This window comes from Alligator mississippiensis, chromosome 1 (genome assembly GCF_030867095.1).
Source record: "Alligator mississippiensis isolate rAllMis1 chromosome 1, rAllMis1, whole genome shotgun sequence".
In the NCBI taxonomy this organism is placed as follows: domain Eukaryota; kingdom Metazoa; phylum Chordata; order Crocodylia; family Alligatoridae; genus Alligator; species Alligator mississippiensis.
In genome coordinates this window covers 256698554-256842732 of record NC_081824.1, presented here as the reverse complement: position 1 = coordinate 256842732, position 144179 = coordinate 256698554, and the positions used below count along the sequence as shown (strand labels likewise).

Here is a 144179-nt window from a genome sequence, read left to right as displayed (position 1 = left end):
AGTGAATGAGAACTATGCTGATGTTGGGGGCACTGGCATCATGCCATCCAGATCTGCAGAGCCCTGGCTGACTACCTCCTCAGCCTTGAGGACTGTGAGCCCTCCCTGGATGAGTAAGGCTGGAGAGCTTTTGAGTGCTTGCCCCATGGATCGTCCACTCCAGGCTTCTCTGACCCTGCATCCCAGGCAGCGCTGCCCACAATCCAGGCTGCCTGGATGCTGTACCTCTTCCCCTCCTCTCCCACTCCCCTCTTACTCCCCTGGGGCATACACCAGGATGTGGGGAAATGTGGTGCAAGGAGAAGACATGTTTCAGTTTAAAATGTTGCAGCGGCCAAGCTTTTCTTGTTTTTAATAAAGGAAACCTGTTGAATCTTGCCCATGTCTCAGCTTGGTTCCTTGGATAGAAACCAGCAAACCTCTGGAGGCAGAGGAAGATTTGTGAAAGGAGTTAAATAACATGGAAGTGGTGGTTAGGATGGGGAAGGGGAGGAGGTTGAGGTCACGGGGAATGCTTCAGGGCCTGAACTCAGCACAGAACCTTGGAAGGGAGGCACAGGGTGGGGGTTTTTGACCTGGCACACTAACTCCTGAATGTGGAAGTGAAAACTAGAGACTTCTCCATGTAAGAGTTGGACAGGTGGGTGATCCCAGACCCAATGTCCACCTGGTGGAGTTGCAGGGTGGGAATGGAAAGTGGCTGTGGGGATTTGCTGGAGTGTGGAGGGATCGGGGTCCCTAGCCGAGTGTGCGGGAGTCAGGGTCAGGCTCTGTGGGGGTTCTCCTGGGGTGTACATCATGAGCTATTTCATGACGAAGTGTGAGGCCATGGCCTGGGGTTTTTGGGAGCCTAGATTCTTGGGCTGGTGCACAGATGCCTCCCTTCCCTACCTCCTGCTGCCTGCCAGTGGCTGACAGATGGTCAGAGGCAGGGGGTGGGCTGGGGAGAGAGGCTTTGCTGGCTCTGCTCTGGGAGAGCTCACAGACAGGGTCTATTAGGTACTTAGCAGGATCAACTGAGCTCAGGCTCAGTGATAGGAGTAGCAGAGGGCTGCAAAGGAGGCTGGGATGCCAGAGGATAGCGATCTAACTTGAATCAATAGGGGAACTAGTACAGAAATTTGATTCACTGGTCTAACCTAGACCAATCTGATTTGAGTGCACATCTATCTTGGACCTGGCTCCACCATTTTTAAACCAGTCCATGTGCACTGAACTTCTGCATGGTTATGGGTTTAGATGGATTTCCAATCACTTAGACCAATCTAAATATAATGTCTGTACCTGGCCTTAGAATAAAAAATGTACATTTCATTTATTTTATATATAGACAACCTACTGTCAATCACTCACTGTTGTTGGGGAATAAGTCAAACACATTCTGGACATGATCTCAGGGCAAAATCAAAATAGAACATTAATCTACCTCATTTTGAACTTAAATGTAAGGTTTATTCTTATCTTGTCTTAACCTGCTGCGACTCTTAAATATCGCCACTGTAGTCAGTAAGTTTAATCCTGACTCTTCTGACTGTAAGAATGAGAAGAATCTAGCCCATAGACTTTAATAATTCTTATGCATGGCTATTTTTGTAAAGATCATAACAGGCTGTGAACTCCTGCTCCTTATTATTTAAAAACTTGAGAAGTATAACATTTTTATTTGTCTTTTGACTGTCTTAGGAAAGATGTTTCTTGGGTTGTGTTTTCTTCATGCAAAAGTATCTTGAGAATCCTGGAGTAAAGCATCTAAAAAGGACTTCATCTGCAGAGTGGGTTGTTAGTTGTCATCTCTTAGTGTGAGGACATCAGATTTCCTAAGGGAAATACGCTTTTTATTCTTCTGACTACTTGGGTGAATTGAATTGGAAAAGGTCAGACAATGATATTGACTGTTGTTGTTTTTTTATTTTGATCTATTTAGGAAAAATTATCTAGATTGTAATCACTTAAAGATTGGTTTTGCTTATAAAACAAAGTCTTTTGAGTAAGGAGGGAAGAAGGTGAGTACCACACACCAAAAAAAATTCCTTTGTCTCAAGTATCTCTCTTTAGGACTTGAATGTTATGTTCCTACCAGGTTATGTATTTCCTGCTGCTTCCATATATTTTTCTTTGCTTGACATTATGGTTTCATAAATATATTATGAGGCACTATTTTTCCTTAAGTAAAAGCTAAAAATTGTGTAGTTGTTCACCATATCTACTACTAATGAAACTGATACATAAAGGGTGTCAGAATTTGAAAAAGAAAGATATAGGATTTAATAAAATGGAAAAGGTAAAGCAAAAAAGTACATTTTGTATGCTATAGATGGCTTTTTTTTACTAATAGTGGGAGAAAATTGGATGAGTATCTTATTCATTGAATGATACAGTTTTAGAATGACTGCAGTTACTTTGCAAATTAGACCATATTGAGCTTATATTTTTGTTTGAAAAAAATGAAGGGAAAATGGGGGGGGGAGGGATGAAATGCTGGCTGTGAACATTTTTTATTTCATATTTCAAAATTATCTTGGTTTACCTTAATTTTGGGAAGGTAATAATCTAAAAATGCAATAAAATATATATTTTTGGTTGTGGTGAAACAATGGTATGTGTATATTTACATATAAGATTCCACCTTGCCCTACCTTCTGCCTAACTTCAGAATAACACAGCTAACTCTCTCTATATCATTTCTTCAGTTTTCTGTTTCAGTGTTAGGGGAAAAACATTTGTTTGGGGTTTATCTTTCAAACTGAGTTTTAAATCTAGTTTGTTCACCTAATCAAATGTATGCATAAACTTTATCTGGAAACATTGGTATAAGAAACATGATTTGGGAGTTCCTGTGGTGACTTACTAGTTAGTGTCCTCTCATGAGCGTAAGCACCAAAGGAAATAATACCTGCTCATAGCATCGTAGGTTTTTAGCTGTTGTCAAAGACACTGAGTGACAACTTTGGACACTGTTCTCCTTTATTCACATAAAAGTATGAATGAATAGTATCTTCCTTAGACTTGCCTGCCAGTTTGCCGGTGATATCCCAGGAGGGCTGTTCAGGTATAAGGGCAGTTTATTTTCTCATAGTAAGCTTCCCTTCTCTAAGGATGTACAATTTGGTGTCAACAATTGCAAATTCTGTAATGCACCTAGACCCGAGGCCTGGACTGAGATCAACAAATATTAATGCATTATTCTTCTTTCATGTTGAACTATAGAGTTTGCTCCTTAGACATTTTTACAGGTGAACATGAAGTTCAACATGAAAGGAAATGCAAAACACTGTAATGAAATAGTTGGCATTTGCTCCAAGTAGTGGAAACTAAAACATGGAAATTTTGGACATGATAAAATCTAGGAATGGATTGTAACTTGTCACATTCTAAAAACATATTTCAGAAGTATTCTTATAGTTTGAGTTCAGAAGTAAATGGAGGGATGATAACCTTCTGATGCAAATTTGGCCAGTCTGAAATGGGTCTTTTGGATCTATCTTAGCCCCATTTAGGAGGTAATGATGCTGTAGAAAGGCCTGTACCCTTGGGATTAAATGAACCATTGTTAGCAATTTTGGTAAGATGTCATAAACTTGCTGGGCCACGGACACTGAATTATTCTGACTGGTCTGCAGAAATAGTTCATTCCAGGTCAGAGAGAATGCAGTGATTGTATTTGCATTGCTTGCACTGCGCTGCTTTTGAGAGTCCCTGAAATCAGGGTTATCAATCTAATAGCTCTCACCAAAATTACTATGTTCTCTTCATGGGGTGGTGGGAGGATGTTCAATGGTACAAAAGAAAAAAAGGGGGGAAAGATATACATTTCATACGTATGAAGTTTCCTATATGTTAATATATTTAAATGACTTAATGGATGGGATTAGTAAGTACGTTCCTATAGACAAGAACAGAAATTGCATGACAAGCTTTTAACATGGGATTAGGGACAGACATCTACTGCAGCCTGGCAGGGCAGGATGACTGGCTCTTTGTTGATGGAGTGTAATGAGCTTTTTCTTTTTTTTTAATGATTCTAAAGATTTTTAATAGGCATTATAAAGGCTCCTTTGTGACGGAAATAAAATAGAGCTCCTTTCAAGTAACAATTGGATTGGTCTCCCCCTTCCCTGGCAATCAGAGATTAAGCATGTTCAGAACTGCAACTTCCATTTTTTTGCAATATAGAACTAAAAATCATCTGGGATTTGCCATCTACTTAACTATGCAGTTAACTTCCACCTGAGATTTTCACCACCTAAGTGGATTCCATTTCAAGTACTTCAGCTTAGAATTGTAAGCACTTGCCACTTTTAGTCCAACTTTATTTTAATCATTTATGCCCTCAAGTGAATCTAGGAGTAGGCTCTTAAGTCTTTGAAATAGAAATAGGCCACACAGTCATGTTATAACCTACTAATAACATTTCTGCTTTTGAGGAACCACCGTACAAAGGAAATGCTCTTCTCTTTATTGTACTCGTGCAAGTAAAATAATTGTTTACTAAAAAATATATCATCTACTTTAAGACTGCCTCATAAATTGTAGGAATGGAATGATTTTCAATTATGCAGGCCAATGATATTGTACCATCCATTAAATAAATCAGAGCTAGGCCTAGGACTCTAAGCTTCAGCTGCTTCACTGATTTTTATTGCCTGCTAAATGACAACATGAAACCTTATAGAACAAGGCAAATCAAGAATCTATTGGGAAAAAGATGCAATTGGAAAGGCACATTCTCCTTGAAGCTATATTCACAAGGCAAACGCCTTGCAAGATTTTATCTTCCATGCAGACTGCGATGATATTGCTGTGAACAAATGTGGTTAAATTAATTTTCCCTTATCGGCACACAAGGTAGCTGGCCAAAATAGATTAGCATTTCATAAAACACAGGGTCCTGTTTTACTTAGGCTGAAAGAAGACAAATATTCCATTTTCTCCTGGAATCATATAGAGCTAAAGGTTAAATGTTTAGGTTCAGGTAAGGGGTATTTGATTTTTAGGTTGAGAAAAGATGAAAATAATCTCCAATTCCAAGGCAAGAAGAAAATGCTTTCAATGTGTGTTAGCCCAGATAAATTAAAAAAAAAAAGATTTCTATATGTCATGTATCATATATCTATGATGCTGCTTCTTCAATCATTACTTCTCCATAGGAAATGTTCCCTTTGAGAACTTGTAGAACAAGACGCTGAGCCTTTTGGGCCTAATGTGAGTTGAAACAATCTGTGTCGTAGGAGTGTGAAATCTTCTATGAAGCAGTTTCAAACACGTCCCAACTGTCTATCTGCCTGTCTGAATCTAAGGAAAGACTTCCCCGCAAATTCATGTACAGCAATGCAAGAGCCACATGGTCCTACTTTCAGCTTTGTCAATTCTCATGATTTTATTGTGAAACACAGAACATTTACAGCTTTTCATAAGAACTTAAGTAACTTCGTTGGACTCTGAGTTATCATGACAAGGAGAGTGTCTAGTAGTCATGGTGGGAGAGACAAGCGTGAAAACAAGATTAAAGTGTATCCTACTGGTCCAGAAAACAGAAGGCAGATAAAAAGAACCTAAGATCTTAGTAAAAATTAGTAAAATTACCTCTCAACTACAGTGCCCATGAGCAGACAATGCTGTTCCTGGCAGGCTGCTTCCCCAGTCAGTGCAGCTTTGGGTATGTACGTGAAGTGCCAAGAGTTGCCCAAGTAGCTTGGGGTGGAGCTAAATGTCCTTGTCATTCAGCAATGCTAATTACTCCACCTGAAGCAAAGCTGACAGGAGGCAGAAAGATGGGATTTCAGGGCTGTCCATGGCCTCCTCTCAACCTATACTGCTTCAGGAGTCTGAGAGAGAAGGTCCCCAAGCTGGCTCTGGGACTAGTTGCTGTGCCTCAGTGATAAAAGGGCAAGAGGTCAGGGCAGCCAAAAAATTCCCCCCCTCTTGGCAAAAGCCTCTGGTCTTGGGCTGCTGAGGGCTTTATTTTCTCCCTCCTTCCTTGGACCTCCATGGAAGCATAGCTCTGATGGGCACTTGAGCTCACATAACCAGGGCCTGGGCTCTGGGATTTATAGTTGCAGGACTCAGCATGGCACAGTAAACCCCATTTTGGGGGTTTGGTGTGTCATGCTGGGCCCCCAATTCCAGCTTGTGGTTTCTTTTGTGGACTGGCTGTGTCAGTGAGGATGGGTCCAGCCAAAGTGTGGCTGGAGCCCCAAGCAGCACCTGAAGTCTGGTCCATTTTTCTGCATGGCTGCCAGCCCACCAAGGTGGGAAAGCATGAGGTAGACAGTAGGTCTATGTGAAGCAGCTGTTATTTGCTTCGGATTTGGATTTGGCTGAATCTGATTCAGAGATTGGGCTGCTGTCAAATCTCCAAATCACCCAGACCCATCCCCCACCCGCTCTCCCAGGTCAGCAATAGCTGCCCCAACCCCAGCTCCTGGCACTTGGAAAAAAAAGCCCCGACTCACTGGGTACTGCTGGGCAGGGGGCAATCCCTGCTACCCCACACTGTCCCATGCTGCATGGGGGCTCTGCATGAGTCCCCCAACCCCGCTGCTCCCCCAGCCCCTTCCCTGGCTGCCCCACCCACCCCAGCTCTCTAGCCCTTTAAAGAACCCCCCCCCAAAACCCAAGGCTCACCAGTTCCTGCCCTGCTGCCCCATGCCACGTGGGGAGCTCTGCATGAGCCCCATAAAGCCCTGAGGCTGCTGCAGGAGCTGGTGAGTCCAGGGTTCTTTCTGGGGTTTTTTCTTAAAAGGTCAGAGCTGGGGCAGGCAGGGCAGCCATGGGGGCTGGGGGAGTGGGCAGGGGTCAGGGGCCTTGTGCAGAACCCCCCATGCAGCATGGGGCAGTGGGGGACAGCAAGGGTTGACCCCCTGCTGGGAAGCACCTGGTGAGTTCAGGCTTTTTTTTAAAGCACCAGGAGCTGGGGCAGGTAGGGCAGCCATGCGGGGGGGGGAGGGGCAGGGGGCAGGGCTGGGAAAGCAGGCAGGGGTGGGAGGGCTGGGGGAGCAGGCAGGGGATGGGGGCTGGCAGGGGTCCCCCCATGGTCCCCTCCCCAGTCATCCAGCCCTCCTCCCCCACCTCTACTTATCAGCTCCAAATCCAGCTCCAGCTCCCTGCTGCAGCAGGCGGGGACTTCCTGAATCATTGAAGCTTTCTGAATCTTTTCTGAAGATTTGGAGAGCTTTGAATCGATTTGGAACTTTTTATTGGATCCCTAATTCAATTCAGATTTGGAGATTTGGCCACGAATTGGGCCGGATCTCCTCTGAATCAAATCAGCACCCAAAGCTTTGCACAGCCCTTGTAGACAGCCAAACGACCTGCCATTACAGTCTGGTGGATGGCCAGCTGGCTTCCTAAATGCAATGTCCTGGGTTCAAGATGCTTAGGTGCCTTGATTTGAAAACACTTACATTGTGTCCAGTTCTCTCTCTCCTTTTTTTAACTTGGGGTGGTGGCTGAGTCCCATTGGGCCATACCACAAAAGAGTCTGAGAAAGAAGGCTGCCCAGCCAGAGGACTGCATGGCTTCAGGCTTCGGTGCTGGTCCTAGAGATGGAAGGCTGTTTTAGTTCAGGGCTGCCCACAGTCCCCTGGGTCTGGGCAGAGGTCCCTGCTGTTGGTCTGCTGAGGGTTTTGTTCTCTTCCCCCGATCCTCTCCAATGCAAGCATATCTCAGAGGGATCCTTAGACCACCTAACCAGAGTCAGGGCTCCGGGGTGCAAAGTTGCAGGACTTAGCATGACACTATAAAAAAACTCCCTCCCCCTTTCAGGTTTGGCATGCAATGCCAGGTCTGTAATTCTGGCTTATGCTTCATTCTGAGCACTGGAAAGGTAGATGAGTAGAGACCTACTTAATTTATAGTTTCACAGACCTTGCAGAAACAGCAAAATCCAGGGTTGTGTGTGAAATCCACAAAAAAGAAAAAAAAAGTAATAAAAATAAAATGCTGCTTTCCCAGTGGAAATAAGAATTCCTTGCTGCCAGGAGGGGAAGGCGCCAGGTGGCAGGATGGCACGAAAGGCAGCAGACAAGATGGTGGCTGCCCTCTCATCTTTCCTTCCCCTGCTGGGACCTCTCCACCAATCAGTGCTGAGGGGTGGGACAGCATGAAGGGCAGTCAGCAATCAAGATGGTGGCCACCACCTAGTCCCTCCCCCCCCCCCCAGCCTCTCAGACAATCCGTATCAAGGGGCAGGGCCACTGCAAAATACCCACAGAATTGGCTTTGTGTGCCATGAGTGGGTTGCAAAAAACCCTTTGTCTCACCAAGATTTAAGTAGGTCCCTATTGATGAGCATGGGTCTCATTTATTTGACTTATGCCTATTTTGGAGTGACTGATTGACTGGGTTTGTGCTGCCTAATAAAAGGCTGCCTCTTGTGAACAGAGGGAGCTGTGAACAGAGAGAGAGCTTACCAGAGGAGTCAGGGAACAGGAGGCCCTACGTGTATGCATGGGTGCATCATACGTTTTGGTGTGCGGTTTTCTCATTTTCTTCCTTGTTTTGTTTTTTGTAGACTAGGGGTCCTCCAGGGAGAGTAGGATCCATAAATGCAGACTGGATCAGCAGTTTTGACTAGTGTAGGGTGTGTCATGTTTGTGTTCCCACCAGACGGTTAAGCCTGTTTCATCTGCACCATCTCGGAGGCCAATCTTAAAGGTTTGGAAGCACAAGTTGTCATGCCCCATGCTAGCAGAAATGATAACTTATTGGATAGGAGCCATGAGAAACTGTCACTGGGGAGGCTAGGGACAGCAGTTCCATATAAACCAGTATAAAGTGAATAAAAGGGAAAAGGAGAGGGGTTAGGGACAGAAATTATATACAAAATGGTATAAATGAATAGAAACAGGTTCAAATCTGTAACACAACAGAAGTTCAATGCACATAAACCACTTTCAAAACAGCCAGTTTAAGATAAACCTGGATGGATGTGATATCAAACTTAACTGATTTGGATCAAACCAATTTACTGAATTTCTGTCCCAGACCCCCTCCATATTCAATGCAACAGTGTAACTCAGTCCCCTGGCACATGGCACAGCGTTCCCCAGGGACAACTAGCAGTAGCACAATATGATGTCTACCTGTAAAAGGGTTTCGCCCCAGAGCTAGCCATGATGTCCTTGGAGCCCCTTCAGCCTTCATCCCTCTCCCAGTCACCCCTTCTCTCACCTACCATACCTTGATGTATTTGGCTTATAAATCAAGGGAGGCTTGCCCCAAGGTTTCCGAAACTTGGTCTGACTTATGACAGGTGTCATATGGACAGGTGCCCATGCTCAATGCCTTAATGGTCAATTGCATGGCTCCAACAAAACCCCTTTACACTATGCCCATGCCTCACAGATGTTATTCATCATCAGCCCTCTCAGGCCATGGCCTCAGCCCCTGACTACATTGGCAATGTGTAGTGGGTGCATGTGCACACCTTGAGTGTGGCAGCATATCCCCTGGGAAAAGGCACCGCTGACACTGCCAGCGGTGCCTGCAGGCGGTCACCACTCGCCACCTCCTGCCCCCTCGCCACCAACACCACTGGTGGCATCTGCAGGCAGTACATGATCGCTGCTGGCCACCACCAACGCTGATGGCAGGGTCTGTGGATGGTCACCAACCGTCGGTCAGTGCTCACCACCCTCCGCCACCACAGCACTGTGGCTGCCTGCAGGAGTTCCCTGCTTGTGCTGCCACACTCCCACCACCAACAGCGCCATCTCCGTCTATGGGAGCTCACTGTGCTCCCCCCCACAGCCTCTGCGGGCACACAGCATTCATGCCTGACTGGGCCCATCTACCTGTTCACCATGTCCTGCCTCTAAGGCTCTCCTCCAGTCCCTTGCTGGGCTTTGAGCACCATGGCCCTCCACTCTGGTGTCCCTCTCTGGGGTATGGGCTCACCTGCCCCTGTTCCCAGGCCTATCCATTCTAAGGCTTGTGCTGTTCCCAGGCTCCAGACTTACTCCCAGGGCTCTAGCTCTCTCTGGCCTATTCTTTGGCTCAGTGCTGCTTGCCCCCAGCTATTAACCCAGGAGCTCCTCTTCCTGTGACATTCAGGGTTGGACTGACTGACCAGCTCAGGCCCTGGGCTTATAAGGCTCAAGCCCTGCCACCTTCTGGTCAGGTGTCTCTTTAATTGGCCCTTGCTACCTGCAGGCTGCTTCTCCCTCAGCCTTTCCTTGTCAGGTGACAGGCATGCTAAGCACTCTGTAACACTGCCATTCTTGCATCCCTCTCTGAATAGCATCTGAAGCTAACACCCTCCCCCCCAAATTTAGTTATGTTACTGTTTGTAGCAACAGAGAAAGTCAGTGAGATTGCCAGAAGCAGAATATGCAATCCAGATATGAAAGTCAGCTGTCAATATTTATTTTTCCTGAAATTTAACCGGGTGACTTTGGGGAAAAGATATCATGATCCCCAAATATTTGTATGTTAAGGACCCCCAATATTTAAACTGAATGTAACCGAACGGTAGGAGGAGGTATGACTAGGAACAATTGAAATTAATATTTGAAAGGTAAATTTGCACTCAAAAATAGTACTCAAATGGTGGAGCATCAATTCTTTGAAAACATTGCCTTCCATCCAATGATTTTTGTATGCTTTGGTAATATTTATAAATTGTGTTATTATCCATGTGAGCAGCTGTGTATACTGTTACTATGTGATAGGCTGAACATTTTAATGTGATGGGGTTAAAAATGTTTGGACAGGAGTAGGATGATGCAAAGTAATTTGCATTAATTGTCTGAAAACTGATTTCTAGGCCTGTGACTTTTGTCTCCCATTGCAAGATTTTAAAGTAATGCTTACATCATAGGGGTTACTTTTTTATTTCAGCTATTTCTGATGAAGACTTAAACCAGATATGTAACAAAACACAGACTGAGTTCAATCAAAATAAAACAGGATTCATCAATATTTACAATTAAACTAAATTTAATTTCTTTTCTTTACTTTATTGCTAGGTCATATGGACATTTCATTCTCTCTCTCTCCTATGTGGAAATATAATTGAGTTGCACTGGTAAAGAATTAAAATAAAATTTTCAACAGGATTTTTTTGTTTCAAACATTCTTTTCTATCACTTCATTATACTTCACTCTTTACTTATCTTACTTATTCATGTCTGCCTAGATTTGGAACATAACACTGAAGTGTAACAGTCTCCCGGTGGTATCTCTTGGCTCCTTTGTATTTTCCATAAATATTTGCCTGCCCCCTCCTCCACTGTCCGGTTTATTCCCTTTGGATGAAGCCTTCCCATTTCAGTTTCAGCTGAATGGTTGTCTTACCACTGGTCTCATGTGCCCAAGTTTCTTAATGACCTATGGGGAAGTTCTGAGCACTCCTGAATTCTGGAAATAATTTAAGTTATTATTCTTTTTATATATAACAGCTTGATCTGGGTTTTTTATAACAACTTATATTTTCAGTCATTTTACCACTTACTTTGATTTCTGAGTTACTGTGAGAATGGTTCAAATATCCCTATGGTATTGTAGGCCATGGAGCATTGTGGGACTGGAGGGCCTACTTAAGAAATATATGTGGTGTGCCATGTAAGTTGAAAGAAAGATACAGGTTTTGGCAATACTGAAATATACTTCATTGAAAACAAATAGTTATTAAGCTAATGTCAGGTACTTATTCAGAGCTCTGGCTGTTAACCCAGACCCAGCAAAATGAGTCACAAAAAGATGGTGTTAGGTCAAAAAAAAAGGTCTGTTAAATAACTGTGTAAGCAGTGAGACTTGGGGAAGGCTTTCTGTTTGTGTTGTGACTTTTTTAGAAGCTTGGCTTGTAAGTGTTTAACTGTTTTATCCTTTCTTGGGTGCTGTCCTACAAGCCACACTTCAGCGAACAAATGAAGTTATTAAAATTAAAAAGAATTACACAGGTAGCAGGCAATTTCTGTTGTAGTAGAAAGATACTCTGGAAAGATATGTTCTACAGAAACTCCAAGTGACAGTCTCCAATGTCACCTCTCTATTTTGGATTCTTCATAGGCCTGGCTTTAATTCAGATGTGTTTAGGAGGACTAAGGGGGAGGCAAGGGCCTCATATTAAGATTCTTCTTTTTTAAAAAGGGTAATGCTTACATTTTAAGTTTTGTACAGCATGCAAAGAATTGGAAGAAATAAGAAGGAGCACTCTAAAAGACACAGAATATTTAGTAAGTGAATTATGAGTTCATCTCTCAAATTTATTCATGGAAGAAAAATCTGTTACATGTTATTTCCCCTATGGTGGAAATAGAACTGACACCTGTTGCTGTAAAATGTTCACTTGGATAGAAATGTGACCAGCTATCTTTGAGGAAATGAAAGCCATTAAAAAGGATAATAGAATAAGATGTGCAGTGAGATGTACAGGGAACCCATCAATAAAAGAATCGGAAGCAATTGCTAAAGACAGTCTGCTCTAAATGTAGCTCTATTGCCAGAGGACAGAAACATTGAAAGAGCATTTGCAAACAATTGAATTTATGTAATAGAATGTAAGCATATCACACCACCAGGACAAAGTGCTGTACGAATACGAGAAGCAAAGAGTACACCAGTGCCTCTTAGAAACCCAGGTTTTTTTCTTATTAACTTGTGGTATTGGAAATTGTGATTGCCTGATGCTAAGGTCTAATGCATTGCAAAATAAATTAGCACTGAATGCTGGGAGCAATGGGCCAGCTTGCTGCCATAAGGTTAAAGAGGAGACGAAAGTTTTACTCAAGAGGTGAATAATCAAAACTATGCGTTACCATTTGCAAATAGGGAGCATACACTTTATGCTTTTTTTTTGGATTCGGTATTGTTTGCAAACTCTGATATAGATTTAGAAACTGGCTTCCTTTGCTGATTACTGGGTTAATTCACTCAGTCTGTGCCATGTGCAATAAGTTAACACCTGGTGCTTATCACTCTTATTATGTAGGTGTGCTTAAACAGAGGCAAAAACATGGCCACAGAATGTTACAGTCCCTTTGCTTTAGTCCAAAGCTTATACAGAAGTGCAGCTATTATCTGAATGGCAAATTATACTGTTTTGATCATACACTGAATGGTATTTTTTGTGTATATTGAATGCATTTTTTTAAGACTGTGCATCCAAATAAATACTCCTGATTTCTGCACCCTGCCTCCAATATGTAACTCTGAAAGAAATCTGTTTGTTAAAGCTAGAATTAAGGATCAGAAGGATGCTGTAAGTTTTCTTGGGCATCAGTTACATAGAATTGAAATAAATATTTGATTTCTGTTTATTAGAGAAAGCAATGTGCTACCATTTTGAAGATTTTTTTTCCTGGAAAACCAGAACTCCAGCTGTAGCACCTCCTACAGGATTAACTTTAGAAAGATAGTAACTTTGTTCAGAATTTTAAATTGTAGTGGAGTTCTTCTCCATTTTTGGCAAGATTAGAAACAAGAATCAAAGAGCAAAAGAGTTTTTCTCAGATTTCCTGAGGTAATAGTACTAACGTCTGAGTCTGAATTCTCATTGAATTATAAGATTGGGATGTGCTTTCCTTAGAAAGATGCAGTGATCTTGCTTGGATCGCAGCTGGGTACTTCTTTCAGGAAATGATTAAAATCATGACCTCTCAACTAAGGTAGAAAATAGTTTGTTCTTTTATGAAACTCTTAACCTAACAGAAGTTACCAGTGGGCAGCCAGTGGGAAGAAGATAATTGACTGATACTGTGAAAAAGGAATTTCAATTTAAGACTATCAGACACTTCAAGACAAGAAACAGCTAAAGAATTTCATTTTCCTTCTCAGACTATCATAATAGCAAAAGTGTTTCAAGAATCTCTTCTGTACTTAACTAAAATTCAAGGCTGGCTCTGCTAGTAATGTCTACTAGAAAAGAACAGAGAACCAGGAAATGGTAAATCCAAGTACTCAGCAAGGGGGTGTAGCACGGAGTCATAGACCAGGTAAGGTATGGTCAACTGTTCTGAGACTTGAATTGAAGTTGTATTTAAGACAAAAAGATATTTGAAGTCATCTCTATTATATAAATAAAGCATTTTCTTGCCTACAAAAATGGAGGAATGTTTCATTGTTTTTTGACCAAGGTGATGGTAGTAATTGTTCCCAATAGCTTTTAATACAACTGAGCAGTATCATGATTTGGACATGCTGGTTTTGTGGGAATCTAGCAGGACAGCTAGGGGTTCTTAGTTGCTTTTGGCTGTTTTCTCTCAGAGTTCATATAAGCTATGGGATTGCTCCATGACTATGAGAGCTCTAACAAACATGATTTAATTTCTTACCTTACTCTTCAATATGGGAACCGGGCTGTGCAAGAGTGTGAGATGCCTTGGGCTGCAGTGTTGACAGGATGCAGATTACACTCTGCTTTCAAGTGATGCTCTTTTCCTCTCTCTCTCTTTCATATGACATTTTAGAATTACAACTTTCATACAACATTAATAGATTAATATCTAAATTTGATAGCTATTTGCTTCAGGGGTAGCTGCGTGGATTGATTTTAGATCGCCATTAAGTTATCTAACTGGGCAATCATTTACAATGTGTTGCACCATCTGAAAAATCACACCACAATCGCAACCCAGACTTTTTTCAGGGCTCTTTCCCTTCCCACTTAAATCCTGGCCAAGCTGAATATGGCCATGATCTGTAGATAAGGCTTGTAGGGGTAGACAGATTACACTAACAAATGCTAAAGGCAGTGCTGGATTATGACAAGCTGAGGCCCTAAATCATGGGTGACTGGACCCCCTTAGTTAGGGTGGGGTATGTGCCCCCTCAGCAACCAGTCAGCAACTGGGGGGTAGTTCCCCATGGCCGATCATGCCGACCAGGAAGTGGTTGCAGTGATCCTGGAAGTGGCCACAGCGTTTCATCTGGTACTCCCACTCCCTGGCTGGCGCTCGCAGTGGGGCCACTGGTGCTCCCACCTGCCCCTCCTACCCATTGCCTAATTGGGGAGCACAGCCTGTCAGAGGGTGCACGTGCACCCCTATGCATCACCACTTCCCTAAACCATGTCCATTTTAAAAGGCCCTATATGATCCATGAAATCCACAAAAATGGATTTTCATGAAATTTTAAGATGATTTATTATTATTTCTTCACAAATTTATGAGCTCATTTTGAATAATAGCTGTGGAGCCATATATATGTATATTTTTGTCACGTTAGAATGAAAATGTCCAGTTTTTTTTCTTATTTAGAGGCCCCTCATATTGTGAGGCCCTAAACTTCAGTTTAAGTACCTTAAGCCTAAATCCAGCACTGGCTAAAGGAGGTGTTAATAGAAGACAGAATGGATGTAATGATGGATCTTAACCTGGATTAATCTCTTCTAGCTTTCAATTTGAGAAAGCTGGCTGAGAACAATTAGGATCATAGACATTGAACTATCTAGTTCTATGAATGTTGTTTGCAATAAAGACATAGGAGTTTGTCCCATAGTTCCTGAGTAGAGGAAGCATGTGGGGGACAAAAAAAAGGCAGACTTGGCTGTGTTATGTTGTTCTGTTTTAGGGTGAATGTATGAGAAAGTGATTCTCAAAGACTGCAAGTGTAAATAAACTTCCTATTCTAAAAAGCCTTAGCTTTGAGCCACAGAGGCAAAGCACCTTTGAAGGAAAGAAATTAGACTACAATAATGAAATCAAAAGTTTAGGGCGGAGTGGGGTAAATTTTGAAGGAGGAGAAAGAGGATGATCTGACTGGTTCTCTAGGAAGAAATATGTACCAGCAATATCTTAACTCCTCCTGTCTCCAAAGAACCATGGGTTATAGGGGGTAATGCCTGAAGATATACCTGAAAAGCAAATCACCAAGATAATTTTTTCCCCCCTTAGTCCTGGGCAGTAACATGGAGACCTTTAAGCCTGCACCTATTCAATACAAAATATAACCATGGCAGTCAACTGTTATCATTCTGAATAGGGAAGAGAGGACATCTCCCCCCCTGCTCTTCTCAAGATTCAGTATTGGGCACAGTACAGTGTAAACTGTCTGAAACACATCCGCACTAGGGGAGAAGTTAAAACATTAAGCATTATGTTTGGCTATGAGCTCAACTTCGTGTCCCATTCTCACTAAACGGTACTTTAAAAAAAAAAAAAAGAAAAAAAGAGATGAATTAGCAATTAACACTACACTGCTACTGTGGGCTCTATCTGTTCCAGGACTGTGGCATTGTGATCTTGAGGGATTTCCATTTATTACTTTCCCTCCAATTCATAAATCTTTCAAAATCCTGAAAATGACATAGGCACTGTATATTAGGAGATGAAAGTTCTACTGAAAGTGACAAGACTGTTAGAGTGGGTGGTTTAATAGTCTTGGCAGCATGCAGGCTATAAGTACCTTGGAGACACTTGACTTTAATTGTGAAGGCATGTCTTTGCCAATTGCAAAATGTTTAACATTCAAAAATGCTTGTCTTACCTGTTAACATTTTGCGGAAGTGGTATTTCCAAATGTTTCTGGAGTGTTGTTTCAACAGCATCACTAACTTTCTTTGGATTGGCAACCAGAGAGTCATTGGCACAGGTGTGACTGGCCTGTGAAGCTTCTGTGGTTTCTCAATTGCTAGTTGCATTAAACTTCTACAGTTTCCTCATGTGATGACTTGAATTAACAATCAGCACTTATGCATCCTGGCTGGTAACTTAACATGTGGGGCTGAATTCAAACATTTTGAACAGGGTACATGTATTTATAGAAAGATGGCCTATCCTCCAGTAAATGGCAATGAGGAATGAATACAGACTCCCCTACTTCATCCCCAGCTGTCAGCTTGTTAAATAGTACAGAGGGGATATAGCATGACACTGGACACACACAGAAGCAACTGCTGAGAAGCTGGCCATAGGTAAAGTATAGATGTGTGTAGTAGAGGTTATCCAGCGCTCCATTTCAGTTGCATCACCAGAGCCCTTGGGGACTTGTTCAATATAAACTGTGGGCAGATCGCAATACTTTGACTTTACAGAGTTATTCCTTCCACATCTTACTACTTTAAGAATGAGACTGCAGATGGTTTGGTTCTTGGTTATGTGGTTTTTTTTAGAAACAACCAAAGTGGAAAGTAGCTTGAATAATTTTTTCTGGTTTTGTTCAATCTCTAATTGACAGTATTTCAACTCAACTCTTGCTATCAATTTGAAAGGTTTTTGAGGGCTTTGAAAGGATAATGTATGAAAAAACCCAAAAAGTTTCAAGTGCTATCATTCAGGAATATTATCATTTGGAAGGATTTGCAAACTTTGACATAAGCAATGCGTGATGCTGTATCAGGGATGTTAAATAAAAGGAGGTACAGTCGCCGAGAAATCAAGAGACCTACAAAGGTGCTGCACCTGGACAGGAGCATGGTCAACAAGGGTTTTCTTTCATCAGATTATCTGCTCACAAGTCAAATCCTCCAGTTACAAATTTTTAAATCAATACAAGTCATTACAGAAAGATTATATTGTAAGGTGTATATGGAGTAACTTGGAATAGTGATTTCTAATAGTTACTTTGAATGGTTTGGGGATCCAGAATGTTTGCCAGTTTAGATGGAAAGCAAGAAATACTGAATTGGTTAAAGGGGCTGGAATAAATTTCAGGTCCCTTCACACTAGTTGCCTGCTTAACTAAATGGTCAAAAGAGTGATGTGCTTTTTGCATGGGCAACTTAAATCAATGAAGCTTTCACTGAAGCCTGTAAACCTTCTTTTGGACTCCGGGCGCAGATCTGAACACGTTATCATATTATAGACACAAATTAGATAGTGGAAGGTATAAATAAGATATAAATATTCTGAATGATGCCTGCAAGTCATTTGGGGAAAGGGAGGAAAGGTGGGTGGAACAGGAAGAAAATAAAAGGTTCGTTTATTACCTGAAAAGGGGAAACAGACATCAATATCTTATTTCCCATGAAAGTTTTAAGAAAAGCTAAATTAATTATTTATGGAATATAGATTTCTGTGAGACTAAGGCATTAGGTTAATGATGTGATAGGGTAGGCCTGGCATTATAAAAGCAAGAGTATTATAGTTTTTTTAAGGCACTGACAAGTTTAGAATAGATTTGGGAAGCTAAAGTGTCTTAGAAATATTGTTAGCTGCAGGTGTAAATTTTCTTCTTTTCTCTTCTGTATTAACACATTTATCATATATTGCTGCATCCTGTCATTATCTAATTCCACTTTCTCAGTCCTAGAACTACTTGATTAAGGCAATGTTTTACATTCTTTTTTAACCTTTTTTTCAAATTTTACTATAATCCTGTATACATTTCAGTTTACCTTAAAAATTACCAAATTCTAGCTTACCTTAAAAGTTACCTAATAAATATTTTGTGAGTATATCAGCTTTGCTGTTCTTAAGTTTGTTGGGGTCCAAAAATAAAAGGTTTTTTTTCTGTGTGCGTGCCAATTCCAGTTTAACCCAGTAAGAGAAAAATAGTTTAAATACCTAATTAAAACCAAAAGAGTTGAAATAAATGAGAGCCTGGGTCATGCTTAGATGATTGCTTAGGTGTTACAAATTAAAAATACTATAATAATGAGTTTTCACTGTTGAATACAGATAACTGTGACTAGTATTTATCTAGATGAATGAGTTGAGGAATTGGTTTTGGCCTTAAACTGTCATTACCCGGGCTCAGGTGCATATCTTATTATATAGCTTTTCCTGACATGCCATTTTCTTTCGCTGATTCAGCACAGCTACGTTAGCTGATGGTCCGCTATTCCCCCTTCCATTTGTGTTTCTTTTAGTTGTTCATCAGGCTGTGTCAACTATGTGTTTCACTGAAATACAAGAGACAAATCCAGTCCATCAGTTAGCCTTTGTCAAGAGGCTAATTTGGAACTTTTTTCTGAGGTCACCAAGACTCAACAGTATTTTGTATGTGACATGATAGATGAAAGCTAATACACAGGCCTAACAAAAAGTGAAATAAAATGCTTGCCTGACACCAGTTCATTTCCTAGGTGTGTTAGTACAAGGTGCTGACTGCTGTTTTTGCCAGTCTTCTTTTGGCCATGCCTTAAATGTTCACTGAGGAGGCACTTTCTATCATATTCCTACTCTGGCCTTCACAGAGCATTATGAATGCAACTCTGTCATAGAACATTACATTTTAAAACTCATTCCAATCTTTTAGGGTTAAGGTTCAGCTTGTTTGCTCTGAAATCCTGAAGGGGAATTCAATCTATGTTCAGTGTTAAGGGTCTTTTTTGTTTTTTTGGCAAGGCCTTACCTGGTTTCATTTATCAAATGGAGACTGATCCATAAGTCACATGAAGACACTGCCTCAGAGGCATGACACATGCAGCATTGAAAATTGGCCTTGTGTGTAGAGCCCTCAGAGCCAAAAGTGTGACTTGAATATTTCACTTCCTGCATTCCTGCAAGTAATCTACCATCACTTAGTAAAAAGAAAAATGTATTTCACAGGATATCACAATTATTTGAAGATGCAATATTGTCAAAAGATTCTAGAATGCAAAAAAGCTTGAGTTTCTGAAATAATTTAAGAGCAATGTATTTAAGGAGATCTTGTAAAAGGGATCATCACAGGGATAACATTTCTATTTGAGCTAAATTAACATTAATGAGCAGCCTGGTGTTCCATCCCTGATTTGTACTTGAAATGTTGCATATGTACACCCATAGTGCTGCAAATAAAAGCTGTGTATACAGTTAAAAAGATGACAAAAATAACAATCTTCAGCATTGAAATTTGTGGCTGTAAAACTATTTTCTATCTGCCTAAAATGCATATGCAGGAGTTGGTAATGTTGCTCTGCCAGAAAACCATGAGACAATACAACCCTAAGAGGATGAAGCCAGAGCTGTTTTCAGCATTGGTTCCTCTCACAACCAATAGGAGGAGTAGGTTTTTGGGTGGCTAAGTAGTATCCCTTTAAGAACAAGAATAAGTTGAAGGTACGCCTCCCTGATGAACCTCTCTATGCCGCTTTAGGAAAGCCTGACTAAGATGAGCGCCCCCTAAGTGTGGGAAATATCCAAGTACCAGGGCAAGAAATTGGAAGTGGCTTATTGAAAGGGTGGTTATCCAGTGGCAGATTAAGATTTCTTGGGGCCCTGTGCAAACAGAAAATTGTAAGTCCCCCACCAGGTGAGGGCAGGTTCCCTCTACACCTGCCAGGGGGCTGCGGCTGGGCCCATCTGGCCTTCTCAGCACATCTGGGGTGAGTCAGGAGGTGTGAGCACTGCTGAGGTGAAGGTGGCCCTGGCCCCAGCCCGGCCCCTCTGCCCAGAAGGTGTCATACAGCTGGGGCTGCAGTCTCCCAGCACTGTGGGAGAGGCCTGGGCTGGGGTCGGGGCAGAGGCTGAGACCAGGCTGGGATGTGGTGGAGCATAGGGTTTGCACCACCTTCAGCTGCCTGCCTGCCCCTCTGCCAGCCCTGGTGGGGCAGGGCTGTCCTGTCCCATCCTGTCCCACTGGCACTGGTGCTGGCAGCCACCTGCAGACAGTGGAGAGTGGGAGTGGGAGCAGGGCCACCCATGGGACCTCCTGGCAATAAATGGCCTGGGAAGCCACTGCCACCCACACCGAGCCCTGTACCCACCCTCTGGCCCTGGCCTGGCCAGAGGGGAGGAGGCGTGCCCTGCCTGTCCCAGATGCCTATGGCCAGGATGCCTGCCTGGGCCGTGCTGCTCCTGGAGTCCCAGGGAACCCCTGATTGGCAGGGGCTTCTGGGCCCAGGCCCCACAGGCCCATGCATTAATCTGCCCCTGTGGTTATCCCTCCCATAGAAACAAAACCGGACTTGACCCAGTTAAAAGAATGGACCTCCCGCTGGCCACAGAAACTACAACCAGTAGTGTGGAGCCACAGAGCCTACACATCGCTCTCACCCCCACTGCTGTGTGGCAGCAGGTTTGTTTTAAGAAGCATCAAAACCTGACATCTCAAGGATAAGAGAATTCTGGCCGGGTTTGTCTGTGCAATTCATGAATTGTTGCCAAAGGAAAGCCTTGCTATGAAGAGCAATTCTACCTCTATACATGTCTGTCGGCAGAAAAATCATGTGCCAAAGCTAGCAATCATGCCTCTTTTGAAACCTTTACACCTGCATGTAACAAACTCTCTGTATATGGAAATGAAGAGGACATTTGGCATCTCCCTTTGGTTGGAGAGGTTGATCCATCTGTATGTTCTTAGCCTACCACTTGCTTGACTGCCTTGCTCCTAAAAGTAAAAAGCTTTGTTCTACATAGACCATCTGTGTTATTAATTGACTTAATGAGGATCTAACAGCCTTTATCTGATCCTGAAGAAGTTAATTGAGGGGATTGTGTTCATAATCTTCCTTGAGAGTCCTAATCTTCTGTTCCAGCACTGCCAAGCAAGGATTGATTGATTGATTTTTGGTCTTAGAGTGAAATAACAACCCCCTGAGACAGACCTTGGCTGCTTCCCAAAGACAGTGTAGATGGCATTGGAAGCCAGAAAAAAACTCCTTCCTTGTGTCTGAATCAATGAGGCTAAGTCTTACTTCCTGGAAGATTCAAACTAATAAACAGCTGGCCCTGAGGCTGCATCCATACTCTAGTTGAATCATACCAGGTAACCATATTATTATTAAGGCATTAGAGTGGTTTCCTCCCAGTGCAAACAACAAAACCTTTTTTTCTGAGAACAGTGATCAATAATGATCCAAGGCTCTTTGTAGTCAGCAAGTAAAAATGAGTCCTACACTGAATTATTTTACTTTTCTGTATATTCAGGGCTTGGAAGGGGAGTTCCTTGTTGAATTAACCCTTCAAGAAGGGGAGGAGAGAGGACCCGGGCAACTCTAAGCCAATTAGTCTAGTTTCTATCCCAGGGAAAATCCTGGAAAAATTAATTAAGGAGTCTGTGTGTGATAGGCTTGCAGAAGGTAGGTTTCTGAGCAAGAAGGATTCTGAATGACAGCCAGCATGGCTTCGTGGCAGGCAGGTCTTGTCTTACCAACCTCATCTCTTTCTACAATCAGGTAACTCATCACCTGGATAAGAGAGAGGAGGTCAACTTTGTGTACCTTGACTTCCAAAAGGTCTTTGATCTGGTATCCCACGATGTTCTCACAGGAAAATTGGAGAATTGAGGGCTTAACTGCTCAACAGTCACATGGGTAGGGGCTGGCTGCGGGGTAGGACCCAGAGAGTTCTAATGAATGGATCTGTGTTGTCCTGGCGAGAAGTGGCCAGTGGTGTCCCTCAAGGGTCGGTGGGTCCAGTGCTTTTCAACATCTTTATCAATGATTTGGATATGGGGGTGAAGAGCTCATTGGCCAAGTTCATGGGTGACACCAAGTTATGGGGGAGCATGGTGACCCTTGAAGATAGGCTGCAGATACAGGCAGACCTAGACAGGCTGACAAGCTGGGATAGAAACCAGTTGAATTTCAACATTGAGAAGTGTAAAGTGCTCCATCTGGGAATGAACAATCCCCAACATACTTACAGGCTCAGTGGCACCAAACTGAGTAGCACAACAACTGAAAGGGACCTAGGGGTAACAATAGACCATAGTATGAATATTAGCCATCAGTGAGATGCTGTAGCCAGCAGAGAAAATAATACTCTGGCATGCATCAATCGATGAATCTCAAGCAAAACCAAGGAAGTGATTTTTCTACTTTACTCAGCATTGGTGAAACTGCAGGTAAAGTATTGAATCCAGTTCTGGGTGCTGCACTTCAGCAAGGATGTGAAAAAGCTTGAGAGAGTCCAGAAAAGAGCCACCCATATGATTAGAGACTTGCAAGGCAAGCCATACGAGGAAAGGCTGAGGAACCTGGGACTCTTCAGCCTAAAAAAGGGAAGGCTGAGAGGGGACTTGGTAGCAGCTTACCACTACATCAGGGGAAAACATCAAGGGCTCGGTAAACAACTGTTCACCAGGGCACCCTTGGGGAAAAACTAGGAGTAATGGCCACAAACAAATCTGGAAGACCGTTTCATACTTAACACTAAGAGAAACTTCTTCACAGTTAGTGTCCAGACTGTGGAATAAGCTCGCTCCAGAGGTGATGCAAGCACTTATCCTGAAAATCTTCAAGAGGAGACTGGATCGTCACCGTGATGGGGCCACGTGACCCCAGTTGTCTTTCCTGCCTAGTGCAGGGGGCTGGACCTGATGATCTTGTGAAGTCCCTTCCAGCCCTTACAATCTATGAATCTACTGCTTCTGCTGATGTATGTATTTCCTTTAACATCCTGGGCTGGCTAAAGACCATTCACCTGTAGACAGAGAACCAAGAAACTATTGTTATAACAAGGTATAGTTTTCAGATCATAGTATGCACAGGAAAATTGGCGAATCTGGTCTTTGTTGTTCCCCAGCCTCTATTTTTGAGATGTCAGGTTCCCTCTGCGCAAATGCCATTATCCTTCCTGCTGGTGGCTGGCAGAAAATGGAGAATTTGTTCAAAGTTCCATAATTTAAACCTGAACGCTGCATTTTGTTTGGATTATACCTTTTGTTGCATGTGAAAAATGAGGTGTATTCACTCTATGAATAGTAGCCGATTAACCAAATTATTGTTTCAGATTAAACTGGCATTTTAAGGATTCATTATTTTGATCTTCCTTTGGTGTCTCCACTCAGGTGATATGGGAAGTTGGAGAGCTGTTAGGATGTTTTTATAGAAAAAGAGGAAGTGTCAGTATGATTATGGCATACAGACTCACTCTCCTCCTTGTTTGCTCTGGCTAAGATATTCACGGCCTAATGACAGTAAGTGAAAAATTTGTTTAGCATCTTTAGAAAACCCCATTTACCTTTACTGTGCCTCCTAGATTGTTGTTGCTCTCCTAGGAATCTTTACAGGAAAACAGCCTAAACTTGCACAATAAATTCTTTTTTGTTAATTATATTATAGGACTTGAAGATGTTGTTACCCTAGTCTAATGTAAAATTTTATAGTCCCTTATACAAGTAATTAAGAAAGATGGAATTGTAAATGGTGCTTTTTAAAATTCATAGTATAAAAATAACATGGGCAAGTTGCAATATTAGTGCCTGCCTTGCCAGGCCATCAGAGACTGATAAGCTACAGAAGACTATATAATCACAGGCACTTGATGGAGATGTGATAATCCAGTACAGAGAACACAGGAGAATTCTGTTGACAGAAGTATAAGGAAAGCTTGGCATTGACATATATTTGACTTAGATATTTCTCTTAGACAGCTCTACCTACCAACTGCTGCCTACCAACAGCTCCTGTCAATTCCTGGACCTAGTCTTTTCCACGTGGGCAATATCTACTTTAGCATAGCTAAGTAATTTCCTTCTGATTTTTGTTTTTATCACCAAGAAGTCATTCAAAATATTCCTTTATCTTCTCTGTTTCTTGTGCAGATTGTGCATGGTATTTTTGATTGTTCAGATTGAAACTGCTATATGTGAGCCTGCTATGAATTCATGCTTGAGTCTTAACTAAATTGTACCATTGCTTAGTCAACAGTATTGTAGTAGTGTTGTTTCGTACATTCTGCTAGGATTTTGAGAAGCATCATCAGACCGATACAGGAAGCCTACTAAGGAAATCTGGTATCTTCAGGTGATTCAAGACTGAAGCCAAACTATTAAGGACGCTTTAGTTTTTCTTCCCTTTTAGCCAGAAGCTTTGCTGTAGAGGAAGAATTCATATTTGGAAAATTATACCTGTGTCCCAAGCAGCTGGTTAGTTTTATTGATCCTGATCTCAAATACTACTTTTAGAATCTTAAATAGGCACAATCTAGCCTTTCCAAACTAAATATGACAGACCAAATGCAGCTCTGGTATGTTCATATAAATTAGTGAAGTTAGCCTAAAATGATGCTGATCCTGCTGTCATGCACACAAATCTATTTTGGGCAGGGGGGTTAAACTACTTACTCTTGTAAATCTTCAGTACTTTTTCTCCCTAAAAAGCTTTTTTCTATGCTGGACCATCTCTTTTAGGAACACCCCGTGTGTGATTGTCCCATTTTTTAGAGGGAAATAATGATTTATATTTGCTGCTGTCTTACCTTGCATGAGTCTTACCACTTCTGTTGCATGTGATAAGGGCATGACCATCACCCTTAAGAAAGGGATGACCCTGCAACCTACAGATCAGTCAGTCTGACCTCAGTCCTGGGTAAAATCTTTGAAAAGTTGGTTAAAGAGGCCATCAATTACAAGCTGGTAATGGAAGGGGTGCCAAAAGGCAATCAGCATGACTTTGTTGAGGTGAGGTCATACATGACAAACCTTGCGTCCTTCTACGACCAGATCACTAACAACCTGACATGGGACACGAGGTTGACATGATCTACTTAGACTTCAGTAAAGCCTTTGACTCTGTCTCCCATGGGATTCTCTCTAACAAACTGGAGTGTACTGGGCTGGACCAGTCTACAGCGAGGTGGGTAGACAACTGGCTTAGAGGCCGCTCCCAGAGAGCAGTAATAGATGGGATGGCCTCATCCTGGAAGGCCGTCTCCAGTGGTGTCCCCCAGGGATTGGTGCTTGGACCCATTCTATTCAATATATTCATTAACAACTTGGATGAGGAGGTGGAAAGCTCAATGATTAAATTTGCAGACAATACTAAGCTGTGGGGAAATGGCACACCACAGGATAGGGAAAAGATCCAGGATGACCTTGACAGACTGGATTTATGGGTGGAATGAAATCAGATGAGGTTTAACAGGGAGAAGTACAAGGTCCTTCACCTGGGTAGGAATAATCCTCACCACAACTATACAATGAAAAGAGAAGGATGAGAGGTGACCTGATAGCTGCCTACAAGTACATCACAGGAGTGAATCAAGAACTAGGAGAGCAGCTCTTCAGGAGGGCATCTCAAGAGAGGACAAGGGCCAATGGGCATAAACTAATAGAGGGTAAATTCAGGTTGGACATAAGGAAAAACTTTTTGGCTGTAAGGGTCCACCAGAATCTAGAACACACTCCCAGCAGAGGTGGTGCAGTCGCCCTCTTTGGAGGTCTTCAAGATGAGGCTGGACAGGCACCTTGTTGTGCTCATCTGAGCCCAATAACTTCCTGCCAATGGCAGGGAACCAGACTTAATGATCTTACAGGTCCCTTCCGGTTCTATGTTTCTATGATTTTATGGTGATGGGGAAGGAAAAATTCTGCTAGACCAGAGGTGACAAAGATATGGCCCATAGACCAGCAGTCCTATCATTTGGCCTGCAGTGCTGTCTGTGATCTTGGACTGGTGAGCTGCATGCAACAAAGCCTGGCCCTGGCCCTGCATGCCATACGTGGTGCATGGAGCCTGTTTTGTGCAGGCTGCATGTTGAGGGGCCTGATGCCAGTTCATGCTGTATGCAGTCCAGCAGTATGCTGGATCTGGGGCCAGTCTTGATTGGGACTGATTCATAAACCAGAGCCATGTTCCTCATCCAGCCAGATGCGTGACACTGTGAAGAGAATCTGATTTACAGCACCTCATCTTATTACAGGTCAGTAATAAGAGATGTTTCCTTACTGACAGTTAAAATGCAAACTTCCATTGAAGATATTTTTATTTGTTACCCATAGTTCCATTCCCAGCTTGCTGGTTTTAAGGAAGGCCTGAGAAGAAGCCTCTTTATAGCACAATAACAGTAAAGGGATTGAAATTAATTTCCTGAATCACTGATTTCTCAAAGGGCAGACAGTCTTCAGCATTCAGAAAATAACAAACCTCGCTTGTCTAAACAAGCAGGATATCAGTCTGGGAGCAGAAATCTGGAAATGCCCAGACCCTCACTGGACAAATTGTGACATTGGATGAGTTCCTATCATCCTCTGAGCCTGTTTATCTTCCTCTCTATTGATTTATCTTCCTCTACAAATGATTACAAACATTAAATTTTAACATCGCAGAACATCTCAAATACTTTGTGAATATAATGATATTGTCAAGCTAATGTAAGGAATTCAGTCAAAACTCCCTATCTGCAGGGGGGAAAATGGAAGCACAATTGTGTGCCCTGTGTGTCAGTAGGTCCCTAGAGCAGTGGTTCCAAATCTGTGGTATGTGTACCACCAGTGATATGCAGAAAACCAGTCAGTGGTATACAGCAGCAACAGGCGGGGGTGCTCAGGGCACTCGTGCCCAGCCTAGCCTCCCGGCAGGGCACAGCTCCAGCCTGAGCTGCACATCACAGCAAGGGGAGCAGCCTCTGCCAGGCTGTCTGTATCGCCAGCTTTCCCCGCACATATACGCAGCTTTCTCACCTGCCGGGTACAGGAGGGAAGCCCTGTGTGCTGGAGCTGGCTGCCTTCCCACCTCCCAAGAGAAGGTGTCTGAGGCTTCCCTCCGGTGCCATGCATCCCTGGTGGGGAAGGCTTCTGGCTCCCTAGCATGCGGGGCTTCCGTCCCATGCCTGGTGAGTGCGGGGAGTGCCAGTGATACAGACTGCCCGATGGAAGATATGCCTCTCACTGTGATGTGCAGCACAGGCTGGAGCCACACCCCACTGGGAGCCCTGAGTGCCCTGAGCATCATAGGGGGAATGCAGGGGGCCCCCACAACCCCCCCACCCTCCCTCATACCCCACAAACCCCAACCATCCATGCCCTGGCCCACAACACCCCACATATACACAACCTGCCAACATACCCTATGCTCCCCCCACACACACAGCCACACCCCCCCTTGCAATTCCCCCACACACCGTACCATACATACACACCCACACCCTCCCACACCCCTAGTGGTACTTAAGGTTGTATCACTTTAAATTGGTGGTGTGTAATTTGTCAGAGTTTGGGAACCACTGCCCTAGAGTTAGCCCACCCCCAAGTAGGTGATAATTATGGCATAGATGGGAACAGAATCTAGGACACAGGGTTAAACTAAAAGAAAAAATTATTCTGCCCCAAGCATTGCTCATAAGCCAATCTCCCAGCCAGATGCCACTCATTCAGGAGATTCTCATTGTATGGTAACCTCTCATTTCTATGTGCTTTGAACAGCAGGATAGTGATCAATTATGATCATTTGACAAGCCAGCATTGGTGTACAGTGTTTCCTTACTGAAAAGAAGAAATGCAATACATGACTTACTCCGTGTTTTTCCCCCTTTTTTCAGCCTGTCTAGACATAGCCAGAGAATCATTTCATTTTGTGAATATTTGAAGTTATTCTTTAGAACTATCAAAGCTAAAATTTAATATTTAGTTTAAGTCAATTTAATTTTGGATTCTTGGGTGCTAGATGACAACCTTGAAGAAAAAACATGAGTTTTCTCATCCACCACAAGCTGGCTTAGTTTTCAGTCCTCCATTTGTTTGGCTACTCTGCCTTTCTGAAGGAATGTTATGTGTTATATATACCTTTTTAACATAACATTTAAACTGGCTGCTGGGCTACTTATGCTGGGCTTAACTGTGTAGGAAAGTTAACATTTGCATGCTTCATTATACAGCAGCATGATGGATCATCAGGATCCATATACTGTAGTAGTAAGTGTTAAATTCTGTTTGTGATCTGAAAACAGTGTAAAAATCTCTGAAATGTTCCTTGTTCATTCATTTGATTGTCTGTTAACTTAGTTCTGACTGAAGTTAAAATGTTCTCTCCTAGCCTCAGACTGATTTCCAGGACTTTAAGCTCAAACCAAGATTTGGAAAACAGTTTATGATCTGCCTTTTTGCTTTAAACTTCCCCACTACCAATGGCTTAACAATTGTGGAATCAGAATACAGTGAGCAATTTAGTTAATGATAGCTGAGACAGAAAAGAAGATAGCTCATTTTTTTTTTCCTGTGATTGCTTCTGCAGTACCAACAGTGCAGAAAATGATATATTTATATGGAAAGAAAGAGTTATGCAAACCTGGAACCTGTACAGAAAATTCTCAAACAATTGCAACCCATATTAAAAGAAGACCCAATTCTTAGAGAGATCTTCCCAGAACCACCCATTCTAGCTTTTAAATAAGCACTGAACCTCGCCAACCTCCTCACCAGAAGCAAACTTCCTATGGCCCAGAACACACTGAATGGATCCAGACCATGCCATGACAAGAAATGTAGAACTTGCCAACACATCTCCACCACCCCCACAATTACTACACCCCACAACAAAACCATCACCATTCCTGGATCTTACACCTGCACCTCCAGAAATGTAATACCGCATCCAGTGCACTAAGTGCCCCGATGGAAAATATGTAAGAGAAACCGAACAAATAAGTACCAGAATGAATGCACACTGAAAATCTATTAAAGACAAAAATACCCAGCTACCTGTGCGTGCACATTTCTCACAAAGCAACCACTCTCTCTCCAATCTCTCAGTTCTAATCCTCAAAGGGAATTTGCAAAAGACTTTTCATAGATGAAAACTTTGAACTTCACTTCATCAATCCACTGGGTACAAAAAAAATCATGGACTAAATACAGACATTGGATTTATGGCACATTATAAACTGCCTAACTTCTGATAACCCAGGTAACCTCTTTACTAATTACCAGCTACATCTTATCACCGGGTCTACATTCCTACCCCACCCCTTCCCCACCTGTTTCTTACCCACTGACTGCCTCAATTTGTATTTTCACTGACTGGCATTCTTGCATGCTGGCCTCTGGCTTCTATTCTATCCCATCCAGGAAGAGCTCAAAACAACTGCAGATGCTTCCTCAGCCCGAAAAAGGGTGTTTTTACCAGAAAGCTTGCAAAGAAGAATTTTTCTACCTATTTTAGTTGGTCCAATGAAATGGTATTGGATTTACCCAAAGAACCTTGTCTGCCTTATGCATACAAATGCATTAATGGTAAATGTTGTAAATGCACCCTAATCAAGGAACGCCAAGGTGTGGTTCCCAGAATACTGTTACCTGGTTTTAAATTATTGTTGCAAGCTGCTTCATATCACCTAGAGGCTTCAGTAGGGTATCAGGGCTGCACTGTGCCAATGATTGTTTGTACGTAAAACAAAAATATGGTCTGTCTCAAAATTAGCCAGGCTGGAATTAATTGTACTACATTTTGATCCTTTATACTTTAGTGTATTCTGAATGCGCTCTGTTTAGTTTCTGCTAAGGGCTTGTGTATATGTGAACACATTAAAGTATGGCAAGAAGGAAGAGTTAACTTTGTTAACTTTGGACACTTATTATGAGGAGGAAAAATGGTGTGCAGCTTGGGATAGAAACCTATTTTTTTTATTTCAGAACCATCTCTATTGTCCTGTCTCAAGTTATTCTCTTTTCTAGGCTTAGCTAAAGGAAAAGCCCCATGTGCTGCATGTGTCCTTCAAACTGAATCAAAGCAGGCAGTCTCACTTAGTTCCATTTCTGCCTCTGGGCTACTCTTCATGGAAGCTGCATCCCTCAACTGCCACCTGACAGAAACCTGACTGAAATCTCCAAGGTTTTAGCCAAGGGTGCTGCATCATTTTGCAAAGCAAAACGTGATGGAAAATATCCAATATTACCTTCTGTAGGTGGTATACTCTAACATGGCTATATTCACTGACACTGCAAGTGGCTAGCCCTTTTCAGCTGCTACAGATAACAGGGTGTAGCATATAAGGCACTACCAGCTGTGTCTGGGAATGCTGTGTTTGTTTGGAGTGATAGGTGCCATGGTGGATGCAATGATCAGGCTAGAATTAAGGTTAGGGTTCAGCTGCTAGGGTCTTAGGGTGAAGTTTAAGATGGGGTTTCTAGGCTATCTTAGCCTTGAGAATTGTGATAAGCAGGGCTCTTTGTGCTGTGCTGCTGGTTGAGGGTAACAGACCCCTCCCAGCTAGGGTTAGGGTTAGAGCTAGAGTTAACTTGTCCACTGCCAGCAGTCAGCAACCGTAGCAGAACTATTGTTAAGGGTTGAACTGATGGGATGGTCTGGGTTTGGATTAGGTGTGACTCTCTCTGACCAGGTTCTGCTTGAGGCCCCCTGGCAAGGATTACTGCTCTGGCTAGGGTTCGGGTGGAGTTAGGGTTTCAATCTGAGCGTTCACAGAGCTGTGGCTGGTAGGATTATGCATTCTGGATTTTGAGCTGGGGGTGATAGGCTCTAGCTAAGGTAATGGTTAGGATTAGCGTTTTATCAGCCAAGGTTGCTAAACTGGATTTAAGGGTGAGATTTGTAGGGGACCCCAGGCTAAGATTAGGGCTGTGGTTGTTTGGAGTCTCAAGAGTCTGTTTGTTTGGGGTGATGGGGTAGGTTAGATTGGGGCAAGCACTAGGTTTCAGCTGCTTTGGGTCACAGCATGAGGGCAATGGAAAGACTAACCATGTTCTGATTTTCTTTAGCTAATGGGCCCCACACCTTGGCTAGGGCTTATGTTGGGGCTAAAGTTCAAGTTTCAGCTGCTAGGGGTTACAGAGCTGTGGTTAGGGTTTTGTTCTGGTGGGGTCGCCATTGTAGTTTGTCAGGTAAAGAAATTGGGTGGTATGCAGAGGGGAAGAAATACAATTCCTCTCCTGAAACTGAAGCAGAAACAGAAAACAGGCAGTTTTCTTAAATTAAAATAATGGCTCTTTGCAGTCTCTAATTTCTTGGAAATGTCTGGTTAACTCATGGAACAGTCTTCTTTGTTGGTACATGGTTGGTTTCCTTTTCAGAATTTATTTTTCCAGAATATTTTGCTTTGTCATACAGGGTTCAGAGCCTTATGACAGCTCAGGCAGGGAAGACAAAGATGATGTAAATGTGATTGTGGGAGAAGAAAGCCTGTTCTCATTTATTGTCTCTGGCCATTGCTGACTTTGTTTTAACGTTAGAATACCTGAAATTTCCCTAATAGATTTTATATTATGAATTTCAGACATGACATGAAGTGTAAGCCCAAGATTTCAACATGAACAAGTTCATTACAGGAAGCTTTTTTTGTGACTATTTTCTAATCTGGAGTACTGGTAGAACACAAATGGTGACTGAGGATGTTTCTCTTAGGGCACAGGATCCAGAGTCAGGATTCCTAAGTTATTCTTGGTTTGTGATCTCAGGTGGACAAAGATATGCCTGTACCAATTTACCAACTTACAGAATGGGGAAAGGAGGAGACACAACATAATTTACTGGTTGCATCAAGATGGGAAAGAGGCTTAATTAAAGGGACTGTACCAGGTTAAATTTGGCCCCCAAACCTGGAAGCCAAACAAAATGTTTATGAAGGAGTTTTCTTTCATTTTAGTAGAAAAGTGGTTTTCTGTCAGTCTGTCTTCATGATCCATGCTGAGAGGTGAAAAAAATGCTGAGTTAATACAGTTTCTTTTCAAGCATTGTTCAGTTAGAGAATTTTTTGATGAAAGGAATTTTTTACTTTATTTGCATTCAGGCAATGCTTAACAGAAACTAGAACACGCTTATGCCTCCATGTGTGTGCACACAGCGTGAGAGAGAGGTGTAAGAAATAATGCTCTGTCAATGGGCAAGATGTGCTAGGGTTAGGAAAGGAAGCCAAGGTGAAGACGCTTGTCAGGGTGGAGTTTGGAAGATGAGACAGCTGCAGAGATGGAGACTGAATCCAGGTCTCCTGACATCTGTGCCAGTGTCCTATTCCCTAGAAATGTCAACCCTCCAACCTGAAGAAAACTTTAATCAGTAACCCAGCACCTTATTCTGTGGGAAAGTTCCCTGATAAGAGCACTTATTAGTATTATTTTTAAAGAAGTTCAAAAACAAGACCTGATGAAAAAATAGGAACATTTGTGCAAAGCATCGAACAAAGCTAAAAGGTTAGTTTGCTTTTTAATGAAATTCCTGCTTCAAAGCCTGAGCTCCCTTTTCATTGGGGAGCAGGGCTTTCTTTAAGCAATGTTTAGAGGACACTAGTCTGCAAGGGTAATCATTCCTTACCTCTAGTAGGAATAGCTCACACACCAGTATTTCTGAAAAGGTTCTCTTTGTGAATAATTGAATTTGTCTCCAGAGTTCAAGATTTCTTTTTCTGTGGGACTGACTGCAGCTCTGCTTTCTCCTCAGATTCAGCTTACTGTAATTGAGGTAGAAGAATTGTATTGCAATTGAGGTTTTTGTGACCAGGCAGCATAATAGAAAAGACTGGCATGGCTTCTATGGAAAAAGTCATTTTTGTCATTCAGAATGCTTGCTCTTGTGGTGAATGGACCTTAAGAAAATAATTAGAGATCCCCTACAGCCACCCCCCAAAAAGTGGGTAAATTTAATGTTATAAAGTGGATGACATGAATTTCAAGTGTTGGACCAGGAATGCACTGGGTTGTCAGCGCCATCTACTGTCTGTCAATTATAGCGGATCTGCTAAAGTCAGGAAAGATCTGATGAACACAGACGCCGCAGGAGAGACTTCTGAGAATGCTGTGCAAGTCCCTAATCCTTTGTCTGTAGGATGTGCTCTTCACATAAAGGGCCTCAGTGCTTCACAGCCACAGCAAAGTGAAATGCAAAGGACACAGCCCAACCCCTATTGAAATAAGCGATATGGCTCTTCTGGTGGCAAATAAGGTCGCTGCTCAAAAACACCGTAGCACTATACAGCAGAACCACAAACTGAAGTCGTTCTGGTGAAACTGCAAGAGGAAGTCAGAGAGACAAAGCCACTACCTGAGCTAGAAATTAGGCCTGGAACAAAGGGTAAAATCCCTGCTTCCTACAAACAGTGTGGTAAGATCTTGAGTGATGAGCAGCTACTAAAATGTTCACTTGGTGGTTTATCCAAAGGAAAGCTCAATACCATTTCTTATACCCTTATGGGATCTAGGTGCAAACAAGTAACTCTTCGCTTGTTTATACAGGGATTTTTCCCTTGATATCTGTCTTTACATCTATTTGACATGTGGCTGGCAGTAATATTTGTTGACTTGTGGGATGTTTCTCTGTTAGGTCGTCCAGAGCTGTTCTAAGCAGCTGTCAGCAACATGTTGATAAAAACATTCAGGTTTTTGTACCAGTGGAGCTAGAAAGCTTATAAGTGCCACCACTGATGTGCCACCTACTAAGACATCACCTCTGAAGCCACATCCTATTTAATTTGCTATCATAGCCTTCCTTATCTTGTGACAACTGACAGGATTACAGGATATGATGAGGCTTTTTTTTTTTTTTTTTTAATGTTACTACAAAGAAGCACTTCGGGTATAAGAGTTTGGCTGCTGGATCAGGACAAGTGTTATAAATCTCAGGGTCCTTGATTTCATATAGTGGCAGGTTTTCTTTTATTATTATTATTATTATTATTATTGATGGTCCTTGTGGAGTTGTTTTTGTGCTTTAAAGTAGTATTCTTTCAAAACCTGGAGGCAAACTCCAGTGGAGGGGAAGGTTTTAGGACAGTCATGAAACTATATGAACAAATTTGAATCTCTCCCTAAGAATACAGTGACCAACTAGTGAAGCCTGATATGGGCATTGCATCCTGAGGAAGCCAGGAGGGTTGTTAGACATTAAGGGTGCCTGTAGACATGTGGGGAGACTGCTCTGATGCATTGTAATTACAATACATCAAAGTAGACTCGATTAATTGAGTCTGCTGGAGCGTACCAGTTAGCACACTCCAGCAACCTCCATGTCTTGTGTATCAGTGTCCCTGCACTTTAAACTGGCGGTGGGGGTGCTTTAACTCAAGCTCATTCAAGGTCTCTAATTAAAGTGCCTCCCACCCCTGGAGCATGGGTAAAAAACACCATAACCTTCCCACATGTTATATGCTCCTAAAATGGGAGTGCCCATGCATTAAGGCAGGAAAAGATGAGATAAGTGGGTTCTGAGTTTCTCAGAGTTACCCCTCTGTGGGCAAGGAATATCTTCAGCTGATGTTAGGCAGCTCATGTTGCAATATCATCAGTCTGCTCCACAGGGCCAAAATGAGCAACTTGCAATCCTCCAGCATCCCAGGATGCACCATCCCAACCCCCACTTCCCCACCCCACGTGTGGATAATCTATCCTCCCAGATTCTACTGCCCCAGATTGCTGGGGAGCCAGGCAGCCAGACCGATGGTGACCTGGGTAGCAGCTGCTGGGGAAGCTGAGCAACCAAAAGGCAAAGTTGGCAGTTCCTAGGCACACCCAGGCTCTCCAGCCTTATGGCTGCAAGCCAGAACTGTTCACATCAGAAAGTATTAACCCTTCATATGCAACTGCTCACAGCACATTCTAATTTTAATGCCACATCGCATTTAGTGCATGCGAATTGTAATGTCTGACAACATCCCAAATCTAAAGTAGAACCTAAAGGCGTGTGTAGACAAAACGGGGGCCCTAAATTGAAATGGTGGGTTTTAAAAAACACCGCTTCAATTTAAGGCTGATTAAACCCCTGTGTTGCGCATGCACCCTGCTGACTTACCTTGTTCTTCGGCAGAGAGGGCGAGCTGCTGGCAGGTGAAGCAGTTCCTGGACTGCGGGAGGGGGGGGCTGGTGCTTCTCTCCGCAGCAGCAGCAGCCACCCCACAAGTGGCACCCGCATGCAGGCACCCAGCTATTATAGTCATGGTATCATAGTACTTAGGGTTGGAAGGGACCTAAACAGATCATCAGGTCTGACCCCCTCCTCTGGGCAGGAATGCATGCTGGGATCATATCATCCCAGCCAAATATCTGTCCAGCCTCCTCTTGAAGACCCCCGAGGTAGGAGAGAGCACCACCTCACTTGGGAGCCCATTCCAGAGCCTGGCAGCCGTAACTGTAAAGTCAAGTCCCGGGGGCACCACAGCTGTGGAGAGAAGCACCGGATCCCCACGCAGCTCAGGCAGGCTCGGGGGGGGGGGGGCAGGGGCAGAAGATCAGGCTCCCCGCTTTTCTTAGGCAGAGCTTGCTTCCCTGGGCTGCTGCCAGGCTGCCTGCAGAGCTGTGGAGCTGCATGGAGCCCAGTGCTTTGCTCCACTGCTGTAGGGGCAGGAAACCCCAAGTAATTTAAGGCTCTTTACGCCACCAAATTTCCTACAGCAGCTGGAATTAGTGTGCAATACATTGCCGAGGTGTGCAAACACCGACACCATTAAAGCAGTGCAAAAGCATTTAGCCTGCTTTAAAGTGTCATGCACACATGCCTCATTTTGTCTGCACGTGGCCTTCAGGTCTAGCAATACTTAATAGCTGTTGGTGGACTCCTCTGTTGATGCTGCACTTACACAACACTTCCAAACTGCTTCTTCCCTAGCTTGAGCTCCCTGCTGTCTCCCCTTGGGCCTTTAAATGCTAAAGAATCACAATTGGGCTCCTACCCCAGGGTGGTCTGCCCCACTTAAAGGGCCCGACCACTCTGTTGCATCTCTCTTCCTCCCACCTTCAAGAGTGAAATGCAAGACCCAATCTTCTGCATTCAGTCAAACCAACCCCCTCTCCCCACAAGAAGTCTGTATTGGCACATGCCACTCTGGGGTAATGGCAGATGTCAAATGAATTAGGCTGCAATGCCAGGTACCAACACATGAGCCAAGGGGTTAGCTTCCATCATCACCAATGTAGATTTACAGAAGAAATTTCCAACCTAGTCTAACTGGTGATGCACAAAGGATGTAAAAATGCAAGTACTTCTTTACTAGTAACTTGTGCCATTTTGAAGAGGTAGACTAACAGTGGAAGCTTTTGTTGGGTAGATAAGGTGTTCTCAACTGAAAATAAAAGTTACAAAAATAATTCAGTGAGCAGAGCTGAAGGTTTGAATTGGGGAGGGAAACAGTAAGACACAGGGATGTTGAGGAAGCTTTCAGAAATTGGAAAGAATATATAAACCATCTATTACAGGGTCCAGCCCCAGGGATAGCCGTGATACCCCTGGAGCCCCTTCCAGCTTTGTCCTCTTTACTTTCTTTGGGCAATCTCTGCTTCAACTTGTAACTTTCCTTCCATGGATTGATGCAATTCATTTCAGAAAAAGGTAGGCTGTCCCAGGACTCCCCAAGTGAGATCTCATGTTCATCAACACAAGTGTTACTACTCATCACCTTAAAGGCCAATTATATGGCCTCCTTACCTCCCCTTCTAGAGATACCCAAGCCTTGCAGATGTTTCTAATCATTGAGTATTGAACCCCATTGTCCAATCCAGTAAATCTCATATACATGGGCCTTCAGCCCCAGTGTCAACTGCAATCAATACAGGCCCCTAAACTTGGAACAGTCTCTGCTACTATTGAGACCTCCAGTCCTAGTGCCCTTAAACATCCGAGCCCCTCCTGGACCTGGGCCTCTGCCAGTCTCTACCCCTCTTGGGCTTAGGCCTCTCTCCTTTCCAACAGACTCTGCCCCTCTTATGCTATGGGCCCTCTGGCCCTGCTTATTCTTACCCCTTACAGGCTACAGATCCCCAACCCTGGCTCTTGCCCCTTGCAGGCTATGGGTCCCTGACCCTGCTGGCTCTTCTTACTGTCTGGCTCCTAAGCCAATTGAGACCTCAACCACCCCTACTCTCAAATTTCTAAACCACCAGTCTTGCTTATCCCAGTTCAGGTGTTAATCAGAACCCTTGCCAGAACCCTTCTGCTCAAATGCTCTTCTTTCCTTGACCTTCACATCAGACCACCTACTTAGCTCATGCTCTGGGTTTATATCCTGCAAGCCTCCCTTGATTGACTTCTTCCTCATCTGCATCCTGCCTTTCCTTAAAGTATCAGGAGCACCCACCTTCTCACTATACCATCTCACCTAGTTTGTTGATTTACAAGTACTGCAGGAAAAACTTGGGGGAAATAACTAACTCTTTTGACCTGGAATAAATCATGTCACAGAATTTATAGCAAATGTTTACCCCAGCTTCACAGGACTGTGAATGCTAAACCCAGCCTGTGTTTGTCATTCAAAATAAAAATTTTGTGCCACAACACAAAATGTTAAACATACCCCATGTTACTAGTTTTAGCAAGATTGATGGCACATTCATGTATCAAATTATTCTGCAGACACATATGAAGGGGAAAAAATGAAAAATTGCTAGGTAACTCAGTTCATGAGTAATGACACTGAAGTATTAATTTTATGTAGAGTCATAGATAAATGTGTTGCTTTTTAAAGCAAATACACTGAGTCCCTGCCCCAGAGTGTTTCCTACAGGTCTTATCCTGTAAGCACTAATTAATTAATAACTTTTACTAAGTGGGGTAGTCTCATTGATTTCAATTACATTTAGTAGATTAGTCTTATGACTACCAGTGTTGCTTGGCATTATAGACATTATTTCTACATGAACTTTTGAACATGGTTTGTTATGGTCTACATTGAATATGAACTAGGTTAGTATCTTGTTGTTAATAGTATAATTGTTCACAAGTGGTCATTAGCTGTGAAATTTGCTATCCTAGCCAGATGAGCCATGGCAGCTCTGAGCAGCAGTCAATCTCCTTGTTAACTAGGTTTTCAAAAACTTTAGGAATACAGTGCACAAACAACAAAGGCATCCTTATTACATGGATGCCTCATCCACTCGTACAAACCTGTTACACATTTTAGGTGATATTCAGGAAAGACAGCATTTACTGTTTTCTGAGTTTTGTATGTACTGAACAGGGAAGTTGGCTTTAATCTTCAGCTGCTTTTTTCAGTGTATAGATGTTTAGACTGTTTTTAAAGAGCCCATTAGCTAAGACACTTCAGGTGCTTAAGACAATATAAGATACACTCGTTTTACCAGTCTCACCATGAAACCTCAGTTTCCTGTCAAGATCTATGTCTTTTGAAGTCACTATAAGCTGATGTTATGCCTGTTTGCAGAGCAGACTGTTTTTTTGGTTTCCTTTTATAGAGAACTTGTTCAAACTGCTGAGACAGACATGGAAATGAAACAACACAGAATGATGATGGGGAAGAGATGGTCTTTCTTGGCATTTTTCTTGTTTGTCCATGCACATGAGACAGTTGGTAAGTGTTCTAAATTAACTTTGTTTAAACTATAGACCAAAAACTGTTCTCGTAGAATGGTTTTCTTTAACTCATTTGTGTAAATGGTGTAAACTTGTTGTTTAATGCAAGGATTGTACTACTAAAGATATGTTTGTGCATGTGTAGGGGAGGGGGCAGCTTTCACACATCTGCAACTTGAGTTTTTAGCAATTGTCTTCACTAACATCTAAAGGTTTTTTTTAAGTTAGCTCTTTTTGTGGTTTCTTGTTGCAATGACCTCTTGCTCACTTTGGGGGAAAAATGTATTTGAAGAATGAGTACTTCACTCTGAATTAAGAGTGATACCCCACCTCTCACATACTCAGATACGCAAGACTTATCAGACCACAGACTACAGAGTCATGGTATTTGCTGATTGAAACTCCTGAAAATATTAGGTCCCCCTATCATTGCATATATTTTTAAAGGTTGTTGTCCTATTAAAAGGACAAGGTTATTACTAGATAAAGCATTTTCAGTGTCAGAATAAGATGTGAAGAAAGAAGAAAAGAAGAGTCATGTGTGTATCATGGAGCTTCCTCAAACAATTACATTTACTGCAAATAAAGCTGGATCTGAAGTTTTTAGAACCTAATTTAAGAGTGCTTCAGTTTGGCGGTATGCTGTCGGCTGCAGATCTGAATGCTGAGGTTTCTGTTTTCAGTACAGAATTAAATACAGTCCTGTGAACATAAATGGATGCTGTGAGATGTAGCTGAATTTTATCAAAGATTGTGTTTAAAATGGAGTATTTTGGGGAAGGCAAACTGATCATGATCAAATTTGGAAAAGATCTTCATTTTTATCCATAAAATATAAAATCTCCTAAATGTTAAAAAAGCCAAATAAGATGACTAATGAAAACTCCTTCTACATACAAAAGGCTTTGTATATACCAGAGCTCAACAAACACAGATTAGGACAAAATTGTGCTATTCTTTCTGCAGGCAGCTTCCTTGTTTCAGTTCAGTAGGGCTACTAGTGTTCAGCTCCTTTGCAAATCGAAGTGCTTTAAGTAAAGTGCCTGAGTTGTCTGTTCTACCAGGTGCTTTTTATGGATAAAAACTCAGGCAGGAACAAAGACTAAATATGGGTTTGGGGGCCTAACCTAAGGTACTTGAATTTAAAAAAGAAAAATAAAACCCAAGTCAACGTGAAACTGAAAGAGAAATAATTTGCAAGATATTGGTGACAATTTACAACAGAGCTGTAGCTCACATTAGATAAAAGGGGCACAGTGCTCTGGTATTAATTAAGCGTGGGAATGCTAACCTGAAGATTCCAAATTCCTACTTGACTTTTAGACTTTACATGTGCTATTAAAAATAGTTCCTCTCAGATTTTTTTTTATCTGGGTCCAAGTCGAGTGCAGCAGCTGCATGAATACTACACATGCCTTGCCAAGTAGAGGTCTTGGGCCTGCCTGTTGGACAGACCCTGAGGTCCTTGATCACTTTCTACTTTGTATTCAGTAAGAAACTTTCAGTGAAAGCAAGGAAAACATTGCTAGAGTAGGGTCCTAGGTTCATTAAAAATCATTTAAAAAATAATCCTTCTCTCACACCACCCAAGCAAGCCTGCAGATCATAGTTTCTCCACCTCCCTGTTTGTTTACTGCAAAAGATGCATGTGATAAAATAATGAAATCCTGGTGATCAATGCTTTTATTACTTACTTATTTATATATGCACGTTGCTGGTCAAGACCCTCATTCTACAAATTATTTTCTATAGTTCCTTGGGGCCTTGGCTTGTAAGGTCTTCAGGGCCTGCATTTTGTAATAAGAAGGGTTTCTACAGGATGTCAGCAACAAGAGGTGGACCAGGGAATGTGTGGGTCCTTTACTAAATGGGGGAAGCTACTTAGTGACAGAGGATACAGAAAAGGCTGAAATACTCAACAGCAGCAAAAGAACAGATTAGGAACTATTTACAAACCTAGATGTGTACAAGTTCTTGGGGCCAGATGGGATGCACCCAAGGGCACTGAGGGAGTTGACTTATGTGAATACAGGGCCTCTGGCCATCATCTTTGAAAAATCATGTTGATTAGAAGAGGTGTTGGACAATTGGAAAAGGACAAATATAGTGCCCATCTTTAAGAAGTGGAAGAAGGAAGATCCAAGTAATTACAGACCAGTCAGCCTCACCTCAGTGATGCAGGAGGTCCATTAGTTCCCTGCAGAGCCAAGGGGGCTGCTGTGCCCTTTTGCTGCCTTTCCTCTGAGACGGGATAGACATTGTTTGTGCTTCCAGGATCGCTCCCTTAAGGAGCAGCCACTCATCCCGAACTCCTCTCCCCTTCAGGTCATGGTCCCTTGGGGCCTCACCGACAAGCCTTCTGAGCTTGCCAAAGTCAGCTTTCCTGAAGTCGAGGACTTCTGCATTGCTGACTGACTTGCCTGCTTTACGGCAGATGGTGAAGGTGATCAGCTCACAGTTGATATCTCCCAGCTTCCCTTCGATTGTTAGGCTGCTGATTAAATCAACCCATTGCCAGTAGCAGGTCAAGCAGCACTTTGCCTCTCATCAGTCCATAGACTTCAGATAGAGCTCATCTGTGCACATGAGTAAGCTTTGAGACCGTTCGGATTTGACCAAGTTTGCAGATGACACCAAGCTGGTGGGAGTAGTAGATACAGTAGAGGGTAGGGCTAAGATTCATAGAGACCTCAACAAATAGGAGGATTGGACTAAACCTCGTGTGGTTCAATAAGGACAAGTCAAAGTCCTGCATTTTGGATGGAACCATCCCATGCACCGCTACAGGCTGGGGACTGACTGACTGGGCAGCAGCTCTGCATAAAAGGACCAGAGGATTATAGTGGACAGTAAGCGGAATATGAGCCAACAGTGTGCCCTTGTTGTGAAGAAGGCTAACAGCACATGGGGCTGCATTAGTAGGAGCATTGTCAGCAGGTTGAGGGAAGTGATTCTTCTCTATTTGGCACTGGTGAGGCCATATCTGGACTACTGTGTTCAGTTTTGGGACCCTCGCTATAGGAAAGATGTGGACAAATTGGAGAGAGAAAATGGTTAGAGGGCTGGGACATGTGACTTATGAGGAGAGGAACTGGGTTTATTTAGTCTGGAGAAAAAAGACTAAGGGGGTATTTGATAGCAGCCTTCAACTACCTGAAGGAAGGTTCGAAAGAGGATGGAGCTAGACTGTTCTCAGTGGTGGCAGATGACAGAACCAGGAACAATGGTCTCAAGTTGCAGCAAGGGAAGATGTTAGGAAAAGATTTCCCACTAGGAAGGCAGTAAAACACTGGAACAACTTACCCAGAGAGGTTGTGGACTCTCCATCCATGCAGATTTTTAAGACCTGGGTAGACAAAGTCTTGGCTGGGACTTTGATTGGGGAGGGTCCTGCTTTGAGCAGAGGGTTGGACTAGATGACCTCCTGAGTTCCCTTCCAACCCTAATTTTCTATGATTCATATCTGTTCACACAGTTTCTACTGCACTCTTAATTCTGCACAAATAACTTAAGGTACGTGCTAAATCACATGTTGGTTTTTTATGGCTCAGGCTTTTGGAGCACAGTACCATATGGTTCTAGCTAACTTAAAAACAAAGTGCAATATTTCTTAGAAAACTCAAAATAAAGAATTTAATTGGAGTAAACTGGAGAGAATGGGAGGCAAAAGTAATTGTAACTTTCTAGGGATCTGGGGACAGTTTAAGAACTGAAGGTGGTGACTAGAGGCAGGAAGAAGTTAAAATGTTGAATGAGTCTTATATTCCATTATTCAAAAGCCATGTATGCCAGTACACACTTTCCTGATGGACAAAAGGACAATGCAATGTATGGTATTCGGTGTTAAGACTAGTTGTTTGGTTAAGTGAATTTCACCTGGGGATGAAGACCATGCACAGTAAAGGCAGGCATACTTTACACTATCTGTGAGCTTGAAATTCAATGGAGGCAATGGACCCTAAAAATGAAGCTTCTAATTGAGGAAACCTTTTCATTCGTACAATTTATTCTGTGTTTTCATATGACCTGCCAAAAATCTCAAGGTCTGGGGCCATGTAGCAGTCCCAACCTAAAATGCTGCCTGAAAAACTGAATGATAAACCATGCATGTGGGGCTGCTTGTTCTAAAAATAAAGTAAAGCTCAAGTAATCAAGCACTGAAGCTACTCACTAATGGAAAGATTATTTCCGCCTCCCGCCCCCACAGCTAAAACTGCAGAGGTAACTGAAACAAGCAAAATGGGATTTTGATAGATGGGAGTCATACCTTCTGTTTTTGCCAAGACACAGAGTAATTGTTAAGTATTTAAATATTTTAGTTACTTGCATGTACCTGCCATGAACCTAAGGGCTCATTGCATGTCCTACATGAATTGTCCCATTTGTTTTACCGATATGTCATGTGTAGTCTCTACACAAAGATATCATCAAGCTGTGTTTAACCTTGTCATATGCACTGTGGTATTTGATGTAAGATGTATTTCTTATAAGTTATAACAGGGTCAGGATTGCACAATATGGTGATGATTTTCGAGCCTAAATTGCTGGAGAGCAGCAATAGTTTGGAATTAACATTTGACTTGAGTTGTTTGCCATCACCCACAACACAGACGTGTTTTGAAGCACAGGAGTCAGGCTCTTCCAGACACCTGGTTAGTCAAACTACTGGGGGAAACAAATGAAGTACAGTATTATTAGGATATTGGATTAGTATGCCTGAAAGGCTGCAGCTGTTCTCTTGGTCTTAATTAGATCAGACAAGATATTTCTGAACTAGTGGTAAACGCACATCTCTGGGAGGCAGGAAGTTATGTGCATTGTGTAGGCTCCCCAAGAATGTGAGAGCTGATGTATGTGAATAGCCATAGAAACGCCTGTATTTAAGTCTGCCTCTAGAGCATGGTGAGATCTTTTTAGTTTGGTATTAATTACAATGGGTCTGGGAACCATAGGAGTTAATACTGTTTCCATTCCCTCCCCCTACCACACTGGCCATATTTCCAGGCCCTCTCTCCCATCTGTATACTGGACTGGGTTGGTGTGAGGTTGGTGCACAGCTGGATCCAGTGCACCAAGTCCAGCCTAGCACACAGCTTTGGACCTGATGCACAGAATCTGACCTTGCATGCTGGCTTAAGAGCCATGTGCCAGGTTGGATCTGGTGTATTGAGTCTAGAACTGTGTGCTGGCTCCCCATGCTGGGTCAGACCCAGCAACTGGCTCCAGAGCCAGCAGCCGGTCCTGGACTTAGTACACAGTCCTGGAGCTGATACATGAGGTCAGACCTAGGACAGAATCTGGAGCTGAGCACTGAGTTGCACATGGTATGTAGCCCTGGACTCAGCATTTTAGGTTGGGACTGGTACATGGCCCCAGACCTGGCATGGTGCATGTCCCTACATTCAGTGTGCCTGATCACACAGGTGCACAAGCTCAGTCCACAGCTGGACCCAGATATCCCTATGCTGGGAGACAGGGAAGTTCTCAAGGTTGGTGTTTGGATCTGATCTGCGGCTACTGCTGCTTGCCTCCCCCAGATCCCTTAAACAAGGCAGTAAGCAGAGCAGCCTGCAGCCCTACACTGTGAGTGAGTTTCTCTGCCTTGGATTGCCATGTGGCTGTAGGCTGAGTCTGTTTGCCTGTTCATGGAGGCGAGCAGGCTGGCTTCAGGAACTACTACCCCTTCCAACTGTACCATCGTGCAAAGCCAGATACTGTCAGGAAAGTTTCAGAGGAATCCCCCTTCTCCCTTTTCCCTATCTGCTGCTACTCAGTTACCTGCCTAAGATAGGACTTTTTCATGATGCCTTTCAGAAACAGTGTATGTAGGTATGTATTACAGTTGAGGGTATGTCATGTGAGAAAATATTGTCATTTGAAAGATTTGCATTTATGCAGGGATTCCTCAAATCCCTGCCTTTGGCGAACTTGTGATCCTGCTTGAAGTGTACTTGCTCCTCTGGTTCGTCTCCTGGTATTTGTACCAATGCAGTGACCTGTTTCTGCTAGCTGCTAAGCCTTCTAAGTGTACTATCCACTGATGTGGTTTTAGGCCTCAGTCTATCATATGTTTGGAATTTGTTGGTGGTTACACCAAATAGTTTCAAAGACTAGAAGAGTTATGTCCATGAGCATAGCTTGCCTTGACAATCACTGTTTGTTTGTCTGTTATTAAGGCCTATCTGAAAGCACCATTATCAAGAAGGAAGCAGTTCATGCTGTCCCTGGTAGCAACGTGACCCTTATGTGCACCATCCTGAAAGAATCTGGGATCCACATAACACAGACACAATGGTCAAAGATTGAAGATGGACAACACAGAACAATAGCTGTTCATCACCCTCTGTATGGAATTCAGTACTTACCATTACCTTTGGCTACTTACAGTTACACAGTAGTTTTCAATAAGAATCCTTACTACTGTTGGGAAAATGATAACAAGACTTCCAGTTCCCACAGACCTCCAACAAACTCCTTGGAATGCAACCAGTGGATTCTGCATTTTCACAATGTTAGTCTTTCACTCAGTGGGCTGTATGAGTGCAGCTTTACTACCTTCCCAGCTGGGTTGAAGACTGCAGAAATTAACCTCATAGTAAAAGCAGAAGGTAAGCAATATTAAAATTTATATTTTGGTTTTAATTAACATGGGGTGGTGGGGAGGGATACCCTGACAAGAATGTGGAGGTTTCTTGTTAGTCAGTCATTTGTTTTGAGACTTAAGATGCGCACTTGTATGGAGCTGACTAGACAGCTTGTTTCAGCTGTTGTCCTCTGCCCTAATGTGACTTGCATGTACTTAAGGCACTGTATTTATTTTTATTGGGTTTTTTATGATCAAAATGGTGTACTTTCATGTATTAGGTTGATGGTTAGTAAAAATGGGGAGGAGCTAAAAATTAAATGAGTGACAGAGAGGATGGATAAGGTGTGCCTGATAGAGGAAAATAGATGGGGCTGGAAAGGTAACTCTGGAGTGGCCAGACCATGCAGCTTCCTAGAGAACTGAAGGGATCCATCTCACAAATATTGCGTCTGTGTGTGTTGAAATTACTAGTACTAGGACTGAGTATCAGAAGGGCTAGACTCTTGAACTGGTCTGAGTTGATGTAAGCTTGACTTGCAAAGAGGCTAGTTGTGGTTTGATGAAGTCTCACACTTCTGACTTCAAATGAACTAAAAAATAAATGTGGCTAGGCTTGGCAAGTTTCAGTTCAGAGTTGTACAGGATCAGAGTTCTACCTGGTGTCTGTCCAGAACCACTTCAGTGGTGTTTAAGCAACTTGGTTCAGCTCTTCTGCAAGATTTAAGGAACATAGCTCAAGTTCAGGAAAGAAGAATGGGAGAAACTTGGCATTCAGGGTAAAATACTGATTCCAAACACAGATTACCAATTGATTTCAGTGGCTCTAGGATATGGTCTGCTTCTAGACAGAAGAATGTATCTTGCTATCCAAAAACAAATATATCAGCATGAACAAGCCAAAACTCACTGAGTCCCTAAGATTTCATATGTGTAATGTGACTTTGTTAATTATCCTGGACTATTATTTGACTTGTACCTATTACACCTGTTAAAACAAGAACCCACTCCTTTATTGGAAGTATGCTTGATGGTAGATTTTTAGTGAGGAAAGAGGTTCCAATTTAACTTCTCTCCCAAAAGAATTCCTCACAGGGTCCAAATAGTTTCCTTTATGGGGAACTCTCTTGCTGTTCGGTTAATAGCAAAAGTAAATGAAATGAACAAGTGAAGAGAAATTTGTGGCAGAAGTGGTGTTGGTAAATGACTGAAATTTACCTGCATTCAAGGACAGCAGAAACAAACCTACCAGACACTGGGGGGGGGGGGGAACGCAGCCACAGGAGTTTGGCCAAGCTTTCCATGCTTACATCTTTGTTGAATCAAACTGCACTTCCCTGCCGTAGTTATTGCAGTTTTATGTTCTGAAAAACACTAGCTACGGGTAGGGAAGGCAGTGTGTCAGATAAGAATCAGACTATTCTCTTTGCATGGATTGTCTTTCCTCTGTTCTTAGAATAATGAAGCTTTTTTTTTTTTCTCCTCTCCTGGTATTTTGGACATCTGATGCTGGCCCAACATTACTCTTGCATAAACAGAGAGTTTACCAACCATGTTCATATGAAATCAGGCAGAAGGCAGGATAGAAATGCACTTTATAAACTAACTGAATCAAAGATTTATAAGCATTCATGAGCAAGACTTCACTTCATCAGATGCTATATGGCATATATTTCCTCTATTCAGCACACCTCACCTCTATTCTGTCACTGTGTATAGCTATATAGCATCTGATGAAATGAACTCTTGCTCATGAAAGTTGATGCATTGCTGATTCAGCTAGTCTATAAGAGCCATCTCTATCCTGCTAAATAGCTTCAGTCTGGTTCTTTGCAGTAATTGCACAAAGGGTGTGTCTAATGTCGCCACATGGCGACATTACTACAGCACCATATTTTAGTACTTACTTTTGGAAGTACTAAAACACAGTGCAGTATGGGGCACTATGCATGCTCTGCATAATCCCAGTTATGTCTCTGTAGTGGCATACTATAGCCAGGGAGCGTGCCACTATGGTAATGTAGCTGGTGATCACATGTAGACACACGTGATCACTATGTCACTATAGGGCAACATGTAGATGTGCCCAAGCTGGAGGACTATGATGGGGCAGATCCAGAGAGGATGCAATGTTGTGGCTGCCCCCTTACCCCTTCCTGACTACATGGCAGGAGCAGCAGCTGGGGTCCCCAAAAAGGTATGAATTTCTCACCCCCTCCCTTCCCTTGCCTTCTGAGGCATTATCTCCTTCCTTCCCACTCCCTCATTCAACACTTGCTGCTGCCAACATCCCCACTGTCCTGGAGGCAAGGGAAAGCTCCTGCCCTCTCCAGCTGGGCTGTGTGTGGACTTGCTCAGCCCAGGACAATAGGGGAAGGGGTGTGCAGATGAGTTCTCCTTCTCTGCTCCTGCTCCCAAACTGGTGCTGAACACTCAGGGGGAGCAGGCAGGGGAACACTGGCAGCAGTAGCAGGTAGGGAAGGAGGGATGGGAGGGGAAGAGATGGAGAGAGAAAGGGAGAGGATGTGCCTCTGAGCAGGAAGAGAAAAGGAGAGAAGGAATATCTTACTTACTTTGGGATTTACTGCTTCTCTGTGCAGTCTACCCATCCGGCGGGGAGGGAGCTGGTGTGAGGAGGCTAGAAGTGGAGGGGTAGCTACCCTTGTAACATTGGTCATTGCTCCTGCACCCCACTTTGTAAAATCCTGGATCTATCCCTGACTATGATGTACTGATAACAACTATCAGAAAGAACTGAGACATGCTTCTTGCAGACCTTTATGCTACGGTAGCCAGATCTTATGAAATAAAACATTTGAAATCAAAAGAAAGCAAAGTACATTGACACAAATCCAGAAGTGAGAGGAAGGAAGGCATTAGTAATTAACAAATAGCACATTCAGCTGCATCAAAGTAAAATGAATCCAGATGAAATGAACTAGTCGATTTTTGCAACTCCCCTGTAAATCATCAGGGAGACAGCATGGGAAGATCAAACATCAAGGACTCTAGCCATAACAGTTATTGGGGAAATGAGTCAATGGATAGAAAAGATAGAGGGATTGACATAATGGCATGAATGCAGAGAGGCAGTTTGCACAATAAACTCCTGCATTGACTTTGTTTTAACCACTTTTTCCTGTTTTGCCTTCTGACCATGTTTAAAACTTCCTGCCTTTTGCCTGTGGCAGGATGAATGATGTATTGTTCAGTTCATCCCAAGTGGTTCTATTTAGCTAACAAGCAGTGGTTCTGACTACTCTCTAGTTGAGTAGTTAGAGGTTCTGGTTCCAACTGCTGTTCCTTATTCCTTCTGCATTAATAGATAAGGGTCCTTCTGTAATGTTGTGTTTAGCTAGTTCCCTGACTCTCCCTCAAACAATAGCTTTCTCTGGAGCTTCCTGAGGACCAGATTATTCTGAGGATTTCATTTTTTAGAGTGTTTGTAAAAAGACTGCTTCCCAAAAAAGTCCCACTTCATCTTGGTGATAAGGGTTGGCATTGTTATCTAGAGGACTAAAAGGCATTACCACAAAGGCCACATATCCAATGAGCTGTGACAGATAAGCACATGACTAAAAGCCTTTAGTCTTGCACTATGACTTGTGAGCTAGATATGGGTTCTGAGAGATGAACTGGAGGAGGCAAGTTCAAGGGGTTCCAATCAGGAGAGGCAGGAGGCTGCATTTGGTACCAACTAAAATTTGCCAAGTGGCCTTCAAGGGTACTCAAAGTAGATTACAAAGCATTAGTCAGCTGGAGATGACAAGGGCATGAGGAAATGGGTGCACTCTTGAAAACAGTGACTTTCCTTATTATGGTGAACTAAGAACAAACACTACATTTAGTCATAACATTTATGGGATATTTAAGGCCATGCAAGAGAGCAGCAACAGAACCAATAAACTCCTGAGATGAGACATCCCCTGGGTAAGAAGCAGAGTTATCCTTGGGGAATCTGACAAGCTCCCCCTTGTCAGATAGCATTGCATTTGTGTTGCTTCAGTTGAGCACTATCAATACTGATCTGATTTCTGATACACAGCCGTGCAGCTTGAAGAGCAGTGTCCAGCTGGTAAGTCTGTTGTGGTGGAAGGGGAGGGAAGGGGCATCAGGGGCAGATCAAGGCTCCTGTGGTGAGGGAGGAGTGGGGCTGAGGCTGGGGCAGGTGCTACCCAGCCAGGGTGGGATGGGGTGCTGGGTGGAGCCACAGCTTGTCTGGGGGGCACAGGGAGGGGTATATTGCCCACCGCTGTGCGTACCCCAGGAGAGCACGGGGGGTATGTGCCCCCAGATTTGCACAGGGTGGGGCAGGCTGCAGCTGACAGCTGGGGCCAGGGCTGCACTGGGCTCTTCCCAGTGTGGGAGCTGGGCCAGGCTGCGTTCGGGGTAGGCAGCAGTGGTGATGGGGGGGGGGGGAGGGGCTGCAACCATCCCAAAATTCACCATAGCCCCCCCAGCACCAGTGCCACTGCCAGCCCCGAGCGCAGCCCCGGCCCAACCCGCCTCCATGCTGGGAAGCGCCCATGGCAGCCCTGGCCTCAGCCCAGAGCGGCAGTCCACCCCATCCACACCCCATGCAGATATGGGGGCACATGCCCCCCCTCCCCATGCCCTTCTGGGGTGTACACAGCAGCAAGAGCTGACCCTGCCTCCTCACACCCCCCAGATCAGCTGTGGCTCCATCCCACCCTGCCCTGGCTGGGCAGTGCCCAGCCCCACTTCTCCCCCACTGCAGGCCTTGATCTGCTCCCCACCATGCCACTTCCCTCCACCACAACAGGCTTACCAGTTGCACGCAGCTCTCCAAGCTGCTAGGCTCTACTCCTAGCTACCTACGTGCTGCACTGTGGTTGTGCACATGCACAGGCATTTATCAGCCACATCAGGTCAATTTCTGGTACAGTCAATTTTCTTTATATCGGTGCCAATCCGATATCAGACCAATGTATCGGTGTACCAGAATATTAGAGCAATAAATTACTGTGGCCTGCTGAACCTGCTTATATGGAGCAAATAGAGGTCATCTAAATTGACTCCATTCTCCTGTTGTGCATCATCTCTTGGGACTTGGGTCCAAGCACAATGAAAGAATGAATAAAACCTGCCTGGGTAACCAATCTCTGTATGGGTAACCCACATGGAAAAACATCATTGCAAAAGCTTGTTTTGGCTGTTATGCCTTAGTCTATGCTTAGCTGAATGTATAATCCCTCTGCCTTGTTAAGGATAGCATTTAAATCTTGTTATTAAGCCAGGTGCAGTGACTAATACTGAAGAAGTTGCTGAGTGAATAGGCCTTTAGTTATTAATTCAGTAAAATGTAATGCTGTTGTTGGGTATGGGAGAGGAGAGTCGGATAGTTGCACTAATCAGTATAAGTTTCGTTGAGGCATCTAATTAAATTGAATTAAACTGTTTCCTGAACTTGGCTCCTGCATGAAAGAGGGAGAGTCAAGGCTGAAACCAGAAACTGATCTAATCTTAGTTGTTCTACCAACTCACTATGTGGCCTTCATCAAGTCACTAAATTCATCTCCACGTTAATGTCTACAAGTCCAAGTTTAAACTTAACTTCCATGAGGAACAAAGAGGCTTCTCTGATGTTTATAAAGCCCCTTTCAATCCTCAGATTAAAATGACTAAAGGTAGACAAATTGGCAGTAACTTCACTTTTTCCCCTTTTCTCTTTTCTCTCCTCTTGGAGTATGTCTTGATCAGAAGATGTCTGCAAGTTCTCCATGCAGACAGTTACTAGTAACAGATGTGCTCCAGATGTGGAATTGGGCCAGTAGTTTTCAGTTAGCAAGTACATGTGTATAGGATTAGGAACATTAAGCAATGAATATTAGATATATATTTTTGAAGTACAATTACTTATTTTCTTAATTTCCTAATTTTTTTTTCTTGTATGTTGTTACAATGGTACAAGAGGAGCACCATTATGTGAAGAAAACCCTGTTAAACCAGACTTTGACAATCCCATGTCATGAGAATGCGATCTCTGGTAACTGGCCCTTTGAGTGGGTAGTGGTAAGTATAACTCTCTTTCCGTTTAAGATATTGGGAAGAAACAAGAGGTTCTATGCTCCAAATAAAATAAATATTTCTTTGCAGGACACAAATGGGTAAAATGGAATTGCTAGGCAAAAACTATAGATAGCGTCAGTGTGAGTGTTTGTGAACCAAGAAACAGGGGAAGACATGGTAGAAATTCATGGACTGTTTTTTTTTGTTTTGTTTCCAGCTAACTTTGAAGTTAAAATTAGATTGCCGGGGGGGGGAAATATAAAAACAAACATGCACACACAGTTGACTACCTTTGTGAAATGACCTCAAACTACTGTACATGATCCTAGCCATGAATTAAACCAAGTCGGTCACATTATTCAGGGGAGTGTGCATGTATACGTGCATGCACATGCACATCTGTCTTTCTGTTTAACAGTACCTTGATTACTTTCCACAATCCTGTGGCCAAGGGATTATTATCTATATTTGTGTTCATTCTTTTTTAAGGCTTATATCTCCTTTTACTTTTCAAAAACTCTAACTGCTGTGTTCTTTTTTTCTTTTTAAACCAAGTTTCAAATGTAAACACACGTTTTCTTTTCTTGAAAGCCTCTGTCCCCAGTGGCTTTTTATTTGGATCTTGTCTTTTCATTATATTGCTACTAAACTTGAAACTTTTTAGGCAAGGTCTGTTAGACTTAAGAAAGATGGATTCAAATTATCAGTAGAAGACAGCAAGGGTTAGTCACTTAGACATGTTCAAATCTTACTTATCAGAGAGGTGATCATACTACGTGCACGTATGCACTTTACAAACGAACAAGTAAGTGTTATCCAACCTAATTTAAAAGACAAGATATTAAACTCTTCATTACATGGAATTTAATTAAAAATGAAGAAGTCAGTAGGGTTTTTTTTCCCTATTATCTTGATGCAACTAAAATATAAATTTTAATTGGAGACAAAAAATGTTGTTTTCTTCAGTCTTTTTAATACTCAAAAATTATCTGACATTTACTTAAGACAGTGGTTTTCAAACTTCCTAAAGTCATGGAACCCTTTCACATCACTTCTGCCATGGCTCCGCAAGCTGCGTGAACTAACATGGAGCAAGGCAATCTAGCCTGGCAATGGTGGCACACTACCTTGTAGCCCACTCTGCCATTACCCCCAGTTTCTTTGTAGAACCCTTGATGACCTATCGTGAAACCCCAGAGTTTCACAAAACAGTTTCCTGACCTGAACTTCAAATAAGGAAGTATCATGGTACTAATTTTTATTTATTATCTTATTTTTTTGTATGCTGTTTGGGAGACATTCTTAACTTTAATGTGGTAATCACTCCCATATATCCTTTTTTATAACTGTAGATCTTGGAGCACTTAGCATAATTGCCAGAATTAAAGATGGCTAATGTAAAGGTTACAGAGTTCTACCTATTATGGGGAATAAAGGAGAATAAGTATGGTGGTAGGAACAGAGTTTGACTGGAAAACATTCTGCTTGTGTTTTAAACAGAGAGATAATGGAAAGCAAGTAAAACTGATAACCAAAAATTCATACCAGCATGAAGCAAAAAAGACCAGTAACTTGTTGTACAAAGACAGAATTTATCTGGGTCCAGAAAATGCACTGCAGATTTCCCCGCTCAAAACTATTGATGATGGCAAGGCCTTCTCGTGCCTTGTGACGTACCATCCAGAGAGAATCGTGAAGAGAACCACCACGGTGAAAGTGTTTGGTAAGAGGCTCACACTAACTCCTTTTTTATCTCTTTCTCTACTCCTCCTTTCTACAATATACAGTCATGTTCTGGCCTGGTATTATGCAGGCACCCTGACTAAAATGCTTTTTGGTCTTTTTCCACCAGTTACAAAGAGGAGGAGTTGTTGTAGATTGTTTCATAAAATAAACCCACCATTCTTGACAACCAGTGCCAAAATTGTAGTTGTTGGTACTGGAGGCAGGTCTGAAGCATCAAATACATATGTTTGGAAAGTAACATGCCTGTGGAAATAGATTTTCAATATGCCAACAAATGAGCAGTTAACTCATCTGTTTGCTTGGGGACAATGAGGATCTGAGCAATTTTGGCAATAACTGGCACCCAGAAGTAAGGCATCCTGGGTCCCTTTCAAAAGCTTGCTTTGTTTAACTTAAAATGGCATAGGAAGGGTATTCAACAGCTATTGAAATACAATTAGATAGCCTCATGGGTAAGCCATGATACTGAAAAGGGGTTGTACAAGCAGCAACTATCACTGCAGGAGGAGTGGGGGGGGAGGGGTGGGGAGCAGCACCTCCGCTCCCACCTTCTCCACCCCACCAGAGTAAGAAGACCACACAGCAGAAACAACAGCCAAGGACTTTTTTCTTAGGTCCCCGAATCGGGTAAGAATTTCCTGCCCCACCTTGCTTCCTCCCCAGACTTAGCAGCATGTCACCTCCCTTCCCATTCTCTCCCTCCCCCCCCCGCAGACAGCCTTGCCTACTGTCTTAAATCAATCGTAGTCCCTATTTCTATCTTCAAATAGTGTTCCAGGTCTTAAAGGAAGCAATTCCAATGCTGCTAAAATAAACAGGTATCTAGCCAAGGGTCTGTCAACTAACTCATATTTTTAAGGAGTTTGTAGTACAGCTGACACTCTAAAGATGCAGTAAGCTTTAAGAGAGGACTCTGTCGGGCTATCACTCACTGCAAAAGAAACAGAAGTAGAAATTGATGATCTGAGATGTTTATCTTGTACTTGTGTGACTCAGAAATGGCTTTTAAACATAAGAAGTGACTTTTAAACAAATAGATTTTCAACCTGGATAACTCTGTTACTTTTTTCAATAAACATATAATTGAAGCTCTACCAGAGTGAAAATATCCCCTAGTTCTCAGTGTAATTAAACAGGCATATTAACTGATGTTGTTTGATGTGCATTTCAAATCATGCCAGGGGTGGCTGTGCACAGACACCTGTGCTATGACACGTTAGGATGTGAGTGGGTAGAAGCTGAGCCAGCTCTCGCCACAGATGAGATAAATGATGACCTTTTGTGCTCCGTTAAGCTTTTTACAGTAGTCTCACCAGATTCGTGTTGGTTTCACCCTGGTTCCCAGCAGCTAGCCTGGAAGTGAAGGACACCATGACTAACAAGGCTTTTGTCTCTGGCACTTGGTTTATTTTTTGGCTGGGGGGGGATGTTCCCCAAGCACTCAGCAGAAGGGTTGGGGGGAGGGAGTGTTAAAGTAGAAACTAAACCTTTAATTTTTTATTATTATTATTTACAAAAATATCCAGATTCCATTTAGTTTTTTCTTCCTTTCCCCTCCTCTTCCCCTTTAAAAAGCATAGTTAAGTATGTATCCTGTTCCTGGAAACACAAACTCTTCTCCAACTTACTTTCCCATTTCTTTTAGGTATTCCACCTTTCACATCTTTACTGATACAATCCAGTTTCCCATGCAATTTCCACCCCCCCACTTCTTTCCTTAGGTTCTATCCACAAACATCAGGGCCCATTTCTCTTCCTCCCAGACTTGGTCTGTTACTTCTTCCCCTCACTTTTCCTGGTCCCTCTGTAGGTAGATTTTCATCTCGCATAGGCCTAGCTTTAAGCACTATTTGTCACATCGCTCTACCTTTTTGAAGACCAGAAAGTTTCTTAAAGTCCACGACAGTTCTGAAACTGATTTACCATCTTCTGTCATCTGTGTGCTCAATTTTGTTCCACCTTTGGTGTCTCTCCCCACTGCACCACTTCAGCTGTCAGCTTGGTACCTGTTATTAGGTGGTATAAACACTCTGCCCTTCTTTACACCCTTTATGCAAAGGCACAGTCCTGCACAAGTGCTCATGTGTTTCTTCTCTGGTACACGTATCACTTGAGCTCTTCGTGGTCCAGCAGAACCACCAGCAATGTTGCAAATCACAAAGTGAAAGCATTCTTCTGTGTATCAGCATAGCTCTTGGTGCTGTTTTAGAAAGTATTTTTCACATACCTCTTTCCAGATGCTTTCGCTGCAGAGTCTCCCGATCAGAGCTGTTTTCTGTCACACACATTTTTTTATGTTGGATCTTGTGATGCCTTATAGTGCTCTAGGCCAGTAGAGCACAGGTGACAGGGAAATGCAACTTCCTTGTCTTTTTTCCCTTTACCACTTTGCCATTTTATCAGGTAAAATAACTAGCAATCTCTCTCTTATCTCTTACTGTGACATACCTATATGTGTGTTTACTCACTGATAGCAATGCTGGCTGGCTATGGTCCTCAGTACAGTGTACTTTGTCCAGATGTGCTCTATTTATGCCTCTGAGGTAGGGCAGAAGCAGCAGAGGCTGAACACAAACCTTGTGGAAAAAGCCCCAGTGTAGGTTGATGTCAATATTGGAGTCCCCGCCAGACACAGAAGTAGCACAACCTATTCTTAGATATCCTTTGTCCCCAGAGGAGGAGTTGTGAAGGAGTAAGCAGGGTGACTTGCCAGGGCACAATGTAGTCTGGCATTTCCCAGTCAGCCTCTGGTTGTTCAGGTTTGATAATTAACCAGCTTAGGTTACAGCAGTCCCTGAATATTTTACACTGTCTGGAGATGGAGAATGAATGAGGGGACATCAGCCCATTTCCCCTGTACCAGGGAGTGGGCCTCAGCTGGGCACACAAGAGATGACAGCCTGCGTGCAGTGCCTCTGGCAAGTCCTAAGCATGACTATCCCGCAAATGCTTGCCAAGATGCAGAAACTAAGCAGCACAGCCCATCTAGCATGGCCCCAAGCATGTGGCAAGAAGCATGATTGAGACAGAGAGCATAAAGGAGGTTCGAGCCATGTGCTCAAGGGCACGTTGAACCAGCTACACTGCTGACAAGTAGGCAAATCATGAATCTTGGCAGCACTCCCAGGCTTTCCAGGGATGAAGCATAGATATACATATGACCCTCTGTATGCAAGTCATCAATAACCATCTGTAGTAGCATTTAGTTTGTTGGACTTGAAACAGTATATGATTTAAAAAACAAACAACACCCTAAGACAAACTTAAATGTCAGGTAGGTTTATCCAGCCCTAGAAAACATAGACATGTAATTATGAGATTTTCTTTAAAGACTTATGGAAAAAAGTATGTAAAGAATGTGTCTTTCCTCAAACAGAGAGCTGTCAGACATATCTTAACAAGAAGCTGGGTGCTTTTCCTTCAAGTCCCACCTTCCCCAATACTGCCTTTTTTTCTTTGCTTTTTGTAGGGTGAAAACCCAAACCAGAAACAATCCATACTAAGTATTGAATACCTGCTAGTCTCAAAATCTGTAAATGTCATACAAGGCAGCTAATAGAACTTAGACGTTAAATGGAAAGGACATACAGTATTAAGATATTCAGACGCTTTCCCTGAAGATGCTGGGAAACGCTTTTTAAAAAAAAACCCAGAGAGAACAGCATGGCTGAAATCCAGTATAGATTTAGGAAACTAACCTTGATCAAGAAACAGAAAGAGAAGAGATCAAAAATAGCTGGGAGAAAATAAAGGTGTGGTCTAGTCTTCTATAAATGTTGAAGACTGGATAACCAAATAATTTTTCCTGGAATTTGAAAACCGTGGCTATTGTTTTCCTGCCCCATTATATTTCTCTCTACTTTCCAATCTGGCTTAGGTTAAGATGGAAAACAAAATAATATTTTAAAGCTCTCTTCTCCCTCTACAGTATTTTGGAAATGCCAGCAAGAAACAAAGCAAAACAAAAATCCCCTTCCTCCAAAATAAAAACCTGAAGCATAAAATAAAAGCTGGGCCAAGTCCGATACCATGATGACTGTCTTTTTTTCATATGGATAAGTAGATGAAGTGAATTGATAAGGCAAATATTGCTTTAGTCTTGAAGAATGACTGAAACACTTGGACAGACTGCTCAGTGAGGTAGCATCAGAGGTTTATTTGCTAAACTATGGATTCCTTACAGTGCTTAGGACAGTGAACAAAGGTACTGGAGCTGCACTAATCTTGCAGAGGCAGGCTCATAGTAGGAAGAACCAGAAATCTCAAAAAGGAGCTTTAGTCAGCTAAGATGTCTAGTCCAGGTTTGCAGTATACCAGAGGACATAGATAGGGAACACAGAACCTTTTCAGATTCACCAATCAATAGTCAACCACATGGTTGAAGGGTTTTTAGCTTACAAGACATTTGAGATTATTACTGTACCTTCAGTAGTGCTTGAGTGGTGATTTTGTTTATGATGCAGTAAAAGCCACATTATATGGCACCTTACTAACTGGCATGCCAGTCTACGTGGCAAAAGCAAAACTGGAAGTGCCTGCCATGGCATTTGCAGTTTTGCTGAGCCCCCATGACCTGTGGCAAAGCAGCCTGTGCTGCCAAGCCCCCATGGCCTGGGGCATAGCACCTTTCCCCAGTGTGCCCAGGCCCCACCTCCCTGTCCCCCGGCACACTGATGTGGCGGGAGGGGCGGCAGCACACCGGATGTGATGGGAGGGATGGCGGCCCAAACAGGCAAAGACGCCTGTTCAGGCCTTTCAGATAACCGGCATATTTGGCCGGATAACAAAGCTTTTGCTGTAGTTTGCTCATTTGCCAACTTGTTTGCTGTATTTCCTTGATTAATACATTCATATAGACACTTTAAAAATGTATAATAGCTCAGGACAGTAGAGTCACCTGCACACAAAAGACAAGCAGTGATGGTAAGAAACAGCATATTGTCTTCCAGTCCAGGTAGATTTGGTTATCACAGGCCCATTATTTTGATGTGAACTTAATTCTGTAAGTCAGAAATGAGTTGTCAGGGCAAGTCAAGGATTCATTATTGCAAGATGTTGGGAGGATTTTTCCCAATCTGCAGGGCACAGATAGCTGAACTCCTTTGGGGATTATGGAGAGAAAGGAGGAGTAACAGTAAATTTTAAAGTGAGTTTTGAGCAGGAGTAAAATCTTACTTTCTGAAGCTACCACAACTTTTGTTGTTTGATCAACATGTGGACAGAAGTCAGGAGGGCAAGGTTTATCTTCAGCAGCATTATAAAATAAGGTTTTTAGGGTAACAGAACAATGCATACAGATTGATTGGAACTGACTTCTTGAACACACAAACCTAAAATATTAGGATCATTAAGGAGGAGCATTATGGAACTTGTAACGAGTTTCTGATGCAGCCTAAATGTAAGCCTTTTCTCTGCCTCTTCTCCACCCTTCCCCAAAATGGCACTTAACTTGTTCTTATCATGCATGTTATGTCATTGTTATAGTAGCCATAGGTTTATATTTGTTCTATGAAATAGGATACAAAGTCTCTTGAGAGAGAGAAGCTACATTTTTAATACTATCAGTTATATTAAGATGCCTTTATTTGCTTTCCAGCCATTCCCAAAGTATCTGTCACCTCCCAAAGTAACTCCATTGGCACCTTGCAGGAGGTGAGTGATTTTAGAACTTTCAATAAATAAAAATGACAAGTCACAGAGTTGTGCTGTGGGCCATCCAGGATCTGGTAAACTAAGCAATGTCAGACAGAGAATACATTGAAATGCCAACCAGATCTTACAGTAAGTCATGACAGCAATTTTAAGGTCAGTAGTTCACATTCTTCCCTCTGAGCTATTATTGAACCAGCCTATTGCTATGGAATAGTATACTCGAACAAAATTTAAAATAGAAGTGTCGTCTGTTATTTGTTAAGGATCCTGGAGTCTTTCATGCAAAAGTATGTCAACTGCTGACTATACTTTCATGCACATCAAGCAAGGAATTCTTGAGAAGGCCCCAAGAGGACATACTTAGCAGCTTTCATAACAAAAGAAAAGTAAAATTTGAGACTGTACTGTATATCAAAGCACTGTCTTAGATTAAGGAACAGTTTCATCTAGGAAGTGGTGAAGATCATAAGATTATTGTTATACTATTTTAAAGTTTGTTACAACCTGTTGATTTAAAAGTAAATGTGACTGTTGACAAGGAAATGGAACTGCACAAATTACAAAAGTACAGAGTAAGAAAATATAAACGTAAGAAACTGGGGATGACAGGACTTGTAAGATCCTGAAATAAGCAAAATGGAAACACAAATCCATTCCTTGTGGTCCTCTCTGAACATTTTGGGTAGAAGAGTTTATGCAGCCTTTCTGATGAGGTTGTTGCTAAAGTGATCCAGATAATGCTACTGTCTATCCACAGCAATGTTAGCTTCCATCCTAAGCCACTGAAGATCAGTAAGAAATTGCTATTAAACTCTGTTCTTCCAGATCCCAAACCTAGGTCATTACAGTTGCTCTGTTCCAAGGAAATAAAGTTTGTGCCCATTCCTTTGGTTTGTGATGATGAAAGGAGATGCACAAAATAGGGCCTTTAGCACATGTAAAAGCTCCTGGAAAGCCACAGGAGATGCTTGCTGGAGATTTAATAGATTGAGTATCATTCCTTCTATGCTGCTAAGCATAGGGCTACATGATAATGGCTTTTCCATCATCAGACAATAAAAAGGGTGGGACTGAAAAGCTGGCTGGGATTTCCCATCTTGCATTCACTTGGTTCCCAGCTCTGAAACCAGTTCTTTTGCATCTATTTCCAAATAGTTGGGTTTAACTGCTAATTTAACTTCTGCTGAGACCCAAACAAGTTCTGGAATCGCATACTAAATTGAGTGCATCTCAGTATTGAAGTGACACAAAGCCACCTCTGTCACCTGTGTTGTGTCCTGCTCTGAGTACATCTGGACTCAAGGATAATCACCCAAATGAAGTATTGACATACACTGCTGAGATTGTTGGGATCAGGACTGAAGCATAAACTCCAATATTATGTGTCCATGTTCTGACCTGAGCATCTGAATATGGAATTTGTGCCTTCTATTATACTACTTGCATTTGAAAATATGTTTTAAATTGCAATATGCATAGTTGAAGGGGATTGTGTTTTGCTAACCCAGACTATAGTTGGTATAAACTGTATACCAAATAACCAAGTGGCTAGCAGTGCTATTAGTAGGAATTTTTAATTTCATTATTGGTACCCAACTAGACCAGAGTTTTAGTGTTGGGTTTGTTTTTTTCCATGTAAACCATAGAAATAAGCATTTCTGTGACCTGAAGAGCCAATTCTTCAATTACAGCTTGACGGTAGAAAGAACAGTCTAAAACCACATCCCTCCTCCTCTCAAACTAGACATGTCAGACCGGGCTACCACATCTTTGTCATTTCCCTGCCTTCCCCAGTGACCTATACGGGTTTTAAATCCTCAGTATGGCATCCTATTTAGCAAGAATGCTCTTCACTAGTTTTAGTGTGTAGGAAAAAACTTTGCAGAATGTTCAGAAAGACTTTTTAACAATTCTCCTTCCTGATCCAAATATTAAACATCTTTATTCTCTGTTAACATTCCTCCTCCCCTGCTTCCCTATGCCCCCCACCCCACACTTCCCAAGAAAGGAGATAAAATCCATTCTGGACGTCAGATTGGTACTTGCCTTTGACTATTATCTCTTTTTATAAATGCTTCCCAAACAAGTAACTGAAAAATGCCACACCTGTAAAAGGAACAGAATGGAAAGAAAAAAAATCAATTACTAGATGACTTCAGAGGTGACTTACAGTGGCAATAAAAGGTTTCAGTCTTGTAGTTTCAATCTCCAATCTTTAATATGTAGCTTGTAACCCCTGTGGCACAACAAGTCTCATTTCAAATAAAGCTATACGTCTTGCTTTCTTCAAGATGATCTGCTAGAGGGCTTTCAAGTCTAATGTGTTTAATGCTCTTGTACTAAAATTAACTTCTTAATTAAAATGGGGAAGGCAGGGTTTTAGTCTAGATAGCCTTCAAAACAACAAATGGAGAAATACTGAAAATGCAAGAAACCAGACACTGCCCATCAAATACGTCTAACCCCTGAATGGGAGGACATCTCTCTCAGGGCTAGTGTAGTTTTTTTATGTTTTGTTCACTGTTTGCCTTTTGGCCCATCAGGAATAAATTTTAGGCTACACATTTAGAAGTAAATACAGTCTGTCCTTTCCCATTTAGAATGCAACAGATATTCATGTCTCCATGACCTTTCTGACACGCACATGATTGCTAATAACTGGGTCAGTGTACTTAGTACATCGTTGTGTCAGGCAGTCTTTCTCAGAAAATCTATCAGGCTGTAATCAAGGGAAAATTTCTGTAGTAAGCAGGTCATGCCTTAATCTCCCCCAGAAACTGGACTGTTACAAATTATAGGGTTCTTTTAATATAGATGTGTCTGCTAGATTCTAGACTAAAAACACCATCTCATCCCTCACAGGCTACCAAATAGACTTGGATAATGATAAATTCCGGTTGCTAGCAGCCCAGTTAGTGATCTGAATTGTAGACAAAATGCTCTCCTATCCCATTTAACAGTCCCTTGATGGATCTTACCATTTTAATGTAGGGATACCATACAATGTACAAGAAATACAATTGCTATAAGAACGATCCTCTTTACCAAAATGGAATGGCTAATATGTTAGCATTTTTGTTGTTGGCAATAAAAAATTGTAGGCTTTGATTACTTGAATCAGGTCAGAAATATTTGACTAAATCTTGCTTTTATTGCTCATAGGCTAACCTTACCTGCGTTGTAAAGAAGGCTTTTCCCAAGCCAAACCTTGTGTGGTATGTGGATGGAGACATTGTTAAAGACCAATTTGGAGGTAACAGTATTACTTTCTAGTAATATTTATTAAAAAGAAAAGTAAGAACAAGCCAGGAGAAAACAGATTACTGCTATGCTATCCCTGCTATGGTGTGAGTTTTGGTTACTTGCTTCAGCGTGGAAGGAATGTGACTGCTATTAGTGGACAACAGCTGAGAAATGGGGAAGTCACCATGTGTTGATGTCATTCATTGAAAAGACAGCCTAGCAAAGTCAAGCTTATATAGCTGTGCCATTTGATTGACATCTGAATTAAACAGTATGAGTTTGATATTATTATTTTTTAAGAACCAGAAATTTGCACAGCTCTGGGACAGGGTATAAAGGGAGGATTGATGTTTTTTCTATTGTTCTCTCAGGCATATCTATTGAAGTGGGAGAATCAAAGGAGAGTGATGGTTTCTATGAACTCACGTCACTGCTGATGATACAAAGTACCAATCAGTCGGAGTCTAAACAGACTGCCTGGTGTACCTGTGAGTTTCCCTTCCCTTGGAATGAAACACGGGATATTTCATCTGAAGAAATTGTTGTTTATTTTGGTATGTCAACATATATATTATACAGTCTGTCTCTAAAGTAAAAAACACAGAATATTTGTACTCTCTATAACTTGTATTATTCAGAAAATAGCAGGCATATGGAAAAATAATTCTTGTATATACAGTACTTAACTTGCATAACATACTCTTATGCATATATAATGTCAAGTTAAGACCTTAATTGTGCTAAGAAATCTGTCAAAGATGACATTTTGAACTGTGCTTTTGGTGGAGTGGGAAGACAGGCTTCTGCACATAGTAAAGGAAGCAGATTTCACTTTACTCTCACAGTGGTACCGGCTAAAGTCCTGGATCTAAGTATATACTGACCTACCTGCAAAGTGCCAGTGAGCTATACATAACACACATTTTGCAATATGCACTCCTGGGACATGCATGTGTGCACTGCAGCTATCTGGAAATTCAAGCTACCAAACTAAGGGCCAAATTGTTCCATCAAAGTAAAGATGTAATAAAGCCCTGACAACTATAAAACCAAATGGCTAGCTGACAGGAGCCTTCTCTGCACTATATATATATATCTATATATATAATATGCCGCAATGGTTCTTTGCTCTCTAACATTGGGGGCAGGTAGACCCCAATCAAGGAACTTTTCATCAAGTAGCATTGTGAGAATGGGAGACATGACTGTTAACAGGATGCAAGCATTTTGCAGTAGGTGTGGGGCATCTCTTTCCCCCCCTATGTAGTCAGCGGGACCCTCACAGCCAACTCATCTTCGGATGCATTCGTATTGTTAAACCATCTCTGTCACTTGCCTTCAGAAGTATGTCAGATTGTGTGTTTGTTCGTCTTCATTTTGGGTGATGGCTTTCTCCTTAATGACCTGGAGATCTTTAGTATGTGGCTTTTAAGATGTTAATAACTTTAATTCACAGCCAGTATTGATCACATTTGGTCACAGCTGTTCTTCTAAGTGAAAAGATTTACATGCAGAGGTTCAAAGCACAGCAGGTTTTTTCAATTTTTTTTTCATGGGGCTGGTAGAATCTCATATAGATATAGCTAAAAAATGACTGAGAAGTTTTTAAGTAGTTTTTTCTTATTTGAGCAAAATCCAGTGAACATTTCAACCCCCAAATCAATTCTTAAAGAAAATTATTCAAGTAAATTCTGAACTATGTTTGGTTAAATTAACTATAGCATTTACAAGCACCAAGGTAATGTCACTTTACAAAAATGTTGAAGTTTTTTTTTTTTTTAAAAGGGAACAATTAAACTGGAACTCTGCTGCAGGCTATGAAGGTACTTTTTGCCTTGTGATACAACTCCTATGAGTTATATTAAAGATCCTATTACAAATGTAAAATTTTAATTGCTTTTAAGAATTTATTATTTTTGTCTGTTCACAGACCGTATAGGAAACGGACCATCTAAAGCTCTTACTCTTGTGGCTACAGAAGGTAAGATAAATCATTCCTTCTCAGTGCATTCCATGCCATGCTGTTTATTTTTTTACCCCCACTAGCACACCGGCAAAAATGAGTTTGTTAAATTGTCTTCCTGTTGAAACCAACTTTGAAACCAAATGGACGTATATATTTGCTACAACATTTCTGGATAAATTTAGTTTTCGTGACTTCCTATTTTTATAAATTTATTGGAAATTTAGAAAAGAGAAAAAATTGCATACCTATGGTCTTAGTATCACTTTGAGCTGTAATCTGTCATTGTTAGTTCTTATACACAGAATATACTCGTTGAATTGGAAGAGCTGATGTCATATTTCATACAGTCTGCTTGTTAATTCTGGTGCTCTTTAGATCAACATTTTGCTTCTGTCATTGCGTGTTTCAGTTTCCATTACAGTTTTAGCTGGACAAGTTACTCTTGATATCCTGCAGCCTTAAGCCTGTTGAATAGAATTGTTTGTATGGACCACATATTGGGCTCCATTACAATCAGCCATGGTTCCAATGATGGTTTAAGTGACGGGGGTGTGCGTATGTATAAAAATCCTCACTACATAAAAACTTTGGAGTGTCTGTCATTACAGTGAGAGTTGCCTCCCTCCTTGGGAATTTTCTCTGAAAGCAGAGGCTGAGGAGCAAGGGGAGCGCTTGAACTTAATCATCTTCAATTTGAAAGAAGCAGCTGTTGGTTAGAGACTTGCCTGTCAGATTCTCAGTTCCTGAACAATCCCACTCCCCCTGATATCACTATTCTGAACTTCAGAGTATGATGCAAGTTGCGTCGTTGTTTCCAGGTTGCTGAGGAGGTAGGGCCTGGGAGTTGGATCATCAGGAGTAAAGGGAATTGATTGATACTGCCATACAAATTGGAAGAAAAAATATTTAAAATGCCTAGCTGATGGGGTGGTATCAATGTACAAGAGACTGTCCTCTAGGTTCAGATAATGTAAGCTGCTTCTATTCAATTCATAGCTAGGAATTATTTCCCTATATTAAATTAAATGTTTGTATTAATAACTGGAGTGGACAAGATAAAGACTTGAATTATCAAACTGGACACCCTTCAAAGCCCATCAACACCTCTCTTCCTTTAATTTCTCTAATTTTTCTCAGGTCTGTGATCATTACCTATGCAACACCAAATCCTGTACAGACCAATGTTGTGTGAGGTGTTTAACACTTTGGACAGGTAGAGCAGTGGTTCTCAACCTTTTTTGTACCAGGACCCACTTGTAAACATAGGCCAGTGCCCTTCACTCCCCACCTTGTGCCTCCAGGCTGTAACCCCCCAGCATGGGGTGTAGGGGGTGGGTGTGTAGGGCAGGATGGGGTGGGGGGGGCAGGGAGGCACCAAGAAGCCTCATGCAGGTGGGAACTCTGCCAGCCTGCAAGGGAAAAGCCACCATTTCCCACATTTTTCTCCTCTAAAGGGGAATCTGCTTTTTAAAGTGTTGATCCATTTTTAAAGTTTGTTCATGACCCTTTCATATACTTGTGGGACCCACTATTCATTTGCGACCTATGGGGTGAGAAACACTGACAGAGTACTGTTACTGGGTCACTGGGGTAGCCTAAGTATGGACTGCATTTATATTAGATCATGTTAGATAGATTACTAAAAGCTTAACTTCAATCAATACAGGAAGCCTGCTGTCTATTGTTAATGAAGAAACCAGCGTATTCATTAACAGTACAGTGAATTCTGGCATAAAACAGCATTTCTGTTTCATCCCTTTACTCTCCGTTATGTATTTCTGTAGCAAGCTAAATGATTACTTTCTTTCCTTGGTGTTTATTGGACTTACACATTTTATTTGGTATGCCGACAGTAACTTTCCTATGAATCTGTAACCAGCAGGATTGTGCTGGCAGAAAAAAACAGTACTGGCTTGAAGATTAGTATTAGGAATGTCTCCTCCCGGGTAGGGTATTAGTATTTTACACACATGAAGAGAATCTAAGTATTCTGCTCCCATCACACTAAGCTCCTCCTTGAGTCATCCATGCCCTAGACCTTAAAAGAGCACAGAAGACCATGATTCCAGCCAGCTGCTTGCTCCTCCGCAGAGTATGAACAGAGCAGAAGGGACAGCTATAAAACTGTCAGCAGCAGCAATCTAGCGATGGGACATACACTCAGATGTGGCCTGCAGGTGGTTACAGAGCAGATGCATGGTTTCTGTGACCAAGCCTGCACAGGAAATGAATGTGCTCAGGGGCAGCACTTTCAGGCATGCTACGCTGCTTCCAGCAGGCTGCTTTTTAAACCGCATGCAGTTTGGCTGCAACCATGTAGCTAGGCTATGAAGCTTGTCGGTGGAGCTACCTGGTACTGTTATTCAGTACGGCTAATTACTCCATCCCAAGCACCCTGTGGGAGGTGCTACATTGACTCTGACCAGTATGCGAAGGTGGGGTTGGTAACCTTTTAAAACAGTGGGTCACATAACCAATCTCAACCATCCTAGCCCTCCCTGCTGTGTCCCAAGGGCTGGCTTACCATGCCCTTCTAATGCAGTCTCTCTTTACTGAGCACCTCTGAAAATGTAGCCACAACTAATGGACAACAGATGATTTGGTGGTGAAGATGATCAGAGCTGCAGGGGAATACAAGAGACCAGCCCTTGGCACAGAACAGAGAAGGCTGGGGCAGTAGCAGGAAGCTTGAGAATGTGGCCCCCTTTAAGGACATAGTACACGCACCATCACGTCTTGCGGATCCTTCTCCCAAAGGCCATCTCCCAATGTGCGTGAGCACATGCACACATGCACATCCCTGCAGAGTGGATCAGACCTTTTGCATGTGGCTTTTGTATTGATGGCAGGTTAATTTGTTAGTGTACTCCCTCTAACCATGTTCCACAGGTGCAACTGTCATCTGAGCCTTTCCTCATTCATTTCTTTCTGCACTTGATTGTATTGGCTGCTCTGGAAAATCAGTTTGAGGTTGTGTAATTCCTTGTCACTTGGGTACCCTTAGTGACCCTATTTTCTCAAACTTCACATGAGATTTATGTGTACTAAAAAGGCTATTTTAATGAGGTCTTGTTTGATTTGATTGCTCTTAGACCCTGGTGTATCAATACTTTCATCAGCCATGAGGACCACCACAGGTAAAGTGTTTCACTCCATTCTTCAGTTATTATGAATTACTTATTTTCCCTGTGTCCTTAAGCAGAATGTGCACAATGAGGCAGGGTGAATAATCACAGCTCAGTATATTTTTATGACACAGTGGGATGTGATAGCACCATAAGATGGAAGTCTAGACTAAATACAGACATTCAAAAAGGCCCTGGCAGAAGCACTCTATTGTGCTTTACTTAAAATGCTATAAGTTAGAGTGTGAGTGACTCAAACAGATGTTTGCTATTTGGGGAAGCTTGGAGCCTGCCCACACTGGCCACTGGGGGCACTCCCACACACCTCCCAGGAGGCTGCTAGAGTGGTCCCTCTCCCCAGCCCTGCCCCCCTCCCAGGTGATAACTTTCAGCAGCAGCTGGGGGATACCAACCCTAGAGCCCTTCTCTACAGTCCCCACCAGCTAGGCAGTGATGTTTTGTGGGGCTGGGGATGCAATGGAGAGAAAGACCTTGGACCCTTTCTGCCATGGCCCCTCCTGGCCAGCCCTAAGGAGATATAGGGGAAAGGAGTCTTGGCTCTATGTCCCTACAGCCGTCCTGGCTAGGCAGTAATGTGCCATGGGACCAGGGCTGATGTGGGGACAAAGAGCCCAGAACCTCTTCCCCCCACAGCCCCCATCTACCCCCCAACCAGGCAATGGTGCGCTGCAGGGCCAAGGCTGCTGTGGGAAAAGAGACCCTGGACTCTTCCTATGGCCTTCCTAGCCAGGCTGTAGCATGCCACATGAGGCTGGAGTGGTTGTGGGGAGAGAGAGCCCCTCCTTCCCTCTGGCTAGCTGCAGCTCGCAGCTGACTGGAGGGAGGAAGCGGGGCTGGGATCAGAGGCTGTTACTGACTTGGGTCAGTGACAGCTAGGGGGGGCAGGGCCAGTGCAGTGTCACCTGGGATGGCAACAATCAAGCTTTAAGTTAACCTTTGGGATCTGGCATAGTTGTTCAATAAAGTGCTTTAACAGAAAGCGCTTTAGTCTTGACCCTCAATGGATGAGGTATTATTTAGAGTGCAATCCATCATTTTTAAAGCACTGTAAGAGCTGTGAACATTTAGTTATGGCTTAGAGCTCTTCCTGTGCACTTAGAGCTCAATAGGTGTAACGCCTGTACCTAACCCTATAGGCTATGATCTATAACTAAGCTAGAAAAGACATAACACATCCTGGGAGAGTTGTGTGATATTTGTTTTTACTTGAGATGTCAAAATGATAAAATGCTGAACTGAAAACTTAGTATGACTGTGGCACATTACATTGCCCCCAACATAAATGTTGGCGTTTATACAAGCACTCAGGGAGGTGGGGGGGAGGGGCGTACTTTAATTAGAGCGGCTCATCAAACAGTCTTTAATTAAAGCACCCCCGACACCATTTTTCAGCACGGGGACATGGATACACCTGATGCTGGAGCTTACTGGAGCACAGTAATTACTACATTCCAGCAGACTTGGTTAATCGAGTCTGCTTTGATGCACTGTAATTACAGCACATTGGAGCAGCCTTGATTAATGTGTATAGGCTCCTTGTATGTTTTTGCCCTTAATGATATGAATGATCTCACATTCATATTCAATAAATTAATTTTTGCCCTAGAAATAGTGCCATATACTTGAACTTCCTATCCTCACTGTCAGGTCTCATTCCCTTTGGCCAGTCCTGCAAACTGATGTCTTTATAACATGACTCGTTGGGCACAAATGAAATTAAGTTGGTGTCTTCCACTTAACTTACAGCAATCTATCAACATCTCTTTAGATGTTGCAATTTGATAATGGATCTCAGTGGTGTAGCTTCATGGATAAGTAGTGCACATATATAAGCATGAGATGCATATAACTGATAGTGTTAAAGAAAGAAATGCATTAGTGCACTGAGGTGTTTTGGCATGACAGACTTATAGACCCATTTAAAAATAATGCTATTATTCATTTACCAGAATAAATTTGGAAATAACTAATGTTATCTTAGTTATATCCTACTTCACCTTCTATAGTGGTGTAGGTAAACACCTTCCAGGATATGATATTCCTCAAGCCCTTTCAGTGGTCAGGTATTGTCTGGACATCACAGAAAAGGCATTTTCTATCCCAATAATGGGAATATAAAGTGTATAGAATTCACTGCACAAGAATATCTAGCCTTATATATTAAACAGAACAGAGTACACTCTAGTATTAACCCTGTCAATTAGTATTAACCCCATCCTATTCTGACAGCCTAGTCAGTTTTATACTTGCTTCATTTAAAACAACAAGGCCTTTACTTCTAAACTTTTTGTCAGTAAACTCCTTGGAATAACTTTTAATTCTATATTGGCTCATTGCCTGGACCTTGGAGCTGTTGGGTCCTCTTGTAATATGGATTATAATAAACACCCAACATGCCATATGATGTCACTTGTATTTTTGTAGGGATTCAAAGTACACCTTCAGCCTCCCTAAGTTTCTTAAATCAAGTAACCTCAGTACCTGTTTCCACTCCAAAACTTTTCATGTCACCCCATTTGAAAGAAACTAATATACATGTATTAATATTTAATATAATGTAAACATTATAATTGTATTGCTAATTGGTAATTATTTTTTCACTGATTAGATCCTTATAATTGTATTATACTCACTCCACTGACACCACTGCCATGACCAAGTAGATCCGCCCTGCACACCTCCTGCAGAGCCAGATTAGGAAGTGCTGTGGCAGGAGCATACACCCTTGCTGCAGCCCTTTCCAGTCTGACCCTGTTAAGTCTCCCAGAAACAGAGGTGCTTAGGACAGATGAAACAGTTCTGCATACATCTGTTTTCAAGAAGCAGGACAACTAAACTGAGAAATGGCTACAGCAGAAAGCTGCAGTGCCTGAATTGCATTATGGAGGCATGCAAGGAAGTTCTACCTGGTGCCAGTGGCATTTATCTCCTCCAAGTTGCCACTGCTGCAGGATGAAACTGTCCTGCATACCTGTTTTCAAGATGCACATCAGAGATGAACTGGGAAGAGCTGCAGCCGAAACAGCATGCCTGCTTGCATAATGTCATGCAGGCAACACAACTTTCTGTTGTCATTGTTTCTCAGTTCAGAGAATTTTACTCTCTGGCAGTGGTAGCAAGGCGAGCATCATGGTAGGTTCTCATGGCACCCTGGGATGCTGCATATCCCAGTTTGGAACCATTGCTATAGGTCCTCTTGTAATGTGAATAATAGAACCCTGCTAATTAAAAACTGTACAATGTTCTTTTTTCTGTAGGTCTTAAAACAAAAACTTCAGCCTCCCTAGATTTCACAAGTCAAGTAACTTCAGCACCTATTTTCACATTGCAAGGTAAATACACTTTAGGCTCTCTGTAGACCATCAATCCTTGAGGATAATAAGCACCTTGCTAAATAGATACCATACAATGGTCTTTTTTTATTTTTCCCCCTGTAGGTCTTAAACCTACACCTTCAGCTTCCCTATATTTTACAAGTGATGGGACCTCGGCACCTGCATCCACCATACAAGGTAGGAATAATGCAGACTTATTCTATAGTCTGAAGTGTAACAAAAGTTACGTATGTAGACACTCAGTACTTTATCAGGGATCACCAGTATAGTCATGGCAGACTGTCTTCTTGTCATCTGACTCCATTAGTGTTGCTATGGGTTTAGGTGTCGCCAGTCGCATCAAGCTCCCTTCCTTAGGATGGCCTGTGAGTGAGCAATCAGGATACCATTTGTGATGCTGTCCCTTTGTGTTATAGAAAAAAGGCTTTAGCTCTTAGTGATAGAGCTTGGCCAGGGATATTGTCTACAAATGAGCCTAAACACTATCCATGACCAGCTAGCCTGTGGTGCTATGCAGGTCATATGCAGGCATGGTATAGGCATTGACATAACCCCTAGGACCAGTACAAAGTACTAAGGGTTCCCAGTTCCCTTTTTTATTCACTAATCAAAGCAGATGCTAATGCTTACCAATTATTAAAACATTTAGGTGGCATCATCCACATCCTACTTCTCACTAATTAATGTAAACTTCCCATCAGATAGGGATACTTTGGTCTTTGTTTTGGTGTTTTATATTTGTTTTATTAATTCACTTTCTATCTATCAGCCTTAGAGGTTCCTTTAAAACTAATGAACTACTTTCCCAACATTTGTGCAAGCCATATATGGTATGCCTAGTTTTTGTATTTGTTTTGGGCCTACTTGGGTTCATGCTGTTAGCAGGGCCTCTGTATGATTTCTGTATGCAATGACCAGTGGTTGTATTAATTCATATTCTAGTGAGGCATACAAGGACTTGTTTTGTGGGTGGGAGGAAAGGGGTTTGTGAAAGAGCACTCATTCTAAATTAAAACAATAGCTATGTTTCCATTTTCCACTCTTATACATGAGAGTTTAAGAATAAAATGATGTGAAAAATGCTGCTCTGCTCTTATTCTTATTGTGATGTCATGCCTGTCATGACTTTGATGTTAAAACTTAGTATGAGGGGGGTCTTCAATTTTGATCTTTCCCGGGGGGCCGTCCCAATGGATGGCGGTACTTACGATTGTAGGGTGCGATGTTCCATGGGGTTCTGCTTCCCCTACACCCTGTCCACTCATCAACTGGTTGGATACATGTTGATGATGGTCTCTGGGCCCGTAGGATGGCGGAGGGCCTGTCTACCTGGGTCCAGTTGCTCTTCCTCCCCTCTCAGGGTTCATTTTTATTTTGAAGAAAATATTCCCCTGAGTAGGAGGGAGTTATAGGGCTGCCTCCCTTATCCCTGCCCCCTCTAGGGGTCTCAGATGCCTCTTCCCTCCTACTGTACGCAGGGAGCTCCCCTGCCTCCTCGGTCTCAGCTTCTTCCGGGGGATGTGGAGGTCCCCCTGCTTTGCCTCCTGTAGGAGGCTTAAAGTTCTCCCTAGTGCTGCCTGCGAGAGCCACACAGGCTGGGTTGCTTCTTCCCCATGCCAGAGCCTGCCTAATGAGCTGCTGCCTGCCAGCCAGCCAGCCAGCCAGCCAGCCAGCCCGCCCTCCCGCCCGCCCTCTCTCTCTCTCCGCCCCTGATCTGGCAGGCTTTTAAACTTTCCTGCAGTGGCCGGTACGGCCAATGGGATTGGCTCAGCTGTTTCCCATGCCAGAAACAGCTGATTAAACGGCCAGCGTAATGCCGGTTTGTGCGGCTGTGGCCGCGGGTGCGGCTCCTGCTCTGGCTGCCCTGCAGGAGGTGAGTTAGACCTACCAGGGGCCTGCTCCCAGGGTATAGGGCCTGTGGGGTTCACTCTCTCCCCTTTGGGAGCCTGTGGTGGTGCCTAGCCGCCACACTTGTGTTTCAGGATATATGCATTAGGGGTATGCAAAATGGGCCATATTTGATTCAGATCCTGATTCAGTCTGAATTGGGGACAGCGATTTGGATCACTGTCCCAATTTGATTTGGCCGAATCCAAATCTGAAGATCCGATGCTGATTCAGAGATTCAGCAATAGAGACATAGCTTTAAATGTTTTTTCTACATACCTTGAGGTCACAGGCGACCAGCCATGTGGGGGGGGACCCCTGGTGCCCCCCCCAGGCCCAGGAGGTACCAGTCACTGAGCCAGGAAGGCAGAGAGGGACCCCTGTACACTCCCCAGTGGACCCAGACATGAACCAAAAGTGCTTCTGGTCCACTTCCAGGTCTGCTGCTGAGTATGCTGGAGAGTCCCCACACGCTGCTGTGAGATGCTCCATCTGCCCCAGCATCTTGGCATTTATGAGCTGCCTGCTACCTTGAGATACATAGAAAAAACATTTTTAAAGCAGTGTCTGTCCAAATTGTCAAATCTCTCCGAATAGATTCGGAGGTCTTGGTTCAATTCGGAGAGATTAAAGGGTCTCCTGATTCAATTCAGATTTGGAGATTTGGGCACCAAATCAGGTTGAATCTCTGCCAAATCAAATTAGTGACTGAAGCTTTGCACAGCCCTAATATGCATTAGTTTCTGAAAGTGGATTTACTTAAATATCCCCCTGCCCGACACACACACACACACACACACACACACACACACACACACACACACGAGATGGTATATGGAAATGGAATCACATTACAGCTAGAAAAAAATGAAACTAAGTATCAGAGCAACAGAACATACACACAGTACAGTAGTAAATAACAAATTTACAATGTATGACTGTGCTTTTTTCTCTCTTCTGTCTGTGGCAGACCCAGTGGGGATTTGCTGACAGTGGAGTTTGCACGGTGAAGTGTGACTTACTTGGAAGTATAAAGTTTTAATCCCACTCTCCTGGAGGGATTAACTTGCAACATATCTGTTGTACACCTAACAACACTACAACAGATTAATCTGAAGTAGACTAAGTTCTAAGCCTCTCACCTTGCAAGTGCACACAGAAGTGACAATTTTTGCCTGATCTGGTCCCTGAAAGTGCTCTACAGCCAAACAAAAATGCACAACTGCAGACAATTTTAAAAGTGCCTGATCCTGTAAAAATCTGAAGTATCGTTGCATGTAGGTTCAGGTGAAGGTGCTCCAAAAGTTACTTCAGTAACTTGTGTCTGCATGTAAAGCTGACTGCAGCTCAGCACTACTCTGGTGCTATCTTCAGAATGGGAGGGGGGGAAGGGAGTGGGGAGAGTTTGATCTGGGATTTTTCAGCTAGAACTGGAGGGTGGGGCAGGTAGATTGGAGCCCCATGAGGTGGGGGTGCTCTAATCTACCCATTCCGCTCTCCAGCACTGGCTGGGGAACCCCCAAAATGAGCTCCCTATGCTTCCTTTCCCCCCTCCCATTCTGAAAACAGCATCAGGGCTGGGAGTGGAAAGGAACATTGCTAGGGGAAACCAGCTGCAGGTTGACAGCCAGCAGCTGGATTCCTCAACCCCCGGGAAACGGGAACACAACAGCAACTTCAGTTGGTTTTGGGGGATTGTTGTAACTCATGGCGCTTACTGGAAAGTGCCATGAGATAAAACAGGGAGCTGCTCTTCTGTCTGAGCCTTGCATGTGTTTTGGTGGGATCTCAAAAGAGAGAGGTTGTATCGGCTAGTAATTGTGGGGAGGAGGAGGTGGGGATGCTTTTTCCAGTCTCCCTGGAAAAAGCATCCCCTTGCCCCTTCCAAACGCTGCCTTTTTAGAGGATATTTCTATTTTGAGGAAATAGTTGTTTGCCCTTTCCTAAAGGGCTGGTAGCTTGTAAATTCCAAGATTAGACAAGTTTTTTTCCTTCCCTATCTACTCAGTCTCATAGTCCAAAGCTGTACAAACAGCTCCAGTATTTTAAAGATGAACTACATGCAGTAAAGCAGGACTGCCTAACTGGTGGCCCACGGGCCACATATGGCTGCTGCAGCCAGGGTCTCTAGGTGTTCTCTGTCCCTTCCCACCCCGCTCCCCGCCTCCCTCCTCCCCCGCACACACACCTTCCTAAGCTTTTGCTTCCTTCTCCCAGTCCAGGGGCAGGGGTTCCACCCACAGCAGTGGGGGAGCCTGTGGCATGGTGCAATGGGAGAGCTGAGTGGTCACACATGTACAGGTTGAAGCATTGTGCATGTGCGTGTCACAGGCTGCCTGTGCATGGGGCAGTGTCTGACCCCCAGCCATTTAGAAGTTGGACATCCCTATAGTAAAAATTTAATTCCTAAGAGTATGGAGAAGACTTAATGCTACACATTAGTCCTAATCCCCATCTTCCTCATAATATCACCATAGGCATGGCTCACAGATGACAATGCATTTATATATTCTAATATTGACTTGCAAACAGTGTCTGTATGTTTTAGCATGTGCCTTCAGTCAGCTTAAACTTCTAAGAAGGGGATTATGTGCAAATGCCAAGCATTGCTTGCTTCTGGTTTTTAAGTTTACTCTCTTGGGTAAATTTACTCTATTCTGGTCATGTGTTACTCTAATCTACTGTTTCCATAATTCCACAGTTCATTTCTTTTAATTACAGCTGTCACAATCAAATGCAACACAGGTTTTCAGAAGGCAGAGATTTATGAAGGCTGTTAATTGGTTATCATGGCATACACCATACTTAGTTCTATATTTCCTTGTAATATCAAGCTCATTGTCTTCCTTGAACAGAAATGTCTTACCTGGGATAAACAGCCTTTTTGGGCTGTGTAACTTCTGTTTGAAGTTAGCAGGAATTCTCTTTATTGCAAAGGTGATTAGGGCCCTAAATTATGTGAATGTCCCTCTAGCAGTTTTAAACTCACAAACTTAAATCTGATAGGAACAGACCACTCCATTTGATTCTGGTATGCATCACATAGGATACATATGCTCTACAGTTAGGGTTCTATAAAATGCAGCCCAACAGATCAATACAAAAACACTGGCAACGTGAATAGTGAGGAAGAAAAGTATTGCAAACTACACACTGGAGGAAAGAAAATAGTGCAAAAACTCTGTTGGCAATATACACACAATAAGATGGTTCAATCATCTGGGTTACACAGGAACAGGCAGAAAGCTGCTGAATAAAATGAGTCTTCTATCTTGCCTTATATTACACAAGTATAAGGGAGCTGAGCAGTTAATGCTAATACTATACTACCAACATAATTGAGTTGCCAGCTTAGCAGGAACATGTGTTGTAAAGAGTTCAGAAAACATGGGTGAAAAAGTTGTGGTGTAATCAGAACTTCCACACGGCTGGTCCCCTGGGACCAGGTCAGGAAACAGCTGTGTGGTAACTGAATCAAAGGAATCGGTTACAGTTGCATTGTAGAGCACGGCCTTTGAATTGTGAAGTGTTCTGCATTAACACCACTTCATCTTCTCTAATTCCCTCATCTCTTTCCACATCCATGTCACCCTTTCCTCTGGGAAGCAGCTGAGTTAGGAAGTGTAGAGGATTTGCCCTCTAAATCTTCATAAGTACAAAAGTTGTTTGATTTAGCTTCTCTTATTTCATGTATACTTAATGGAAATCCACAAGACAGCTGGGATGAAGGAAGTGATACAAGTGAACACAAATAGATTGGGGAAGGCAGAACAAGACCTCTTGAAAGTGCAGCCTGCTCTTCGCTTAGCTGCTTTATTAATCCCTCAAGTGTAACACCAGAGATGCCTAGATTTTGAGTGTTGGGTAATAGCTTTGTCTCACCTTCTTATGCTTGCACCAGTTCTTAGATTGCACAGTGCAGACAGGTGTCAGGAAGGTTTGACTTCCTTTAACAAGTCTGAAAGAAGCCTGGGTAAATAGAGGTTTTGGGAAGACTATTTGCTTTGTGTCAGAGTTTGAATGTCTGATTAAATAGCTGGTTCAGGATATGCTTAGGAATACTAAGCATTTTGCTTGATTCTTTCTGAACTCTTAAATGAGTAGAGGTAGTATTGGATTTCAGAAAGGATTCCTGAACTCTCACACCCTTTAAAATATCTGCTCACTGGAGCTGGAAAAATAAGGGCTTCATATTATTTTCAAAACCCATCTAGACAAAGCTTTCACTGGCATGATCTAGTTGGGACTTTCAGCAGGGGGTTGGACTAGATGACCTCCTGAGGTCCCTTCCAATCCTGACTTTCTGTGATAGAAGTTCATGTACCCTTTTCCACAATTTTACTTGTGTTTGCACTCATCTTTTACTGGCTTCATGTTTAAACAAGACCCAACATTCAATCCAAAGCATCCAGACTTCAGATGAAATTTTCAGGTGTAGTTTGTGTCAAATTGAGACTAGTTTCCCTAGAGAGTTTCACAAACAAAGTCAATTACAGTCCTTCTGTGTTCCTAGTTCACAGCAAAATCACTTTCGAGTTTTATGCTGAAATACCCATTTGTTCCTTAAGTTTGTTTGTCTGTGAATTAACCACAACTACTGCTACTAAATAGGGAAATCGTGAGCATTTTGTCCTGTCATGGAACAATGCCATGGGAAAGGGAAATGGCAATATTTCTGTAGAGCAACTTTTGCAAAGTGTTCCTCTTCCAACAGGCCAGCTTAATCCTACAACAGACACACAAGGTCATGGCAATTCTACATCTTCAAGCAAGACAGCAACACCCTCCAGTAAGTAAATGACACACACATTTTTAGATTAATTTTTTGTTTGGTAAGATCTTAACCTATAAGTTACCCAGAACTTTTCATGAGCTTTATATGGCATGCTAGAATCTACATGCATATACAAGCAGTACAGACTGACCTCACACAGTGTTGTAACTAAGACAGGGAAACCCACGCAGCAACCCCAGGTGCTGACTTGGGAGGGAACAGAAAAATAACATCTGCCCCAGCAGCTGCACATCCATGCCAGCAGTTTCAGCAGCCAGAAGTCCGTCCCCCTCCATCCCAGCCACCCTTCCAGTGCCAGGCTGCTTTATTACACCTCTGACCTTGCGTTATGCTTCAGATTCAAAGGGGACTAGGTATTCTCTGTAATGGCAGATGGTAACTGAGTCTTCATTGTCCCTTCAGTTTAGTCTTTTTTTCTGTAGAGAGAGTCATGAGTGCGGTAGGAGGCTTAAGGATATGGAAAATGGTTTGACACCTTTAATGTAGCTGTCACTGGCCAGCAGCTGATAATGATTTTCAGTCATTACTCTGAGGTTACAAACAAACAGACATCATCATTTGTCATGGGAGGAATCATTAGCAGTTTCATTCAGATGTCCATATCTATTGTCCCAGGATAAACCCTAAAAAGGTTTACGTGATATCAAGGGTTAGCTCTTGTTTGCAATGTCCCTGTGCTGGGACATCACAAGTTTATGTCTGAGTGGTTGTCCCAGGATTGCATCATTGAATCGACGGCAGAAAGCCAGTCATTCAGCCACTCACTAAACCGGGATTGGAAGGGCAATGTGTATATACGCCCATCCCGGGACTCTTCCACTCTAGAATAAACACAGGCACAGCTTGTCTCAGGAAAAATGCAACATCTTATCCTACCTAGGAAAGAGTTCATAGTGCACACCCATTTACTTAAGCCAACCAGTCTTCAAGTACTGGTTTTTGTTTTTGTTTTTTCATGATTGCTAGCTCTTTAAAGTTGAGGTGTGAAAGCCTGCCTTATAGCTATAAGAAAAAAATTCTCTGTGAGAAATTATTCGCTATGTAATGGTCCACAGATAATATATTAACATATGATCAAACAAATGTCAATAGCTCAGTCCATCTTTCCTTCTGAAACACATCTTCAATGATTACATTATATTATAATGCAAAGTCTCATATGGAGTAATACACTGTGCCATATTCTTGATTGGAATTGCTAATATGAGCACCCCTGTTGCCCACAGGTTTATTTCATCACACTTAGACATATGTAACAAGCTTAAAAAATGGTTTGTAAAAATAAATAAATTTAATCTCCACCAGAGATGTACAGATGGCAAATAAATCCAAATTGGCCCTAATCTATTGCTTTTGGAGTTTTGGAATAAAATATCAATATCTGCAAGTTTTAGTTGGAGCTAAATTGATATCTCTTGTGCAATATTAGACAGACTCTATGTTGTGAAGCAAATAGCATTATATTTTGTGGCTGTTCACCCCACTACAGAACACAATCATTGGTCCCCAGGGAATATTAGAGACTGGGGTTTGGTATGGCTAATCTCCACTGATAATCAGATCTCAAGTTGATTTTGCCATTCCTACCTCTGCCTTACTAATATTCAGAAAAATGTTGGACTTAAACTTTGTGAAAGAAAGACAGATATGGTAGCTTTTCCTCTCAAATGGTAATCCAGATTCCAAGCTGTTTAACCTTTAGGCTAGGGACAGAAGTTGCACATAAACCAGTTCGTGATAAGAAACTGGTTTAAACCTGTAACAGAACAAAAGGTCAGTGCACATAAACCAGTTTCAAAATGGCTGAAACTGGTTTCAGATAAACCTGGTTGAATGTAGTATCAGACGTAACTGATCTGGGTCAAACTAGTTTATGAAACTTCTGTCCCAGACCTCTTCCTGGTTCAAGTTAAATCACAGCAGTTCCCTAGCATCCCAGAATGTTTTGCACCCCTGGTTTGGGCTGTGCTGTCTTCTCCAGAGAACAAGGCTGACCCCACCCCTCTGCTCCCTAGCTGGGGCAATAAGGGCTGGCTGACAAGGGGGTGGGAGGGCAAGCCCAGCTGGGGATGCAGCCCAGTCTGCAAGGCAGGGGAGGACTACCCCCACAAGCAAACCCTGGCTAAGGTCTGGGACCAGGGAGGGGGGTTAAATACCCCTTCCCCTGATCAAACTTATTGCTGGCTGCAACTGTGGACTACAAATGCCAGAGGCACCCGGAAGCAGAAAGAGGAAGTGGTGATCAACCCTGCAGAGTCTTGCTGCTGTGACTTTGGGCAAGAAGCTGCACATTCCAGAAACCTTTGGGGACAGCAGGAAGAGAAAGCAAACGCACAGCCCATACTGGAGGTGCCAGACAGCCGTGTTTTATAGTATCCTACAGCTTCTGCAGGTATAAGCTACTGCAGGCATGTCGCTGCATTTCCTGAATCTCTATTTACTTCTATTTCAGTTTAATCTCTGTAGTTTAGACTAATCTGCAAAGACTGAACCAATTCAGCCTCGGGCTTTTTGACTGTTTGTACTTAGCCTTGAAGGCAATAAGTGTTCACATTAGGTTTGTGGATCCCTGGCTAGGCACTCGAGGGAAGTTATCCCTCCTTGAGGGCGTGTGTCAGTAGATACAAGGTGAACTTCAATCTGCAGATGTGTTATGGAAGGACTTGAGTCAGCGGCAAAATTGAAACTAAAAATGTTTAGTAGCATAGTGATAACATTAAACTATATCATGGGTAAAACCTTTATAAAATTACTTAGTAGAGAAAGCAAAGAGAAGCTATGAATTCATGAAACCTATATGGTAAAAAGCCTAGTAGCGGTGTGTTGAGCTATGGCATAAATATAGAATATGAAACTAAAATCTTGTGAGAAAGCTGTATTGAGTATTTTTGTTCTTAAAGTCACTCAATCTTGGTAACAGAATGATCTCCTAATATTTCCTGTCTTTGTTATGGTTTATGTGCATTTACGTTTCAAGTTCTTTAAGGCAGACTGTGCATCATTGTGCTAGACACTGTACTAACGCAATTGGGATTAATCTCATTTGGGATTGATTATATGCTGAATTAATGCAAACAATAAATCCAAAAATAAGTAGGTAGTGCTTTTTGGTATTGAATAGCTACAGATTTTCACTAGGCAGAGGTGTTATAAAAATCCAGCAATAAACACTCATCCTTTCTGGAACTGAGCATTTAACGTGTTTGAGCAAAAGAAGGACCATGACCTTCTATCCGAAGCTGGAGCTGATGTTTTTCTTTTAAGACTCTCACAATGTTTGACTCGTTAAAAGTCAAACAAATTACCTCATTTTGTAGAAATCCATTGAGAGAGCTCGTATCAAATATTGTACCTTATTTTCTCATGTGCTTTACACCCCCCAGATGAAACGCACCTTGTTTGTTGGACGGCAGAATGTAGAAAAAAGCTTTTTCCAGAGTTGTAGTCAACTGGACATAAGGAAAAACTTCTTTACTCTCTGAGCCCCCAATGCCTGGAACAGGGTCCCTCCAGAGGTGGTGCAAGCACCTAGTCTGGACTCCTTTAAGAAGCTTTTGGACACTTATCTTGCTGAGATCCTTTGACCCTAGCTGACTTCCTGCCCCTGGGGCAGGAGGTTGGACTCGATCTTCTGAGGTCCCTTCCAGCCCTAATGTCTATGAAACTGTGTAACAAAGTGTTCAGGAAGTACAGTATCCCAGGAGTCTGGGTGGGGCAGCAGGAACTTTCTGGTGTGACAGAATGGTCACAACACTAGGCCCCAGGGCAGTAGCAACAAGATTGTCACTTCTTTACTAATAAAAAGTTCTTTATATAAGATGCTGTGAATAATAAAGTGGTGTTTCCACACCACAAACCTCATCAAGATACTACAGAGTGCATTCAGCAGCTCATTTACCCAGCTCAGTTGCTTTTCAACCAAAAGCCACCAGTGGCTGAAAGAGTTAACACTGGACTCTTCCCCTACAGTTTGCAGCCCCAGGGAAAAGTGGCAGCTATGACTTGCGGCTCTATTCCACCCTGCTTCTATTCCAGTGAGGAAAATTTAGCTTCCCTGCTTAAGACGCGCACCCCAATTTTGGAGGGTTGATTTGATGGGGGAGGGAAGGGTGCATGTGGTATGTGAATAAATACAGCATTTTCTGCTTGTTTTACCAATGGCATTTACATTTGGGTATATTAGATTTAAGTACCCACCATGGTACCAGTGTTTTTCTGTTATGTCTGTTATTTCATTTGCTACTAGTAACAGAGGAGAGGAAGTACCATTAAGTACCAATGCTAATGCTGAGGTAGCAATAACAGCTTGTAAAATGTCATTTGGAAATTTATTGTTTTATACAGGAAGGAATGCCTCTACTGCAACCCAACAAAGCTTCATGAGTATGACCCATCCTAGTCAAAATATAACCCCACCTCATGGTAAGTGCTGTCAGTTCTCATACAAATGTAGTAATCTGGTTAAGTATTGTAGGTGATAATTTGGAAAAAGCCATGAACTAGAGGGACTGGTACAGAAAAAAACTAAAAATGTCCTAAGGCAATACCAGTCATGAGAACACATACTATTTAGCTATTTTTGTAAGAGTAGGAAGGGAAAGGAACTGTTTACAAGCAAACAAAGGATGGTATTTGTGGTGTAGACCCAGTACTTGGAGTTAGGAGGCTGGGGTTATATTACTGGATTTGCTGTCAGACTCCATTTGACTCTAGGAAGTAACCTGATTTCTCTTGGTTTCCATTACTCCATCTATATAGAGCAGGTGGAATGCTCTCTCTTTCACAGAAGTGCTGTGCCATTGTTTTTTCACCAATGTTGTTCTACTTGATTTTTATAAAGGCTTGCTTTTATCCAATGTATCATGGATCAAAATTTTGTTCAGATATTGATGTGTGTCTATATATTAGATTTAGATTCTGGCATCTGATTTTTAGTCTGTCATTAGGTTCTTAAATTAGATTGAAAACTGATTTTTAAATACTTTTAGTAATAAAAACGAGCAGGCTGTTAATACATTGGTGTTAATATCTTCTAGGTAATTTATCCTCCACCACAGTAGCCAGCCTAACTTCATTTACTAGATGGGAAAACCTATCTACAATAAAGAATTCGGACAATAATATGGGTAAATCCAGCTTCTATGCTTTGTGTATTTTTCCACTGTCAGATTATATAAATTCAAATTGCATTCATGTTATCATAGTTGCCTTTACGTTGGGCAGTTGTGTTTAATCTGAGGTTTGAGATTGAGGTACCATTGTAGCTATCATCCAAACTACTAGTCCAAAAATATGGAAATGAAAAATGTATTTTTGTGGACTTTCACTCACGCCAAAGATGCAAGATATTTTTTTTCAGCTCAGTAGAGGAAAAGTAGTATTAAGTTAAAAATAGAGCTGCTGTGCCTGATTGTGAGCTTTTGACTCAGATTGTCTGAGCAGTTATAAACGTTGTTCAATTAACTCCAATGGACTAGAGAAATGCTCAGTAACAAGGGGTACATCCAGATAAGTGTGCCTATTTAAAATTAGCAGTGGCACAAATTTGCTTTTTGGTGCTGTTCATGCCCCTGTGCTTGTTTTGGTGGAGGTCAAAATATCCCCCTTCAAAGAACAAATGTTCCCCCACTCCTTTCAAGCCCTGCCATGCTGGAGGAGCTAGGGGAGAATTAAAGGAGGGAAGACACTCTGGACAGCAGCCAAAGTGTCTGTCTGGAGAACCCAGCCTCTATGTCTGTTGGCACATGCACAACGCAGGCTCCAGAAGCCACTTTTTTTGCTGCAGATGTTTGTGATACTGGGAGTTCCTGGCATAAAATTTTGATGCCACGCTGCAAATTTCCAGGGGATTTATGGCACCTCAAACAGCTTTGAGGTGCCACAAACCACATGTGCGTGCTTGTCTGGAGGTGCCCAAGGGCGGTGAAAACTGAAGCTAAGCAATTTAACACTGTGCTTAAAAATTGCTACATTTCTTTACCACAGAGTCAAAAATGTTACTAAATAGTGCCAGTGCACTGCATTCTAGTGTGACTTTAAGTTGTTTCAGCCTTCAGTGTGTACTGCTGGGAGGGGGAAGCTTAGCATTAAACTGAGGAGCTAGTATCTTTGATAAATATATTTCCATCTATGAGAAGTCTTGTAAATTTAGCTAATGCATCCAAATATCCTTTCGTAGGAAACCAAAATATTGAGCAAGTTCTTGGACGACTATCCCTAGTTCAGAAAACTGAACAAATTCTTCCAGAGCATGATGTCTGTTTAGAAAATGTCAGAATGGATTGGTATGGGCCAGATGCAAAAATTGATACAGATGTTGGCTCTGGGAACACATTTCTCTTGGTTTCTCAATCTCATAGCATCTCCAAAGCTGAATGGGGGGAAGGGGAAGGGGCATGCAAGTCACAGTTATTTCAACCTAAGAAAATACCTTGGTAAGTACTCTGACCTTTAGAAGTAGGGAATGCTTCAAATGGAATTGTAATCTTAGCACCAATTAAAATTAAACCACTTCAGTATCTAAATCCTGATTTAGAAATGTATGTTTAGACACCTAAATGTAAAGGTGCTGGAAATTCCACATAAGTTTGGGGCTACTGTGTATACATGTATGGAACGTTGCCTGATTAATTAAATCAAGTAGAAATTATTTTCCTTTGTCTCTTACTAACTGGAATTTGAATTATTTCTCCCTATGTCTTCTTCAGGCACTGTGAAGAATAACAGCAATAACCAGTTCCCTTGGCCAGTGGTTATGACAATTCTACTTCTGTTTTGTACTTTTATAATAATTTTAGGGGTCAGAAAATGGTGTCAGTACCAAAGAGAAATGTAAGTATTAATGGGAGAAAAGGAAAGAGAATAATACAGAAGAATGTGTGAGTGCAGATCCATATTTTTAAGTTCAAGATAAGACTTTTAATATGTGAACATTCATATTCACTTATTTATACATACATGTATACATACACACTTACATTCTATTCTATATAGAATATGTATGTATCTTCATATATCCACATGTGATATACTTCATCAGCATTCCCTCTAAGCTGTGTGGTGTGCGCAGCCACATAGGCACGCTTATGCTATGCTGCCAGGTGCGCCTGCACAGCTGTGGACACCTCGCAGCTTAGAGGGAACGCTGCTCTCCATATATCTGTACATGAATATGCATATCCATATATGCATGGATGGGAAAACAACATGGGGCCTTTTTCAAGTACCTCAATATATAAAGTTGCTTTTTCATAAATAGATGTGAAATATGTCATTGACATTTTTCTTGCATTCAACACAAATGTGTTCCCACTAACCCTTTGTATATGAGACCCTAGTTTTGTGGTAGGAGGTTTAAGGACATAGAAAACTAACTCAGTTCCTCTAGACTAGGGACAGAAATTGCATATAAACAGGCATAAGGGATCAGAAACTGGTTCAAATCTGTAACACAACAAGTTCAGCGCACATAAACTGCTTTCAAAATGGTATAAACTGGTTAAGATAAACCTGGATGGGTGTAGTATCAGATTTAACTGATTTAGGTTAAATCAGTTTTTTGAACTTTTATCCCAGATCTTCTTCAGAGTCAAGTTAAATCATAGTTCCCCATCATCCCAGGATGCCTTGCACCTCTTCTGCAAACAGCCCCTCACAGTGTGGATGGGCTAGACTTAGCCCAAGTTGTCTGCTCCAAGTGAGCAGGGAGGCATGATCTATTACCCTCCATCGTCTGGCCTGAGCCACTGCAGACATATGGCTGCATTTCTGGTATCAAAAGAGAATGTCTGTTTAGTTGTTTATTGGTTCAATCTATGCAGCTTAGACTAACCTACAAAGACTGAATCAATACCAAAAATGTTTAAAGAAATATAGGTATGGAAAACCCTTTAAAATGTACCCTGGTTTTGTGGAATTTGCAGCTGTTTGAGAATTTAGAACCTGGGGTTTTGCTTTATTCTAGCTCTACATAGATATGCTTGGATACATGCCTGCCTAAGTAAGTACATTTTTTTTGTGCATCATGAGTTCTTATATTTTCAAACACTACCTTTTTTATTTTAGTATGAACAGACCTCCATCTTTCAAGCCACCACCACCTCCAATAAAGTATATGTCCATGCAAGACTCAGATGGAAGTACACCAACCTGCCATGAACTGGAAACCCTGTAACAGTCTTTGTATAGTGTCACAGTACAATACTGAATCTGTCTTAAGCTTCAGAAAATTCCTTGCAGGAGTTGTGTCCATGACCCATTTTCAACTGATGGGAGAATCGGAAGCAAAGCACTCCTGAGTGTACTTATCTCATCCCTTTTAGATGTGCAATATAAGTTGACAGACTGAAGTCTAACTGTAGCATGTTGGATATTACAACTGCTGAACTAGAAATGGATGATCAACTGGGAATTTACTTTCTTAATTAGGGGAATAGATCAGTTTGTGTCACTTTATCAGTCTGTATAGAAAAAAATGTTCAAAACCTTTTTGTTCCAATATGCCTATAATCTTGATACCTTTTAAGCATATCTCAGCTGCAATTACTCTAACAGCCTTAGCAAAAGTTCACAAGTACAATGCCTTTATAATTTTTACAATATAAAAATTGATAGAGGATTATGCACCTGGGTCAGAGTAGTCAAATCTGAAATATATTATTAGCATGCATGTGGGGAAGTATTGTACATCTTTCATCACTGACATCTGACATAGACTCAAACGAAAAAGCTGAAGGCTGCTCTTCAGTTCTGATTATATCTGCTGAGGCCTGGCTGTATTGTGTGAGAATGCCTGGAGGAGGAGATGTCAGGGTGTTTAGGAACTCAGTGGAAGTGAGACCTGAGGACTCAAATGTATATTAATCCAAAGGGATGCTGATAGAAATAACAACTGCTTCTAAGGATATTAGCAGTTTGGGGGAGGGGAAAAAACTGTTCATAGAAAAAGTTGCTTCAATTTTCTTGAATTCATTTCCATCATAATAGGAGTTGAAGTGAGGGGCCCGGGTTGGCTGCTAAACATTAGCCAGCTCCTTTTGTGTTTGAGTTCTATTTATTTTAAACCTTGAAAGATAGTTTACACATTGGAAAATAAGTTTGACTGGAAATGTTCCAGTAATGTTATAGAAATGTCATTGAGATTAATAATAATAATACTTCATGAGGATCCAAATCCACAAAAAATGTGATTGTGTGAGATTTGGCAATGAAGTTCTGGTCTAATGAAGGGATATCACCAAAACTTCCTTGTGTGTACGTATATATATCACATCTATAGTCAGATTGGAAGAGTAGCAGCAAGATACTGTAATGGGTTACAGATAATACTATGTTCCTTGTGGCATTTAGTGACAAAAGTGTTAAGAAGGAAACAAAATGTAATATGGCATCTTGAAAAGTCTGTTGAAAAGTTATGTTCTTAATGATCTATTGCCATATGAACTTTAAATCCATTATTTATTTAACAGAATCAGAGGTGTTTATAGCAAACATTTTCTTCACAAAGTACTGTAAAAATATTACACCCAGGAAGAGCATCACTTTTTTACAAATATTAATCTACCTGTAGTGTAGTACATGATGGAGCTGAGCTGTTAATTCTCCATTTACATGATAATTCAAGGGGAAAAGATTGAGGAGGCTACAGAAAAGAAAATAAGAACTGAAATCAGAATTGAGCTAGAATGCTGTTGTAAACTTTGAAAGGTCTCAGTCAGAGGAAGATTTTTGTCTGGATTCAGAGGGAAGTTGGTGACCTTCTTAATTGACCTAAACATTTATTTTACCGCTGGTGTCTTTGGAAGTTTGAGCCCAAACCTAAGGATTTTAGGGTTTCTTTTTTTATCACCCATCACTGATGTACAGAGAAGCAACCCTGGGAAACACAACCACATAGCGGTATACTTGGATGACCTTATGGAATCCTATTCTCATCTTTCTTTCCTTGGTTGATGGAGAATTTGTTTCAGGAATTAGTTCTGTTTAAATCATTCTTGTAGAAATACTTTCCTCAAGAGCAGGGGCTTGTAGCTGCATCTCAAAGTGGTCAGTTTCTAATCTTTCATGCAGCTGTTTGCATTATCAACTTCCTTTAAACCTGGGATGTTCTGCCTTCATCTCCTGTGAACTTTGTCTTGGGCCCTGTGAGCTGTGTTGTCCCAAAACATGCAGCAGTTTAGGCAAGCTATGGATGAAAAAAATGGTCACTACTGTAAATAGGTGAGCTCAGGCAGTTGCCTCTAGAGGTCATGGATGTACTTGACAGTCTAGGTCTTGATCATAGTCCAATAATCTTGACTTGTAAAATGTAGCTAAATCACACTATGAAGCACTGAATGGAATTATCCCAGATTGACAGTGTGGTAACAAAAATAGAATTAACCCATGCTACTTTAGTTTTAACTCCAATAGCTTGATGTTTTTCTTTTCACCTTTTTCATTATCTTATTTTTGAGACTTATTCTGTCTTGCACAGAAGAAATTGTCATATCTACTAACTGGAGATAAGAGAATGTATATGCATTTGGTTTAGGTTACAGTGATTTTTCCCCCCCCTCCCCCCCCGGAGTCATTGCCCTCATAATTTGAGCTAGTCTTTCTCACAAATTCTCTTTTTCTCATTTTCCTTTAAGTTTGAAAAAGAAATATTTCAGATGTAGTGTTTTCTTACTGCCAGAAGGTGGCTCCAAAGCTTTACATTTAAATCTGTGGTAGGTATATTTTATCAAAATTATTAATATTGCATGTATTTTTCTTAATACAAAGATGAAATAACAACATGTAAAAATCTATTTTAAAAATGTGTTCGTACCTATGAAGTGTAACTTCAAAACCTAATAAATATAGATTCTCTATTAGATATTAAGAAAAAGGTTTTTAAAACGTTTTCTAGATTTTTTTAATTTTAAATTTTTTTTTTTTCTTAGCATTATATTATCTTGTATTTAGGCTAAGCAGGACAGCAAAAGTAAAGATAACCGTAAATGTTCACTATTCTTTATATAATTCAGGTCCTGGCTTCCAGATAAGATCAGATCAGTCGATTGTATAAGCATACATAAATATATTATTCTTGAGGGCATTGCATCTAAAGGGAGAATTTGGGTCGAATGGTTCAAAGAATTAATTCTAGGATTTATTAGTTTCATTTTGGGACTTCAGCTTTACGTGTCAGTGAGTGTGTCATTTTTTGGGAGGGCACAGATCTAATGAGACAACTTCCATATTACCAAAACCACCCTCAAAACAACATGCTTTAGGCTAGCCTCAGAGAAGCTATGAGCTAAAATGTGAATTCACTTCCTAGATTGTGGGTGTTCCCTTCCATCAGGAGTGGAAGATCCTGGTGGCAGACAGCATAGAGAGATGTGGCTCACCATTGATGTTATTCCCCTTAGGGACTGTTCCAAAGCTCATGGAAGTCCATGAAAATTTTTACATATATTTAATACATATTGAATTAGGCCCTTTACTTCACTAAGTGTGCAGAGTACTGAACAATTGACTCTTTACTCTAGAAAATAATTTAAAAAAAACAAACATCCTAATACAATTATAACTAGTGGAAGACATTTCTCTCTGTCCTGTCAGTTCAATAACTCCTCTTGTTTGCATATCCATACATGACAAGGAAAACCTTTATGGCATGCCTTTTCTTAGCCCTTTCCTCATCTGTAAGATGGAAGGCAAGGACTGATGGCTTCTAAACTATAATGAGCTCTTTCTAGGGTAGCTGGGATGGAAGAGAGAAGCTGAAGATAACCACACAGGTTTGTAATTGAACAGGGAGGAAATATCTCCAAGCCAGTTTAAACCCTGTCATCTAAATTGTATATACACATATAGAGTTATTCAGAAGAATTATTCTTTCATAACTATGTGCACAGATGCTTTGTCTTCTGCAATAAGAGTGCCTTATTTCTGTGAAGCTTACTGTTTCTCCAGAATATCCACACAGGGAGCTACTCTGCAACAGCTACTGTATTTACAATTAGCTCCTTAATTTAATCCAGATTAATTTGCAAGGGTAGAGAAGCCCTCATGTTTGTAACAGCATTTATCACTTACTATACACAGCAGACCTTGATTGCACAAATTGAGATGTGAGTTTTATGGAACTACTTAGGGCAGGGGTGACCAGCATGCAGCTCATATGCCACAAGTGGTATGGGTAGCCTCTGTGTGTGGCACATATTAGACTAGGAACAGGGCAGTTAGTGCAGAAAGGAGAGTAGCAGATCAGTCAGAGAGCACAGGGCAGGAGGAACAGAACAGGAGCAAATCAGGGAGGGAGCATGGGGCAGGGAGCAAACAGCACACCAACATATCACATGGGGCATAGGGCAGGGGAAAGGGATGGAAGTGGCACTCAGAGGATTTGAGGCTTAATTTGTGGTATGCATGCCAAAAAAAGGTTGGTATCCACTGATTTAAGCATGAAAAAACACAGCAGTTACTAGGAGTAAAGTGATCAGGGTCTTAATGCATATCAGCTGCTCCTCAGCAACTGCCTTTGTGTGTACTTTTTCATCTGGGCAAGTAAAAACTAAATCACAATAACTTTAATCCTGTTTCACTGAGGGGTAAACTACTGTGGTTTAGCATTTTCTTACTGCATTTCTATTTCTAGGATTTTTATTTTTTTTTAATGCAATACAAAAGTAAGAAATATGTATCAACTCTATATGAAGTATAAACAATGTACGTATCTGTCACAAATAATAAATGATGAAGGGGAAAAAAAAGAAAAAAATGGAAGAAAGAAGAGGGAGGAACAGAAGAAGAAAAAGGTGAGTAAAGGCTAATATTTTAATTACTGAAATATTCTAAGAACTCCTCCCAAACTCCACTAAACAGTTCAAAACAGTTAAGCCTGCCAAATATAACGATCTCCATAGATGGCAGCTATGCCATCTCATCATACCAGATACTGGCCTTTGTAGATGTCTTACTCTTCCAATGCAGTAATATAATCCTACATGTCAATAATAAGATCCCCTGTAAAAATGTAATCTGGGAAAGATTTAATTTGGACTCCTTGGGAATATACCCAAGAATGCACATATATGTCAAAGGTATAAATGATGTTGTCCCAGGGCAATGAAAGAAGAGGGGCAGAAACCTTTCTTCCATGGTTGGAGTCAGGGTGGGGACAGCCTGCCACAACTCCAGGGAAACAACCCCTTGAACAGGGTGCACTTACCTTTTCAACAGGGCTCACCGCAGGGGAACAAACCTCCTGTGTGGTTCATCCGTTGCTTTTCTATACAACTGGGACCAGTGTGGGAGGATGATGTCATGAGAAGACGCTGCCTGGCTGTGATAAAAGCTGGTGGTGGGGAAAAGGCAGGGGAATGCAGCAAGGAGAAGGCTATGAGTTCCTCTCCCAGGCTGGCTATGAACTTTCCTGTCCCCAAAGGGAAAGGCTGGAGGAGGATCCAGTTGGGGGTCCACTCGCTGATGGAAGAGCACCCAGCACCTGACCCAGGGAGTGAGCTGGGTCCCGGGATCACACCAAGGGACGATCGGTGCCTTCACACACAGGACACATGAATTGGGAGGGGGCCCCTTGGCCCTCCCTGGAGTTTATTTGAATGTTTTCTGCCTTCATTTCGAGGTCTCACAGACCGGGAGAAAAGGCCCCATGACTAGCGTTGGGGGCTGAGCCCTCTGGGGCTACTCATGGACTCCTGACATCGTCAGGCTGACCCACCATTAGGGTTGACCCTATACCCACAAAACCCTGTTGGAGCGGAATTATTGAACTGTCACTGTGTTTATGACCAGAGAGCCATGGACCATGGCCAATAAGAAAGAGGCAGCCAACCAAATCAACATGGTGCCCGACGTCTGAGGTCAAGAGTATGAGATCAGGGACACGGGAGCCTATGTAGGGGAGATGGACCCCCTGGAGCATCGACCAGCGATGACTCCCTGCATGTCCTTCCACAACGAAAGGGAACTCCACTCATGATCTTTACATCTAAGACATGGCAGGAAAGTGTCTGGGCTTTCCCTGGGGAGGAGATGAGCGAACACCAGGACAGCTGGAGCTGACTCCCCAGCAGGCTCAGAGCTCTTACTCAAGGGCCACCCAGGTGAGGCTCCACAAAGCAAGGCAGATACAGTTGTGTTCAAAATCATGTTAACTCCAGTTATAATTTCTTTGGAATAAGAATTGATAGTAGGACATGGCCAAAATATGTGACCAAGTATTTCTTGCAATCATTGGTGATGTGTCAGAGGGACACTGGGGTTGGGAGGAAAGGGTATGTGCTCCCCCAGATGTCTGCAAAGATAGCAGGGCACAGGCATGAGGTTGCACCTTGTCTGGAGTCGGCACCAAGCAACAGCAGCAGTGGCAGCAGTGTAGAGTTGTGCCCTGCCACTGCAGCGGTGGTGTGGAGTTGTGCCCCTGCCCCCGCACTGGCAGCACTTATACATCACCTATGCTTGTTTCATAGTTGGTAGGGTTGGCAGGGACCTGAGCAGGTCATCGAGTCCAACCCCCTGCCATGAGCAGGAAAGAATTCTGGGGTCAAACGACCCTGGCAAGGTGATTATCTAGCCTCCTTTTGAAGACCCCCAGGGTAGGAGCGAGCACCACTTGCCTTGGAAGTTGGTTCCAGATCCTAGCTGCCCTGACTGTGAAGTAGTGCCTCCTGATGTCTAGCCTGAACCTATTCTCAGTCAACTTATGGCCATTATTCCTAGTTACTCCTGGTAGTGCTTGGGGGAACAGGGTCACTCCCGTTCCCTGTTGGTCTCCCTTGATAAGTTTATAGACGGCCACCAGATCCCCTCTCAGCCTTCTCTTGTGGAGACTGAACAGGTTCAGGTCCCGTAGCCTCTCCTCATAGGGCCTGCCCTGCTGCCCCCTTATCATGCAAGTGGCCCTCCTTTGGACCCTCTCAATGCTATCCACATCCCTCCTGAAGTGCAGTGCCCGGAACTGGGCACTACTGCAACTGCGACCTGACCAGTGTCTCATAGAGGGGGAGGATCACCTCCTTGGACCTGCTTGTGATGCATCTGTGGATGCATGACAAGGTGTGGTTAGCCTTACTGACCACCTCCTCACAATGGTGGCCCATGTTCATCTTGGGATCAATAATGACTCCAAGGTCCTTTTCTGCCTCTGTGCTGACACGAAAGGGAGTTCCCCAGCCTGTAGGTATGCTGCTGGTTCTTCCTCCCTAGGTGAAGTACCTTGCACTTGTCAGTTTTGAAACCCATCCTATTCTCATCCACCCACCCCTGTAACCTGTTCAGATCTAGTTGTAGTCTGTCCCTCCATTCTAGCATGCCCACTTCTCCCCACATCTTAGTGTCATCTGCAAATTTGAACAACATCTTTTCACTCCCTCGCCCAAGTCGCTGATAAAGATGTTGGACACCGAGCCCTGGGGTGAACCCCACTGCCCATATCTCTCCAGGTTGAAAATGACCTGTCCACCACCACTCTCTGGGTGCAGTCCTCCAGCCAATTTGTGACCCATTTGACTGTGTAGGCATCAACACTACAGTTGCCTAATTTTTTAATGAGAATGGGGTGAAAGACAGTGTTGAAGGCTTTCCTAAAGTCCAGAAAGACTACGTCTATCACAACACCTGCATCCAAAGATTTTGTGACCTGGTCGTAAAAGGCAACCAGGTTGTTCTGACAGGATCTGCCTCAAATGAACCCATGTTGGTTGCCCCTAAACATAATCTCCCCTGCTGGTCCCTCGCAGATGTGCTCCTGGATAATTTTCTGAAACAGCTTCCCCAGGACCAAGGTAAGACTAACAGGCCTATAGTTTCCTGGGCCCTCCTTCCTCCCTTTTTTGAAAATGGGAACCACATTGGCCCTTTTTCAGTCCTCTGGCACCTTGCCAGAGCACCATGAGTGCTTGTAAAGCTGTCCCAGGGGTCCCAATTCCCTCATCACCCTGGGGTGGAGATCATCTGGACCTGCTGATTTGAACATGTCCAATCCCACCAGAAATTCCCTGACCAGGTCCTCACTGACCCTGGGCCTGGATGTGCCTCTCTTGGGTCCGTCCGGAATCCTGGTGGGGGGGATGTCATGGTCCCTGCTCAGAAAAATGGAGGCAAAGAATTTGTTAAAGAAATTAGCTAAAGAAATTAGCTTTGTCATCTGGTGCGACCACCAGATCTCCAAGTGTGTCCTGCAGAGGCCCTGCATTACCCGGTGACTTCTTTTTACTCCCTATGTATTTAAAAAGGGACTTCTTGTTACCTTTGATCTGGGTCACTAGTCCCAGTTCTGTCTCCACCTTAGCCTTCCTAACAGCCCCCCTATAGTCTCTAGCAAGGGAGGTATAATTCTCCTTGGTGATGGCCTCTCCCTTCCATCGGGTGTATGCCTCCTTTTTAGCTTTTAGATGTTCCTGAATGCCTTTGGTGAGCCATGGGGACTTTTGAGCACTCTTGCCCACTTTGATTTGCATTGGGATTGTCACCCTTTGGGCTTGGAGGATCGTTTCCTTAAGGAATGACCACTCTTCTTGGACTCCCAACTCCCCTCCCCTTAAGGATCTCAGCATCTCGCCAACTAATCTCCTTAACTCATTGAAATCAGCCCTCCTGAAGTCCAGGGATGCTGCCTTGCTGCAGGGCTTTGACACCTTGCACTGGATGGTGAATTCCAGTAGGCAACGATCGCTATCACCCAGGTGGTCGAGAACCTACACTCCTCTTACCAGGTTGTCGCCTGTGGCTAGGACCAGGTCCAGCAAGGCATTCCCCCTGGTGGGACTGTGCACCTCCTGGGCTAGGTGGAGGTCCTGTATCTGGGCTAGGAACCTACATGAGCGGTCAGACCTGGCTGACTTGACTTAACTGTCTCTGCAAGCTGACCTGAGAATTCCTGGTCCAGCTCTTCCCCTGATTGGGTGGTCTGTAGTAGATACCCACCTTTAAGTCCCTTTCCCTCTGACCCCCTTGTAGTCTAACCCAGAGCACTTCAGTCTGCCCCTCCTCTGACCCAATGCTGTTTGAGGACATGTATTGCTCTTTGATGTAAAGCACCACACCCTCACCTTTCCTCCCCGTTCTATCCTGCCTGTACAGTCTGTAGCCCTTGATGTTTACCACCCAATCATGCATGGAATCCCACCAAGTTTCAGTGAGCCCCACTATGTCTGGGTTTGTGTTGGCTAGCAGGAGGGCAAGTTCCTCCTGCTTCTTCCCCATACTATGAGCATTAGTGTAGAGACATTTAAGGCCTCCTAAGGGTGTATGCATGACCCCTCTAATCCCAGGACTATCCAGACCCCTCTCTCTTACCTGGGTACTTCTTGTACTCGTTGCTTGTCTTGACTGGGAAGTGTCGTCGTGGCCCCATCCTCCAGCAAAGCTAGTTTAAAGCACACTGTAGGAGATCAGCCAACCTGAAAGAAAAAACACACTTGCCGTTAGGGGAGACGTGAAGCCCATCCCACCCAAACATGCCCCCTGCACGAAAATGTAGGTTATTTTCAAGGAACCCAAGGCCTGCCTGGTAGCACCAGCTCCGAAGCCACCGGTTGACCAGTCTGATGCAGGCCTCATGGCACCTCCCACATCTTACTTGGAAAATAGAGGAGAATACCACCTGTGCCCCTTTCTCTTTGAGCTTGTCTCCCAGGGCCTCGTAGTCCTTTGTGATGCGGTCTGGGTTGTTTCTGGCTGCGTCATTTGTTCCCACGTGGATTAGGACCAATGTATGGTGTCCTTGCAATGCATAGTCTCCAACTTGTATGTACTGACTCTGTTTGTGTGCGTGTGTGTGTGTGTGTGTGTGTGTGTGTGTAGATTAGAAGAAGCACAATGCAGATGAAAAATTATATTTTGCTGTATAAGGTAGTCTAAGATCAACTGATGTTCAAGTATTGCTGATCTCCACTGGGATTCTCTCAACTAGATACCTAAGTCTTCATTCTACTTCAGTCATAAATAAGTCTGTATCAGGTCTATTATAGGACATTTATATATCCATAGAGTGATGGCACAGAATTGAAAACAGAAGCAGATTTTAAGGCCAAATATATATCTATATATATCTGGAGTATTTGCTACACTTAAAGCCCCAGATCCAAACTGATTTTCTAATACTTGTTGCAATCACATATATTGCCATTCAACTATTCTTAATACCTTCATCCATATACTTTCTCCAGTTTGTGGGACCCATATTTCAAAAATGGATTGCCCCAAATAGAGGTCTTACTATGTAACAAAGGATGAAACTTCAGTAAATTTGCCAAATTGTTCTAAGCTTGTCAGATTTTACAAATTGTCGAGCATTAGAAAGATGGTGTTACGTGGAACATATGATGGTAGATAATGGAAGGGGGAATTTAAGTGCCTATTCAATTTTCACCAGTGCAGGGCAGTTTTCGGTTATCAGTCATCCAGCACATAGTCTGACTTACTAAGAAGGCATATTGTCAAAAGTTTGGGAGACAAAAGCCACCCTTTTTCAATTGGACATTCAGTTGATTTTAACAAAATAGGACTGGAGAATTACAACTAGTAGGTTATGTAATAGGTAAATTAGGCAGGTTAGACAGTTGCTTCTAAAATATTAACACGCCCCCACAAGGCTATTGCCAAACTGTTCCTTTTTGTTCAGACCCTGTAACATAACACTGAAAATCTTCTGAAAGTTTTGGCAAACAGTAACATTTATATTCTTGGATATTTGAATACCCAAATAAGTTATATATTCTGATTTACCATTGAAACTGTCATTTGCTATACAAGTGAATAATACACTTATTTAGTCCAAGTACTCAGATTTAGTCCAATTAAGGTTATACCCTGGTAGATTGCTAAAATTGTTGATTAATGGTAAGAGGGTAGGAACTGGTTTCTCAGGCTGTGACAGAAGTATTAGTATGTCATCTGTATACAACAGGCTCTTGAGTTCACTCTCTCCTTCCTTAGTGCCTTTTTATACCACCCATGTTCCTTATAGCTTGTAGGCAATGTTTCCAGTGCTAAATCAAATAGAAGCAGGACTAACGGACAACTCTGTTGAGTCCTCCTTTGCAAAGGAGATGGTTCAAAAAACATATCACTGCTTATACATTTTGAAGTGGGGTTTGTATTAAGCAACTATATCCACCTTATAAATTCTTTATCAAATCCCATCTTTTGTAAAACACAAAAAGGGTAATCAAAGGCCTTCAAGAACTGTAATCAAAGGCCTTCCTGCATCAGGTCCTAAAAGAGACTTTAGAATGTTGTGCTGCTGTTGCTGCTGCTATATCAGTAAGCTGATAATCTCAACCATGACTTTTTTGATAAATCCTATATGATTTTTGTGAATTAACTGCAGGAAGCCCTGCTCCAATCTGTGTGATAACGTTTTGGCTAGGATTTTGGTGTCTGCATTCAGTAAAGAAATTGGCCTGTAGTTAGAACAATTTATAGAATCCTTGCTTAGTTTAGGAATTACAGAAATAATACCTTCACATAAAGTAGTTAGTAATGTATCTTGGTTTTTACTATCATTATATACATTCAATAAGTGAAGTAACAATATATCTTTATTTTTGCTTTATAAAACTGCACAGGAAATGCATCATAGCATGGAGATTTATTATGGTTCCTGTCCTTTAACTTCTAGGATTAATTTCAAATGACCAAATGTTTGCAAATTGCTATGATAATCTACAAAATCTTGGATGTTGTGGGATAAAAATCTAAAGAAATTTAGAAACAGGTGTTTTGTGTTTAAACACAGAGGTTATGAATTCTACAAAGCAGAGCTAGTCATAATTTTAGGTTGCATACAAACACAAATCTGGTTCTGTACAGGTAATATGTAACTAGATTATGCTCAGTCTACAGCCTGTCATAATGCATATACCATAAACATTAAAGATTTCTGTACTTAAAAGCCAATCAGGCATGCATTTAGTGTTTTAATGTATTATTAACTTGATTCCAAAATAATAAAAATATGAAGCAATAGGAAAAAAAAGAAATAATTTCTGTTATTTGGGCTTTATCCAATATGTACTGATGTTAAAGGGAGTCTTCCCACACTTCATTTTCATAAAAGAACCATTCTCTTTATGATTAATTTTTCATTAGTCTACTGTATCAACTATACTTTTATTTCTCACCTAGTCTCATTATGCTACTGAAGGTTTAGAATTGGTGAAAATCTCCCAGTACTCTGTCCTGCAGAGTGCACAAATAAACCCATCCTTAACTTTTCACATTCCACCTCTCTGATGGCAGCACTTGGACAAGACAACTGTGCATTTAGAAGACATTCTGGGTAGCAGCATACATGGCATTGATCACATCCAAGTGTTAATCCTCTTTAATACCTTTTGCATTACCTTCAGTCACCTCTCTCTCAAATAGCATTCAGTGAGCTTTTTAAAGTTCCTTTTTGTGCTATAACATTAATTAATTAGTCTTGGAATGTTTTTTTTTAAGAGTGCATCTTATGTTCTCTGTCTTGTTAAGTCATTTATATGTACATTCCATTTACATTCTTAACTCATCTGCAAGCAGGTTGTGGGTGAATGCAATCAGGCTGAGAATCCTAGAGTTGGATTCATTAGTGTAACAGTTCTTGCTAATTAGTATTATCTCCTGGGGGAACAGCCCATCTGAGTACACATCTAGAAGTAGTTTTCTGTTGCTTGTTCCAGCAATATCTTTAAGCCTTGGAAAATCAACTAGTCACATTCTAAGACACACATAGATTTATTTATTTTTAAACTATATTTAGAAATTGTGTGCTAGACAAATTCTAAATTGTGTACTGTATTGGGTATTTTATGAGGCCTTTGCCAGAGTTCAAGCCTGTACTAATCGAAACAAACAGCCAAACACTGGGAAGATCCTTATGAACAAATCTTCAGAAGGAAGCATATTGAAAGCAAACACTTACTTTTTTTCAACCCTAATGAACAAGTACTGATTTGTACATTGAACTGTGTGATTCCCAAGAGTTTTATAGGTGATCATCTAAGAATAGATTAGTTTTAAAAATGTCTGGAATTAAATGTTATTTGCTTAATCCTGTTGAAATATGTTCAAATCTAGTTTTTTTCATGTAAAAACGAATCCCTTTGAGACCAATTGAAAGCTCATGGAATTCAATGCCAATTTAACATACATTTACTGAGTGTTGGTTTTGGCCTGTAATTACTGCACCATTTGGTGTGTAGTATATCAAACATTTTTTTTACTTTTGATTCTCTAGTTATATTAATGAGGTTTTAACTAATGATTCTCTAAGTTATACTAATGAGGTTTTAACTGGTGAAAGAATTTTCTCTCTACTCTGTCAGTTTGCTACTTCAACTAAGAGTTTTTCCTTAGGTAAAGGTTAAAGCAGCAAATGTTATATGAATCATTGATGTGAAGTGTCTGTAAAGGATTAACCTTATCAAGTATATGACTCCCAAACTAAATAAAATAGATGTGGAGAGCATGAATTGCCATTATATATGATTAAATAAGTGATTAGCATTAAAATATTCACAATAGCCTTTGCAAGTAATACTCATAATATTTCTTTGACTTATTATGCAATGGGCAATTGATACAGTAACTTGATTTAATGTACCTAGTGAAGCAGTATTTCAAATTCATTGGCATCTGCTGTGCATTCTATATAAGTGTGTGTGACATTCTTAAATGCTAAGTAATTCCATAGTACTTGAGGGGTAAAAATGATAAGGAACAATTTGGAAGAGCTCAAGGATTTTTAAACAAAATGTTGAATAATTGGTTTCTCCTTGTAATGATGAATCCTGAATTTTCTCACCCTAGTAGCTGTTTGACCTTTAAAGTAACAGAATGACACAGAAGTCATTTGAAGAACTGTTTTTTATCTATTGCCTGTTGATGAATTGAGGTAAGGATTTGAAAGTGGCACAGGGCATTTAGGATGGAAATATAAGAACATGCAAACATTAACTGAACCCTCTACTAGTAGCAATTCATCTTGGTAAGTAATGGGATATGTGTTCATGGGGTAGAAAATAATGTAGTTAAGGTTACAGCAGTACTTCCATTGTGAATGTTCATTTTCAGTTTCCTGCAGCACTGATTTTTTTTTTTCCCCCTTGGCTTTTTTTTGTGTCAGGTGTCAGTGTCAGGTGAGGGGTAAACTTGATTTAAAACTGTTCCCCCTTGTTGAGGTAATGGTAAAAACTATGAATCTACCTTACCCCTAAATAGTTCTAATCTCATGACAGTTGGTGTTTACTGCAAAGATAATGCTTTATACCAGTCATTTGAAAATGGAGAAGAAATTGTCAGATGGAGGGGAATGAGGATTTGAACTGGCACATTGCTCAGCTTGTCACTGAACCGGGAGAGTCCTTTGTGGTTCAGTGGTAGAGTCCTTGTCCTATACAACTACAGCCATGGAGGCACCAAATATCTGGACTCAGTCTGCTCTTTGGATTCTGTCTCAGTGACCTAAATGGAAGACAGCCTCCACTCCTCCAAAAATTCCTTCCCAGACATGTGCATCAAAGGTCTGGGTGGCTGTCATACATACACCATGATCCAGGAGGACTGACAGTTGCCAGTCTCTCTGAATTGGACTGTTGCATGTGGAGGTCCTTCAATTATTGTCCAGATTACCCCAAAACATGGGCACAGATGTACTGTTTGGTTTTGTTATAAATGTCAGTAAGGTCCTACATCAGTGGTTCTCAATGAGATTGCCAGGGGACCTTGTTAAGGATGCCATGGGGTGCCACGGAGTAATACTGCTACGTGTGCAAACACCTACACATGATCAACGAGATAAACCCAGAGAATCCACAGTGTTAAAAACATTCTAACCTGTTGTGGTTTTTCTGAGTTCTTTGCAACAAAACAATTGCTCTATTATTCTTCCCTAGTCAAGAAAAAATAATGAAAGTTACAGCTGGCATTTTCCGCAGGCTACCTGACCAAGGGGTGGTTTGAGTGTAAAAAGGTTGAGAATTACGTCTTTATATAAACTGACACAAAATGGACATAAATACTGTGGTTAGGTCACCCTACCTTTTGCTGCATGTAACACAGCTGATTGGAAATCATGAAAGCTACAGGGCAAATAAATATAAGTACCTATATGCTGATCTTAATTGTAAAAAATGAATTATGCCATTCAGTACAGCATCATTTGCAGGATGTAAGGCATCAATCCAAAGAACACTTCAACCCCTGCTTAACTGTAAGCATTTGAATCATTAGCGTCAAATTAAGTGCGTACACATGTCTTTGGAGAATTGGTAATATTAAATTTGTAACTCTCTCCTCCCAAACAGAGTCAGTTTTTCATCTGTATCTGTAAGTGGACAGAAGACTGCAGGGTTGGATATAAGGGGGAGGGGTGCACTGGTGCACTTATACCTCTCTCCCTTTGAGTCCTGCTCTGTCCAAAGTTTAAAACCAACTGCCTGGCCGTGGAAGCAGTATTTCTAGTCAGGTAGTGCTGAGGGAGTCACTTGACTTCATGGCTCATTATGATCTACCAGATCCTTCCTAAACTTTTCATAAAAATCTTCTTTTTAATGATCTTGATGTTTTACACATCCAGTATTCTTGTCTTTGATAGATGCACACGAGAAATCTATCAAAGACAAGAATACCCAGTTATCGGTGGGGGCACATTTCTCACAAGACAACCACTCTCTCTCCAATCTCTCAGTTCCAGTCCTCAAAGGAAATTTACAAACCGCTTCTCAGAGACGAGCCTATGAGCTTCACTTCATCAACCTCCTGGATACTAAAAATCATGGACTAAATATAGACATTGGATTTATGACACATTGTAACCTGTGTGACATCTGACTCCCCAGGTACCTCTCCACTATTCATCCCCCTTCCTTCCCCCCACCCAGCCTATCTCTCACCGACTGACTCCTCAGTCTACATTTTCACTGACTACCTGTCTTGTATGCATACCAGCCCAGCCGCTGGCTTCTTTACTTTTCATTCCATCCAGGAAGAGCACACACCAACTGCAGAGTCTTCCTCAGCCTGACGAAGGGTTTTTAAACCTGAAAGCTTGCCTAATTTTTTTTTCCCCAACTATTTAAGTTGATCTAATAAAAGATATCAGATTCACCTAAAGAACGTTGTCTGCCTATTAGAAAGAACTGCATTTATGTATCTATGGTAGTTAACTTATATTTTGCTCACAGTGCTTGTTCATCCACTTAAAATAAAGCAGTGAAATACTAAGAAGGTGTAAAAGCAAACTACCCGAGTGAATGAATTTAGGCTAGTTATCTTTCATGCCGCAGAAAAGAATACAGTGTTGTGAAGCGCACTGCAAATAAGCTGGTATATGTGAAGCGCAGGGGGCAACTCCTATTCTTTACATCCCTGTATTCGTTGTTTTTCTTTATGCTTTACTTTCTTTTGGTCTGTAAATTGCACCTGTCTACAGCCCATTGTACCAACTAGCTTATAAGCAACACTGAGGGGAGTTCATTACCTCCTAGATTTCTTCCCTATATTTTAATGTACACAAAGGGCAGAATGATGCTTACAGCTGTTTCTATGTCATGGCTTCACAGTTTTTCTAAGAACAACATTAAATTGGATGCTTTTCCCTTAGTATGCAGGGGGACTCTAATAAAGTTAAAGCAATTGGGACAAGTACAGAATCAGGCTCTTGGGTGTTATTGTCTGGCTGTATAAATATAAATATTTGTTCTATGTGTATCTATATGTAAGCCCGTATTTGCATACTTGCAGGCACACTTACGGGTGTACATTATGAACAAGCTCACAAGAGGCAGTAATGTAGCAACAGAAGACCTTTAGTGCATGGAAAATGTTACAGTTGGTGCCATCAGCAAAAAAAAAAAGGAAAAAAAGGGGTGGAGGCAGGGAGAGAGTGAGAGAGAGAGAGAGGTTGACCCAGATGGTTTGGGGGATTATACATTTCATTCAATTACAAATGCAGATTTTTCTCTCTCTTGCCTGGCAGTAGATGATAGCTGACATTCTTCACTTGACATTCTCCCTAATCCCCAACTCACTACTCCTTTCTTTTGCCTGGTGCTGGTGGGCTTCTGCTGGAGTTCTGTTGTCCCTGTGTAGTAAGGAACAAAAGTGCTATTTGTTCTTATGGCTGTGTTTCTCTATAGGGATTATTCCAGCACTCTTTGGGCAGTGCTAGAAGGACATAACTACATGCTTTCACATGTCCCCCCTGCTGGCTGACAGTTCAGTGAGTGCAGATTCACATTGTGGCAAAAGGACAGTCAGAAATATGCTTGTGGATGATAAACCTCTGTACACAAAATTACTTCTACAACTCTGTTCTTAACCACCAGTTGGATGGTAGAAGTGGTCAAAACAGCAAGGTTCTGTTGTGTATCAATCATTTCTTAGTAACAAATCAAAATAAATAGTAACATTTATGGCTACAAGAACAATTCAACCCTTGTACTGAGGGTTATGGTGAACTTTAGTTTTAAAAAATTGTACAGAATGCAGCTTTATAATTGGCATAGTAAAGGTTCAGTTATGCTACCCCGCCCTGTTTTTCCCATGTTCCTTACTGCCTTAAGTCCATTTATGCAAACAAGTTTTACTGCAGAGGAATCAAGAATTCTGATCTTATGGACTTCACTTCTGTGTTGCTGCGATGCCCTTAGGAGACAGCAGTTCCCAATCTGTGATATGGGTACTACCCGTGGTACACAGACGACCTGTCAGGGGTACGCATTAATAGATTTATTATAATTACTTTATAGGACAAAATTTGCTGGTGGTATTTAAGATTATATCATTTTAAATTGGTGGTGCACAATCTGTCAGAGTTTGGAAACCAATGTTTTAAAAGACTTTCTCCAGTCTGGGGCCACTGCACATGGAGAAAAATCCTTGTGCTAAAACTGTGGACTATGTATCTCCTTATCAGGAAAAGAAATGGTAGAGATGAAGGGTAATGTAGGTACCCTATTAAATGAAGACACCTTGGCTGACCTCCAAAATACCATGACTGCAATACCAAGATAGCATAAAAGGGAAAAATGTGATTCTTGATGATCAGGTTTCTGAGTTTAGACTACACACATTTTTCTAGGATACTCTCAGATAAGCTGTGAATGTGGTAAAGAAATGATGACAATTCTCAATAGTTTAAAACAAAAGGTGGTTGTCTGGATATACATAAAGAAGTTTCATATTGTCTGAGCAATTCTATGATGCTAACTAATCTTTGGCTCTCTTCTATATCAGATCCTAGATAAACACAATGTCAGTTACATGGGTACAAAAGCCAGACAACAGATGGAGTGGGCATTGAGATACAGAAATTGGTGAATTCCAGGGTGTGCCCTTTTCTCCTAAATTATGCCACCTTCTATTCCCTATTGAAGCCAGTTTTTGAGGCCAGAGCAGGAATTCATTTCCTACTCTTGTCTGGGTAATTGTTGGTTTTATCACAGGCCTAAGAAGGTCTTGGGAGATAACTTTAAAGCATAGAAGTAAAAGGATATGTGCTCCCTATAGTTTGAAAATTCTATTGGATGTAAAACTCAACATTGCCATGTTGGGTGTGTCATAAAAAGTATTTTTGTGTTTGGTCTATACCACAACACTGCTCTTTAGGGTTGACTCATTTTGACAGCTGCTAAGAACTCATAAGAATTTTAATTTAGCTTGTGACTTAATGTAATGTAATGTAATGTAATGCTAGGATCGGTGTTAATCTGGAGTACAAGGGCACGAAGATTATCGTGCTCAGAGGAACAGAGGATTTGATCAACTCTGAGATAACTTAGGCCAGATTTTCCCTACAAAATTCCTCTGGACAAGCTGTCAGTCTTGTGTAAAGTGAGGAACAGCCTCTGACCAATACAGGTTTCCCTCGCTCTATGCGGGTTCTGTATGTGCAAATTCGCTCTGATGTGATGAACCTTTTTATACCAAAATTCATTATATGCAAGGTAAATTCACTCTTATGTGATTGGCACACATTCAACTGCTTAGTGCGATGCATTGTGGGAGTGATGTGCAGCAAACTATAGTCTTTTCTGTGGATCTGCTCGTCGCTCATTGTCTGCATCATGTATTTCTGTAGTTGCCATCCCCGTTATGATAGTGCCCTATGCTTGTGTATACCAAAATTGTCTTGTAAAAGTGGTAGAAATGGGCCTGGGAGTCAGTACAGTCAATGTCTTGGCACGTATCCCTATTTGTTACATTGTAAAGTGGGTTCCCTTTGTGCGAATTCGAGTTATGCACCATTTTCCAGGAACGTATGTACAGAATAAAGCAAGGGAAACCTGTATAGCTTTGCTGGTACAGACTCAGTTGCGCTGGTAAAACTGCACCTACACTAGTATAGATTGTTTAGCCGTGTGGGGGAGATTATATTATGCTGTCCAAAGGGATAGTGTATGCCACTATAGTACACTGGTGTTCCTATTCCAGTAAAGCACTCAGATTGTAAGTAGCCTTAAAGAGGCTTAGACATGTCTGGAGGTTTTAGAAAGTCTTAAGCCTTATTTTTCATTATAAAAATGTATGCTGTTTGAAAACATATGTGAAAAGATAAGTTAGTCAACACTCTTTTCACCATGACCATGCAGTTCCTTTAGACAATTGTCAGGTTTTTGTGCACAATACTAAACACAGGTTACCTTTGTACTGACCATGAAGTTGCAGTAATTATCCTAAAATGTAATTTGACACTTTTCTGCTGTTCTAGAAATATAAAATTGTCTATTCACCACAATGCAAAGAGACTTTATCAAATGATTTGCTACATGTTTTTCTAATGGATTTTCCATCCCTGGGTATGGTTTGTGAGAGGCTCAGGAAATGGAAAATGATATTGTATTGTAAGATGTTGGTGGCGTGCTGCCTGGAGCCGTGTTGTCTCTCTGTTGTAATAATAGTGTTCTGTCCTTCAATAGTTCCTGCCATGCCTTGATGTTAGAGACAGAGAGGTACCAAACATTTTTGGGAGACAAAAAGGATCAGTTAAAGGCTCAGGACGTCGGCTTATCTTGCAGGGCTCCACCATTCCCACACCCTGCCTTAATTGCACCAGATGTTCCAGGCCTGTTGTTGCTTGCCTACTAGACTGAGGGTCCAGTCTTAGCCTTATGGACTCCTTTGTCGAGGGGTCTTCTTCTAAGTTAGTTGTTTGCCCCATTCTTCCCTGCATGGGTCCCAAGACAGCCGCCTCTTAGTTCTAATCCTGCCCTTACCTTCAGGGTCGGGACGGACTTACCCCTCCTTGGGGTGTATTCTTGTCTGTGTCTCTTTTCTCTTCTAGGGTCCCAAAGTGGTTATCTCCACCCCTCGGGACTGGACTCACCAGCAGGGCAGTCTCCTCCGTTGCTTCGCTGGCTCTCTCCAAGTAAGTCCAGGGACTAGGGCTTTCCTCCAAGCCCCAGGGTCAGTTCTTTCTGTTGTCATCTTTTGTTATCTTCTCTATCCTTGCCTTTCTTCCCTTTTCTCCAAACCCTGGACACTCCCTTGGTGTCCCCTTAAATTCCTTTCCTCACCAGCTGTGTCCCCTGTGGCAGCGTCTGATTTGCTGCCTTCTTGACTCAGCTGTTTTTCTTTTACTTTTTTGGCATGGCTTTTTCCTTCTTCTTTTGCCATGCCTTTCTCCCTGTCCTGGGCTTGAAATCTGGCATCTAGGCTTGCCGCAGCAGCCTTTGAACTGCTGTGGCCCCAGCTGGTTCCTTTAATTAGACAGGGCACGGCGTCTTTCTCGCCTCAGCTCAGAGCGGTTTTTTCGGTATCTCTGGGTAAGTTTCTTTTCTTTGTATTCTTCCTTGCATTCCTGTGGCAGGGTGCTTCAGCCACCCTGTCACGTATTCTCAAGGGCCTGTCCATACAGCCCTTTTGTCATAGCCTCATGTATGCCTCATGCACTTGAGCTTCCAGACTTCTGCCTACTCATACACACACATCCTGTCCTGCTTGCTCTACCCCTCCCCAGGCCTACCTCCCATGGGACCAGTTCCAGATCCTACTGAACTTATTTTACAAGGCCAGGTCCCAACTGACAATATCAGTGAGAAAGAATATAACTTTCCATCATAGACCACATGGCCTCTTGCTACATGCCAAACTAATTCTCAGATTCATACAGTTCATTTATTCTGCCATGATACCCACTTGACATGAAAGGGGGTAGTACGTTGCCTGGGATATAGAATATTAGAGCCTTGGCAGGCATGTACCCTATACCTTGAGTAGAAAAATGAAGGACTTGAGCCATCAAAACATCTTGGCAAAAGGGGCAGAGCTTGAGATAGGCACTTCCACTTTGGAAATCAATAAAGCATACCAGTCTTCTTGCTGTAGAGGAGATGAGGTTCTGTTTTCCTGTCTGACACATTTTATGATGGGAGCTGTAGTTGGCAAACTGAGTTATGCTGAGGCTTTTTAGCCATAGTCCAGGCCTTCCCAGAACTAAGCAACAAAATTGAACAGAGGGCCTTCTGTGGTACTGGGAGATGTGTGCACTGTGATTGGACAGTAGATGAGCAAAGCAGAACAGTTTCCCTATAAGAAACGTGGCTGGCACAATGCCAGGGTATTGGTGCACCATATAAGGAATGCTTGGCACAGAGCCAGGGAACTGGACAATTTGGGACAAAAACAGTTATAAAAGTAGTGGACAAACAAAGGAACATGTGTGTTAGCATGCCATGACCCTGGGAGGACAGACACAGCTGATGGGTCCCTGTACGAACAGCATGGAGCCAGAAACTAAGAACCTACACACTCAGTGGAGGACCTGAGACATGGTACCCCTGAAGGTCGCTGTTGTAACTTCTAAGGAGCCACTTGCCAGGTCATATTATGGGGAGGAAACTTGTAATAAAGCCTAAGGACTGCTATTAAAGTTCACTTGATACCACATCGGATGAGTTGCTGTGTCAATCCTGGGAGGGCTCTGGCAAAAAGAATCCTGTTGGTAACAGGTGCGACTTCTCCTAAGTGTCCATCATACCTCTGTTCCTTTAGGTTCACTACAAGGTGAAATCTAGGTTGCTAGTCCCAGCTGTCTGGTAAAACAACCTTTTTCAGAGCGAGGAACTTCCAAGATTTTCCTTTTGTTGCTGGGTGGCTAGAACGGAGGTAAGTTACTTCCTGTGGATGTATCTTCCCTATGCTTCAGAGTGTGAAGCATATCATGTCTGAATATAAGCAAGCCCTCAATTGAGTAGGCCTGTTTGTCTGAGCTAAGTGCCATTCAACCCAGCAAGAAGGACTTGATACGGGCTCCAGCTGCATCTGTTTTGTTCCCAGACCAGAAGAAGGGTACCTTGTGGCTGAAAGCTTGTCTAAAAAGCTAAACCGATATAAGTGATTTGAAACCAGTTAAAATCTGTAACACAACAGACGTTCAGTGTGCAAAACCACTTTCAAAGTGGCCAAAACCAGTTTAAGATAAACCTGGATGGATGTAGTATCAGACTTAACTATTTTAATTTAAATCAATTTATTGAACTTTTGTCCCAGATCCCTTCCAGGTTCAAGTTAACTCTCAGTCCCCCAGCATCCCAGGTGCTTTGCAATTCCTCCACAAAACCCTGCCTTGCAGGGTGGGCAGACTAGCCTTAGCCCAAGCTACCTACTCTAATAGAGCATAGAGGTGCACTCTAGTGCCCCCTGGCAGTTGGCCTGGGCCACTGCAGGCATGTGGTTGCATTTCCAGAATCAAAAGTGAATGTTTGTTCACTTGCTTAGCAGTTGAATCTGCACAGGTTAGATTAACCTGCAAAGACTGAATCACTTTAGCCTTCGGCTTTTTGACTGTCTGTACTTAGAAATGACTCCCACTTAGGCAATCTGTCCAATAAAAGAAATCACCTTTCCCACTCCCCATTCCCCCTGAAAAGAAAAGAAAAAGAAAACACTTGTTTGTCTGTGGCACATTTATATGATGCAGGACATCAGCTGTTGCTCTGTTAAATAATAAAATAAAATCAGAACCTATTTATTCCCATTTCCAGTAGGTTACCCTTTCTAGGGCTTCATGTCTGAAGGGTAAGACAAAATCCCAGCAAGGGGAAACTTTTATTAAGAGAGCTTAATTAAGAGCAGCATTGTCCCCCTTGAGGGGGAAGGTGGACCGAGTGCCCCCAGCCTGTATGCAGCTCCTGCTGTGGGGGCTAGTAAGATGCATTGCTTGTGAGGGAAGCCTGCCCCTGCCTGGGAGCAGCATTGCCAGGTCTTAAATATTAAATGATCATATTGAAAGCTCAACATTATATTGGTATTTCCCTACTGGCTTTGTGATCTTTTTGGATTCACAATCCTAAACATTTACTAATAAAATTCATTCTCCTTACTTGCTGTCAGACTCTTAAAGGCTCAGGACAAGCATAGCAGCTTCTTAACCTGGCAGCGGAAGTACAGTGTACGTGTGTCCAAGAAGGCAGTTTTCCTGAACTGGCTTGCAGGAGAGGAGAACTGCTCTTCTGGCATGGTTCAGTACCTGCTGAGGTGTAGTGGCTTTCAACCCAGTTTATGGAAATGGGAGGCTCCTTCCTAGCTTGCTCTGACTGCTGTATGGCTGAGGGCAAGCAAAACTTGGGGGCATCCGAACCCCAAGCCTTGGGCCAGTGACTAGGATGCCTGCCAATGGTTTTGGAAACGTCTGAAGCCCCAGGGGCAGGTGGAGGATGGTTGCCAGTAGTAGGGCCACTTATAGTTCTGGACTCTTGGATCTGGAATTAGTTTGGGCTAGTTTGGCCTTGGATACAAATGTAATTTTAAAAAGTTCTCCCTACTTGTTCCTGTGCCCGTTGGCTAGGGGCAAGCGGGACTTGGGGGGCATCCGAGCCCCGCGCCCTCTGGGCTTGGGCCTGCAGGTAGGATGCCCACTGGAAGACGTTTGAAACTGATTTGGCTAATTTCCCCTGGAATATGAATTAAAACAAACGCCCCGAAATTCAGTTAAGACTCCCAGAGAGTGACTTGGCTTTTGCATGAGCTGCCTCAAAAACTGTCGGGCATCTTAAGCGCTCTTACTATTACGGATCGGGTGCAGTGCAAAGGTTGAAGGGCTCAGGGAAGTAGGGCGAGGGCGGGGCGCGAGGCCAGGGCGGGGCCGGGGCCGTGGCCGTGGCCGTGAGGCGCGCAGCCTGGGGGCGGTGTTCCCTGCCCGGCTCCTCCGGCTGGTCCCGAGCGCCAGGGGCCGAGCGCAGCGGCGGGGCTGGTGCCGGGGCAGAGGGCGGGCTGGGCGCGGGGTGCGCGGGATGCGCGGGCGGCAGGGCCATGGGCGGCTGGCTGGCGGAGCGCATGAGCGGCAGCGTGTGGCGGCGCGGCGCGGCGGTGGACGCGGGGCGCGGGTGGCGGAAGGCGGCGGGCGGCCAGGCGGACTGGATGGGCGCCCTGCCGCCGCCGCTCCGAGCCCGCCCGCTGGCGCACCTCGCCATCCCAGGTACTCCGGGGCGGGGGGAAGGAGCGAGCGAGCGAGCCTGTGTGTGTGTGTGTGTGTGTGTGGTCTAGATGGGAGGTTATAAGGAATGAGCAAGCTTGTGTGTAAAGGATTGAGCGAGCTGGTGTGTGTCTAGGTGTGAGGTAAGGAGTGAGCAAGTACGTGTGTGCACACACACAGGTGTGAGTGTATGGAGTGAGCAAGCATGTGTGTATAGGTGTGAGGTGAGTGAGGAGTGAGCAGGTGGGAGGATTGAGTGAGCCTGTGTGTGTCTAGATATGTGGTTGTCAGGAGTGAGCAAGTGTGTGTGTGTGTGTGTGTGTGTGTATGGAGTGAGCAAGCATGTATGTATGGGTGTGAGGTGTGTAAGGATTGAGCAAGTGTGTGTGTGTCTAGATGTGAGGGTGTAAGGAGTGAGTGAGTGCATGTGCAGGTAGGAGTGTGTATGGAGTAAGCAAGTGTGTGCATAGGTGTGAGCGTGTAAGGAGTAAGCATGCGTGTGTGTACACAAGCTGGAAGCATGGCTGGACAGGGCTGTCAGGGAGGGGAGAGGGGCCCTTTCCTGGACACGTTTGGGTGTGGGGGTCTCTGGGCTCAGCACAGCGTGAGCTGCTAGGGCAGTGCCTTCCCAGAGAGGGGGTGCTTCACATGCCCAGGGTTATCCCCCGGGGAGGAGCAAATGTCTCCTGCTGCGGCAGGCTGGCGCTCCAGTTGCTGCCCCCGAGCACAGGGCATTGAAAAGAATGTCTGTGTTTTTTTTTAATGTTTCTCTTACACCGCTCTGGCTCAAGTGGGTTGAGATACCTGATAAGCCTGTGCTTAACTCACATAGCTCATCAGGGGCTGTCCTTCAGCCTGCTGCTGGAGGGTGTAAACGGATCACGGCTGAGGTCAAGAGACATCCTCCACCCCCGCTGACCTCGCCAGTGTACAGTTGCAGAGCTGGTTCATTTATGGCGGGGGCAGTGACCTCCCCTCCTAAGCATCTCTCCCTGGCTGCTGCTGCTGGAGGCAGGGTGTCGGATGCAACAGATCTGCTTTGCCAGTTTCTTAGCGCTAGAAGGAAGGAACCTGCCATCTGTTTGAGTCACGGGCATTCAACCTGTGATATAATCTTCAGCTGTAAATAGACCAGCAGGAATGAGGATGTTCAGTAGGCTTCTTTCTTCAGTCCTTCTCTTTTAAAACTACTTACAAATTGATATCCCTGATTGAGGCCACAGGTCCATCTAATCCAGTACCTTTGTTGAGAGCTGTCAGCCCTAGTTGCCTGACATCAGTGCCCAGTATTGCCACCACAGGGAGAATCTAATTCTAATTGGTCAAGACTGTCTGGCATTTGAAAGCTTGGGTAACTGTATCCCATCAATGCAGCTGGTCCCACAAAAATCCTTGCATACTTTTAACTGACTCCCCCAATAGTTAACGGTTGGCTTTCATACTGAACTATGAGTTTTTTATATCCCTTACAAAGCTCTTGCCTGTTGTCCTAATATTTATTACTAAGCGCTGGATGTTTCTATCCTTACAAATGTCTAAATCTTTCTTAATCCTTCTAAGCTTCTCTTCTAACTATATTGTGTCTTGCCCTAGTGCGTTTAGTGAAAAACTGTTTGCTTTCAATTAAGTTCTTCAGTGTCAGTGAAAACAGGCCAATACCTCCCAGTTCTTGCATCTTGCTACAGGATAAATATGTCACTGATTTGTGTTCATCAGATGATGATTTTGTTATATATAAATATTCCTCCGGCATATAACTATTCCTCCGTGTTCCATAAATTAAATGATACAATGCATATATCCTCCTCTTTTGCTTTTCTCACTGTTGCTGAACTGGGAGCAGAGGTCTTAAATTGTCTAGAACCCTGCATAAATCTTCTTTATACATACATCTTCTTTATTCTGATAATTGTGTGGTCTGTAGTAAAGGTATTTGAGAAAAGAATTATTTTCAGTTGCATAACTTAGTTTACTAACATTTGACTTTTATCTGGTATCATGCCGTTTATTTCCCTGGCTTGACTTCCCTCTTGAAATTCTCTGTAATCTTACCTCTGTCTGTACTCTAGTTAGTCATCTTAAGCAAACTTTACCGTCTCACTGCTTATTCTATTTTCCGGATCATTGATAAATGTTTTAAGTAATAAAAATGGTCCTAGTAAGAAACCTTGGAATACCATCCTGTTAACTTTCTGCTGTGATGAAAATTAACAAATTACTCTGAATTTCTTTTCTGACCTTTAATGAGTTGGAAATAGGAATTTTCCTGTTGGAAGGTAAATCCTAATTTTCGTTTTGACAGCTTGCTGCTGAGTTTAGAATGGGGCTAATGTCTTTCGTAGGCACAAAGCTGGTGCTTAACAAGTAATATAAAATGTTGTGCCTACTAGGTAATATAAAATGGAGTGTTATGAATACACATGCTGCATACAAACTGAATGCTGCTTCCTCATAACATTGTCTTTCAGGAGATCTGTTTAAGAAGGATGTGTACTGAGGGGGCAGATGGAAGTCATGTATTAGATTAAGGGAGAGAGAATTTGTTTTTGCCTTCTACCTAAATGACATGAAGCTTTTAAAGTATGAAGCAGACTAATAATAAATAATATAGTTTCTGGGAAGTATTTAAGTATTTCTGTGCTAAAAACCATGAGTGATGAAATTCACAAATGGTTTCGCTCATGTTTTGGATGTATGACTAACCACAGATGACAAGTACTCTGTTCTCCAAGCGTGGCAGGAAACAAACTAGAACTGTGTATTTTGTAATAGCCATGAAGCTGTCATCTTTTACTGTCTGATGCGCTCTAGTTCAGGTGGAAGACTTTGTAGAAGGCCTCTGCTTATATATCCATAAAACTCTGGAAAACAGCCACTGCAGTCATCACCTTTTTATACTTCCTAATACATGCAAAAGTCTAAGTGAAGACCAAAGATTTAAGCAGATCGGGACTTTGAAAAGGTGAATTGTGTCACTGCAATAGGCATGTGAATTTTATGCAGGTTTAAGTGGTAGACAAACCAGCATTTGGCCATACTGCCTTTCCTTTTTCAAATTGATACCTATAATATTACCTGTACAAATGTCTACTTAGCAACCTGAGAAACCAGGAAGTGGGTTGGGATGGCACTTAATAATTTATGCTTACCTTGTATTTAGCCAGTAGCAATGTGATGAGTAATGTGAAAATGATTCCTGCATGTTACTCATATTGGCATGACTTCTACCAAAGACAACTGCCTACCTTTTTTGTGACCAAAAGTCACAATGTAACTGTGGGAGAGCTCAATGCTTTTTACATTGAGCAGACTTGAGGACAGTGATGGCTATTAAAATCTTCTCTTTTGTCAAGTGAACATTACAATAGTGACAATACCTAGTTGTTTCTGTCAGTAGATGCCAGTGCACTTTACAGAGGTTGCTATCATTATTTCCTTTTCTTCAGATGCTGGAACTGAGATGCAGAGAGGGAACTTGACTTGCCCAGCATTACCCCGGAAATCGGTGACAGAGTCAGGAATTGAACCAAGCTCTCCTGAGTCCCGGTTTGTGCACTCTCCTCTAGATTCCATTTCTGCAGCAACTCATCTGGCCTGCAGATATCAGTTACAAGGGTCTTAGTGGTGACTGCTATAGGTTTTCCTTTCTGATACTAACACAGTAGTCTCCTAAAGCTTTGTAACCTCCCTGGTTATAGATTCTGCAGCACTAATGTGGAGGTGCAGGATGCTTTTCCAGGAAGAAGTAGTGCTTTTGCTTTGCACTGTTGCAGACCTACCAGTAATAGCTCAAAGTTCCAGGCAACTGGGACATAAGACCCCTGGAGCTACAACTCTGAGGAAGTATAGGTACACGTACAGACATGGTTCAGTGCAGAAATGAAGCATGTGAGATGATATTTAACTTCTGTCACAAGTCTTAAAAATATAGTGGCCTTAAAAATTGAGCAAAATATAGTTAGATGTTTCCAAGTTTCAGGTTCTTTATATTCCTTTTTTCCCCTTATCCAAAAAAAAAAAAATTGTACAATATCATGAGCAAGACAACTTTGAAATTCCTTTCAAGGAGCAGAAATGCCGGTATTGAAAATATTCAACCTGCTGTAGGCCCTTTTAATACAGAAAACTGATAAAGATGGTGAGCAAGCAGCTTAGATGTGCTTGACACGTGTCTGCTGACTGTTCCAGATGGCTTCAGGCAGGGTGAACCTGCTGTGCTGGTAATTGCTCTAGGTATGTTGTCACTGCTTATTAATTTCAACAGAATGTTGTGAATAAGTGTTGGGCAGCATGGTATCTGCAGTAGAGGGACCAGGCAAGTTAATGATGGTAAGCTTGAAAATCCCAAAATCCTGTTCATATTATAAACAGTGTTTTCTTCTTGGATTATTTTAAGGTTGAAAGTTGAGCAACTGTCAGACTGCTTCATATAGCCTATGACTAGGAAAAAGGAGTTAGGGAGTTGTGAGGAAATATTGAAATACCAGCTCAGGGTGATGAGTTAGTAAAAAAAAAAAAAAGTGGTTCATAAAGGAGGTCTGAATCCGAATTAACAATGAACATTTTTCTATTAGGTGTCGTGGTGGTAGGGAGTAACTGTTTCTGCATATAAAAGGCAAACCGTTTTCTGGCTACCTACAGGATTTTTTTTTCTCTTCTGTCAGCCAGAAGGGTCTCTTGTTGTATAAGTGCATGGCACTATTGACCTCTATTATTTTGTGAAGTGATTCTGTTAATTTTTAATTTTTATTGTTTTGTAGGGAGCAATCCTGCTCTGGTATGGAAAGGATGGCATGATTGTAAATAGTACCCTGAGCATAAACTAAGTTAAAATAATCAATTGCTTCTGTCAATAAAAAAAGGATATACTAACCAACTCCCAAATACAACAGTGTGCTGAAATGAAACTCCAACTGTTCCTCTAGTGCAGGGGCGGGCAATTATTTTGGGTGGAGGGGCGGTTACTGAGTTTTGGCAAGCCATCGAGGGCTGCATGATAGGCAGCCAGGGGCAGATAAGTATTAATTCTCTACGTTTTTAGGGGCCCCGCGGTCTGGATAGAATGGCCTGGCAGGCCGCATCTGGGTCCCGGGCCACATTTTGCCCACCCCTGCTCTAGTGCTTATACTCTTACAGATATCCTAGGTTTGGGGACTGCTGATATTTAGGTGTCTAGAGAAGGTAGATATGAAATGCAGACAAGGTTCTTTTTTGCCTATGTTTAGATCAGCGTGGCTACAACCAATACTCCTAAATACAAGAAGAAGGAACATTTATTGAAATTGGCAGGTGGTAGACTCAAAATGGATAAATGAGGATCATCATTTTTAGTGATGTACAGAGTTAGAGAGCAGGGTTCAGTGCTAAGATACAAGACCACAAGCTTTACAGCATTTAAAAAAAGAAAGAAACATTTACACAGGTAAAAACAAATTCCGTTGGAACTGTAAATAATCTTTAATTGTAAAAGATAATCTAAGATTTAAATCCTCTTTCTTCAGGACATCAGCCATTCTCTCGCTATTGTGTGTGTTAGGAAGAACTATTGCCTTGCATTAAACAGTCTGTTACATGTTGCTTTTTCTCAGAAGCAATGGTTTCTGTTGTGTCCTCAGCTCAAGCCCTTTGGGTATTTATACACATACTTTTTTGTCCTGCAACACGCCGGAGATCAGTTGTGTCAGAGCAAACTCTATTCATCAATTAATGAATCTGAAATGTGTGTCAGTGTGCAGAAAATTGTGGTAGCGTGCTTTTAAACTAAAACACATTGGGGGTGTTTTAGTTCAAAAGTGCACGACCACCATTTTCGTGTGTTTGGATGCTTATCTTGCTGGGATCCTTTGACCCTAGCTGACTTCCTGCCCCTGGGCAGGAGGCTGGACTTGATGATCTTCAAGGTCCCTTCCAGCCCTAACTTCTATGAAATCTATGACATTTTCTCAGTGTAGACACACATTTCGTGACTTATACAACTGCAGTGCAGGCATGTGTACAAATGCCCATAATGGTCCATTTGTTAGCCAGAAGAGCTTTCTCTTGGATTGGTGGTAAACTCTTACCCTAAAGCTGGCTTTCTGTTACTCGTTCACCACTCTTCCTGGATCACAGTATGGCTGCTGTTTAAGGGATCCCTTGGGGAAGCACAGGTGAAAGAAATCCTTTTTTCAGATAAGTACATAGAGTGGTTATAATTTTAATGTTTAGGGAGTACGTAAGATGGCTTTGACGCTGCGTTTGGGACTACTGGGAGCGGACTGGAGGGAAATAGTAAATTTGCTGAAAACAGTAGTTTAGAAACTATTTGTAAATTTGAATATGGGAAAAGTTGTGTGGAAAAGATGAAGGAAAAAATTAAGGAAAAGCTGGAACCTTCTTTTTGATGCCTTTTTAAACGAGATGTTTCCATTTTTAATTCCAAATCAACATCTTCTGCTTCTAACTTGTTCTGAATTTATAAAAGAACATAAATGATCTGAAAAAAATTATTTCAGGTGAAATTAAATGTTTTGGGGTGCCCTAAAATACCCTGAACCAAAAGTATAATTATTTACAAAGCCCTAATTTACTCAGATGAAATAACTGATATAGCTGCATCATGACCTAGTTCAGAAAGAGGTAATACCTGCAAATACCTTGTCTTACATGTTATTATTTCACTTCTGCCAAGCGTGACTTTCAGTAAGAGGAACAATTAAGTAATCTCATTTTGTACATAACTTTAAGTTCCACTTGAGTTTTTTTCTTTACAGTGTCAGAACTTGTTCTTATTAAAGGACTGAGGGAGAAGGAGGAAACCTATGTACTGACCCAAACTTAATGTAAACAAGACTGCTTAAGTCAGTGATTCTTAGTCAGGGCCAGGGCACTCCTGCTGTAAAATCCTTTGAAGGGTGCCCTGAGGTGTGAGGAGATAAACAGAGAAGTTCAGGCTCAGGTTTTTTCCTGCCTGGCCACTGCCCTGCCTCCCTGCTTGGCCACTCTCCCAGGAGGTAAACCAGGGACGGGCAGTTATTTTGGTTGGTGGGCCACTAAATGAGTTTTGGTGAGCTGTTGAGGGCTGCATGTATAAAATATTTGAGTACTGTATATATAAGTGTTTACATGATAGTTCAAATTATTGGGGAGGTGGGTGTGGGGGCACATGACAGGCTGGCTGCTTGCTAGGTCCCAGGAGCAGGCTGTGGGATGGGAGGGGGCAAGAGGTGTGGTGCAGCTGTGTTTTGCCCCCTAACCCCTCCCCCAGTCTAGCCCATAGCTGCCCCCATGGCACTTTGCATGGAGCCAAGCCCCACCTGCTCCTGCCCTCGGCAGCCCCTGCTTCCACGCAGTGCCCACCAACAGCATGGCCCCGGCCCTGGCCAGACCGCACAGCTTCCTGGCAGGGCTGCTCTTGCTGCTGATGCAGCTGCCCAGGTAGTGCTCAGCTCCCTCTGCTTTCAGCAGCTCCTCCTCCCCCTCCCCCTGCTCCTGCTGTGCCAGTCCAGGCTGGGGAGAAGCTGCAGCTGGGCAGCTCCTGCCCCAGCACACGGGTCTCCAGCTTCACTGTTCCTGGCCCATGTAATAGGAACATTACTAGTGACAGAGTAGACAAAGCTGTTCTGTAATTAACCAAAGTAAAATTAAGTTACGGAGTAGGCTGTGGAACTAAAAGATGAAATGCATTTAAATAGTTTTATGCATTTAGATGATAGTCAGATAATTGGAGTTTGCAATGTAAGAAATAGGCAGAAAATTCGATGGGCACTGTGTAGTTCAGTTAAGCAAATTATCCACAAATTATCCATTATGTGTGTGAGTGAAGTATATTATACATGCAATGCTGGCTGGCAGCTATTGTAGAGCCTTGAGGTAAAGAAGTAATCTCTGGAGATAAGAGCAGTTCTTTAGCCATTCCTGGAGGTGCACAATGCCATTACTTTAGCTCTGGTCTTAAAATGCCAGCTAGTATCTGGGACAATGGTGGTATTAAATCTGAAGATTTCATTGCAGAACCACCAAAGCATATTTTTTGATACATAACAACCTGGACATTGCTATGACTACCTTTCTCCTTGCAGTAAAGTAATAAAAGGATTTGGGGTTTTCAATCTGTTAGAAAGAGAAAAGTCTATCCCTAACTTGTCCTTGCCCTCTGTACCCTGCACACACTTGGAGGTGTAGCCAAGATCTTATACAGAAGGTTGTACCACTGTTGAATAATTGTGATGTAGTTCTGTGTTGATCAGCACAGGAGGATGACTCCCAGGAGATCCTGGTGTCAAAAAAACCCATACCAGAAAAAAGTGGGGTGGTGCATGTGGCGGTAGTGTGTGACACCTGAAACTGGCACCTGAATGGCCAAAGCCACACTCTGGCTACCAGCCAGGCTCTGTGTGTCCAGATCACCACTGCTGGAGCCCTGGGAGGCCACAGGACCCCAGCCCAGGTGCTGGCCCCAACCTCCTCTACCCAACCTGGGGCAACTTGTTGTGTGCCAGAGCATACATGCAGGGGCATTCCTGCTCTTGGAGATGTGCTCTTTGAGGCTGTCTCACAGAGACCACACTGTTTTAGATGTATTGTGGGATGCCAGGGTGAAATCAGTGGGAAAGTACAAGGCCCACAGGGACCTTGAATCTTCATTAGGCCCCGTAAGCGGAGTTTGGAACATTTCTGTAGAACAGAGATGTATATCGCTGGGAGCATTTTTTTTTTTAAAGCAGTCTGTCCAACACCCTGTACTGAGGCAGAATCAAATATACCTGGACCCACAATATTCCCAGATTTGTTTGCAGCACTTCATAATTCTTATAGATAGAAAGCATATCTTAATATTTAGTCAAAATCTTCTTTGCAGTAAATTAAGCTGATTTATTCTTATACTTTCCTTAGTGAACATGGAGAACAATTGCTTGCTGTCCTCTTAAAAGCATAATTTTACAAACTGGTAACTCACCGCTTCTGATGCCTTGTCTGTTCTCGACTAAAGAATTCCAGTTCCTTTACCTTTTTTCATAGGTCGCATTTGCTAAGCGTCTTACAATTTTTATTGCTCTCTTTTGTTTCTTTTAAGTGTGGTGGCCAAAACTGGACTGATTACTCTGAAGCCTCTATGCTACTCTTTAGATTATTTCACATACAAAATGTGTTAAAAGATTATTGTGAAAGTTAAAAAGTGCAAGTGTTTGCCAACAGTGAAATACCATATTTTTAAACAGCTTCTACAACCTAATTTGGGCTCTTTTATTTATCATCATAAATTGTCATAATATAAAGAAGATCACTTCCTGTTTTCTTCCACAGGATCCTTATCTCACTGCACAGGAGTGTTCTCTTGACTAGTGTTCTCCTGAAGATTTTCAATATTTTGTATTATACCCTTGTACCCCCATGTGTTTTCATACCTGTATATACTGAATACAGTTTTAAGTGCCCCCCATTTAACAGGGGGGGAAGCCACTCACCTTAGAATCGAGTAAGGACAGTGGGGGGGAAGGCAGGTAGCTGCTGTAGCTCAGCCTCCATCCCTTACCAGAGGTCAGGCCATAGCAGCAATTGTCTGCCCCCTCCACACCACCTCTGTACACCATATTGCCCTGCAGCGTCTCCCCCCTCTGCCATCTCCCTACACCTCCATGCGGCCTCTGCTTGCCCCTCTCCCTTTCTGCTTTGCCACCTGTCCCCCATGCCTTTGCTCCATGGCAGCAGGCTCCATCCATGGTGCAGCTTGGGCTGCAACTCAGCTGCAGCAAGGCTGCAACTCAGCATACAGCCCATATGGCAGCTATCGGGGCTGGCCTGGGGCTGTTTTCAGTGCCCCAGGCTACAACAAGGATGGAGCCTACCTGTGCAGAGCAAAGTTAAGGAGGGGGGAAGGGTAGAGCAGATGCTTGGGGGTGGGAGGTGGAAACGGGCAGGGAGAGGGGCAGTCAGAGGTGGCAAAGGGCAGGTGCAAACAGAGGGCAAGCTGCTTGATCTCCCCATACCACCTTCCCACTTGCAGCGGTGGTGTGGGGATGAATTAAAGATGACCCTCCAATAATTAGATACTACATGTGGGGAAATTATAACGAATTCATACATTTTCCATATTTAGAGTCTAATGGGGGGGGGGGGGGAGGTCATCTTAAATTTGAGTAAATATGGTAATTAATTTCCTTGCAGGATTTTATGGCATTCATAACTATATTATCCAAGTGTTTTGTAAACATTATTCTATTTTTATATTGCTGCTATAAGATGAGTAGGTATTATTATTTCATTTTCCAGTTGGGAGGCTTATGGAGAGAGACAAAAATCAGAAGGATCTACTAACTTGAAGCTTCCAATATAAGAGTACTTAGCATTTTTTAGTAGAGTAGTCAAAGCAGAGCTATCATTGACTTTAATTGTTATTGATCAATCTTCTATGAAGTAGGCACCTGAAGCTAATGTTGGGAACCCAAAAATGAGGAATAAGTTTTATTCACAGTATGTGATGAGCTGGTTTAAGTGACTTGACCAAGCATCACCTAGGCACTCTATGCCCATAGTAAAGAAATAAATCAGTTTTTCAGGGCAATTGTCAACTGCCTTAATCGTGAAGTCTACACATTTCCCTGGTTCATTCACTGCACCCTTGATAGATTATGCAATAAATTAGATGGGCCTGTAGAGACAAAAGATATTCCATGTGCTCAAGGAGGCAGGGTCCAAATGTTTAGATATGCCATATAGAAATTCTCTTGCTTGAGTTAACAGAATAAGTAGTAGTCACAGTAGGTTGTCATCCTGTATGTCATATCTGCTACTCTCTCCTTCCTAGCCACATGGTCTTTGCTTATCCCTTTTTAGCATCCAATCCTCAGGCTTTTATCACAAATTTAGTCTTCTTTCCCCTTTCTGGCATTTATCTAACTCCTTCCCCTTTCTTCATCTTCAACTCCCAGTCAATTTTCCCTCCCCAGGTTATTCATCCAATCTTAATTTTTTTCACCCTGTTTTCCCTGTTCCTGATCTATTTGTGCAACCAATTCCCGTTTCCCTCTTTGTTAGCATTTTGACTGTCTTCCTTTTCCTTCTGCTTCCTTCCATTGTGTTTCTTAGTCCTGACCTTTAGTCCTGGCCTTAAACTTTCAGCCCAAAGAAGGCTAATTGCTAATATGGCAAGGAGGAGACAGCTTAAAACTTTATCTGATATTCCAAAGGTTTCTGGGAGAGGAAAGTAATAGTTGAATCTGCATATCGATGAGATGCCCATGTAAAGTTGGTTTAAATTTCAGCTAATGTGATAGATAAGTATCTGGAAAGGCCACATATCCCCAGCCTATCCCAGCAGAGATGCTCCCTAGCATGCCCAGCCCACCTGTTCCCACTCACAGGCATCAAACCTGGAAATGGGCCAATAAGCCACTCTACCCCTGTTTGCTTTTCAGACTTCAGTTTCTGGTGTGCTTGACAGCAGCTGCTGTCTCAGTTATGAGAATAAGCATGAGGGGGTGCCCCTGGAGCAGTTTTCTTGGTGTATTTCCCAGTTTGATCCATACAAACTGGGAATGGTTGGGTAGTGCATGCTAGGAAGCATTCCTGTTGGGACAGGCCGGAGACATGGTGTAGACAACTTCTAAGAGTCCTCCACATGCTCCTTACCTTTGTCTTAGGCCCAAAGGGCACCATTGATCACAAAAGAGAGCTGCCTAGAGCCTCATCCCTTATCAACATATTTACTGACTGCTGTAAAGTGACTCAATGTATTTCCTAGAAGTTCCATTTAATAAAAAGGTGCAGCACATTTGTGTAATAAGGACATTTATAATTCATGTCATGGGAAGAGAGCCTTTATTTTTTATCACTGGCTGCTGACAGACGTGGAGGGGAATTCGCCCCCCCCCCCCCGTTTTGTCGGAAGAAGCAGCATTTTGGTTCAACCCTGTTGTGCAGTGTCTATGTAGATCTGGGGCTCCAGCGGGGCTCTTGTTGGCTATTCAATCAGCTATTAGATAAATGCACCAAAAAGCTAAATAAATGCCCTGCTAAAGCACCTGATCTGTACAGACATCGGGTGAGCTGGCTCCAAGTAACGTGATGCCTTTTTTGGGCATGTACTGGGCTCATCACAGGAGCACACTAAATTTAAAGTAAAGCACCTTGTTTGGTTGTTCATTTGTTTTCTTGTTTGTTTTTTAATGTCTGTAAATGGCCCTTCTTGATTTCTCACTTTACTTCCCATAGGTGACAACATGCTCATAGATGAATTGGCAAGCTAGAAGGTCCTTTGCTCTGCTTATATATTTCTAGATCTTTGGATTAAACTCCAAGCAGAAAAGAAGAGCCTAACCTGACCATGGTATCCCCTAACAGCAATACCGAACTGTTTCTAAGCTGCCTGTGCGCCAGGACACAGCTTACAGGATATGAATAGGAAAAGGTGTTTAAAATGTTTATAAATTACTTGGGCTCATGGAGCTATGCATCTCGCCATAGAATCATTGCCCAGCATCAGATATTTCCTTTGTCTGCTGTTGCAATTAGGCGTGGCCCAACAATGCATGGGTTACTGGTTTTTCATCAAGAACCTGTGGCCAAAAATGCGTCGAGATTGAGGTCCTCCATTCATTTGCTGAAGTGGTAACACAGAGCAGGTTCTTGCAAACCCTTCCCTTATACCTGGTATTTCAGAGATGACAGAATTAAAAAAAAAACAAAACTAGTAGTTTACTTTCTGCTGTTGCAGTCAGGGGTCTGTGGTGTCTGTTAATGTTGACACTTAATGGGTATGTCTATGTGGTACATGCCAGTGCCATGTTGAGATATTCCAGGCATGTGTTGGCTCCCAAATTGGAAGGAGTGCAGCCTTGTTGGCTAGGGACATACATTACACATATGCCAATTTAAATGATCAGAAACTGATTTAAGCCTGTAACAGAACAGAAGTTCAGTACGCATAAACCAGTTTGAGAATGGCTGAAACTAGTCTGAGATAAACCTGATTGAATGTAGTATCAGACTAAACTGATTTGGCTCAAAACGGTTTATGCAATGTCTGTCCCAGACCCCTTGCTGGTTTAAGATAAACCAGACATCCCCAGCATCCCAGCATGCTGTCTGGGCTGGGCAGGACTCTCTGCTCCACAGCAGGGCTGACCCCTCCCCTCTGATCCCTGGCTGGAGCTCCAGAGACTCCTTCCCCTCCCCTCCCTACTCCCTGCTAAGCAGAAATTGCCTCCTCTCCTCTGCCTTGCTGAGAATATCTGTATATTAGCTGGCAGACCACATGCTGGATACCCTCCCTGCTGAATCAAGAAGTAGCTGGTAATGTCCCTCTGTTTTCTTAATTGGGTGATAAACACTGTTATCAATTCCCTGCTGGTCTAATCAGAGGTCCTGCCTCATCCTGGCCATGCCCCTCTCAGCTCCATGCTGTGGAAGGAAGGGAGGGCTGCTCTAGAGCCCCCAGCTTCTAGCCTGAGCTACTGCAGGCATGTGCCTGCATTTCTGGGATGTCTGTCCAGTTATAAATCAGTTCAGCCTAGCCAGGTTAGACTAACCTGCAAAGATTGAATCAGTTCAGGCTCAAGCTTTTTGAATGTCTGTCCCTAGCAGTTGAGTACTCTCATTAGCAGCTTGGTGTACTACGCATTCTGTTGAATGACTACAGTAACATGGCTATGCTTCTTATAGTGTGGGAGGTAGCATATATTCAGAAGAAAGTTCAGCACCTTACAACCTGTAGACAATCATGGTGCACCAGCTGGTGTTGCAATGACCAACCCCTTTTTTCATCTCCTATTAAAGAACTAATAAACAGCAAAGACTTTGAGTTGCCATGATGGAGGATCAAGTTAGTATACTAGATTACATCTTTGATAACTACTCAAGAAAGCATCATGTGCTTCATAGGGAAAGGATGTTTCTAAGAGGATTCATACTGCAAGGCCTTGTGTTCCCTTGACTCATTCCTATATTACAAATAGCTAAAGTAATTTTTTTTTAGAGCTTAATTTGTAAATGAATGTGCTTATCTAGAAAGTTAATTTGTATCTTGTAGTTTAATTTTCGATTTATGATCTCCCTTCTCTATTCTTGTCCGGCAACCAGCAAATCAAATTACCTATTCAGTTTGTGTTAGTATTGAGGTCTTGCAATGTTAATCTTTTGATTAGAAAGTCTGGATTGTTATTGACCTGATTTCCAAAGTTTTCAGTGTTTGCCAAAAGTGTTAACTGTCTCAGTCATCCTGCTTCTAGCATAGACCAGATCCGGTACTTGTGAAACTGGACTGAATTGATGTCTGAAACCCAAAATCATGTTTCTAAATTCCTTTCATTATGAATCTTATTCAAAATCTGGTGTTGTCATTTCTATAAATGAAAAGTTTATTTCGGCTAATAAGCAAATCTAGCTCAAAGAAGTTTGACATCACTACAGGCAAGGTATCCTGGAGTGCAGCACCTTTTATCCATGGATGACATTGTCATGCTGTTAACATGCTGGGACAGTTTGTAAATACAGCCTGTTATCCTTCTGAAAGGTTACATTTTTCAATTTTCACATAATCAAGTTTCTGTCAGTGTTGAAAAATACTTCAGGTAATCTAGCCTGTCTCCCTGGAAAAGCAATGTTGTTCCCTTCAGTGCTGGGTAATGGGTTCAGTCTGGCCTGGCTCTAAAAGTCCTGAGCAAAGAGGCTGCCACCACTTCCTTTCCTTTCCTTGAGTAGTTATCAAATATGCTTGTGTGTAGGGATGAAGTATTATATGCTTATTTCAAGTGATTGACTCCTCCACCCCCCATTTGCAGTACACTTCACCTTGGAAGATATAAAGTTATTTTCCATGTACACGAATGCTCAGAACATCTCCATAAAATAAATTACCAACAGGTAACTAGAGACTGAGATTAGTTAATCATTGGCCTGAGGTCATACAGGAAATCATTTATGGAATCTTGCATGTGGCCCAGAATTCCTGATTCCTAATCCTAAATCATAACCTTTAGGCAGTATCCCTATATATCATCCCAAAACATAAGAAGAAGAAATGAAATCAATTAAAGTCCTGTTCTCAATAATGCAGAGAACACTAAAGGTAGCATGTATATAAATCCCAGACATACTAAATTCTCATGGAGTAATTCCAGTCATTTGAGTTGCATAATGGATGACTTCGACCCCATGTAGCTGCATAATATAAACAGTAAGAAAAATTGCTAAGTTACAAATAGTTGCCGATAGCAGAATTAAAAGCAGCTTAACAATCGGTACGTTGTTATATGGTGATATACAGGGATACTGTCTAGTATAGTGAAGTTGGCTCTCGTGGGGGCATGGGAGGCCTGCTTCTATTCTCTTCACTTCTTCTATGAGTTTTGAGTAAGACATTTAACTTCTCTCTGCCTCTGTTTTTCTATATAAAATGGGGATACTACTCTGAGATGTGTAAATTCAGAGGCAGGTAGTTTTATTGATGACTTTATTGTCTGTATAATTATATGTGTGGCTCAGCTGCAGTGTCAAAGTGTTTACAAAGATGAAGTAATGAGCATTCTCAGCATTCCCAGGAAGGAGATGATCCGGTCTAGATAGAATGTGGGCACAGCAGTGACATCAGTAAGACTACCCAGCAAGCCTGTGGCTTACGTGAGCAAAGAGCATAGACCATGGTATTTAGGGCGTAAAATGCAGATATGAATAGATCTTAGCAACAGTTGAATTCTGGTCTAGATTTTTATCCTGCCTCCAAGCAAGGATGGGTTCTAGTTGGTTCATGTGTCTGGCTAACAATCCTTTCTAACTGGAACAGAATCTATTGGATTTAAATGGTGCCTAAAACTCAAATAATAATTGTACATCTTAACATCTGCTTTCTGTGAAAACTTTCTCAGTATTGATAGGTATTTCCTGTTCTTCAGGATGCTTCATGAGTCTTATACCAGGTGTTTAAAACTCAAAGCAAAATATTTATAATCCTGTAGACATTCCTTACTATTGTACCTATGTTTGTGGTAATTTGTTATGAAATACATGGAGTGTTTGTCCAGTTTCTTTGAATTTTTTTTAATAAATTGCTCAAAAAGCTTAAGATGGTTGGACTGAAAGCCTTCTCTTATGAAAAGGAAATTCCTTACCACAGTGCCTTCTGCAGCAGTCATGTGGCTTATTTGAAGCAGCACATGTACATCTGAGAAAATAACTTTTCACTGTACAGGAGCAGCAAGCCAAAATATTTTTATTTTCTGAAAATTAAGAAAATATGACTTTATTCTCCTCCCCATTATTCCAAAATCCTGGGAAGGAGAACGTTTCCCCCTTACATGCACATGATTCCTATGTGGTGTAAAATGGTGTTTTCATAGATTTCATAGACATTAGGGCTAGAAGGGACCTTGCAAGACCATCGGGTCCAGCCCCCCCAGGGGCAGGAAATCAGCTGGGGTCAGATGATCCTAGCAAGATAGGCATCCAAATGTTTCTTGAAAGTGTCCAGAGCAGGTGCTTGCACCACTTCTGGGGGAAACTATCCCAGGCTCTGGGGACACAGACAGTAAAGAAGATTTTTATTATGTCTAGCCTAAAAAGGTCTTCCTGGAGTTTGTGACCATTAGACCTTGTCTTCCTTTGGGGTGCCCTGGTGAACAGATGTTCTCCCAGCTCCTGATGCACACCTCTTATACACTTATAGGCAGCTACCAAATCCCCCCTGAGCCTGTGCTTTTCCAGGCTGAAGAGTCTCATGCCTCACAGCCTTTTCTCATAAGGCCTGTTGTCTTGTCCTCTAATCATGTGCATGGTTCTCCTCTGGACTCTCACAAGCTTCTCCACATCCTTTCTAAAGTGAGGAGCCCAGAAATGAATGCAGTATTCCAGCTGTGGCCTCACCAGGGATGAGTAAAGCAGGAGAATGACTTCCTGGATCTTGCTTGAGACGCATCGGTAGATGCAAGCCAGGGTTTTGTTTCCTTTGCCAGCTGTGGCATCGCATTGGTGGCTCATGTAGTTAATCACGACCCCCAAGTCTCTTTTGGTTGTCGTGCTAGTGAGTATAGCACTGCCGAGCCTATAAGTACGATGTGGGTTTTTTCTCCTGAGGATTGAGCACCCTGCATTTCTCCATGTTGAATGCCATCAGGTTTTGATCTGCCCACCTTGTGAGCCTGTCCAGGTCAGCCTGAATCACCAGCCTATCCTCTAGTGTGACTGCACTTCCCCATAATTTGGTGTCATCAGCAAATTTAGCCAGTCCGCTTCTGATTGTTTATTGAATATATTCCAGAGTTACTGGTCCAAGTACGGAGCCATGGGGGATGCCACTGGTCACCATGCGACATATTGATGTGGTTCCATTGACTATCGTTCTGGGTCCAACCACAGAGCCAGTTCCTCAGCCATCAGACCATGCAGTTCTCGAGTCTACAGTTCCCCAGTTTTACCATGAGCACTTCATGGGTGACCAAGTCAAAGGCTCTTCTCATTTGTCCAGATGGTTCGTCACCTGGTCATAGAATAAAATAAGGTTGGTCAGGCAGGACCTACTAGCTACGAAGCCATGTTGGCCATCTCTCAGAATGTTGCATTCCGTTAGCCTGTTGTTGATGGTTTCTTTGATTTTTTTTCCAATACCTTACCAGGGTTGGGGTCAAATTGATTGGCCTGTAGTTCCCTGGATCTTCCTTCATCCCTTTCTTGAAGATAGGTACCACATTGGCCCTCTTCCAATCTTCAGGAACCTCTCCTGAGTGCCAAGAGTTCTCAAATATCCTCACCATTGGTTGCGCTATGATGTCAGCCAATTCGTTTAGCACTCTTGGGTGCATTCCATCCAGGCCAGCTGATTTGCGAACATCTAGCCTTCAGGCTGTTCCCTCATGCGATCTTTGCCAATGATGGGCATGGGTTTGCCTGTACCCTGGCAATCCTGCCTTTTGTTAGGCAGGATGATCCCCTTGCGTTGTTGGAAGACAAATGCAAAGTAATCGTTAAGGAGATTAGCTTTTTCCTGGGTGTCAGTTGTTGGCTACCCTGTATGGTTGAGCAAGGGTCCAGTGTTGCCCTTGTTTTTCTTCTGACTGCCTATGTATTTGAAGAAGGACTTTTTATTGTCCTTGATTTCTGTAGCCAGTTTGAGTTTGGTTATGGCCTTAGCTTTCCTAGTTTGCTCCCTACAGGTGTGGGCCAGTGCTGAATTTTCTTCCTTGGTGATATTACCTGACTTCCATTCCTTATAGGCTTCTCTTTTCAGGTACAGCAGTTCCCTGTGGCTCAATAGGGGACTTATGGGTCACCCAGCCATTTTGCTTCCTTTTCTATGAGCTGTGATGGACTTTCCTTGTGCTTGGAGGATTGCGTCCTTAAGGAGCAACCACTCATTGTGGACTACCCTCTCTATCAGGTCCTGGTTTCTCAGGGTCTTGGCAGCCAGCCTCCTGAGCTTATGAAATTCAGCTTTCCTAAAATCAAGGATTTCTGCATTGCTGACTGGTTTGCGAGCTTTGTGATGGATAGAGAAAGTGATCAACTCATCACTGTCTCCCAGCTTCGCTTTGATTCTCAGGCCGCTCACTAGATGATCCCCTTTGGCCAGTACCAGATCTAGGAACGCCTTACTTGTTGGCCCGTAGACCTCTTGAGACAAGTACAGTTTGTCAGTGTAAGTGAGAAAGCTACGCGACCGATCAAATTTGACAGAATGCTCCTCCCATGACATGTCAGGGTAGTTGAAGTCGCCCATGACAACCATGCACCGAGAGCATACAGCCTCTGCCAGTTCTCTAGCAAATGTGAGGTTAAGATCTTCTTCTTGGTTAGGAGGTCTGTAGTAGACTCCTACTGTTATATCGCCATGTTCTCCCTGTAATCTAACCCAGAGGGTCTCAAGTCGCCCTTGTTTGGTGACAAACTCCATTCGTAGGGAAGTGTATTGTTCCTTCACATAGAGAGCTACATCCCCGCCCTTTCTAGCAACATGATCCCTCTTGTACAAAGTATAGCCATCTATACCTGTGATCCAGTTGTAGGTGGAGTCCCACCAGGTCTCTTATTCCTATGAGATTGAATTGAATTTTTGTGTAGCAGAAGGGCCAGCTCCTGTTTGTTCCCCAGGCTTCTGACATTTGTGTACAGGCAAATAAGCCTGGCATCAGAGGCCCTAGGCTTGCTAGCACTCCTAAAAGAGTCGTTTCCTTGGGCTGGGGTAGGAGTGAAATCCCTTGTGCTGCAAGACCTATTGATTCTGTGGTTGATGCATGGTGGGCTTGCACTGGTGATTGTCTGCCCATTCCTTGGAGAACTTAGTTTAAAGCCCTGTCAAGTATGTCAGCCATTCTGGCTGAGGAAGAGCTTCTTCTCTATTAGAGAGAGGTGAAAGATGTCCCTTCCCAACAGACCAATGCCTTGGAAGTGAAGACTGTGGTTGAAAAAACCGAAGCCTTCAAGATGGTACCAGTGCCACAGTCTTCTGTTCACCTCATCAATTTGTCTCTCCCTCTTGGGGAAATAGGATTAAGTAACTTGGGGTGCCTGTGACCCATAACTAGGAGGATTGAGGAAAAAACTACCTGTGCCCTATCCCCTTGAGTCCCACCCCCAGAGCCCTGCAGTCACTCATAACTCAACTGGGATTGATCTGAGCCGTGTCATTTGTGCCCACGTGGATGAGGAGCATGGGGTAGAGGTTGGAAGGCTGGACTAGTTTCAGGATCGTCTCAGCTACATCTAGGATGTGGGCCCCTGGGAGCAGCAGACCTTACGGGCCAAGGGGTTGGAGCAACAGATTGCTCCCTCTGTCTCCCTCAAGAGGGAGTCGCCCACAACAATCACTCTGCATTTCTTCCTTGGGTTGGTTTCAAGTTGCCTTTCTTCCTTGAGTGCTGGAGCTGGCAGCTCAGCTAGCTCTCCAGGAGCTACATGGAGTTCATACCTGTTGTGAAGATCCAGGCGGGTGATGACCTGGCGCAGCTTGCCTTGAGGCTGGAGACAACCTTCGTCCAAGCGTTCCCTAGCTGGAATTCATGGGAGCTTCTCTTGTCCACCCTTGTCCTGCAAGCCATCCTTGCGCTCCCCTCTTCATTCTTTTGGTGAAGAGTCTGGCAGTAAGAGTCGATCTTCTCTTTGCCATCTCTGATGGCATGCAGCCTCTGCACCACTGCGTGGAGCACCCCAATCTGTCACTCCAGAGACTCCAATGCAAAGCAAACCTGACAAGGGGCGGTGTCATTGCTCCTGATCCCAGGTGCCTGCAGTCTTTCCAGGCAGCCCCCAGAGCTGAGAACCAGGAGCCCCATCTGAGTGGAGGCCAGAACCATGGGTTCCATCTGGGTGGAGGCCTCAGTGGTGCGAGAAGTGGGGGATCCCAGAGGCGGAGGGGATCTTCGGTGTTTGGTGCATCACCACCATTGCACAGGTAGTAGTCTGGGCTACTGCTGTGCCGACCCTTCTCTTCAGGCTCACCACCTAGAACTTCGTGCCCCTCCTGTGCGAACTCCCGCACTAACTCACGTGCCAGGGCCCAGAGCATGCCTGTTTGCATGGCTCCGGTTGCATAGCTTCCTTGGGGGCTGGGATAAGTGAGAGCCAGGGGGAGGGGAGCGTGACCCTCCTCAGCTCCTCTCAGCTGCCTCCTACTCCTGATTAGTGCCCTCCCACTTTGGGCCCCACTTACCTCCTGGCTTTGTGATGGGGATTAAGGTTGGGGTCCACCGGGGTCTTCTGCTCTCGGGGGCGAGATGGGCTTGCACCCATGCATCTCCGCCTGAGAGGTAGGCCTAACTGGACTTTTTACTTTATCACGCAACCTGCAAGATCTCACTGCGCCGGGCTGCACCGCTTTCAGGGAACTAGCTACCAGACCCTGCCCTACACCCCACCCTACATCTCATCTCTTAGCTGCTTTCACAGTGTGGACATATGTGAAGCCTGATGCAATCTCCTGTTCTGATGCCATGAACAGAAGATAATATCACTGATGGTTGCAGACTCAACACTTAGACCTGCTGACTGAGAGAAACTTTCTATTAATTGTGATGGAGAAAATGTGTCTCTAAGTGGCGAGACCACATTAACACAAGTTTTACGGCTTTTTTCTAACGGACTATGTCAACATAACTCCTGCATTAATCAATAGAAAAAAAAACAGTAAATGAAAAACCAGTAGTTTCAGTTTATTTTAGGTTTTCCTTTTCTCCTGTCAGATAAAATGTAGGGTGCAGTGGCACCTTAAGATGTATACAGACATTCACCACAACCTATGTTCACGACGGTCACTTTAAGCTGTGAATGCAGACCACGATCTATGTATACAGGCATTTGCCTGTTCTGGGAGCTGTGTGGGGAAATAGGAGTAAGTAACTTGGGGTGCCTGTAGACATGCAGGGAGGCTGCTCCAGTGTGCTGTATTACAACATGTTGGAGCAGACTCGAGTCTGCTAGAGCGTGCTAATTAGCATGCTCCAGAAGCCTCAAGGTGTCATGTATCAGCATCCCCAAACTTCAAAATGGCAGCAGGGGTGCATTAACTAAAGCTCATTGAATGAACTTTAGTTAAATGGCCCTCAGTGCCACTTTGAAGCACAGGGACACTGGTACATGAAACTCTGTGGGCCTTTTAATCAGAGCCACTCTAATTAAAGCACCCCCTCCACCCCTGAAATGCATGCAAAAATATCCTTGGAGTGGGTGGGATGGGATTGGGGGAGAGCTAGTAGGTCTGAAGGGAGAAGTCAGGGAGCTAAAAAATAGTCTTCTCAGGGTTGTGGGGGGAGAAGCTAGGAAGAGCTCAGTCTTAGGGCTGGGGCAAGGGATTGGACTAACCTGTTCCCCATTTAAGTTAGTTGATCTCAGGCATTTTTTGCCTTATTTAACCCCCCTGAATACTTTTACAATTCAGGCATTGCACTTAATTTCTTTCTAGTTAGGTCAACCTAAATGCGACTTCTATACATACCCTTTGAGACTGATTGATTCAGAGAGCTTTCGGAAGCAGGAACCTACTTTGTCAAATGCAAAGCACGACCTCATTCATTTAGGCCTGGATTGATGCCTTTTCCATGTTTGCAAACTTTGAAAAAAAACCATTCTCTCGCTTTGCAGTCCATTGGAGAGTCCATTCATAGCATCTAACAAAGCAGGTTGTTGCTTAAGTCAGAAAGGCAAGAGCTTTCCTATTTTTTCTCTGATGTCAGACTAACACAGATAAACACCGCTCTTCTGTAAAATTTAAGTGTGCACTTAAAGAAAGAGAGGGAAAAAAAAGCTTTTGCAAATTTGTATCTATACTCATTATAGAATGTTTGTCAGAAATAAGTTGCTTATACTACAAAAGAAAGCTTAAAAGCTCTCAGATGTCTATATGATTTACAGCCAGCAATTAAAGTAAAGTAACTTCTGGTTTCTTTTGTTAGTTATTGGTTATATGATCCCTTACAAAAAGAATGGTTTATATTCAGAGTTGCATGTTTGGAAAGAAAACTATTATAGTTGATATAGCTGTTACAACCAGCTAAATCATCTCTGTCCAACAGTTTTCATATTTCCATGTTTTTCTTAAAGCTCGTTATTTAAAAAAAACAAAACAAAACCCATGTAAGGGCTGCACGAATTTCAGAAATGAAGGGAACATTAGGATATTGTTTTCCTTATTTGTTGGCAAAGCCTGAAAGATGGCTGTTTAAAAGGAATGGATTAAACAAAGAAGTAGAAGGGAATGGGTGGTGAATCTGATTATTGTTGGCATATTTTGGAATGTTGCAATTGATGTTTGATTTATTAACAATCTATGCTTCTTTGGCAGTTTAAAAATCCTAACAGGGTAATCCCATTTGAGATCATAATCTCATTTATAGGTTGATTTTGCCCTCCAGAAAAGGGTTAGTCTTCAAATGAGCAGGTATCTGATAGGTCCCATTGCCTGTTCAGGTGCCCATTAAACACTGCTACGGTCACATGAGCAGTCCTCCTAAAATAAAATCTGAATTAGTTCAAGTACAGGCGTAGAGAAGCAGCAATCTGACAAAGAGGTACTGTGTGCACATTCAGGGAAAAGGCAGAGGAAATTAATAGATTTGAATAGATGAGAGAGGAGGTAAGGGGATAGTTGAGATAATATGCCAAAGGATTAGGTCACGTCATGGCTGGAGAAGGAGTTGCTCTCCATAGGCAGGGAGTTCAGGCAGCAAAAAAGCAGGTAACGGGGACTAAAGGAGCTAGTGTTGGTGTTAGGCTCTCCTATTTGCCAAAACAGTTTGTCCTGTGGTTCGACCAACTGCAGAATCAGCTGCATGTGTGTATTGCTCTTTCAGTTCCTGCCCAGGTCAATCCTGGCCCAGGGGAAAAAGGGTTGAGTTCAGGCCTAGCAGAGAAACTGCAAAATATCATTTTGGGGAGAGAGTGCACCAAGGATCAGAGAGGCAATAGCCTCTTTTCCTAGATGAAGCTGGGCTTCCATCCCCAAAAGTTAGCACTTTTGGTACTAAGTGGTTAGCAATTTCAGCAGAGAGGGCAAGGAGTGCGTAAGATGGCAGACTGAGTGATCATTCCATGTCTGGAAATTATTTCTCAAGCCCGAGGCTGAAGCACACTAATACATTGAGGGTGCATCCATATCTGATGCTACATTGCCGTAGCAATGCATTATGGTGACATAACTTCCACGGGTGTCTACATGTGACCAGCAGCTACTTTGCCGTACTAGTGCGCTCCCCATTTTAGCACGACACTACAACGCACTAGCTGCTAAAAATGACTGTACAGCGCAGTATGTGTGGTTACTGCACCATGCTTTAGGACTTCCTTTAGGAAGTCCTAAAGCACAGTGCTGTAACAACATTGCCATAGGGCACTATAGACGCACCCTAAGAGAAGTCTCATTCAGCTCTTACCTGTGGATACACCAAGAGCTTTGGTGCCTTAGGCACCTAGTTATTTCACCAGGGCAGGATGGGAATACTAACAACTCTAGAGAGCTGTGATATATTAAGGCTAGGAATAAAATGGAAAATCTTGGTCACTCATTACTTTTTGCACCAACAAGGAAGAGCCACAAATTTTAAATGCCTGTGCTTGCAGGTGGTAGGAGAGCTGTGGTGAATAGCTTAATTATTGCTTGATTGCCTGTGAAACTGCAAGAGGCGAATGGAGTAAACAGTACTCCATAATGTTGATATTCATCACTTGTACTGTGGTAGCATCTGCATAATGCTAGGAATTGTGCAGGCACACGATGAAACGATTTGAATTCTGAAGAGCTCCCAGACTTGCTTACATAAGACAAAGAAGTCTTGTTCTCATTTGTTACAATTCTTGCTCCATGCTCTTTTAGAAACAAAGGAAACACAAGGAATCTATGTGCTAGGGTCAAGATTTGGGGCCAAATCTCCAGTGTCCCAGTTTAGTATCTTAAATGAACCCTTTTTCCTTAAAGGATGTTTAAAAATAATTTCAAAGTTATAGCATTAATTCACCTTGGCTTTTTATTTCCAGGGTCACATGATTCTTTCAGCTACTGGGTTGATGAGAAATCTCCAGTGGGACCAGACCAAGCAACAGCAATTAAACGTTTAGCTAAAATTTCTTTGGTTAAAAAGCTAATGAAGAAGTGGTCAGTTACTCAAAACCTGACTTTCAAGGAGCAGCTGGAAAGTGGAATCCGCTACTTTGATCTGCGTGTATCTTCCAAGCCAGGAGAAGTGGAGAAGGAGATCTACTTCATACATGGCTTGTTTGGCATCAGAGTTTGGGATGGGCTGATGGAGATTAACAGCTTCCTCCTGCAACACCCCGGAGAAGTCATTTTCCTGGATTTCAATCATTTTTATGCAATGGATGATAGTCATCACCAGTACCTGATCAGCAAGATACTGAAAGCATTTGGATCAAAACTTTGCCCAGTGCAACCTGTAGAAAAAGTGACTTTACAATATTTGTGGGAGTTGAAACAGCAGGTGAGGGATATTAAAATCTGGATGAGTCTGAGGCTAGTTCTGAGCATGGTGATTACTATTTATTTGTGTTGCCTAAAATCCTGGGCCCTACCTGAGAGAGGCAAAGAACCCCTTGTCAAACCAGTTAACAAGAAACATTTAAGTACTGTAACTCCAGGTGAGTCTACATAAATCCCATGATCTTGGCAAAAAAACTCGGGGGTTAAAACACTTAATATCTATAAATGCTAGAGTTGAACCCCCAACCCTACAAATGCATTTTGTTAAAAATCTTGCATGTTCAGCTCTAGAGACAACACAAATCAGGCTAAGAAGTCCTAGATGGGATGAACAAGGTTCAGCATTAATATATTCAACCCTGGATCTGAATTTGGTAACTCAGACTCTTCCTGGCCCTTGCTGGGCCTTCCTATGCTGTTCCTTAATATGACCTTTGGAATAAAGCTCTTAGAATCAGGAACTTAAGATTTTAGCTAGCTAACACAATGATTGGCTTTGGTGTTTCACCTATTAAGGCTAGGATTCGAAGTTGCACATAAACTGTTTTAAGTGATTAGAAACCGATTTAAACTTGTAACAGAACAGAAGCTCAGTGCACGTAAACTGCTTTTAAAATGACTCAAACTGGTTAAAGATAAATCTGGTTGGATGGAGTATCAGACTTAACTGATTTAGGTCAAATCAGTTTATGGAACTTCTGTCCCAGATCCCCTAGCAGTTCAGGTTAACTTGATCTCCCCAGCATCCCAGGATGCTTTGCAGCCCTGGGCTGTGCTGTCTGCTCCGGCAGAGTAGGGTCTGCTCAGTTCCCTAGCTGAAGCACTATCACTCTTCCGGGTGGTTGGGTGGGAGCCCACCCCCTCCTCAGCTGGCCTGGAGTCTGAGGTGGGTGCAAGGCTGAGGGATTCCAGCCTGGCTTAGAGTGGTTAGAGTCAAGCTCTTACTGCGGGCTCCTTCTCCCCTCTCCCCAACACCAGGGCAGCACCCAGCTGGGAATCTACTGCTGGGCTGGGGGGGAGGGGCATGTTTCTCCTCTCCACCCAAAAATCTAATATTGAATCTGATAATGGGGGGGTGGAGATCCCCTCTTAACACCAGGGCAGGGCTTAGGGGACCCTGTCAGGGGTAGGGAACCCTTTCTGAGATTGGTGGACCCAACCAGACTGTGGCTGAAGGGACTCTTTCCCCCCTGGGGGAAGACCACAAGTGTTTGAAGGGCATGAGCTGGACAACCAATCAAGGACAAGCCCTACTCTGCTGCATTTGGGTGCCTTCGGCAGTGGCCAGCAGGCTGGGAGGCGTGCTCTGTCCTGTCCCCCCTGCCTGACTACTGGCATGGGCCACTGCAAGAATCTGGCTGCCTTTCTGGTTTCAAAAGTGAACATGATTTCACTTGCTTATTGGTTCGATGTATGCAATTTTGAGAAACCTACAAAGATTTAATTGATTCAGCCTGGGGCTTTTTGACTCTCTATACTTATCCTAAATGTCTGCTTGATACCAATATGCAACCTCGTTCATTATGTTACAATCAGTTAACTTGTTACGAGTTGCCTAGCTTCACACATCATTGTTTTCCTTACATAAGAGGTACCAGGAATTCTGTCTGTTAAATATTTAGGAGTGAAATGAAAAGAACATTTGGAAATAAAAAGTTTTAAATGTGAGTTCAATTTTCTACTGTAAACTATACTCTTTTTTTTTTTACTCCAGTGACTCTCCTAACCCAGTGTAGCATGTAATGAAGATTACTTTCTTTTCGTTTATGCCAACACTACAGTGAACTAATATTTATCATGCGTCCCCCAGCCACTAATATTTACCATGCATGTGCTTGCACTCCAGAATTTGAGCCTATGTGGGCACAATGAAGTGTTAATTCTTCCTCTTTAAATTGAGAGATTCTGATAAATTAAAATTCTGAAATATGAAATTTATTATTCTGTAAATAAAATTTTCCTTTTTTTCTCTCAATTGCTGTAGGTTCTCATATTCTACCACTACCCTCTGTATCAGGATTATTCCTTTCTGTGGCCAGGAAACAAGATGCCAGCCCCATGGGCCAACACAACAAATGTGCACAAACTTTTACAGTTTTTAGAGACTACCCTTGGGGAGCGGTCTCAGTATGGAACTTTCCATGTTTCTCAAGCTATTCTCACTCCCAGAGTCAAAACCATTGCCCGGCATCTAATCCGTGGCCTAAAAAATACACTAGTTCACAGGTAAGCGTTTATCTTGATTCCCCAGGTCATGGGCTTCTTTGGTCCTTCCTTGATGCTGAAGTTACAATAAATAAGCAAGTAACTGCCAAGAGTTTGCTTGAATTATTGCTTTACTAATAACTGATCATTCACTTAACTCAGAGCCTTGCACCCCTTGCAGTTAGGGTAAAGCATCGTGGCTGGCCTTATGTGTGGATACTTTCAGGTCCCAGCAAAGATATAGAAGAATAAACTAATTTTGAACTTAATTTTTACAAGGAAAATAAAAAAGGTCAGGCCTGCTCCTGCCTACTGTTGGCCAGCCTTAAATCAGTTGAACTTAAAAATAAAGTTAAGGGGAACAAAAGAAGCTTATTCCTTACATGAAAATCCTGTATCATCCTTTTCTGTGGGCTAACAGCTGCCATTGATTGTATGTATACCTCTCCCAGTGACTTGAGTAACACTTGCACCCATACACACATGACCTAGACCAGAATAAGACCTGGATTTGCTTCTCCACCAAAAAGAGATATGAACAGTAAGGATTTTCCAGTGGATTTATATATGAATAATTAATTTAAGAGCTGAAATAAGGAGGGGTCCAATGCTGAAAAGTCTTGGGCCCTTTTAACTTTTAGTATTTTTAAAGGCATGTGCAGGGCCTATTTATTTCCCTGGATCGGGCTTATGTATTTCTATTGTGTCTGGTAGCCTGTGTTCCTGATCAGACAGAAGTAGCATTTCACACTGGGATTTGGTTCCCCCTTTTACTTTTTAATACTATCCATCCCAATCCGTTCAGTGGTTTGTCAGGCGGGGTTCTTTTGTTCTGTTGTGCTGTTACTCCTGCTTCATCGGCTACTGTAACATCAGTTGTCCAAATGAGCACATCACTTACTGAACTGACTACCAGACACTGAGACTGTCATGTGTTAGCAATTATTAGGTCTATGGCCTTTGGCGTTCAAAGCACATTTTCAAGAACTTTACCACTCTGCAAGGAACTGTAACTCTAGCTGTTACTACCTTGAAAGAGACTTATAGTTCCTTGCAGAGAGATATTATTCTTCTAGTGGTTCATACAGCGTTCTTCTGTAAAAACAATGACAAAACACTACACTTTTTTCTTAATATCTTTTTTATTTTAGCAGGGTTTTAAGAACATTTTAAAAATGGGAATCTAGAACGTACTCAGTTTTTCATTGCACAGTGAGCAGTGAAGTTTCAAGGCATTTGCTTTTCTACAGTATTTAGTCTTGCAAAAGAAAGAATTACGTTTAAAGCCAAGTGATGTGATATTATTGGTAACATCCAGATGTCCAGTTGCCTTTACCCTCTGAAGTGTACTGTTTTGTTTTCTGTACGTTGAACACTAGATGGTGCCAAAATGCCTGCTGTAAAGGGCTTTTGTGTTTAGGTAATAAGTTATGCAAATCTAAATTTGTGTTTTATTCAAAATGCTCAATAGAAAGTCTGGCAAGGTTCTTTGGGTAGATGTGATATAATTTATTAGACCAACTAAATAGTTGGAAAAAGTTCTTCGCAAGCTTTTGGGCACAAGCACCCTTCCTCAGGCATCAGGAGACTCTGCAGACTCTCCCAATGCCTGAGGGGGTGTTTTTGCCCAAACACTTGCAAAAAACTTTTTCCAACTATTTAGCTGGTCTAATAAATGATGTCAGATCTACCCAAAGAATCTTTCCTGCCTGTCCTTAGATCAACACGGCTACAACCAACAACCCTGCAATAGAAGGTCTTGTATTTATAGATTCATGACGGTTGTTTTGTATGTATAACTGTATCATACTAATGTGTTAAAGCTTTCACATAACCTTTCTTATCTAAGTAATTAACAAATATCAGTAAATTATTTTCATGGTGTTACTATGATTTCATTTTGTTTCAACGCTGATTCAGTTACACAACCATAGTTTGTTTACCTGGAAGATTGTTTGGAGAAAACCTAATAAGTCAATGAGTGATTCTAGTTTAAACATAATATGGTATACACCATTTATGAAATAAACCATTAAGAATGATATGGTATACATCATTTAAAAGAGGCTAAATATTTAGGGTCTGATTGCTTGTGTGTATAAACACTGTCACTACAATTGAGTGGGGACAGTCTGAATATGAATATTAAGCTGTTTAAGTTCCATCTGATAAAAAAGAAACATCTGAAACTAATAAAAACAAATGATTAAAAAATGAGCAACTCGCCTTGGAAATAATGACTCTTTTACCCTCAGCCTCTCCTTTTTGTTTACTGGTAACTTCCTTGAAGGGATGGTGCGCATGTGTAGTACATTCCTTGGTTAGCTGATTCCAAGAGGTGAACAGCTTGTTTTGTCTTCTTGTAAAGCAACAGGCATACTAAGTGACTAATATAAATGAATACTGATACATTTAGTCACTTCTGGATCTGGCTCCAGCTGAAACCCAGGAGTTTTAAAGAAGCATAAGAACTTCTGCAAACCCTCATTACAGGGTCTTGAAAAGAACAATTTACAAAATTCTTCAGTTCTGGAAATACTAAAGCATGGCGTAGTAACAGCCTGTACTGCACCGTGCGCGGTTAAATTAGACTTGCCATAGCGGGACGCTATACTGGGGAAGCATGCCACTATGGCAGTGTAGCTGCTGATCACATGTAGACTCATGATCACTACGTTGCTGTAGCACACCATATGGTGATGTAGCACATGACTACATCACCATAGGGCTATGTGTAGACACTCCCAACAATGTCTTAAATTGCAGCGTAAGAGTTAAGCCTTCATTTCAGTAATGCTTCAGCAAAACAAAACAAAGCCTGACAAACTACAGTGGGACTTTTGAAGTCCGAGATGCCATATACTCGGTGAAATCTTTATAAAGCCCTGAGATTTTTATGGACAGTTGTTTGTGTCAGTGATTTTAGCCAATATTTTCACCCATGATTTAATTGTACAGCTGCCATTTTTCTCCCATAGACGGTTGGTGTTGTTAGAGTACAATACATATTTGGTTAGCAATGTGGGTAATAAATGGCACAATTGAAACTTAACATATCAGTGCTGCTTGTAGGCAAGCTACCAAACACAGAAAAAAGCAAAGTGCTTTTAAACCAAGGCTTTTAAAATTGATTTTGTCTTTATTTTTCTTTTAGGAACCTGCCTATGATTTTGAATTGGGTAAAGACACAGAAACCTGGTGTTATGGGAGTTAACATAATTACATCAGACTTCGTGGAACTGGTCGACTTTGCTGCTACAGTGATTGCATTAAACAATCTTCTGTTAGAAGGGGACAGACCTGTGACTAAATCCTGATTGCTCTGTCTCTCACTCTAAATTTAATACTGTTCTGTTTATGAAGATTCAGAGTCTTCCAGCTGTGCAAAATGCAATAGTTTTATTTATTTATGTATTTATTTGGAACAAAGCCATGGTTTCAAAAGAAGTGCAGTTAAGACTATATACATTGTGGTCTGTTCTTTTGTAGCTGCGACAATTTGACCTGAACACTAAGTACCGAGCACTGCTGCATGGCTGTTTGTGGCTATGCATTTGACACATCTGCTCTGTGACAGGAGGTTGTTTGCCTGCCAACAGGAGGTTGGACTTTCAAGCAGATGTAACCAATTATTGGCATCATCTCCCCAGGGTTGGCTTGCTGTTTGTGCATGCATCCTTCTTGTTACTGAACCCAGGGCTCAAATTGAGCATTGTTACTGATTCCCTATGCAGCAGTTCTGGCAGGCTAGCCAAAAAAGGCATCCATCTCCTCCTGGCTGCATCAGTCACAGCTTTGCTAGTTTCATCTGAAAGTCTTTGTTTCTTTATTACACTGGAAGCTACCTCTGAGTTTCTTTAAAGAAATAGAGTCCCCATAGAGAGAAGCTTTTATTCTTTGTACAATATTTTAAATAAAGTTGGACTCAGGTGCAAAGTTGGGATCTGAACTTTATAATCTCAGGGGCTTTTGACTTCAAGGTTTTGCTTTTGGCTTGTCTCTATTTTTAGGGACATGTGTAATAAATCCATGAGAGCAGGCTGCAGATGCACTTTTGTGCTTTGAAGATTGTTTCCTGTTGAGTTTTTCTTGGAAGGTACTAGGGGTGGGGAGGTAAGCTGTGTGCAAAAAGACAAATATATGCATGTAAGTAAGTCAGCAGGGTGTTATTCACTGTGGTATTCATTTTGATATGTAATGTAGGAAACAGCAGAGTGACACTTAGGCAAAACCCAGACCCTTTCATTCATGTGAATCTTCCTCCCACTCTAATTAGGGTTTGGTTTGGTTTTGTTTTTCCCCTCACCCCTTCACCCCTAAGCTATATTGGAAATAGCTAAAAACTGAAATTTTGTTGAGTATCTGATCATTAGGGATCCTAGTTTCCCACAAAGAAAAAAAGGAAGAAAATCTCCATTTAAAAAAACCCACAAAACTCCGTGTTTTTCTGTGGCCTACCAAATGTGTGGTGCCATCCCCCTGGAAGTGGTGCCATTTCTGCTGTCTTTTTATTTTTACCAGTTTTTGCCTCTTGGCCAATAAGCAGTGGTTGGGAGGGGAGGGGGGGTGGGAGGAGGTGCACTGCTGATTGGGTGAGAGGCAAAAACTGTGGCAGAGGTAGCTTCTTCTACGACAAATAGAAAACTAGGTTACCTGCTGATCATGTTCCATATATTTTTGTGTCCTTAAAACATTTCTGAGCTTCCTCTGAACCTCTGGATTCCTTACCTTCTCCAGACAGCTGTGGCTTTCCATGCTGCCTCTTCTGTGATGGTGTTTCAATACTTAATGCTAGTGATGTATGGATCTGCTTTTGGGGTATGAACTCAAAACTTTCATAAAGTTCATTTAAAGGCTTGCAAGTCTGTTATGTGAACTGTGGCCCACTTCTAATCTGATTTATCTGGTTGTGTCCTGGTTTTAATTAGAGCTCTTTGAATTTTTTTTCCAGCCAAACCTATTCTAAGGAAAACTGAAAATCTGACTCTGCTTCTGTCTTTCTCTTTTCCCTCCATCCCCCATTTTCCCATGAGGCAGGGAGAACAAAAAATAGGGAAGACAAACTAATAGCATTTTTAAGCAGTTTTCAAAACATTAAACAAGCAACTTTTTAGTTTTTAAATCAGGGAAAGAATTAGCACATCATATCCATCAAAATGAAAAAAATGTGCAGAAAAATATTTAGCATCTTTTGATCTTTGCAAAATGGTATGAAACAATGGTTTCAACTGCATTTTCTGTGTGTGTGTGTGTGTGTGTGTGTGTGTGTGTGTGTGTGTGTGTGTGTTGCAACTAACCCAGTTTCTCTTGTGCATCAAGATAAAATCCCAGAATTGGAGAAAGCTATAGGGTCTAAGTATGTATCTAATTGAGAGCTCTCGTCTAGTTGTAGATGTTCTTTGAGCTCAGAACTCAAAGTAAACCTCAGGAAGTACAAATGCAAATAAATGAGGATGAAGAAAATATTTGTATAGTTTTTCTACCAAAGTGAAAGACTGATTTACAGGTACATGTATATATCTCAGTATTTGTATTTGGTCCTTAATCTCTTATCTTCTTGGACTATGTGCATCTACCTCAAAAATAAACTTATCAGGTTTAGACAGCTAATGTTAAAACAGTTGGCAGAGAAATGGAGCTGTTTTTAACCCTTATAATGCATTTGTCTGAGAGGAGCCCAGAGTTCTGGGTTTCCTTTCCGCCCCTTCATGTTTTCAAGAAATTTTATGAATGTTCTACAGACTGCTGCTTGTTGAAATATAGGACAAAGAGCTAGTGAATGTGTGAGTATTGTGACAACTAGCTGAAGAAAAATTAAAATGGGAATTAACTTAGATTCATGGTGATGAAAAACATCATTGATCTTTGCCTGCTCTTTGCCATAATGAAAGAATTGGTATCAAAGTGGTTTCCAGCTGATGGTTATCCAAATGACAAACTGCTGACAGTGAGGGCTGCATCTGCAGTGCAGTAAAAGGCATTATGGCAGCACTTTACAGATGTACCCAAACTAGTTTGAATAACAATAGTGGAAAAGACTACAATAGTATAAAATTCAGCCTGAACTAGCTTTTGAAGTAGTTAAGTAGTTGAGATTTTAGCCCATGCTGAAGCACTTGTTACTATCAGTTTCAGTGTTGCTGGTAACCAAACTAGCTTACGTCGGTCTACATGTGCTGCCACATCTCCAGCTGCCATATGGACATAGCCAAAGGCAATCTTTGACTGAGATCTCAGACTTTGTAAGTACTGTTTTCTTAAAATTAGGTTGAAGTACGGTATCAGAGAAGTATAAGGCAAGCTAGTACCCCTATGGCCTATGCTGTGGGATGGGGAAGGAAGGTTATTTTATTTCTGTATAGATTCTGCCACAGAGCTGTATCTTCCCCATGGACTAAAATTTACACTTAAGGAAGACCTAAAAATGAACTCGATAGCAACATGGGAACTGTTTTGCAAACTGCAGCCATAGTACCAATGTTTGGATGGGCGCTGAATTCAGGGAGGAAGCTGTAGAAGGGTCCCAGTGCATGCCTGCTTTTGTTACAGTTAGTCTCTGTGCCATGAACCATGGTGATCCTGTTTAAGGTTGATTACAAGAAATGGAAGCTGTGGCACAAATATTTAAATTTGATTTTTTTTTTTTTCTTAAGACCTGCTCATAAAAAGTTGTATGGAATATTACTGGCATCTTTTAAGTGTAATATTTAGATGCAGCTTTTGAAGAATCTATTGTACTACTTCTTCGTAGACAGAAAGACGTTGCACTGTGACTGTTATCTATCAAGACCAGAATTAGTGGGCAATACCTATTAACTCAGAAACTCATTAGGGCATAGACCCTCTTGCCTGGCATGGCTAATATCCAAACCATCTGCCTTCTCACTGATGTTGAAAGAACATGCCTAACACAAAAGGGATAGGTATATATATGAGGAGAAACATTAGGGAAGTGTCTGTGCTTCTTAATGCAAGTTAGGAAGTAGAAACAAGGAGGAAAGTTAGCACCATGGGAATACTCAGTTCTTGTCAGGCCACCAGATTTCCATGGCCTGCAGTGTGGGAAGTTCTGTCCTAAGTTACTTGGGTCTACATCACTCAGGATTTGTATTAATCATGAAGATAAGCAGCTTTAGCTATAAACAAATGCAGTTGGCAACTAAGATGCCAAGGCTCAGGCACTTAATTACAGCAGTGGAGATCAGGGTGAAAACACCTGAATATTTCTGATAATTGTGCACCTATAACGATTTTCTTGGCTGATACCAATAGCCAATTATTCACCAGACATATCGGCCGATAACCGATTTACAGGAGCTCAGCCAGGCAGTGTGAAGAGCAGCACCCTGCAGGTAAGTGTGTGGAGGGGAAGGGGTGTTGGGGAGGGAAAGGAATGACTTACCTAGAGGGCACTGCTCTCCATACTGCCTGGCTGCGTTCCTGGCCACATGCATGCATACAGCCACAGCATGCATGTGGCATCCGGGGGCCTTGGCCAGAAGGCATATTGTATTTATTGGTGACATTATTGGCTACAGTGGCC

At 42.4% G+C, this 144179-nt stretch overlaps 2 protein-coding genes across 3 annotated transcripts; both read left to right on the top strand.

Moving 5' to 3' along the window:
- The first annotated feature begins 38280 nt into the window (after positions 1-38280).
- CD96 (CD96 molecule) lies at positions 38281-88031 on the top strand. Of its 2 annotated transcripts, XM_019476027.2 has the most exons (16): positions 38283-38765; positions 44944-45375; positions 51283-51383; positions 52881-53103; positions 58723-58778; positions 61941-62031; positions 62393-62575; positions 63952-64002; positions 67080-67124; positions 70391-70465; positions 70571-70645; positions 77070-77144; positions 81495-81572; positions 82187-82276; positions 83858-83981; positions 85215-88031. In XM_019476027.2, the coding sequence occupies exons 1-16, from the start codon at positions 38600-38602 to the stop codon at positions 85321-85323; spliced, it is 1974 nt and encodes a 657-aa protein (XP_019331572.2). In that variant the 5' UTR covers positions 38283-38599; the 3' UTR covers positions 85324-88031. The 2 variants fall into 2 exon arrangements, with proteins under 2 accessions (XP_059576515.1, XP_019331572.2); XM_059720532.1 differs by lacking the exon at positions 77070-77144 and having other exon boundaries at positions 38281-38765.
- Positions 88032-109357: 21326 nt separating this feature from the next.
- PLCXD2 (phosphatidylinositol specific phospholipase C X domain containing 2) lies at positions 109358-140100 on the top strand. The gene is made up of 4 exons (XM_019476049.2): positions 109358-109545; positions 133972-134432; positions 136416-136657; positions 139791-140100. Exons 1-4 carry the CDS (start codon positions 109380-109382, stop codon positions 139951-139953), a joined length of 1032 nt encoding a protein of 343 aa, XP_019331594.2. The 5' UTR covers positions 109358-109379; the 3' UTR covers positions 139954-140100.
- The last annotated feature ends 4079 nt before the right edge of the window (positions 140101-144179 follow it).

What these genes read in the sequence shown, in the direction of transcription:
- CD96 (XM_019476027.2), top strand. Translation starts at nt 38,600, where the DNA reads ATGTTATGCCTGTTTGCAGAGCAGACTGTTTTTTTGGTTTCCTTTTAT. An exon ending in AGCCATGAGGACCACCACAG is followed by an intron (nt 67,125 to 70,390) that starts GTAAAGTGTTTC and finishes TTTTTTCTGTAG; the next exon opens with GTCTTAAAACAAAAACTTCA. An exon ending in GAATTCGGACAATAATATGG is followed by an intron (nt 82,277 to 83,857) that starts GTAAATCCAGCT and finishes TGTCTTCTTCAG; the next exon opens with GCACTGTGAAGAATAACAGC.
- PLCXD2 (XM_019476049.2), top strand. Translation starts at nt 109,380, where the DNA reads ATGGGCGGCTGGCTGGCGGAGCGCATGAGCGGCAGCGTGTGGCGGCGC. An exon ending in GGCGCACCTCGCCATCCCAG is followed by an intron (nt 109,546 to 133,971) that starts GTACTCCGGGGC and finishes TTTTATTTCCAG; the next exon opens with GGTCACATGATTCTTTCAGC. An exon ending in TGTGGGAGTTGAAACAGCAG is followed by an intron (nt 134,433 to 136,415) that starts GTGAGGGATATT and finishes CAATTGCTGTAG; the next exon opens with GTTCTCATATTCTACCACTA.